At 45.7% G+C, this 121896-nt stretch overlaps 1 protein-coding gene across 3 annotated transcripts; it reads right to left on the bottom strand.

Moving 5' to 3' along the window:
- Positions 1–10593: 10593 nt before the first annotated feature.
- On the bottom strand, positions 10594–61682 carry LOC132406377 (Krueppel-like factor 1). 3 transcript variants are annotated; one of them, XM_059991970.1, is made up of 4 exons: positions 61437–61682; positions 36193–36313; positions 26070–27069; positions 10594–12714 (listed from the first exon to the last, which is right to left on the bottom strand). In XM_059991970.1, exons 2-4 carry the CDS (start codon positions 36214–36216, stop codon positions 12539–12541), a joined length of 1200 nt encoding a protein of 399 aa, XP_059847953.1. In that variant the 5' UTR covers positions 36217–36313; positions 61437–61682; the 3' UTR covers positions 10594–12538. The 3 variants fall into 3 exon arrangements, with proteins under 3 accessions (XP_059847953.1, XP_059847952.1, XP_059847955.1); XM_059991969.1 differs by lacking the exon at positions 36193–36313; XM_059991972.1 differs by lacking the exons at positions 36193–36313; positions 61437–61682 and adding an exon at positions 61106–61228.
- Positions 61683–121896: the final 60214 nt, after the last annotated feature.

Raw genomic sequence — 121896 nt, 5'->3', positions numbered from 1 at the left:
AAACCTAGGCCTCTGTACCCCCCTTACAATTTGAATTCTTGATGTCCTCATTGGGAGACCATGTTCAGTACAGATTGGTGATAACATCAACACAGACTTATTCATCTTTTACACTGTTTATTTATTCTTGATACCTCTTGTAATTTTTACATCAACAAAGTTAACATCATAAATTCTATTAATTACAGAAAAATGGAGGGCAATGTGGGAGGGAAGGGTTACATTGATCTTAAAGTAGGTTAGAAGGTCAGCACAATATCATAGGCTGAAGGGCCAGTACTGTCCAATGCTGTATATGTCAATATTAATAAACCTGACACAAAATGCTGGCGGAACTCAGCAGGTCAGGCAGCATCTGTGGAAGTGAATTAACAGTTGACGTTTCAGGCTATAACCCATCATCAGGACCAGCTGAGTTCTTCCAGCATTTTGAGTGTGTTGCTCTGGATTTCCAGCATCTGCAGAATCCCTTGTATTAATAAACCTGTTTCTGATTCATCCAGTACCGGATGCATTTCCGGAAGAATTCCATTCTGGAATGCTTCTGGAAGAATGCAGTGTGGATGTATTCCAGAAGATGGTGCCAACGAACAATGTTACCAAGGGCAACATCCTCAAGACAGGTCACAAAACAACTCATTTCACTTCTTTTACATCTCCTTTTTATTCCATATCTGGTTCTGCTATTGATCGAGCCTATCAGTGAGGAAGACGAATCTCAGGATTATATATCACATACATAATTTGATAATAAATGTAACTTGAATCCTTGAAACCTTTGAATTATCCACAAGAAGGCAGCAAAAGATCACAAGAAGTCAAGTTGTCACTTTTATTGTCATTTCAACCATAACTGCTGGTACAGTACATAGTAAAAATGACATGGTGTTACTTGACACAGTACAAAAACTAGACTGAACTACGTAAAAACAACACAAAGAAAGCTACACTAGACTACAGACCTACACAGGACTGTGTAAAATGCACAAAACAGTGCAGGCATTACAATAAATAATAAAAAGGATAGTAGGGCAATAAGGTGTCAGTCCAGGCTCTGGGTATTGAGGAGTCTGATGGCTTGGGGGAAGAAACAGTTACATAGTCTGGTCGTGAGAGCCCGAATGCTTCAGAGCCTTTTCCCAGACGGCAGGAGGGAGAAGAGATTGTATGAAGGGTGCATGGGGTCCTTCGTAATGCTGTTTCCTTTGCAGATGCAGCGTGTAGTGTAAATGTCCGTGATGGTGGGAAGAGAGACGCCGATGATCTTCTCAGCTGACCTCACTATCCGCTGCAGTGTCTTGCAATCCGAGATGGTGTAACTTCTGAACCAGGCAGTGATGCAGCTGCTCAGGATGCTCTCAATACAACCCCTGTAGAATGTGATGAGGATGAGGGGTGGGAGATGGACTCTCCTCAGTCTTCACAGAAAGTAGAGACGCTGCTGGGCTTTCTTTGCTATGGAGCTGGTGTTGAGGGACCCGGTGAGAAACTCCGCCAAGTGAACACCAAGAAATTTGGTGCTCTTAACGATCTCTACTGAAGAGCCGTCGATGTTCAGCGGGGAGTGGTCGCTCTGTGCCCTCCTGATGTCAACAACCATCTCTTTTGTTCACATTCAGAGACAGGTTGCTGGCTCTGCACCAGTCCATTAGCCACTGCACCTCCTCTCTGTAAGCTGACTTGTCGCTTTTGCTGAAGAGACCCACCACAGTCGTGTCATTGGCGAACTTGATGATGTGGTTCAAGCTGTGTGTGTCAGCACAGTCGTGGGTCAGCAGAGTGAACAGCAGTGGACTGAGCAACCAGCCCTGGGGGCCCCAGTGCTCAGTGTGATGGTGTTGGAGATGCTGCTCCTGATCTGGACTGACAGGTCTCCCAGTCAGGAAGTCTAGGATCCAGTTGCGGAGGGAAGTGTTCAGACCCAGAAGGCTCAGCTTTCCGCGATCATCCATGGCTTCTGGTTAGCGCATATAGTGATGGTCTTGGACAGAGTAACATCATCAATACACTTGCTGATGTAGCTGGTCACTGATGCTGTGTACTCCTCTAAGTTGGTAGAGTCACCATCGGTTGCAGCCTCCCTGAACATGTGCCAGTCAGTGTGCTCAAAGCAGTCTTGAAGAGCAGAGATGGCTCCCGCTGGCCAGGTTTTCACCTGCTTCTGAACTGGTCTGGAGCACCTGACGATCAGTCTGTATGCTGGGATTAGCGTAACAGAGATGTGGTCTGAGTAACCGAGGTGGGGTTGGGGCTCCAGCCCGTACGTCACCAGTGACAATAAACAGTCCATCAGGGTGTGTAAACACAAGGAAATCTGCAGATGCTGGAAATTCAAACTACGCACACAAAATGCTGGTGGAACACAGCAGGCCAGGCAGCATCTATAAGGAGGAGCACTGTCGATGTTTCGGGCCGAGACCCTTCGTCAGGACTAACTGAAAGGAAAGATAGTAAGAGATTTGAAAGTAGTGGGGGGAGGGGGAAATGCAAAATGATAGGAGTTGACCGGAGGGGGTGGGATGAAGCTAAGAGCTGGAAAGGTGATTGGTGAAAGTGATACAGAGCTGGAGAAGGGAAAGGATCATGGGACGGGAGGCCGAAAAGTGGGGGGGGGGGGGGGGGGGGGGAAACACCAGAGGAAGATGGAGAACAGGCAGACAACTAAATATGTCAGGGATGGGGTCAATGTTCATGCCATCAGATTGCAGGCTACCCAGCCAGTATATAAGGTGTTGTTCCTCCAACCTGAGTTTGGATTCATTTTGACAATAGAGGAGGCCATGGATAGACATATCAGAATGGGAATGGGATAGGAAATTAAAATGTGTGGCCACTAGGAGATCCTGCTTTCTCTGGCAGACGGAGTGTAAGTGTTCAGCGAAATGGTCTCCCAGTCTGCATTGAGTCTCACCAATATATAAAAGGCCACACCGGGAGCACCAGATGCAGTATACCACACCAGCCAACTCACAGGTGAAGTGTCGCCTCACCTGGAAGGACTGTCTGGGGCCCTGAATTGTGGTGAGGGAGGAAGTGTAAGGGCAGGTGTAGCACTTGTTCCACTTACAAGGATAAGTGCCAGGAGGGAGATCGGTGGGAAGGGATGGGGGGGACGAGTGGACAAGGGAGTCGCGTAGGGAGCGATCCCTGTTGAAAGCAGAAAGAGGGGGAGGGAAAGATGTGCTTGGTAGTGGGATCCCGTTGGAGGTGGCAGAAGTTACCAAGAATTATACATTGGACCTGGAGTCTGGTGGGGTGGTAGGTGAGGACAAGGGGAACCCTATCCCGAGTGGGGTGGCAGGTGGATGGGGTGAGAGCAGATGTGCTGAAATGGGAGAGATGCATTTGCGAGCAGAGTTGATAGTGGAAGAAGGGTAGCCCCTTTGTTCAAAAAAGGAAGACATCTCCTTCGTCCTGAAATGAAAAGCCTCATCCTGAGAGCAGATGGCATGAACATTGACTTCTCTAACTTCCGTTGATGCCCCTCCTCCCCTGCTTACCTCATCCCTGACATATTTAGTTGTTTGCCTGTTTTCCATCTTCCTCTGGTGCTTCCCCCCCCCCCCCACCCTTTTTGGCCTCCCATCCCATGATCCTTTCTCTTCTCCGGCTCTGTATCACTTTCACCAATCACCTTTCCAGCTCTTAGCTTCATCCCATCCACTCTGGTCTTCTCCTATCATTTTGCATTTCCCCCTCCCCCCACTACTTTCAAATCTCTGACTATCTTTCCTTTCAGTTAGTCCTGACGAAGGGTCTCGGCCCGAAACGTCGACAGTGCTTCTCCCTAAAGATGCTGCCTGGCCTGCTGCGTTTCACCAGCATTTTGTGTGCGTTATTGTCATCAGGGTGTGTGCTCTGCAAGTCCCACAGAGTCCAATGTGTCAATGGGCATCCTTTTTTAGGTGAGATGTCAGAAGCAGGTATATATTACACAGAGGTTGAGGGTGTGTGTGTGTGTGTGTGTGTGTGTGTGTGTGTGTGTGTGTGTGTGTGTGTGTGTGTGTGTGTGTGTGTGTGTGTGTGTGTGTGTGTGTGTGTGTGTGTGTGTGTGTGTGTGTGTGTGTTTAACATGCTGCTGGGGTGATGATAGAGCCAGATACATTAGGGGCATTTAAGAGACTCATAGATAGGCACATGGAGGAATGAAAAATGGAGAGTTGTGGTCTGTGTAGGAGAGAAGTGTTACTTGGATCATAGAGCAGGTTTCTAAAGGTCAGCATAACATTGTGGGCTGAAGGGCCTTTCTGTGATGTACTGTTCTATGTAATCCTGACCTGTTCTCAGTCATTGAAACAGTCAGCAAGCCCAAACTGACCCACCAAACACTAATCCATTTGACTCTCCCCACATTCCCACCAAGCACTAATCCATCTGGTTCTCCCCACCACAGCCACCCCTGATTTCACTGGCCACCCCGCACTACAGGCAATTCACAACGGCCAATGAACCCACCAACCCACATATATTACGGATATGGGAAGAAACCCATGCAGTCACAGGGTTTATTTCTCCTCAGACCCTGCCTGACCTTCTAGCAGCTTCTGTTTTATTTTGGATTTCCAGCATCTACAGTTAAGCAGATAAAACTGACCAGTGTCATATGATTTTGTGTTGGATCTTGTTGTGTGAAAATTGGCCTCCGTGCTTCCTGCATTCTGCAGAAGTACACAATTCCAGACATCCTTCATTTGGGATCAGCTGGACATTCTCTATGCTTCCTCTTCCATCGGGCAGAAGATACAAAAGCCTGAAGACGTGTTGCACCAGGCTCAAGGACAGCTTCCATCCTGCTGTTGTGAGACTATTAAATAGACCCTTAGTACGATAGGTTGGACACTTGACCTTATTGATTACCTGCGCTGCATTTTCTCTGTAATTTATTCAGCATTCTGTTATTGTCTTACCTTGTTCTACCTCGATGCACCACGCAAAGATCTGGTCTGAATGAACAGAATGCAAGGCAAACTTTTCACCATTTTCACATGTGACAACAATAAACCAATTCCAATTCTAGCTTCAATTCCAATACCATCTGCTGTTGACATGAGAGCTCTGGAAAGAGGTGTATCCAGCTCCCCATCTCCGACTTGGTGTAGGACAACATATTCCACCAGGAGTTAGAGCATGGGTAGGGACTGGACATTGGCTAGCAGGAGGGCATGCAGCTAATCTAGTCAGCTATCCCAAATGGATCCATGCTAGCTCCAACATCTCATGTTCAGAAGCAGAATCAGGTTCACTAACACTGACATATATCATGAAATGTGTTGTTTTATGGAAGCAGTACAGTGCAATACGTAAATTTTGCATAAAGTATAAGAAATACAAAATTAATTTAAATGATTACTGCAAAAAGAGCAAAAATAGTGAGGATCATTAGTCCATTCAGAAATCTGATGGTGGAGAGGAAGAAGCTGTTCCCAAAACGTTGAACGTTTGTCTTCAGGCTCCTGTAAGTCCTCCTTGATGGAAGAGATGTTATTTCCAATGCACACTGACTGTGGTCTCCTAGTGAGGAAGTCAAGGATCCAGTTGCAGAGGGAGGTACAGAGGCCCTGGATTTGGAGTTTGTTCATTAGAACTGAGGGCATGATGGTGTTGAACGCTGAGTTGTGATCAATAAGCAGAAGTCTGACATAGGTTTTGCTATTGTCCAGGGCCAAGTGGAGTGCCAGTGAGATTGCATCCACTATAGACCTATTTTGGTGAAAGGCAAATTGCAGCAGGTCCAGCTCCTCGTTTGGGTAGGAGTTGATTCTGGCCACGACCAACCTCTCAACGTACTTCATCACGGTAGATGTGAGTACAACTGGGTGATAGTCATTGAGGCAGATCACCCTGCTCTTCTTGGGCATTGATATGGTTGTCGCCCTTTTGAAGCAGAAGAGAACCTCTGCCTACAGCAGTGAGAGATTGAAAATGTCCTTGAACAGTCCAGCCAGTTGGTTGGTAAAGGCTTTCAGCACCCTACCTGGTACACCATCAGACCAGCTGCTTTGTGAGGGTTCACCCTCTTGAAAGATGTTCTGACGTCAGCCTCCAAGACAGATGCTGCAGGGATTTGCACTGATGCAGTTTTATTTTCCCTTTCAATGCATTATAAAAGGTGTTAAGCTCATCTGGGAGTGAGCATCGCAGCCATTCATGATGTTAGGTATTGCTTTGTAGGAAGTAAAGGCCTGCAAAGAGCATCCATAAAGTCTCTAATTTCAAACAAAATTTCATTTTTGCATTTATATACCTCCTTCCCCTTTACTTCCACAATCAGCACCCTTACCACATACACATCAATTCTCACTTTAAAAGCCCATGTTGACTGCCAAGAAGCTCTGCAGAACAGAGGCAAGGGTCCAGATCTACACCTCCTTTTGGACAAAGTACCATTCCTAGATATCCCAACCAATTAACTAGCTGTGTAGAAAATGGCCTCCTATCTACACTTCAACCAATTATTTCCCGGCAATGTTCTCAGTGTGATGTCCAGAAGGGCTTATGTCAGTAGCGTAGCTGGAGAACAACCAGACATTTTGCTGAGAACCCCACGAGTCAGAGCCTTGAACACCCAAGTCTTCTACACTATTACCAACGCTATCCACTTGGTACATTCTCAGACAGCACAGTGCCCTCCTTCCTCTGTTGCCCCTGACTCGGTTGGAGCTGATTCATGCTCTCAAACCTGAGCAGTCCTACTTTGTTTCACTTCTCACTATTCTCTGCTGCATTTCCATGGTTACCGATCTACACCAACAAATCCCCTTCTCCGTTATTTAACTTGTTGACTCCATTCAAACCACTGCCCTCCCTCAGTGTGGCCATTACTTCAGAATTCCAAAGCAACAGACACAAAATAGTGGACGAACTCAGCAGGTCAGCAACACCTATGGACAGGAATAAACAATCAACATTTCAGGCTGAGACCCTTCCTCAGGACTATGATTCATGTTCATGATGCATAATGAAAGATCTTAGTTTCAAACTGTTTATTTCCCCTCCAAAGATGCTACCTGACTTGTTGAATTTCTCCAGCATTTTGTGTGTGGTGCTCCAGATTTCCAGCCTCTGCGGAATCTCTTGTTCTACCACCTGTGGACTCCCTTCACAACTTGTCAGGGGTTTGATAGACAGTGAGGATAAGATGAGCTGTAACCAGCTTCCAGTTTTGGGAAGGCCATAGCCGTAGTCTTTGATCCCATCAGGAGTGCTGTTCCTCAGTCATCAACGGTGGTGTGCAGTTCTGGTCACTGCTTTAGAGGAAGGATGTGGTGGCTTTGGAGAGTACAGAAGAGGGTCACTAGGCTGTTGCCTTGTTTAGAGAGTATTAGGATAAATGTCTTGTTTCCTCTAAATCAGGGTAGGCAACCTTAAGCACAAATGATTTTCTAGCATGTGTTATTCATCAGAGGCAAAACATAACTGGATGTATTTAAGTGGATAATTCCCATATTTCAAGTTTTTAGGGCATTTATCTGGCCCACTGTCTGCTCATTAATACGCGATCCAGCCCACAGAGGCAAAAAGGTTGCTGACCCCTGCTCTAGATGGTCAGAAGGACATAAGATTATGGGAAGCATCAATACGGTACATAGGGTATTTTCCTAGAGTGAAAACGTCAAATACTAGAAGGCATAGCTGTAAAGTGTGAGGGGAAGCTTAAAGAAGATTTATAAGCCAAGTGCAATGTAAATACCAAAGTCTTTTACATAGAAAGAGGTAGGCACCTGAAACACACAGCCAGAAGCAAATACGATAGCTACATTTCAGAGGTATTCTGACAGACACAGGAACAGGCAGGGAATGGAGATCAAAAGATCCCACACCACCAGGTTCAGGTTTCTGAACCAGGATGGATCATTTCACTCATCTCAACTCTTGAGATAATTCCAAAATAGATGTTCTCAGGATGATTTATTTATTTGCTCATTGGTTGTTTGTCAGTCTTTGTTTATCAATAGATATTTCTTTGTTCTACTGTCATCACGACTAATTTATTATCCCTCTCAACCCCATTCTCCTACCTTCACCTTATAACTTTTAACTTACTTACTAATCAAGAGGCTATTAACCTCCACCTTAAAATCAGGAACTTTAAATTTCTCAGTGTTATTATTTCAGGGGAACCTGTCCTGGTTCCAGCACGTATGTGCAATTATGAAGAAAACATAGCAGTACCTTTACTTCCTTGGGAGTTTATGGAGATTAAGCATGACATCTACAACTCTGACAAACTTCTATAGATGTATGATGGAGAGCGTATTGACTGGCTGCATCACAGCCTGGTGTGGAAACACCAATGCCCTTGAATAGAAAATCCCTCAAAAAGTACTGCATAGAGCCCAGTCCATCACAGGTAAAGCCCTCCCAAATACTGAGCCCATCTACATGAAAGATTGTTGTAGGAAAGCAGCATCCATTATCAGGGACCCTCACCACCCAGGATATGCTCTCTTCTTGCTGCTGCCATCAGGAAGATACAGGAGCCTCAGGACTCACACCACCAGATTCAGCAACAGTTATTACCCCTCAATCATCAGGTTCCTGAACCAAAGGGGATAACTTTACTTACCTCATCATTGAATAGTTTTCACAGCCAATGGAGTCACTCCCAAGGACTTCATCTTATGTTCGCAGAATTTATTGTTTATTTGTTTATTATTTATTTTTGTGATCACACAGTTTGTTGTCTTCTGCATTCTGGTTGAATGCCAAAGTTGTGTAGTCTTTCGTTCATTCTACTATGGTTATTATTCTATAAATTTATTAAGTATACCCACAAGAAAATGAATCCCAGGGTTGTATGTGGTGACATACAGTGTATGTACTTCATTAATAAGTTTACTTTGCCACTTTGAACTTTGAAACACAGTGGCATAGCAGTTAGCATGACGCTACTGCAGCTGGGGGGCACTGGAATTCAGCATTCAACTCCGTCATTGACTGGAAGGAATTTGTATGTTCTCTCTTTGTCTGCACACATTTCCTTTATGTGCTCCGGTTTCCTCCCACAGGCCAAAGACGTACCAGTTAGTAGGCTAACTGATTGTTGTGATTAGGCTGGGGTTCAGTCAGTGGGTTACTAGGTCATTGGGCTGAAAGGGCCCATTCCATGCTGCATCTCCAAATGAATAAATAAATGCAATGACTTGGCCTCCAGTCATCTGTGGCAATGAATTCCACAGATTCATTAACCTCCAGCTAAAAAAAAATGCTCCTCATCTCTTTTCTAAAGGGACATCTTTCTATTCTGAGGCTGTGTCCTCTAGTCCTAGACTCCTCCTGTACAGGAAATATCCTCTTCTCATCCACTCTATCTCAGCCTTTCGCTATTCAATGGTTTTCAATGAGATCACCCTTCACTCTTCTAAATTCCAGTAAGCACAATCCCAGAGCTATTAAATGCTTCTTCATATGTTGTATCTTTCATTTCTGGGATCATTCTCGTGAACCTCCTCTGGACTCTCTCCAATGTCAGCACATCCTTTCTTAGATAAGGCACCAAAACTGCTCACAGTATTCCGCGTCAGGTCTAACCAATGCCCTTGTAAAGTTTCAGCATTATATCCTCCAGCTGCCAAAGCCCTAATCCTGACTATTATCATCTTCAGACAAATATGCCAATGGTATATTTGTCACAGTAACTGGAGGTCACCATACATGAAGTACCAGTCTCCCATCAAAACTACATCCACCCACCCACACTCACCCAGCTACGCGATGCTTCCATTTTAGAATTCCATCACACATATCCCCTATGATCTTGCCCTTCTCTATCTCACTAATCTCCCCTGGTCCTACAACATTCATGCTCACTAATTCCTTGCAACGCACTCAAACTGCTGGAGGAACTCCACAGGTCAAGCAACATCTATGGAGTCATGGTGAAGGGATTCAGCCTGAAACATCAACTGTCTATTTCCCTCCATAAATTGGCTGAGCTCCTCGAACATTTTGCATAGGTTGCTCCGGATTTCCAGCATCTGCAGAGTCCCATGTCTCACTATCCCTTCCTGGCCATCTTATCTTCCTCCATTTCCATCCTTCACCAATTCCCTGAACTTTGGAGATCTCTCCCTCCTCCTTTTAAGACACTCTATGAAATTTACTCCATTGGCAAGCTTCGCTACAACATCCCTAATTCAATTATGTTACTGATTCAGAGAGACAACACAGCAACAGGTCCATCTTCCCAACGAACCCCAGCTGTCCAGTTGTACCATGTGACCAATTAGTCTACTAATCCATATTGTTTTTAGAATGTGGGAGGCGACCAGAGCGCCCAGAAGAAACTCACACCATCGCGGAGAGAACATACAAACCCCTTGCAGATACTGGCAGGGATTGAACCCAGGTCATTGGTGCTTTAATCGCATTACTCTAACTGCTCTGCTACCGTGCAATTTGGTCAGGTTAGTCACCCCAAACCAATCCTCAACTCCTTCCATCCATGGAAACAGACAGCAACCTTCCCAAGGCTTGGAACTACTTTACAAAATAAACCGTCTTTACTTTGCATTGAATCTGCTCCATTTAAAACTTTCCTGCAACAGAGAGAGGATAGATTGAATCTATGCACGTAACAGTCCCAAATGACTATATTCAAATACTTTATTTCAGCTCAACCATCAGGGCAGAAATACAAAATAAACACCCACCCTAATTAGACAAGATTCATTGCTCCATAGTGATCTATTTACACTGTTTGCTCCTTGAACTCGATGCTATTTACAGTGGGTCCTAGAAAATGCTTCATATAAAACATTGAAATCCCAAGGACAGACAAGAGCCCGAATGGAAATTGAGCCTAATTAAAATCATCCTAGAAAAACAAGTGGGACAAATAGGGGAGCTGGGATCCATTTCTGACAGAGGTCAGGTCAATGGAATGTGTTGATGATCCAGATTCTCCCCACATCTCCCCAACCCATCTTCCACATATTCCTGAGGATTGGGAATATGAGAAGAAATGGGATTGGAAAATTATGGGGATATTTGGATGGGGGGAATTGTCAGATGTAAAGATGGGGAGGTTGAAAGGTAGGACTGACAGAATGGAGAGAAGGTGGACAGGTTCTTTTAGAGATGTCATCAGAGCCTCTTTAAAATGACGGTGGAGACATTTGATTTGTCTCTCAGCCTCTTCTGCTAGAAGCAGGTATGGAGGAGCAGGTTGAACTCTGCAGTGAACGCCATTGGTCTGCCCACCAGAAGTAACTCCTTAGGCAAGGAGTCAATACAAGCAAAGTCATGAAAGGCCAAGAGAGGGTGAAGAGGAAGGAAAGGGAAGCGTATGATGTAATGGCTTTTGATTAAATGTAATTGGCAGCTGAATTAGAGAAAAACCAGGGTAAAAATTATTTCACTCTACCGGTGCCTGGGGTTCAGAGCAGAGAGGAGGTGGAGGCAGGAAACCTACCCAGACCCCAGTGTATGTGCTCCAGAAGAGGGCAACACTCAATAACAAGCTCACTCCTTGGAATGTAGGAGAATGAGGTGGACCTTACAGAAGTGTTTAAAATTATAAGATGCATAGACAGGGTGGACAATAACCGTCTCTTCCCCAGGGTAGAAGAGTCCAGAAAGTCCAGAATGAGGGGGATTAAATTGAGGGTGAGAGGGAAAAAGATTCAAAGGGACCTTAGAGGCAAATTTTTCACCCAGAGGGGATGAGTATTGTATATAGAACGAGGTGCCAGAGGAAGTGATTGAGGCAAGTACAATTGTATCATTTAAGAAGCACTTGGACAGGTAGGTGGTGGGGCTCAGCCAAGCACAGGAAATTGGGACTAGCTGGATGGACTTGGTGGTCTGAAGGGCCGGTATCCATGTGGTATTGCTCAATGTGCCTTCACCTGTGTGTCTGTGGACGCTTGTGGGTGGCTTGCAAGGGATCTCATTGCCTTTGCCAGAATGCCCATTCAGTGTTGGACTCCAGTGAGTACACACCTTCATAGAGACATAGGCACCCACGGTCCCGGCTTCCTCCAACGCTGTGTTGTGAATAATGTTGGAGGAACCATAGGCAACACAGGGACTACCGTGAAAGACGCAAGACCCACTCTCTGGAGGACCCCATCCCACACAATGTCAGCTCCAAGGAAATTGTGTCTCGGCCAACACCAGGCACATAGGGCTGGGGCCGAGTTTACAGGTAGGTGACCATTGTTGTACAGGACCATCGGCAGAGGTCTCCACTTCGCCTGTAGTTTGTGCCCCCCTACGATTGGTGCTACAGGTCAGGACAGAGGAGCTCACAACACCAGCTCATGACTGGGTTCCTGTCCTTTGAAGCAGGGAGAGGTTCTGTCTTCATCCCAACCATGGAGGACAGGTGCCCAATAACGCATTGCCTTCAATCAGCTTTCCACACAACCTCCTCACCATGGAGGTTCTCCGCACCACCGAAAATGTCCACCCCTCCTCCACCCCCACTTGTGACTGATGACCCCGGAGGTCCGTCCACGGCCCCGTCTCCTCAAGTGGTCGCCTGTAGGAAGGTTGTCCGCGTGCAGCAGGGCCAGTTGTGGGGGAACGGGTTAGTTCACATGTGCCTCTTCATGTGGAGAGCCAAGTGGTCCGACCGGGAGAAAGCCCGCTCGCAAAGATGGCACTGGAAGGGGCGGTGGCCTGTGTGTTTCCGGAAATGGCGGGTCAACTCATCAGAGCGGGCAAACTTCCAGCCGCAGCCTTCCCAGGTACAGTGGTAAGGCTTCTCTCCTGCAAAGGGGAAAACATAGGATTGTTAACATGAAGGGTGACAGCAAAATGGAGGGCTACATAGGAGGGAAGGGTTAGATTAACGTTACAGTAGGGAAAAAAGATGGCACAACATTGTAGGCCTGTACCGTACTACAGTGTACTGTTTTATATCCATGTTCCATAGTCCTACATCCTTTCTCCATCCATGCCCTTCCTGCCTGGATATCCTGATCATAAACCTAGTTCAAGAAAGCAACTTCCATCATCAAAGATCCACACTATCTCGGCTATGCCCCTTCTAACAACTACCATTAACTTTTTGATCTTCTGCCTGGGGAGAGGGCAGATGTCTGGGGTGGGAAAGGGCCTTTGATTAGGCAACCGGAAGTGAAGGAGGTCTCTGTCCAACTAGAGAGGAGACTCAAGGATTAATTTGTGGAAAATAAACTCAAGTTAGCCACTCTCTTCTCAGGTTTTCTGTGTCCAATCTGATTATCATCTTCAGGAGGAGGAAACTGGAGGTCCATGGGCCAATCCTCATCGGGAGGATCAGAGACAAAAAGGGTCAGCAACTTTAAATTCCACAGTGTTATTATTCAAGAGGATCAGTTCTGGGTCCAGCACATAACTGCCATTACAAAGAAAGCATAGCAACACCTCTACTTTCCTAGAAGTTTGCGAAGGTATGGCATGTCATCTAAAACTCTTACAAGCTTTTATAGATGTGCGGTGGAGAGTATATTGACTGGTTGCATCATAGCCTGGTATGAAAACACCAATACCCTTGATTGGAAATTCCTACAGAAAGTTGTAGATATGACCCAGTCCATCATGGGTAAAGCTTTCCCCAACCTTGACCACATCTATATAACAAGTTGTCAGAGGAAAACATTATCCATCAACAGGGACCTCCACCACCCCGGACATGCTCTCTTCCCACTGTTGCCATCTGAAAGAAGGTACAGGACCCTCAGTTGTTACCTCTCAATCATCAGGCTATTGAACCAGAGGGGATAACTTCACTGAACTTCACTTGTCCTATCACTGAAATGTTCCCATAACCTACGGGCTCACTTTCAAGAACTTATCATCTCATGATGTTTGATGTTTATTGATTATTTATTTTTTATTATTTAATTAATTCCAATTTTCATTCCGATGTGTCGATCAATGGCCTCCTCCTGCGCCAAGATGAAGCCACCCTAGCTACTCTCCAACCTCAGAATGAATATCAATTTCTCCTCCCAGTGAACAAAATTTCCCTCCCTACCCTACCCTACCCTTCCTCTATTCCCCACTCTGACCTTTTACTTCTTCTCACCTGCCTAGTATCATTTCCCCCTGGGTTTCCTCTTCCTTCCCTTTTTCCTATTTTCCAATCTGCTCTCCTATCAGATTCTTTCTTCTCCAGCCCTTGACCTTTCTCACCCACTTCGCTTCACCTATCACCTTGCAGCTAGCCTCCTTCCCCTCCCTCACCTTTGATTCAGATGTCTCCCCCCCCACCCCCCCCCCCCAGTCCTGAAGAAGGCTCTCGGCCTGAAATGGCGACAGTTCACTCTTTTCCATAGATGCCGCCTGGCCTGCTGAGATCCTCCAGCATTTTGTGTGTTGCTTTGGATTTCCAGTATCTGCAAGTGTTACTATGCTTGGTCACAACTTAATAGCCCTAACCCTAACATCTCTGGAATGTGGAAGGAAACTGGATAACCCAGAGAAAACCCCGTGGTCACAGGGAGAACGTACAAACTCCTTACAGACAGCGCTGACAATTGAACCCAGACAGCAGGCACTGTACCTAGTTATGCTAGCTGCTACACTGCTGTGTTGTCCCTTTCTGCTATCTTCATGTCCTTCAGTAGTTTCTCAGTGAGCTCCACTCTTCCTGAATTTGAAACCAACTGCAAATTTAATACTGCACTTTTGATTCCAGAATATAAAGGTAAATTTGAAATAAATCATTTGATAGGGATCTAATCTAGGTTACTGAACTTAAGACATAGGAGCAGAATTAGGACACTCAGCCCATCAAAGTGACAAAAGATTCCTTCCCATTATCCCCCATCCACCACCTGTCCGTTACATAATCTGAAACAGCAAGATGAGGGTTCAAATCTTAACCAAGAGTCACAAAGTTTGCATTCTAAAGGGAGCAACACACTTTGCTGGGAGACCATTGGTACCTTGAAAATGTATCTGGAAGGAAAAGGGGGGAAGAAACTGATGTTCTGTGTCTCTCTGATGGAGGAATTCACCAGCTCAGGAAGTATCTGTGGAGGCAGAAGGATAGGGCACTTGCCTCACTCCTCCTCCTCACCTCCATCATGGTCATTACCCTCTTTACCATTGAGGACGTCTTCAAGAATATGGCCTCCATCATTAAAGATCCTCATCGTCCAGGAATTCCCTTCTTCTCATTTCTACCATGAGGGAGGAGGTACAGGAACCTGAAGACACTCACTAAACGTTTTAGGAACAGCTTCTTCCCCTCAGCTGTCAAATATCTGAACAGTCCATGAATTCAAGAATACTATCTCTTCCTGGCTCTTTTTGCACTACTTATTTTTATTTCTTATTGCAACTTTTTTTTAAAGTATTGCACTGTACTGCTGCCGCAGAACCAGAAACTTCACACATATGTCACTGATACGTCACGACATACATGTGGGATATGGCAATTCTTGAGACCTCTAGCCACCCAAAAAAACTACATCTACACCAGGTGCACGAAGCTGTATCTCCTCAGAAAACACGCTGAAGAACTGGAGCTGCAACTCAATTACCTTCGGCTATTAAGGGAAACGGAGGAGATGATAGATAGGAGCTAGAGGGAGCTAAGTCACCCCTAGGTTGCAGGAGGCAGGTGAATGGGTGGGAGTGGGAAGGGAAATAAGCATCTGGTACAAAGTGCCCCTGTGGCCACTCCCCTCAATAACAAGTATAATGCTTTGTACACTGTTGGGAGGGACAACCTACTAGTGGAAGCCATAGCAACCAGGTCTCTGCCACTGAGTCTGGTGCTGTGGCTCAGGAGGGAAAGGGTCAGAGGAGGAATGCACTGATATTAGGAGATTCCATAGTCAGAGGAGTGGATAGGAGAGTCTGTGGACATGATAAAGAAATCCAGATAGTACATTGCCTCCCAGGTGCCAGGATCAGGAACATCTCGGATCATATTCACAACATTCTAAATGGGGAGGGTAAGCAGCCAGACATCATGTTCCATATTGGTACTAATGACATAGGAAGGAAAAGAGAGGAGGTTGTAAAGAGAGAGAATTAGAGAGCTAGGTAGAAAGTTGAAAAGCAGGACCTCCAGGTTAATAATCTGAGATTACTGGTTTTGCCACACACCAGTGAAGGCAAAAATAGGCTGATTTGGTAGATGAATGTGTGGCTGAGGAACTGGTGTGGGGGCAGGCTTTCAGAATTACAGATCATTGGGACCTCTTCTGGGAATGGCATGATCTGGGAATGTGATCTGGGACAGATTACACATGAACCAGAGGTGGACCAATATCTTTGCGGCCAGGTTTGCTCGAGCTGCTGGGAAGGGTTTAAAACGAATTTGGCAGGGGGGTGGGAACTGGAGTGATAGGGCTAAGGACAGGGGTGTTGGTTTACGAGTAGAAGTAGTGTATAGTAAGACTGTCAGGAAGTATACGCAAATGATGGGGCAAAATTGCAGTCAGTGGGATGGGTTGCAGTGTAAAAGAGGGGACAAAATTGAAAAAGGGTGACAAATACAGGACTGAAGATGTTATATTTGAATGCACACAGTATACAAAATACGGTAGATTATTTTGCAATGTAGTTATGAGATTGGCAGGTATGACGTTGTGGGTATCACAGAGTAACGGCTGAAAGACGATTGTAGTTGGGAGCTTGATATCCAATCTATTGAAAGAACAGGCAGGTAGGCAGAGTGGCTACCTGCCACTGGTAGCTGTGAGTGGCTCTGCTGGTAAAAAAAAATGAAATCGAATGTTCAGAAAGAGGTGACATAGGATCAGAAGATGTAGAATCCTTGGTGTAGAGTGTAGAAACTGCAAGAGTAATAAGACCCTGATGGGAATTATATACAGTCCTCCAAATTATAGCCTGGATGTGGTCTACATATTACAGTGGGAGATCAAAAAAGCATGTCAAAAAGACAATGTTATGTTAATCATGGAGGATTTCAATGTGCAAATAAATTGGGGAATATCAACTTGATGCTGGATTTCTAGAGAGAATTTGTGGAATGCCTCTGAGATTACTTTTGGGAGCAGCTTGTGGATGAGCCCACTAGGAGATCAGCAATTCTGGATTGGGTGATGCATAATAAACTCCATATGATTAAGGAACTTAAGGGTAAAGAAACCCTCAGGAAACAGTGATCATAATCTGAGAATTCACCATGCATTTTGAGAGGGAGAAGCTAAAGTCAGATGTATTGGTACTTCAATGGTGTAAAGGAAATTACAGAGGCATGAGTGAGAAGCTGAACAAAGTTGATTGCAAGGGGACACTAACAGGGATGATGGCAAAGCAACAATGGCCAGAGTTTCTGGGAGCAATTCAGAAGTTGCAGGATAGATACATCCCAAAGAAGAGGAAGTATTCTAAAGGCAGGATGGTGCAACCGTGACTGGCAAGGGAAGTCAAAACCAACATTAAAGCAGAAGAGAGGGTATATAATTGAGCAAAAATTAGCAGGAAGTTAGAGGATGGGGAATTTTTTAAAAACTAATAGAAGGCAACTAAAAATGCCATAAGGAGGGAAAAGTTGAAATATGAAAGTAGGCTAGCCAATAACATCAAAAATGATACCAAAGGATTTTAAGGATATATAAAGTGTAAAAGAGGCAAGAGTAGACATTAGACCACAGGAAAATGATGCTGAAGAGATAGTAATGGGGAACAAGGAATGGCGGACAAACTGAATAAGTATTTTGCATCAGTCTTCACTATGGAAGACACCAGCAGTATGCCAGACGTTCTAGAGTGTTAAGGGGCAGAAGTGAGTGCAGTTGCTATCACCAGGGAGATGGTGCTTGGGAAACTGAGAAGTGTAAAGATAAATAAGTCACCTGGACCTGATGGACTCCAGGGTTCAAAAAGAGGTAGCTGAAGAGATTGTGGAGGCATTAATAATGAACTTTCAAGATTCAATAGATTCTGGCATGATTCCAGAGGACTAAAAAGTGCAAATGCCACTCCACTCTTCAGGAAGGGAGGGAGGGAAGCAGAAGACAGGAAATTATAGGCCAATTAGTCTGAACTCAGTGGTTGGGAAGATGTTGGAGTTGATTGCTAAGGATATGGTTTGTGGTACTTGAAAGCACATGACAAAATAGGCCAAAGTTAGAATGGTTTCCTTAAGGTAAAATATTGTCTGACAAATCTGTTGAAATTCTTTTAAGAAATAACAAGCAGGATAGACAAAGGAGAATTGGCGTATGTTGTGTACTTGTGTACTTCAGAAGGCCTTTGACAAGATGTTACACATAAGGCTGCTAAACAAGCTAAGAGCCCAGGGTATTACTGGAAAGATATTAGCATATTGGCTGATAGGCAGCAGGCAAAGAGTGGGAATAAAGGGATCCTTTTCGGATTGGCTATCGGTTACAAATGGTGTTCCACAAGGGTGTGTAGGGATCGCTTCTTTTTACATTGTACATCAATGACTTGGATGATAAAATTGATGGCTTTGTGGCTAAGTTTGCAGACAACACAAAGGTACCTGGAGCAGCTGGTAGCATTGAGGAAGCCCAGAGGCTGCAGGAGGACTGAGACTGAGAAGGACTGAGGCAGATTAAAGACACTTCCTGAAACTGTACTGTCATGAACTTTGGTAGAAGGAATAAAAGAATGATTTATTTTCTAAATGGTGAGAAATTCAAAAATCTGAGGTGTAAAGGTATTTAGGAGTCCTCGTGCAAGATTCCCTAAAGGTTAATTTGTAGAATCAATGATGAGGAAGATGAATGCAATGGTAGAATTCATTTCAAGAGGACTACAATATAAAACCAAGGATGTAATGTTAAGGCTTTATAAGGCACTAGTGAGACCTCACTTAAAAGTATTGACAACAGTTTTGGGCACCTTATTGAGAAAGGATGTTCTAAAATTGCAGAAGGTTCAGAGGAGGTTCACGAGAATGATTCTGGGAATGAAAGGGTTATCACTTAAGCAGTGATTGAAGACTCTGGGCTGGTACTCACTGGCATTTAGAAGAATGAGAAGGATCTCATTGAAATCCATCAAATGTTGAAAGGCTTAGATAGAGTGGATGTGAGGAGGTTTCCGTTGGTGGGGGAGTCTAGGACGAGGGGGCACAGCCACAAAATAGAGGGTTCTCCATTTAGAACAGAGTTGAGGAGGAATTTCTTTAGCCAGAGGTTGGTGAACCTGTGGAATGTGTTACCACAGGTGGTTGTGGAAGCCAGGTCACTGGGTGCATTTAAAGCAGAGGTTGACAAGTTCTTTATTTTCAGGGCATGAAAGGTTATGGGGAGATGGCAAAAGAATGGGGTTGAGAGGGAAATGGATTAGCCATGATGAAACAGTGGAGCAGACTCGATAGGCTGAATGGTCTAAATATGCTCCCATGTCTTATGGTCTTCTAATAAACCTGGTTCTGATCTCCATCTCCCTTCCACACTCTTAATCCTAACGCAAGGTCTTGACCCGAATCAGAGACTGTCCCTTTATCTCCAGAGGTGCAATTTGTTGTCTGTTCCAGCCCAAATTCCTGCTGTTACCAGACATTGAGCAGGGTTTGAGTAGTGCTTCACGAATGTATTGTTCTATAAACCTGTGTCCTCTGGTTCTTAACTATCCAACCCTGGCAAACAGACTGAGTATTCACCCTATCTATACTACTCGTGATTTTATACACCTCAATGTGTGTAACACTACTTTCATAAATAAAGTTATTCCTAAAATACAAAGTAAGTTTCCAGAACCTCAAACTATACTCACCTTTTGAATTCCACCCAGTAAGCAGAATTACATTATGTTGCACTAACGTACACACTTGCAGTTTGCATTGAGTACAATGTAGGAGACTACAGAATGAGTTTAAAGGCATTTTGAGGGAACAGATAGAGTTGTCGAACCTGTTCTAATGAAAGGTCAAGGATTTGAAATGTTGCCTCGTGATGTTATCTAACTAGCTGATTGTTTCTGGCATTTCCTACTTTTATTTCAGGTTTCCAGCATCTGCAGGTGTTTTTTCAAGACCCAACGACAGAAACAACAGCCACTAGGCAAGTTTGAGCTGAGATGGAAGAAGCCTGTGCAGTGAGCTTTAGTTGGAAAGGGGTTTAATTGCTGCCTATAGGTCGTTAACAAAACAGGCACATGTGACACCTACAGAGATCCAGCGTCCTGGGTTCTGATGGAGTAGAGGTAACAGAACTGGCCCTGGGGCATGGAGCGCCCAAGACAAGTGGATGACATCTAAAACTTACATGAGAATCAAAAAGAAAAAATGACAAGATGCTGGAAATTTCAGATAAAAACAGTAAATACTTAAAACACTCAGCAGGTCAGGCAGCATCCGTGGAGAAAGAAACCAGTCAATAAATGAGGTCAAAGACCCTTTGTCAGTACTGGGAAAGAGAAATTAGAATAAATGATCATTTGAAATTCACCCCTCCCCTCACTCCACCAGCACCCAAATATTGGTTCACCTCATTGGTGATCCCCTGACAAAGAAGTGAGTTTACAGCAACTTGCATTACTATAGCAACTTTAACAAGGTAAAGCAGCCACAGAATTTTCACTACAGAGAGATCCTATAGAAATAGCCACCAAGCAGAAGATCCAAGAAACACAAACAGAAACTACTCAACAGGAACAGAATGGAGCAATCAGCATCAATCCTACACTCATCCCACTTAATTCTCCCCACGTTCCTATCAGCTCCTCACAGTTCCTACCACTCACCCATGTACTCAGGGCAATTTAAAAGCCAAAGTCAAAGTTCATATAGATTACCATGTACTACCTTGAGAATGAGCAGCTAATTAACCTAGTGGCCCATGTATCTTTGGGATTCAAATTTACCACATGTACAGCGAAACATACAGTCTATCGTGTCCAGAAGACAAAAACTCTGCAGAAGGGTCTCAGCCTGAAACATCAACTGTCTGTTAATTTCCTTGGATGTTGCTAAGTTCCTCCAGCATTTGTGTTTTACTTCAAATTTCCTGCATCCGCAGAATTTTTGGACTTTAATGCATTGCTTGCATTAACAACCAACACAACCCAGGGATGTGCTTGGGGCAGCTCCACACACTGGCACCAACCAGTGGGATGTGGGAGGAAACCCACAGAACCTGCCAACTCCGCACAGATAGCACCTGAGCTCAGGGGTGAAGCCAGGTCTCGGGCAGTGGAAACAGGACCATGCCACCTTCAGGGGATCTGGAGTAGGTTTTAAGGAAAGATAAAGGAGGGCGAAGCAGCTGTTCTAATGGATGTAATCGCGGAGCGTGGGTGGAGTCAAGACACATCTGTTTGCAGCTGTTGACTATAAGACAGGAGGCTGGTAGCAGAGCAGGGTGGAGATGTAGCAGAGTCGTTAGACCAGAGAAGCTGGTTGTTTTTGGCTTGTGGAGGATAGAGAGAGCCAACCGAGCAATCTGTTGGAGAGTTTCAAAACTGAGGCGTGTAACCACACAAGAACCCATTCAGCCCATCAAATCCGCACCAGCTGCTAGCAAGGTCAACTCCTCAATCCTATCCCCCTGTTCTTTCCCCTTCCCCTGCAAGTTATCCTATCTTCCCTCTAGAAGATATTCAAGGTCGCCACAAACCCTTGAATTGAATTGACTTAATTTCTTAAATCCTTCACATAGATGAGGAGTAAAACTCTTTGCATTATGTCTCCGTCTAAATATACAAATTATAGTAATTGAAGCAGTGAGCTCCAGTTCATGCAATCAGAAATATCAGTAAGTAGTAAATCAAGGCAACTGGACTTTCTGTGTGGTCTAGAAGATGTTTCACCACTCATCCAAGAGGCTCCTTCAGTTCTAATCCATGGTGGGTAGCTTCCTGGTTTATAGTCTCTCAGTTGCTTAAAGGTATAGCATCAGATGAGGGTTATTAAGAGTCATAGAAGTAATGAGAAGATCATTAGTCTTATCTTTGCATGGATGGAGGTGTGAACCGTTCTGGACGCACCAAGGTAGAGATGTGAGGACTGCATTGTAAGTCCTGACGAAGGGTCTCGGCCCGAAACGTTGACTGCTTGTTTCAACGGATGCTGCCCGACCTGCTGAGTTCATCCAGCTTGTTTGTATGTGTTGATTGTAAGTAACTGATAGGTGGTGTTGTACCCCACTCCTTCTGTTCAGGAATGGGTTTTTGAGTTTGACAAGGATGGCTTCTTCAACCCCTCTTTCAAACCATCTGTCCTCCCTGTCCAAAATGCTATCAAAGGAATGTCCCTTGCCCTGTAGGTGTAGATATAAAGCAGAGTCTTGGCCTGAGGTGTTAGCCCTTACTGAACAGAGGGGGTGGAGTAAAACACCAATCAACAGCACAGTCCTAACATTTTTACTCCAGCATCTCCACAACAGTCCACACCTCCATTCACGCAAAGATAAGACTAATGACCCTCTCATTATCTCTACGGATTTTAACAACCCTCATGTGATTGCTATATCTTTAAACAACTCAGTTTATAAACCAGAAAACTACCCATCATGGATGAGAACTGAAGAAGCCTCTTGGGTGAGTAGCAAAACATCTTCAAGACAACACAACAAGTCCAGTTGCCTTGAGTTACTACGGTGTGATATACAATGACCTGGATGACTGAGAACCTTCACAGACATACAGTCAGAAAGAGTACAGCTTGGAAACAGGCCCTTTGGCCCACTGACTTTTTGCCAGCCATCCACCTACACTAATCCTACATTAATCACATTCTTCAGCTCAATGCTGAACTGAATCCACAACCCACAGACTCACTTTCAAGGACTCTACGACTCAAGCTCGCAATTTACTTTTTATTATTAGATTTGCACAGTTTGTCTCCTTTTACACATTAGTTGTTTGTCATTCTTCGCATGCAGATTTTCATTGATTCCATTGTAGCTCTTAGTTCTACTGTGAATGCTGCAAGAGTATGAATCTCAGTGTTGGAGATAGTGACATACATGTACTTTGATAATAAATTTACTTTTAACTTTGATTTTATTCTCCCCACATTTCCACCAACTCCTGCCAGATTCCACTTGTCACCTATACAATAGGAGAAAGTTACAGCAGCTAATTGACCTAGCACCCTCACATTTTTCTGGGATGTACAGCAATGGGCCGGGGATACCTATACAGTCACAGGGAGAACAGACAGTGCCAGAGGTCAGGACTGAACCCAGGTCTCTAGTGTTGTGAGGCAGTGGCTTTACCCATAGCACCAATGTGTAGGAACATCATCACTCTCGGCTTAAGCCTTTTCCCCTCGCAGTCTCTTCAAGGATCAACTTTATTCACCACGTATAGTTACATCCATCAGGAACCTGCTGTGGTGTGTTGGTCCAACGTGCAACAAAAACACCAACATATATTATAAAAAATTATATAAACTCTCAAGTCAGAGGTTAAAGTATAGATATGGAATAAAATGTTTATAAATATATAATAGCAGCATCTACTTTCCAATGTTATTTACATTGTAGTAGTTTAAGGTGTTCACAGTGCAGTGACAGGAGTAGCAGTTAGAGAGGGGTGCAGGGGAAGAGGCTAACTGGAATGGTTGATCAGATTAATTGCCAGGGCAAGGTTAAGGTGGCATGAAGTTTTTGTTCTGTTAGCCCTACAGTGCTTTCCAGAAGGGAGCTTTTGGAAAAACCAGTTTGCTGGGTGGGTAGAGTCCATAATAATTTTCCACCTGCAGACTCCCAAACTTTAAATTTGTTCCCATTGGTCCTTGAACATCTCCATCTGATCTCCTTCCCTAAACCATGAAGTCCCCTCCAAAACTTCCCTCAGTCCGAGAACAGCCACCTTCTCCAGTCCATCCTTAGAGCTGAAATCTCTCCTCCCTGAAACCAGTTCATCTAACTTTTTATCCCCCTGTGGGCAACTTCAACAAGTACTAACTCGTTGCTGCAATACCTACAGAACATCCAACAGTGCTCAAAAACATGAGAGATTCTGTAGGTGCTGGAAATCCAGAGCAACACACACGGAATGCTGAAGACACTCAGCATGACTGAGAACCTTCACAAACATACAGTCAGAAAGAAGTACAGCTTGGAAACAGGCCCTTTGGCCCACTGACTTTTTGTCAGCCATCCACCTACACTATGGAGTGGAATAAAGAGTTGATGTTTTTCATCAGGACTGGAAAGAAAGGGGGAAGAAGCCAAAAAAAGTTGGGGAAGGGGAAAGAGTTAGGGGCAGTTATGTTGTATTTTGGGATATCATAATCCAAGAGACAGGTAGCATAGAAATAGTCCTTTCAGCCCATTTATATTATCCTATACCAATCCCATTTACCCACACATATACTTACCTTTCCACACCTTGCCTATTCAAGTACCATCTCAATGCCTCTCGTATCTGTTCCAAATATCAACCACTCTGTGTAGAAGAACTAACGCCACAAATCATTGGTCTAAAGATATGATTCTCCATTAGGGACATGTATAGACTGATGTGCAACAGGTTGCAGGTTCAAATCCCAGATGAGCCCTGTTGAGCCCTGTTAGTGTAACTCTACAGTGCCAGCGGCCCAGATGCATTTCCGCCGGTGAGCGTAAAGAGACCATTCATTCTATCTGTGACCATGTGGAATTATTCTGGCTCCTCCAGTTTCCCACCACACTTCAAAGACCTACAAATTAGTATGTTAATTGGTCACATGAGTGTAACTGTGTGGCATAGGCTTGTTGGGCTGGAAGGCTGAATTTCACTCTGTATCTCTAAATAAATTAAAAATCCCCTTTAAAAATCCTTCCAGTCACCCTCAAGTGTTTGAAACACTTACAATGGGAAATAGATGCTGACTGTCTAACCCTATCAAAGTCTCTCCTAACCAGCAACAGGCAAAGTGCTGCAGAAACTGATTGGGGGGGGGGGGGGGGGGAATAGATAGTCGATGATTTGGATTGAGACCCTTCACCTGGACAGCCGTTCATCGAGGTGTGCCTCTTGTAATTTCCTCCGCTTCCTTCACTCCGGGGAGAACAAGTACAGCTTATCCGATTTCTCCCTATATCTAAAGAGCTGGGCAGAGAGGTGGCAGATAGATTTCAATCTGAGGAAGGGTGAAATGATGCATTTGGAAGGTTAAACTTGAAGGCGGAGCAAAAGATTCTTAGCGGTGTGGAAGAACAGAGGGACCGTGGAATCAAAGTCCACAGAGCCCTCTGAGTTGTTGTGCAAGTTGATAGGGTAATGCATTGGCCTTCATCAGTCAGGGCTTTTGAGTTCAAGAGCAGAAAAGTAGTGTTGCAGCTTTATAAGACCGTACAGACCGTACCTGTATTGTGTTCAGTTTTGGTCACCTCATTATAGGAAGGGTGTGGAAGCTATAGAGGGGGTGCAGAGGAGATTTACCAGGATGCTGCCTGGATTACAGAGTACATCTTATCAGGAAAGATTGAGTGCGCTAGGGTGTTTTTCTTTGGAGTGAAGGAGAGAAGTAGTAACTTGATAGAGGAGTACAAGATGGTAATGGGCAACTATAGAGTGGATAGCTAGTGTCAAAGCTAATGTGAGGGGCATAACTTTAATGTGATTAGAGGAAATAACATGGGGTGGATATCAGAGGCAGATTTTTTTTAAAAACACACAGGGGTGGTGGTGGAGGTAGATACATTAGGGATATTTAAGAAACTCAGGTAGCCACAAAGACGATACAGAAATGGATGGCTATGTGGAAGGGAAGGAAAGGATTGAACATGGAGTAGGTTAACAGGACAGCACAACATCGTGGGCCAAACTGTTCCATGTTTTACATCTCTGGGGGGAACAAGGAAACTCCACACAGGTGGCACCAAGGGCAGGATTGAACTGGGCTTTCTGGAGCTGGGAGGCTACAGCTTTGTGTTCTAAAGACTCAACCCAGGCCCTTCTCTGTGCCCTTCTCAGCCGCATCGTTCCACCACCTACCTACCTCTCTCTCTCTCTCTCTCTCTCTCCCTCTCCCTCTCTCTCTCCCTCTCTCTCTCTCTCTCTCTCTCTCTCCCTCTCCCTCTCTCTCTCTCTCGCTCTCTCTCTCTCGCTCTCTCTCACTCTCTCTCTCACTCTCTCTCTCGCTCTCTCTCTCTCCCCCGCCCCCTCTCTCTCTCTCTCTCTCTCTCTCTCTCTCTCTCTCTCTCTCTCTCTCTCTCTCTCTCTCTCTCTCTCTCTCTCTCTCTCGTTACCTGTATGGGTGCGAAGGTGGGCCTTTAGGTGGGAGCTCTTGGTGTAGACTTTTCCGCATCCAGGATAATCGCAGTTGTGGCTGGCCACTCTTTTCCTTGCCCAGGTCTTCCGAGTACGCTTGTGCTTGGGCTCCTCGGCGACGCTGGCTGGAAGGAGGGGGGAGGCCGGTGAGAGGGTGGCGGCCTGCCCGGGTAGGGCCCCCTTGAGGTTGGACGTGTAGAAGTGGATGTGACCCTGGTACAGATGTGGGGGCTGCTGGGTGTAGTAGGAGGGGCTCCGGGAGAGCAGGTGGTAGTTGTGGGCGCCCTGCTGCTGAAGATGTTGCTGGTGCTGATAGTGCTCAGCAAGCTGGTACTGCGAGACCCGCTGGTCCCTGGGCTGCGTTCTTACATCTCCTACCTGAGGATAGAAGTGGCGGACAGGATGGCATCTCAGCATCAGGCCTGGTTTGTAATCCACCAGGGGCCTGGCACCAGAGCTGACGGGCACCATGTGGTCCTGTTTCTGAGCACCGGGACCGCCACTTCCCATTGCCATGGGGGGGCAGGTCATCAGTCTCTCCCTCTGTGGCACAGACGCTCCCTGCTCCATGCCTCCCAGGTTGGTGTAGGTCTTATTGCGGGGGTCCGCGCATCCCGCCTGACTGTCGGGTCTCAGCTGGCCAGTTTGGACATCGGTGGACAAGAGTTCAGCCACGAGGCTAGTGGCTGGTGTGTCCGAGCTGTTCCAGTCCGTGGGCTGGGGGACCACCCTCTTGAATTTGCCACCACTGCCCTCTGGCACGTGTGCCAGTGGGTAACCAGGGGCCACAGGTGTGCTGGCACCAGTTTCTGCACCAGAAAGGTCTGACAAGAGGAGATCCAGGTCCAAGAGCGAGCCGAAGTCTTCGTCCTCACGCTTGATCTGCTCGGGGGCCAGGACCGGCCGGGGTCCATCTCCGACAGGGTTCTTGCCACCGCTGGAGTTCTGCTTCGCGGAATTGTCCTCGACCTCCCACCACTGAAACACAAAGGTTAAGAGGCTCAGTGATAAAGTTTGATTGCAGTATTCCTGCACCAGACCTAGTCCCTTGAAACCCCTGCTCTTCTGGGTACAGGCTCTCCAGCTATTCATACTGCAGACCAAGCCACTCCCCGGTCCCATCTCCTCCAGACCTAGATGAAACCTCTGAAATGTCCATTTGCAATTTCTAATCTTTCCACCACTGTCAGGTCAGATCTAGTCAGACCTATGGTGAGGTACAGATACGATGAGGCAGCAACACACGGGGATTAAATTATGCATGAATTATAACCAGTGAAGCAAGAGAGAGAAAATTATTGTGCAAAACTTAAGACCTTAATGCAAAATTAGAAAACAGGGACAAGTCTGTGGTAGTGCAAAAGGTAGCCCGTGGTGCTCTGGTGCTGAGGTGGAGTTAGGGTTTTACAGGTCAATTGGAGTACCTGATGTTTGTAGGAAAATGTTCCTGAGCCTGGCGATGTGGGACCTCATGCTTCTGTACTTTCTGCCTGATAGTCTTGCCTTCCAGTGTTCAGGGTCCAGCCAATGGAACATCATCCCTAGACATTGATACCCTTTTTGCCTCTTAGGGGCCAGCTGTGGCCAACCCTGGCTGCTTTGAATAAACCCTAACCACTCCTTTCCAAGCTAGGAGTCAATACTAGTCCAAGCACACTTGTGTGAAGCAGCTTTGAAGTGTGTTACTACATAAAGGTAATATCCGGAAACTGGAAACACACAAGAAGTCATGCAACTTGTGTGGAGTTAGGAACAAAGTTCACGATTCAAGTCCAAAACCCTACATTCGTCCAAAGGATCCATACCACTGACCAGCATATTCTGATACAGGGTCTGAGACTTGAAACGCTAACCCTTCTTTCTCTCTCCACAGATGCTGCCTGACCTGCTGAGTGTTTCCACCATTTTCTGTTTTGGTTTCAGATTTCTGGCATCTACAGTTTTTATTATATATAATATTACACATATGGCTGTTCTCACCAAATGGGCAACAGCGAGAGTGCCCTAAAAAGGAAGGGGATTTAATTAGGAAATTCTGAGTGAATAAACATCTAAAAGATCCAGCACTTCAGACAGATGCAGTAGATATAAACCTGGAAATAGAGTTATGGGGTCATACAGCAAGGAAACAGGCCCTTCAGTCCACTGAGTCTGTGCTGACCATCAATCACTCATTTTACTCTAGTCCCAAGTTTTATTCTCCCTGCATACTCATCAACTCTGTCGATCTTCTGAATATGTTGGGCAGACTATATTATGAATGAGTGGTGATATTTGCAGGCTACCCCAACACATCCTTGCTGTGCTGGTTGTTAACACAAACTATACATTTTACTATATTTATGTTTCAATTCACTTGATCAATAAATCTTAAATTGAATATCTAAACTCCCCTAGATTCTATCGCTCACTAGGGGGGATTTGGAGTGGCCAATTAACCTACCAATCTGCATGTCTTTGGGATGAAACTGGAACACCAAGGGAAGGGGTTCGGTGGGGGGCGGGGGGGAACACAGATCTAATATAGTCACAGGAAACCATAGAAACTCCACACAGGACTCAACCAGCTGTTCTACCACCCAACTACCCCCATTTAACCCTAACCCAATCATGGGCTAATTTACAATGACCAGATGTAACTTACCAGATACATCTTTGGACCGTGGGAGGGAATCAGAGGACCTGGAAAAGACCCACACACTCCACAGGGAGGACTTACAGGGACTTCTTACAAGAGGATACTCAAACCTCCCTATCTGGCACCAAGAATCAAAAATCACTGAGATCACTTTTCTTTCCCCCATTTGAATGCTTGGCCTGAACAACAACCAAACCTCTTGACAATGACTGCATGCTTTTATGCATTGAGTTACTGCCACGTGATTGGCCAATTAGATATTTGTATTAATAAGCAGGTGTACAAGTGTACCTAATAAATTGTCCACTTGGTGCAATTACGTAAATTGAGACCAAGTTGAAAATAAAGTGAAATAATTGCTGAGCCTTTTCCTTCCAGTGCAAACATTCTGGAACCAACGGAACAGGTTTATTATGAGTCATGTGGAGTCTAGGTTGATTGCTATCTCTCTTTTATAAACTTTGTTCCCTGTTGTAAACGATTACCATTGGCTGATTTCCGATTCCATTGCTTTCCACAGACTGGAATTAGCAGTCAACTGCCTCTAATCAGAATGATATATTCAAATAGGGAGCAGCAGTTGGATAAGCTGAGAACAGAAGTGTTGTTGTCCAAGTGAGGTAGTGCAGCTGTTAACCTCAGAGTGCGAGGCTCCCAGCTGTTCACTGGCTTACTGCCTGCCCCACTAACCGGCTGCAGGAGTGCCGGGTTGCGTGACTGCTGCAGGGCGTTGGAGTGATGACAGCACAGTTGGCTTACTTCCTCTGTCTCACATGCGTTCCCAGCCAGAGTTTCCTCACCACCCTCGGCTGGTCCAAGAGATCAGTGGGTCTGCCTCCACTGATGGGACGTGAGCCTGGGTCAGCGCCGCCCGGGGATAATCACCAGGACTCTGGGGGCCTCATCGGAGAATCATGGGGGGCCCTTCAGCCCTTTGTATCTGGTGCTGGCTCCCACTAGAATAATCCAGTTCTCTGAATTTTCCCCCCACGTCACTCCAAGTTATCCTTTTGCAACCCCCCCCCCCCCCCACCCTTCCAATTCCTCTCGACTCCTTACTGGAGCAGACACCAGATCAAGGTTTATAGAGAGGCATAGTAGAGTGGATAAGAAACACTCTTTCCTCTCCCCCTCCACCCCTATGGTTGAAGTGTCTAATACCAGAGGGCATACATTTACGATGAGAGGGTATAAGTTCAAATAATATGTGCAGAACAAGTTTGTTTGTTTTTCTAAAACACAAAGTGTGGAAGTGTGGTGGATAAGCATCACTATCTGGCATGGAATGGCCACACCACTGGATCAGAAAAAGCTGCAGAAAGTTGTAAACTCAGCCAACTCCATCACGGACACTGGCCTCCCCAGCATCAAGGAGGCTTTCATAGGCAATGCCTCAAAAAGGTGGCATCCGTCATTAAGTATCCCCATCATCCAGGACATGCTCTCTTCTCATTGCTACCGTCAAGGCGGAGGTACAAAAGCCTGAAGACACACACTCGACTCCTCAGGAACAGCTTCTTCCTCTCCACCATCAGATTTCTGAATGGATAATGAACCCATGAATGCTACCTCACTTGTTTTGCACTGTCCGTGCTACCTACTTGGTGTTTATTGGGACATAATTTTGACTGGAAAAAAGTATGGGGGGGGAGGGATGTCGGATGTCAGTTTTTTTTTAAAAAGAGTACAAGTGCATGGAGAGTTCTGACAGGGATGGTGGTAGAGGCAGGTACATTAGGGAGACTTAAGAGACTCGGTATGTGGATGATAGAAAAATGGAGGGCTACTGCATTTGGGAGGAAAGTGTTAGATTGGTCTTAAAGTAGATTAAAAGTTCAGCATAGTACTGTGAGCTGAACGGCCTGCAAGTAAGCATTTCATTGTCACTAGTGCATGTATGCACAGGTATAATAAACTCAACTTGTCAGTCTTTGTATGTAATTCTTCATTAATTCTATTGTATTTCTTTATTTTACTGTGAATGCCTACAAGAAAATTAACCTCAGGATAATATATGATGACAGATACATACTTTGATAATAAATTTAATTTGAACTTTGACGTTAATCCTGCACTAATCCCATTTTTATTTTCCACACGTTCCTATCAACGCCCCTTAGAACCTGCCACTTACCCATGTACCAATTCACCGACCAATCCACAAGTCTTCAGTGGGAGGAAACAGGAGTATCTTGGGGAAATTCATGCAGTCTCAGGGAGACGTGCAAACTCCTCACGGGCAGCAGTGGTCAGGTTGGAACCCAGGTCATTGGAGCACTATGCTGAAGAATCAACAGCACTGTGTACTATTCCACTGTAACTGCACTATTTATCTCTCTTTATAAAGCCCAAGAACTCACCTATTTCACTGATTGTTCTCTTGACATGCTCTCTCACTTTGCAGGATTTATACACATTTAGATACAGGTTTACACTCAGTGGTCAGTTTATTAGGTACACCTGCTCATTAATGCACTTATCAAATCAGCCAATCATTAGCTCAATGCACAAAAGTGCACAACATGGTCAAGAGGTTCAGCTGTTGTTCAGACCAAACATCAGAATGGGGGAAGAAATGTGATCTAAGTGACTTTGACTGTGGAATGATTGTTGGTGCCAGATGGGGTGGTTTGAGTATCTCAGAAACTGCTGATCTCCTGGGATTTTCACCTCCGGGTAATGAGAGAGGTCAGAAGAGAATGGCCAGATAGGTTCAAGCTGACAGGAAGGAGACAGGAACTCAAATACAGTTCTTAATGAAGTGGCCACCGAGTGAATTTATCAGGTATACATTGAAAACATACAGTGAAACGCACCGTTTGCATTAATAACCAGCACATTCAAGGAGTAGCCAAGTAGTATCGTCACTTATTCCAGCACCAGTATAGCATGCCCACCGTGTTCGGCAGAACACCACAGAACACAACATAACAGATCATACCAAGTGACAAAACAACAACAGTGAGGCAGGCCCTGTTCCTCCCTCTTTCCCCACATACACAGTCCTCTAACCCCAGGATTCAGCTTCCAGCCTCCAGCAGACTCATGGAATCACTGGCATTGAGCTCTGACTTTCCAGCTCCATGTCCCAGTACCTGGGCACCCTTTAGAACTTTGCCAGGACTGGTGTATGTGAAACACCATGGATGCTTTTATGTGTCAGCTTGAACCTGGGCAGGTTCAGGCTTCCAGATGATACCTAAAGCATCTCAACTCAGGAAGTTGTTCCAGTTGGAACCAATTACTGCTGGTGCAGAAAATGTCCTACACCACTTCTTGGAAAAATTCACACCTATGGGGAATTATGGCACAGATGGTTGTTCTGGTTGTACTACTGCCCCACCCGCCTTCTCGTAACAGAACCAATTCCTTCCCACTCTTTGATGGAACCAGGGGAGATTTCCAGAATACCCTCACCAGTACTTAGCCCTCAGCAAATGTCAAGAAACAAATGTAATGACCAGGAGTATCTGTCCGCTGTGTGGTTATTTGTTTTTGCAACACACACAAAATATTGGAGGAACTCAGCAGGTCAGGCAGCATCTATGGAGGGGAAAAGCTGTTGATGTTTCAGGCCGAGACCCTTCATCTGCTTATTCCCCCCCACCCCATAGATTCTACATGACAGTACTTGCATGTGATGCTCAAGATTAACGGCATCTGCAGAATCTCGTGTTTATAATTTGTTTTTGCGCCTGGCACATCACAACAAAGGCTCTTCACTATGCGAGGGTCTCCACCTCACATCCTGAGGGTCCAGCAGCACAATAGCACCTCAGGTAGACAAGCTGCCTCACAGCTATACCAACCCATGTTCAACCTCAACCTCAGGTATCGGCTTTGTGGAGCTTTCACCTTCTCCCTGTGACCTGGTAGGTCTGCTCCCGGTATACTGCAGTTTCTGCCAAAAACACACGGGCTGAAGGGTTATTTAGCCACTGTAAATTTTCCCGAGCATACTGGGGAGTGGCAGAAACCAGGGTGGGTGGTGGGGAGGCAGGAAAATTGGTGAGATCAGTGCAAGATTAGAGTAGACAGATGCTTGATGGTCGGCATGGTAATGGTGGGCCAAATGGTCTATTTCCATGTTGTACGAATCCATGACCAAAGACAAAGACTAGCATATATTTAAAGTGCAGGCAGGTAGGGTCTTGATTAGTAATGGTGTCAAAGGAAACAGAGGGAAGGCAGGAGAATGGGGTTCAGGGGAAATAAATCAGACATGAGCAAAGACTTGATGGGCCAAATGGCCTAATTCTGCTCCTTTGTCTTGATAGTCTTTAAGTTGGAACCCGATCTATGGCCATGTCTGTTTTAAATGTTGACAGTTCATCCATTCCCGGTTTACAATTCTCCCAGTGTCCAGCCCAAACACCACCCCCCAAGAACAACTCCTTCAGCTACTCATTTCTGTGGGATCTTACTGAGCATTGCCACTGTCCTGGACAGAGTGCACACCCCATTATGGGAAAGACAAATCCCACCCCCCCCCCAGCATGAGAAAGGCCTCCCTCCCACTTTAAAAAGTGGTTTCCCACACCATCGCAGAGTAGCTGTAATGTTCCCAAAGAATTTACTCAAAAACATGAATAAACTCACTTCTAAAACTTTTATGATTTTATTGCTTAATTAATGAATAATTGAGAAATGTATGTTTATTCTCTGCTGTAGTGTGTCATTGTGCAAGTCATTTGGCACGGGTCCAGAGCTAGCACGGAGGCCCTGAATATGTTGCAGTGTGAGCTAACAGATTCCGATCCATGCTCAGACTTGTCTGTGTATCAAGCATCTTCTCGGCTTCTTGGCATGAAGAGAGGTTGGAGTCTCAGCCAATATGCAAGGAGAGAGCACTCAGCCCCGGGGAGGATTAGCTGTGTTGGTGATGGCGGGGGCTCTAATGCTCTGTGTTTGGAGCTGTCTTGGACAGAAACCACATAACCCTACTCTAGTAATCCTATGTGGATAAGGTCTTACTTTATCAGCTTCAATAATACCCCGACTCATCCCTCCCTCGTGCACGAGGAAGGTCATAATGCTAATTATGTTAAGAGGATTGCTGGATTAAAAAGCATGGATATCAAGGGTTAAAAGCAAACCATTCCCCAGTACAGAGTTTGGGATTTCTGTCAGGAAGAACAGGGGAAAGTGCTGCATTGATGGAGATGCCCAATTTCAGATGAAGCCTCAATATCTTCTCCCTCAAATGGATGCAAAAGACTCCCTGTCTCTATTTCAGGTCTCAGAGTTAAACGATGTCCTTAGAATTGAGATGAAGAGGAATTTCTTCATCCAGAGTGTAGAGAACCTGTGAAAGTCATCACTGCAGACAGCTGTGGAGGCCAAGTCATTGGGTATACTTAACACAGAGATAGAAAGGTTCTTGACTAGCCAGGGCATTAAAGGGTATGGGGTGAAGGCAGGGGAGTGGAGATGACTGGAAGAATTGTATCAGCCCATGATTGAATGGCAGAGCAGACTCAATGGGCCAAATGGCCTACTTCTGCTCCTATATCTTATGGTGTATATTTAACACAGATGGTAGGTTCTTGATTACTAAGGGCATCAAAGACTGAAGAAAGAAGGCAACAGAATGGAGTTGAGAGAGAAAATAAATCAGCAATGATCAAATGGTACAACAGACTCTCAATGTCAGGACAGCCTATTTCTGTTCTTATGTCTTACGGACTTATGACCTAAGGTGCTGCAGTTACAGAAAAAAACGTAGTACAGGCAGAGAGTAAGCTATAAGGGCCATGACGAGATAGATTGTGAGGTCAAGACTTCTTCTTTATTTAAGCTTTATTGATTTGTTCTTGATTGGCAAGGTGGTTAAGGGTTAGGTGGAGAAGGTGGGAGAATGGGGATTGAAAATAAAAATCAGCCATGATTTTTTGGCGAAGACTCAATGGATTAAATGGTGGAACTTTGCTCCTATATCTTATGGTCTTGTATCTAAAAGTAGGGGCAACTTCCCTAGTGTTCTGGTATTGTCTGGCAATTAAAACACTGCCAATTGTGGGACCAGGCTGTATCTAAAATAGCTACTGTGGTTTAGTGTTACAGTATTGAAAACACTAGAAATCACTCCAATAACCACAAAACATTTTAGGGTGTCTTGAGGCTGTGGAAAGTTTTGGAAGTGGAAGGAGGAAATGCAGCATCCATGAAGATTTTTGGGAATATATTGCCCAGAAGTCTGGGAAACTCCTTGGAGATTCCATCTCATTCCACACTAGGCAGTAGATAACCATCATATCAAGCAGCAGACTTTTCACAAAATGGCATGGGCCTTGGTGGAATCTAGGAGGACTGATAAACCTAGAAGTACAGGTACATGCTTTCATGAAAGTGGTGTCGCAGGTAGACAGAAAGGCTTTTGCCACACTGGCTTTCAACCTCCAGAAGCTGAGACATTGTGTTGCAGTTCTATAAGATGTTGGCGGGTTCACATTTGAAATATTGTGTTCAGTTTTGATCTCCCTGAGGGTGGTCAATATATGGAATGAGCTGCCAAAGGAAGTGGTTGACACAGGTATATTAATAACATTTATAAAGGCACTACGACAGATATATGCATTGGAGAAGTTTAGAAGGATATGGGCCAAATGCAAGCAGAGGACTAGTTAGATGGGAGTCTTGAACAGCTTGGACGAGTTGGGCTGAAGGGCCTGTTCCATGCTGTATGACTCTTAGTCCTAAATTGGGGCATACTTTTTTAATGGCATTAAACAGGAACTTGCAAAGATTATTTAGGAGAGGCTGTTAACAGGTAAAGGGATGATGGTAAGTGAGTTCAAGGTCAACGTGTGCCTGACTAGAACTCTGTGGCTACTAGAACATATCTGACCCCGAGGAACATCAAAAATAGGATTATGCTTTTCAGTCCTTGCATCTCTGATCATGGTTAATCATTTCCCTCTGCACTAGCCCCATAATCCCTTCGTACCCTTACACGGTTAGCGTAAACCCTTGGTGTAGCAGATAGCATGATGTTATTACAGCGCCAGCTGTAAGATTGAGGTTTGGTTTCCACCAATGTTCTCAAGGAGTTTCTACATTCTTCCTGTGACTGTGTAGGTTTTCTCCAGGTGCTCTGGTTTCCTACGACATTCCAAAGGTGTACAGGTTAGGTTTATGAGTTTCGGTCATGCTATGTTGGCTCCAGAAGTATGCGTCACTGATCCTCACAGCATAATCCTCACTGATTTTATTTGATGCAAACAATGCATTTCACAATATATTTAACTGCTTCAATTTACATATGGCAAATAAAGATAATCTTTAAAAAAATATTTAATCTTTATCTAAAATTCTGTCTGGCTCCGTCTTGAATCAACTCAGCAACTGAACCTCCACAGCTCTCTTGGGTGAGAATTTCAACAATCCATTGCTCCACAGATAAAGAATCTTTTCATCTTACCCCCGAGTGAGCAACCCCTTACTTTGAGATTATTGTTCCTTACCATGGACACTCCACTGTCCTGCATCCACCTGATCAAGCCCCCACACAGTCTTGTAAATTTCCAAATATATCTCCTCTTATTCCTCGAAACTCATGAGAAGTCAGGACACACCTGCTTAAATCTTCCTCGGGGGAACAAGAAAGGCAAATCACTGATATTTTATATGGAAACAAAAAGCTACAAAATATGTACCAAAATCTAAAGGTTGTGACAGTCCCACAGAATACAATGTCAAACCTACAAAGCTCGGCTTAAGGCAGTCTTCTGACTTGTTTCCCCAGTTCAAAGACCAGGAGCACCAGTCTTTCTGGCATTTTAAACCCGTCCCTTTTACTAAGCCTTTGATTCTGTAACACAGCAAAACCTTTGCTTGCATTAGATGTTGTGTAACACCTTGCCATGCTCCCACATTACAGGTGTTCCCCACATTGCCTCATTTTTGCAGCTAAACTATTTCGTCAGACGCAATCAATGCAAGAGACGGAAATCCAGTTTCTCTTTGGACAGCCACTCCCTCATCTCTACATTGCTCACTCCTTGTGGGGGAAGAAGTAGATATGGCACATTAAGTCACAAGGCATCAGAGCAGAATTAGGCTATTCAGCCCATCAAGTCTTCTGCCATTCCATCGTGGCTGAATTACTAATCCTATTCTCCCTGTAACCCTTGATGCCCTTACTAATTAAGAACCCATCAAACTCCACTTTAAATATACCCAATGACTTGGCCTCCACAGCCATCTGTGGAAATGAATTCTACAGATTCACCACGTTCAGGCAAAAGAAATTCCTCCTCATCCCTGCACTAGACAGAAACTCACTCATACCTAGAACATCTGGATAGCAAAGATGCAAACATCAGAATGCTCTTTATCAGCTGAAAATCAGCATTTAATACCATCATCACCTCAAAATTAGTCAATAAGCTCCAAGACCTAGGCCTCAATACACCCTTATGCAATGAGATCCTTGATTTCCTCACTTGCCGACCCCAGTCAGTTCAGATTAGCAACATCTCTTCCACGGTCTCCATCATCACAAGTGCACCATAATGTTGTGTGTTTAGGTCTCTGCTCTCCTCGTTTGGCTAAGCACAAGTCTAATGCCATATTCAACTTCGCTGACGACACTGCCATTGTACATCGAATCAAGGGGGGTGACAAATCAGCATTTAGGAGGGAGATTGAAAATCTGGCTGAGTGGTGCCATAGCAACAACCTCTTACTCAATGTCAACAAGACCAAGGAGCTGATTATGGATTTCAAGAGGAGGAAAGCAAAGGTCCATGTGCCAGTGCTCAGAGGATCAGAGGTGGAGAGGGTCAGCAACTTTAAATTCCTCGGTGTTATTATTTTTGGAGGATCTGTCCTGGGCCCAGCACGTAAGGGCAATTATGAAAAAAGCATGGCAGCACCACTCCTTAGGAGTTTGCAGAAATTTGGCATGACATCTAAAACTTTGACAAACTTCTGTAGATGTGTGGTGGAGAGTGTATTGACTGGCTGCATCAGAGCCTGGTATGGGAACACCAAAGCCCTCGACCAAAAAGCAACACAAAAAAAGTAGTGAATGTGGCCCAATCCATCGTGGGTAAAGTCCTATCCACCTTTGAGCACATTTACATGAAACACTGCCACAGGAAAGTTGCATCCATCATCAGGGACCCCCACCATCCAAGCCATGCTCTATTCTTGCTGCTGCCATCAGGAAGAAGGTACAGGAGCCTCAGGACTCACACCACCAGGTTCAGGAACAGTTATTACCCCTCAACCATCAGGCTCCTGAACTAGAGGAGATAACTTCGCTCACCTTCACTTGCCCCATCACAGAAATGTTCCACGTGACTCCTTTCAAGAGCTCTTCATCTCATATTTTCAATACTTATTGCTCACTTATTTATTATTATTTCTCTCTGTGTATTTGCATAGTTTGTTGTCTTTTGCAGTCCTGCTGAACCCCCATTTGGTGCAGTCCTTTCACTGATTCTGTTATGGTTATTGTTCTATCTATAGTAAGCCCACAAGAAAATGTATCTCATGGTTGTTCAAGATGACATATATGCACTTTGATAATAAATTTACTTGAACTTTGAAATCCTTGTATTCTGAGGCTGTGCCATCGGGTCCTAGACTCTACCCCAACTGGAAATTTCCTCAGTGTACACTACCTAGGCCTTTCAATAATCAATAGGTTTCAATGAGTTCCTCCCTCAATCTTCTAAACTCCAGTGAGTACAGACCCGAGACTGATAGACACCCTGATAACTGAGCAGAGAAGGGATAACAGCAAACGTTAAAAACCTGACAAAAAAAACTAATCAGAAGCAATAAAGACTACAAATAGTTGTAGACACCCACATGGTTCACTAATATTCTCCAGGGAAAGAAATCACCAGAGGATGTGGAACTTTTAGAGGGGATGCAGAGATTTACCAGGATGCTCTCTGGATTAGGGAGCATGTCTTATGAACATGGTTGACCAAGCTAGGGCTTTTCTCTTTGGATGAAGGCCGGCCAAAGTCTTTTATTCCAGGCAGAAATGGCTAATACAAGGGGGCATAATTTTAAGGTGATTGGAAAGTATAGTGTGGATACCAGAAGCAAGATTTTTTTGTACAGAGAAGGTGAGTGTGTGGAACACCCTGCCAAAGCAGAAAAATTAGGGGCATTTACGAAACTCTTAGATAGGCAGGCGGATGAGAGGAAAATGGTAGGCTACGAAGGACAGAAGGATTAGATTGATCTTAGAACAGGTTAAAAGGTTGGCATGTCATGGACCGGAGGACCCCTGCTGTGCTGTAATGTTCTGTTTACCCTCCCTGCTTTGTCTCGTCAATATGTAACTCCAGGATCACCAGTGTGGCTGAACCTTAAATACCACTTACTGAAGAGAGATTAGGGGTGAGCAACAAATATTGGCTTTACCAATTAATAAGACCATACAACCATAAGATACAAGAGCCGAATTAGGCCATTTGACCCATCGAGTCTGCTTCACCATTTTAACATGGTTGATCCAATTTTTCTCTGTCCCAATCTCCTACCTTCTCCCAGTTTACCATCATGCCCTAACCAATCTAGAATCTATTAATCTCTGTCTTAAATATACATACAGACTTGGCCTCCACAGCTGCCTGTGGAAAAGAATTCCACAGATTCACCATTCTCGGGCTAAAGAAATTCCTCCTCATCTCTGTTCTAAAAGCACACACTTCTATTCTGAGGCAGTTTCCTCTGTTCTTACACTCTCCTACCATAGGACACATCCTCCCCACATCCACTCTATCAAGGCCTTTCACCATTCAATAGATTTCAATGAGGTCACCCCTCAATCTTCTAAATTTTAGTCAATACTGACCCAGCGCTATCAAACACTCTTCATGTTACAAGCTGTTCAATCCTGGAATCATTTTCGTGAACCTCCTTTGTACCCTCTCCAGTTTCAGCACATCCTTTCTAAGATAAGGGGCCCAAACTTGCTCACAATACTCTAAGTGAGGCCTCACCAGTGCCTTATAAGGTATCAATATTCCATCCTTGCTTCTATACTCTAATCCTCTTGAAATGAATGCCAACATCGCATTTGCCTTCCTCTCCACAGACTCAACCTGTAACAACTTTTAGGGAAACTTGCACAAGGACTCCCAAGTCTCTTTGTACCTCAGTTTTTTGTATCTTCTTGCCATTTAGAAAATAGTCAACCTTTTTACTTCTTCCACCAAAGTGCATGGCCATGCACTTCCTGACATTGTATTCCATCTGCCGTTTCTTTGCTCTTTCTCCTACTCTGTCTAAGTCCTTCTGTAGCCTCTCTACTTCCTCAAAACTACTTGCCCTTCCATCTATTTTCACATTATCTGCAAACTTTGCAACAAAGCCATCAATTCCATCTTCCAAAACACTGGCATCTAACATAAAAAGTATCTATCCCTACACAGACCCCTGTGGAACACAGCAGCCTATCAGAAAACGCTCCCTTTATCCCTCCTCTTTGCATCCTGCCAATCAAACACTGCTTTATCCATGCCAGAATCTTTCCTGCAAAGCCATGGGCTCGTAGCTTGTTAAGCAGCATCACGTGTGGCACCTTGTCAAAGGCCTTCTGAAAATCCAAGTACACAACATCAACCGATTCTCCTTTGTTTACCCTGCTTGTTAGTTCTTCAAAGAATTCCAACAGATTTGTCAGGCAAGATTTTCCCTTGAGGAAACCATGCTAACTATGGCCTATTTTATCACGTGCCTCCAAGTATCTCGAGACCTCATCCTTAATAATTAACGATGAGGGTCAATGTCCATATTCTGCTAAAAGGAGTAGATAAACAATACTTCACAGGTGGCTCTCACACATAATGGTTCAAACCCACTGCTGCTCAGTGACTCAGGCACAGACGCAGAGACATTACCTACCACTTCCCTCACACTCAACAACCGACGGACCACCCAACACTCCAAAGACATCCTACCTGAGATCACAATCACCCAACTTGGTCTTCAAGCTGGCAGCTTTTTTGCTAAATCACTAAATAGACCCTCAGCCCCAGCGCAGAGATAAACCTGAACCATCGATATTCCCCCTCCCCACCTCTCCTTACCCCCAGAGATGCTGCTTGACCCACTGAGTTCTTCCAGCAGATTGCTTGCCACTCAGTAATAAACCAGATGATGCTTCAATAATTGCCATACTCAATCACATCCAGTCCTTTAGTTAGAAGGTAGCAACATACTGCTATTCAAGGTCTTGGGGCATCCCAATATTTGTCATATTAATTCTCTATTTCCTTACAACATACACTCAGTGACCACTTTATTAGGTACAACTGCTCACTAATGCAAATATCTAATTAGCCAATGTTGTGACAGCATCTCAAAGGATGAGAACACGTAGACATGGTCAAGAGGTTCAGTTGTTGTTCAGACAAAGTATCAGAATAGGGAAGAAAGGTGATCCAAGTGACTTTGACTGTGAATGGTTGTTGGTGCCAGATAGGGTGGTCTGAGTATCTCAGAAATTAATGATCTCCTGGGATTTTCATCCACAACAGTCTCTAGAGTTTACAGAGAATAGTGTGAAAAATGAAAAAAAAAACAGCCAGTGAGCAGCAGTTCTATGGCCAAAAAATATTGTTAGTCAGAGAGGTCAGAGGAGAATGGCCAGACTGGTTGAAGCTGACAGGAAGGCGATAGTAACTCAAATAACTACATGTTACAACAGTGGTGTGCAGAGGAGTGTCTCTGAATGCACAACACATCAAAGCTTGAAGTGGATGGGCTGCAGCAGCAGAAGACCACACACACACACACACACTCAGTAAATGTAGAAAGAGGTCATTCAGCCCACTGAGATAGTGTTTGCTAATGGGCCAGTCCAACTTTCCCAGTTATACCTTCCATCCCACGTGCTTCTGATTGTCCTACCATTCACCTACACCAGGGGCAAGTCACAGTTGCTAAAATAATGATCAACCTGTCTGTCACGGGGATTTGAGAGAGAACAGGAGCAATGTGAGGGCGAAACACGTACGAACTCTGCATAGAAAGTGCCCAAGGTCAGGATCGAGCCAGGGTGCCAGAGAAGTGAGGTGAAGTGATGTCCAAATGTCAATGCCTCAGGATCTCTGATGGGTCACAAATGATCCAGATGGTGCACTGAGGTTAACGTAAATAAATGATTAAGTATTTCAGTAACATTGCATTTTGGAAGGAAAGCATCCTATCTGGATGTATAATGGCGAGGTATGGAAACATCTGTATGTGACCGCAAGAAACTGCAGAGAGTTGTGGGCGCAGCTCAGCATATCGTGGAAAGCAGCCTCCCCTCCATAGACCCTGTCTATACTTCTCACTGCCTCAGTAAAGCAGCCAGCATAATGAAAGACTCTACACCTCCCTGGGCATTTTCTCCTCCCTCCACCCCCGAATCATGCAAAAGATACAAAAGCCCGAAGGCATATATTACAGGCTCAAGGACACTTGCTGTTTTCAGACTGTAAAAGGACCTCTTGTAAAAAGAAAAATTCACCTCACAGTCTACGTTGTTAATGATTGTGTACTTTATTGTTTACCTACACTGCACTCGCTCTGTGGCTGTTGCGCTCCATTTTGCATTTTTATTTTCACCTTGGTCTATCTCGATGCTCTGTGTAATGGATTGATCTGTATGAACAGTATGCAAGGCAAGCTTGTCACTGTATCTTCGTACATGTGGCAGTAACAAGACCATAAGATATAGGAGCAGAATTAGTCCATTTGGCCAATCGAGTCTGCTGCGCCATTTCATCATGGCTCATCCACTTTTCCTCTCAGTCCCATTCTCCTGTCTTCTCCCCATATCCCTTCATGCCCTGATCAATCCAGAACCTATTAACCTCTGCCTTAAACATACATAAGTACTTGGCCTCCACAGCTGCCTGTGGCAAAGAAATCCACAGACTCACTATTCTTTGGCTAAAGAAATACCTCATCTCCATTCTAAAAGAATACCCCTCTATTCTGAGAGTGTGTCCTCTGGTATTAGACCCTCCCACCATAGGAAACATTCTCTCCACATCCACTCTATCAAGCTCTTTCACCATTTAATAGTTTTCGATGAGAACACCACTTTTTCTTCCAAATTCTAGATAATACAGGCCAAAAGCTATCAAATGTTCTTTATATGACAAGCCATTCAATCCTGGAATCATTTTCCTGAACGTCCTTTGAATCTTCTCCAGTTTAATACACCAATACCAATAACCAGAGTAACACCCAAAATGCTGGAGGAATTGAACCAGTCCACGACATACAGGAGAACTGCCCATTCCTTCCCCACGTAGCTCTGTCTCTGTCTAACAGGGTTCATCACTTCTCCTCTCCTCCCACAAGGCAGCACTCCCTCTGCACAGACTTACATGCCAATCTCCTGACTCACAGGCAACCACGGTTGAGCAAAATGAATTAATTGTCTTTACTTAATATTGATTGCATTGAATTAGCAAGCTTGCAAATGGTTTACCTCTTGCAGAGGGTATCAGGTGTATTGGCTTGAACTAGTTTGCTGTTGGGGTATACAGTGAAGGAGAGTGAAGCCAAACATGGTGCTTGTGTGATCTCAGTAATGAGACAAATCACCAGATTCCTCTTCGACCCAACAGGTTTGTCAGCATTGTGCTCACGCAGTCAGGAACATCAGCTAATTACAGAAGTTATTTGCTGACATAGGCTGGAAACAGGATGCAGAGGGGGAAGTTTTCTGGTCTGACTTCATTTACATCCGAGATTCACTCTCTGACTCGCTGCCTGTGCCAAATTCACCCTGGTTCAGGAACTGTCTGGAAGCCTTACATGTAGCACAGCAGTTAGTGCAATTGGGTTACAGCGCCAGCAACCTTAGGTCAGGATTGGATTCTCACCATTCATTGCCTGTAAGGAGTATGTATGTTCTCCCCATGACCGCGTGGGTTTCCTCCGGGTGCTCCGGTTTCGTCTCACACTCCAAAAACATATAGGCAGTCGTGGGCTTGCTACATACAGTAAGTCGTGGGCTTGCTATGTTGGCATTGGTAGATTGACAACACTTGCAGGCTACCTCCAGCAAATCCTCAGACTATAGCTGTTGACACAATAGTTTTGATGTACATGTGACAAATTAAACTAATCACTGAAGTCTGAAAATTAATAAAACTAACTGTGGATGGTGTGAATTAAAGTAAAGAAAGTTGGAAATAACAAGCAGGTTGGACAGCAGCCAATTGGAGGAGCAGTCTGCTGGAAGAACTCAGTGGGCTGGGCAGCATCTGAGGAAGGGAATCGTTGACACTTTGCATCGAAACCTTGCATCCGGACTGAGAGTGAAGATGGCGGGGCAAAGGGAGAGAGGGAATGGTGAGACAGGGGCCAGGGTGACTGGTGGACTGAGGAAGAATGCAAGGTGACAGGCAAGTAGTGCCAGGTAAGGGAGTGGAGCAGGGAGGCAGTGACAGATAAATGTGTCACTAACGGGATATAGCTCATGAGAATATGGGTTAAAAGCCCCACTCATCCAAAGTGCCACTATTAAAGTATAGGCATAACTACTCATTTAGTCAGAGAGATGAATTCCAATGGAGTTGTTCAGAAAGGAGAATTTTGTGCCCTATCCATCCCCATCCAACCACTTAAAGTGAAGGATCTGGTCTTTGGTATATCCTTGTTTATGGGAAGTTGCTGTCTACAAATTGCTGTTGCCTTTCTTTGGCTGTTGCAGACTCATCTTGCTCCATCATGGACACTAGCCACCCCTCCATCCAGGATGATGCCTCAGGAAGAGAAGGTGGCATCCATCCTCAAGGGCCGTCGCCACCCAGGGCGTGTCCTTTGTTCATTGCTACCATCAACAAAGAGGTACAGGAGCTTGAAAACACATGCTCAATGGTTTAGGATCAGCTTCTTCCCCTCCACCATCTGAACAGATCATGCTCTCTTTTTGCACTACTTATTTATATTGCTTATTATAACTTACAGTAATATTTTTATAAACTGCTGCCACAAAATGATACATTTCATGACATATGTCAGTGATAATATACATTAATCTGATTCTTTCATTACAACAGTGATTGCATTTTAAAAGGTTTTGGGACATTCTGGTAATATAAAAATACAACCGACTGGCCTGTTCAAAACCTTGCAGCCAGCTCATTCAGGATAATCTAAGTACATAAACGTCACCATAGAGGTTCCTTTTCTTGCAGGCATTCAGAGTAAGTACAAGAAACATGGCAGAATCGATGGAAGACAGCACCCAACAGGACAGACAACCAACCAATGTGGAACGACAACAAATTGTGCAATTATAAATTGAATAAAAATTGAAATAATAAATAAATAAACAAACAAACAAGCAAGCAAGCAATAAATTTCAAGTACATGAGATGAAGAGTCCTTGAAAGTGAGTCCATTGGTTGTGGGAACAGTTCAGTGAAGGGGCAGGTGAAGTTGAGTGAAGTTATCCCATCAGGTTCAAGAGCCTGAAGGTTGAAGGGTAATAACTTTCTGAACCGGGTGCGTGGGTTCGAAGGCAGCAGTGAGAAGAGAGGATGATGGGGATGATGAATACGTCTTCCTGGTGGCAGCATCTTGTGTAGATATGCTCAATGGCGGGGAGGGCTTTACCCTGTGATAGGTTGGGCTGTATCCACTAGTTTTTGAGGGCATTTCTGTTCAAGGGCCCTGCTATTTCAATTCTAGGCTGATATGCAACCAGTCAACATACTCTCCACCACACATCTACAGAAGTTTGTCAAAGTTTTAGATGACATCTTTCTTTGCAATGACACTTACGTGCGGGACCCAGGTCAGATCCTCTAAGAAATGATAACACTGAGAAATTCAAAGTTGCTGACTCTCTCCACGTCTGATCCCTCAAAGGAGGATTGGCTCATGGACCCCTGGTTTCCTTCTCCTGAAGTCCATAATCAGTTCCTTGGTCTTACTAATGTTGAGTGAGAAGTGGTTGTTGTGGCACCACTCAGCCAGATGTTCAATCTCCCTTCTATATGCTGATTGGTCACTACCTCTGATTCAGCCAATGACAATGATGATGTCAGCAAACCTGAATATGGCATTGGAGCTGTGCTTAGCCACACAGTCATAGGTGTAAAGCTGGTAGAGCAGGGGCTAACCTGTGCTGATGGAGATTAGGGAGGAGATGTTGTTACCTACCTGAACTGACTGGGATCTGCAAATGAGGAAATCTAGAATCTAATTGCACAAAGAGATATTGTGGCCAAGGCCTTGAAGCTTATTGATTAGTTTTGAGGAGATGATGGTATTCAAGTATGGATAAAGCAGTATCTGATTGGCAGAAGGCAAAGAGTGGGGATAAAGTGACCTGGGATCTGGCACCAGTTTGCTGCTGGAGACTAGTGGTGTACAACCAGGGTCTATGTTGGGACCAATTCCTTTTATATGTCAATGATTTGGATGATGGGATTGATAGCTTTGTTGAAAAGTTTGCAGAACCTATGAAGATAGGTGGAGGGGCAGGTAGTTTTGAGGAAGTAGAGAGGCTACACAAAGACAAGAGTAGGAAAATGGGCAAAGAAATGGCAGACAGGTTACAGTCTTGGGAAGTGTCTGGCCATGCACTTTTATAGAAGGAATCAAAGAGTTGACTATTTTCTGAATGGAGAGAAAATACCAAAAAACTGAGGCACAGAGGGATTTTGGGGTCCTTCTGCAGGATTCCATAAAAGTTAATCTGCAGGCTGAGTTTGCGGTGAAGAAAGCAAATGTGATGTTAGTATTCATTTCAAGAGGACTCGAATATAAAAGCAAGGATGTAATATTGAGACATTTTAAACCACTGGTGAGGCCTCTGTAAAGCACTAGTGAGTATCGTGAGCAGTTTTAGGCCCCTTTCCTTGGAAAGGATGTGCTGAAACCCGATGGGGTTCAAAGGAGATTCAAGAAAATGATTCCAGGATTGAATGGCTTGTCATGTGAAGCACGTCTGATGGCTCTGGGCCTGTATTCACTGGAATTCAGAAGAATGAGGGGTGACCTCATTGAAACCTATCGAATGGTGAAAGAAAGGCCTTGATAGAGTGGTTGTGCAGAGGATTTTTCCTATGGTGAGAGAGTCCGAGACCAGAGGACACAGCCACAGGGTAGAGGGGTGTCCTTTTAGAATGGAGATGAAAAGGAATTTCTTCAGCCAGAGAGTGGTGAATTCATGGAATCTTTTGCCACAGGCCATTGTGGAGGCCAGGTCTTTATTTATAATTAAGACCAACATTGATACATTGATTGATGTCCTGCCAATGGGTTTTGGCCAGAAACCTTTTTTCCATAGATGCTGCCTGGTTTGCCGAGTCCCTCCAGCATTCTGTGTGTGTTGCTTGATAGATTCTTGATTGGTCAGGGCATGAAGTGATACAGGGAGAAGACAGGAGATTGGGGCTGAAAGGAAAATTGGATCAGCCATGATGAAATGGTGGAGCAGACTCGATGGGCCAAATGGCCTAATTCTACTCCTACATTGTATGGTCTTATTGAACGCTGAACTGAAGTTAATGAAGAGCATCCTGATATATGCATCTTCGCTGTTCAGAGATGTTCCAGGGTTGAGTGAGCAGCCAACTAAATTGCATCTGCTTTTGACCTTTGAGACACTAGGCAAATTGGAGTGGATAATAGCATGCAATTGCAATTAAAAGCCTTACAACCTTCATTACACAATAGCATTATTTTCCCCAGTCGAGATTCACCATTATCTAACCAGCTGATATTTCTCAATGCCACCTCCTGAGCATCCTCACATCTGAGTTAAGCTAAAAAAATGTCCTCAGTGGCAGGTAAGCTGGTGCCCAGCCTTTTCCATCTGGAACTGGGTCAAGAACAAAGACCAGAGCGGGAGCATTTGGAATGAAATCTCGACTCCACTGCAAATTGACACTGTATCTGCATCTACCTCCTCCTCTAACGGGGTGTTTCAGGCACCCACCCCTTCCTTGAAAAGAAAGCTGCCTCATAAAAATTCCTTAAACCTTTCTCCTTGACACCGTAAAGCAGCATGCTCAAGTATTTGACATTGCCACTCTGGGAGAAAGACTGTCTGTGATTGTATTGACTGAGGGGAGGGAAGGGGCAAATGTCCTCTCCCTGCTCCCTTTTTAGGTTCACATACCTCACTCGCTGTAAATTCGAATGGTTTGTCTATCAGTGAAAGTGAATTAGGTGTCTTTGTCTGAAAGCTGAATCATAGATATATATTCAGCAGGCTGGGGAAACACTTGCTGAGCTTTGTTGAATTTGGATGCACCTCCTCCCGACTCGGCTCTCATTTGTAAGCCTGGGTTCTGGGAAAACAGTCAGCCATGTGGCTGGCCACTGCTACAGAGGAACACCAAAAGGTAGAGGCAGAAGCTGAGCTCTCAACTCCACAAGCCTACCCTGTCATTCAATGTAACAATGGCTGATCTGGCACCCCCCCCCAGGTCCATTTCCTCTTCTGTGCCAGTTCTCCATTAACCTTAATTCCCCTCTCTTTCTTAAATTTATTTATCTCTAATGATCCAGACTCCACAACTCTTTGGAGTTGAGAAATCCGGAAGTCCACAACACCTCACTGGAAGAGTCTCACACACCTCAGTTTTAAATGACACCCCCCCCCCCCCCGCACCCAACACTTTATCTTGTATTTTGTTCAGGACGTCCCCACTAGCAAAAACATCTCCACATCTACTCAGCCATGCCCCTGTAGAAAGTTGTCTATTTGGAGAAGATCACTGCTTATTTTTCTAAACTCTGAAAGATAAAGATCAAATTCTTGTCATCGCGAAGGGTCTTGGTCCAACACGTCAGCTGTTTATTTCTCTCCACAGATGCTACCTGACCTGCTGAGTTCCTCCAGCAAACCACCCTGTCTGGCACCAACTAAAGTCACTTAGATAATATTTCTGCCCCATCCTGAAATTTGAACTAAACTTCCTGACCACCTCTTCATGCTATTAGGCCTTGAGTGGCTGATTAGATATTTACATTAAGAAACAGGTGTACCTAATAAAGTGGCCATTGAGATAACGTAACACACATATGCACAACACAATTGATTGGGACACATTGAGACCAGTACATTTTAGACTAATTAAGCAGCTGCTCCAGTTAACCAAAGTTTCACGGAAATTGTTAAAAAAGGTATTTTAAAAGATAGCTACCATTTAACTGAGAAACAAACTATGTATCCAAGTAAAATAAAGAACAAAATATAACACTACTACAGTACTATAAAACTGTGTATTAGTTCCTATTAGATATTGATAGAGGAATTCATCCAGTGTACTCCGCCACATTCTTTTGATTGATTGTAAGTGAACAAAATCAGTACAGACACCCAATGTAGATAGCGGACAGCCATCATATAATGTTTTCAAAGATTGCATCCTCCAAATCTTCATTTTCATTGTAATATTCAAGATGATTGGTGATACCTTCAAATTCAACTTAGCTCCTAACTTGAAGTAGTAAGATCATTTCGTTTTTACTCCCAACCCTTTCTGGCACCTCCAAGCCTGAATCCTTGAAACCACGGGCAGCAAAACAGTTCAGAATTGTCTTATTCTTTATTTCCCGCCAACTATCAGTGGCAAAAAAAAACACACTGCCTGTTGAACACATATTCAAGCAACGGATGTTTTTTAAAAACTGTTCTCTCTACGGCACGGTGTAGTGCCTAACGGCTGCATGACTAATGATAGTTAGAAATTGTTCCACAACAGTCTCTTGTCCCAATTAAGTGGCACAGTGTCCCAAATAATTTTCTCAATTAGTTTTTTTTCTTTAATAGTTCTCTCAAATAAGCAGCTGCTTCCATTAAACGATTGTCCAATTAACCACAATCCACTGTATATAGAACAGACTCCTGTGCACAATATACAGATGTGCAGAATTTACATTTAGATTCAGATTTATTTTATCACATGTACTTCGAAACATACCTACAGTGAAATGTGTCATTTGCATTAACCACCAACACACCCAAGGATGTGCTGAAGACAGCCCGCAAGTGTCACTCAACATTCCAATGCCAACATAGCATGTCCACAATGCTTGGCAGAACAACACTGAACACAACAAGCAACCAAACAACAGCAAAACAAGCCCTGTTATGGAAAGATAACACTCGAGTACAATAAGCAGAGCAACCAGACCTCAGTAGGAACAAAATAGAAGGAGGAGGCCTCTCGGTTCTCAGGCCCACCCAGCCATTCAACATGATCATTCTGTTCCAATGCTCTTCTCTGCCAGTTCCCTGTCTCTGAAATTTATCTACCTACTCATCAAACGTCTTCAACAATGCAGCCTTCTCAACCCATCAGGTGAGCAAATTCCAGAGACTCCATGCCCTCCGTGAGGAGAAATTCCTGTGCACTACACTTCAGATTGTAATAATGTCCATCTTACCTTATATCTCTGTCTTCCTTTTCAAGACTCCCCCAGTGGAAACATTCAACATCTCCCCTGTTGTGCCCTCCTATTTCAATAAGACTACCTCTTATCTTCCTAAATTCCAAAGAATATAGATTTAACAGACTTAGACATCCAGAAAAATTGCCTGAACGTATCTTGGACGGTTACATCATTCTGTATTAGAAGGTTCGAATGCTGAGGATCTGAAAAAGCTGCAAGGAGTAGACTCAGCCCGGTACATCACAGACACATCCCTCCCCATCAATAATAATCCTGCATCTACAGGAGGTGCAACATCTATCATGAAGACCTCCAATATACAGGCCAGGCCAAGACATGGGGCGACACAGTGGTTAGTGCAGTAGTTAGGACAATTGTCTTACAGTGCCAGAGATCACTGATTGGGGTTCGATTTCCACCGCTGTCTGTAAGGAGTTTGTAAGTTCCCCCTGTAATAGCATTAGTTTCCTCCAGCTTCTCTGGTTTCCTGCCGCATTTGGTTGGGGTTAATGAATTACAGCCATGTTACATTGGCAGCACAGGCATGCCAATACTTGCAGGCTGCCCCAGCATACAATCCTTGGACTGTGCTGGTCAATGACACAATATACATGCGACAAATAAAGCTAATGTCTCTTTAAAATCAATCTTCTTGTAGCAGCCATTGACCTGAAGTCTCACTCAACCAGTTTCAAGAACAGTTAGTTCCTTTCAACTGTTTGATTCTTGAACGGGCAAAATCCTAATCACTATAGTTCAGCAACACTATGATGACTTCGATCACTTTGCACTAAAATGGACTTGGTTTCATTTTGTTCTAATTGTGTTCATTCATATAAAAATTGTGCCTAGTTTGCTCTTCTTGTGAACACTGCTCATCCAATGCCAATTGCCTGTGATGCTGCTGCAGATTTTTCATTGTACCTGTGCAGATGACAATAAACTCAACATCTGAGCTTCTTTTTAGATATTTTGATAAGGCAGCTTGCCAAACGCGAAGCCTAACCTAGTGAATCTCTTCTGTCTTCCTTTCAATGCTAGCATATCATTTCCAAAATAATGGGACCAAAGCTATTTATCATCCTGCAGAGTGTGGACTCTCCAAAGCCCTGTACAATTGTAATAAAATTTCTCTACACTGAAATTCCAACCTCTTTGCAACAAAGACCGATGTGCTAATTACTCAGTTATCGACACACCTTCAGTGATTCATGCACAAGATTACCTCTGTACTCCACTCATTTGCAGCCATTCCCCAATCAAGGTAGCTTTCCATCTTTTGACTACTCATCTTAAAGCACATGACTTTCAAATCCATTAGCCAAGCCTTTGCCTATTCATTTAATCTATCTGTCACAGCTTGCTGAGTCTCAGTATCCTTACTGAAGCACACCTACTTCTGCATTATTGGCACTCTTAGCCATCTACCACACTTTAGTGGAACTATTTCTGAGAGAGAAATGAAAACTGAAATGCTGGAATTACTCCATCGGTCAGACAGCATTCATCGGAGAAAGAACAGAGTTTCTGCTGAGGATTTTCAGCATTTTTTTGCGCTCATTTCCAATGTTGTATATTATCATACTGTGTTCGGTTCTGGTCACCTCATTGTAAGAGGGATGTGGAAGCTTCAGAGAGAGCGCAGGGACGCTGTCTGGACTAGATGGCATGGCTTTTGAGTTTGCTCTTTCGAGCAAAGGAGGATGAGAAGTGACTTGGTAGATGCGTGCTAGATGATAAGAGACATAGACAGAGTGGATAGCCAGAGACTTTTTACCCCAGGGTGGAAATAGCTAATATGAGAGGGCATAATTTTAAGATGGTTAGAGGAAAGTATAGACGGGATATCAGAGGTAAGGTGTTTCCAAGGGTGCTGGTAAAAGCAGTTACATTAGGGGCATTCAAGAATCTCTTAGGTAGGCACATGGATGTTGGGAAAATGGAGGGTTATGTAAAAGGGAAGAGCTAGATTGATCTAGGGGTATGTTAAGAAGTCAGCACAACCCCGTGGGTCAAAGGGCTTGTACCGTTCAGTAGTGTTCGACGTTCTAAAGGAGCAAGAAAGAAAAGTCCTTGTGAGTCCTGATGAAGAGTCTTGGCCCAAAATATCGACTCATTACTTCCCTCCATAAATGCTGCCTGACCTGCTGAGTTCCTCCAGCATTTTGTGTGTGTTACTCTGCACAACGTCTTGTCTTAAGGAAAAAGTCCTTATTTTTTTCCCCCGCGACTTTTCCTCACTTGATGTTGACAGAAGTTCACAAGCACTCACCAATCCCTTACAATCCCCACCCAGCAGCAATTAGCCACTGTGACTACAAGATATCTTGCAACAAGCTGCAACAAATGTTTTTGTAAAACATTATTTTGAACACAACTCCACCCCACGGTACATTGCGTGCCCTGTCATTGTATAAAGCACATCATTTTTGTAACACGAGGAAAAGCTAGCAGTGTAATTAAATAATTGGGAGTCGCAATAAACCAATTAAATCCTGATCCTTTTCCTGGAATCAATGTTTCACTGTATTAGTTTTTTCTATTTCTATTTGCTCCTCCTTCAGAACTAACCCTTTCTTTTAAAATAATTTGAGCATTAAATTTCATTTTGTATTTCAAATACAACTTATGTTCTGGCGCTCATTTACACAGCAAAACATTCCAAGGCATTTCACAGCTGATATCAGGCCAAATCTGAGACTGAGCTACATTATAAGCAAGATGATGAGAAGTCTTCTCAGGAGGTGGGTTTAATGAAACATCTTAAAAGGGGAAAATACAATGTCAGAGAAACAGGGAGGGTTCCAAACAGAATTCCAGATCGTAGGTCTCTGTAAAACTTTATAGCACACTTTAAATGCAGACACCAGAGACTACTGACGCTGGAAATTTGGAGCAACACACAAAGGAGCTGGAGGAATCAGAAGATCAGGCAGCACCTATGGAGGACAATGGACAGTCAACATTTCATCACTGGCTGTCGAAGGATCTGGACCCAAAACGCTGAATGGTAGCTACCCATTTCAATTCTGATATCTCTGTTCGTGGCCTCCTTTACTGCCACGTTGAGACCAAACTCAGGTTGAAGGAGCAATTCCGCCTGAGTAGCCTGCGACCTGATGGCATGAACACTGAATTCTCCAACATCTGGTGACTTCTCCTCACTCTGCCTCCTCTCTTTTTCCATCCCCCATTCTGGTTCTCCTCTTACCCCTTCTCTTCTCCTCACCTGCCCTCACCTCCCTTTTGTTCCCTTCCTCCTCCCCTTTCTTTGATGGTCCACTGCCCCTCCTAACAGATTCCTTCTTATTCAATGTTATCTCTTCCACTATCCCCTCCCAGCTTCTGGCTTCTTCCACCCTCCCCAACCACTCAATATCCCCTTACTTGGTCTCACCTATCACCTGCCAGCTTGTACTCCACCCTACCTTCTTATCCTGGCATCTCCCTCCTTCCTTTCCAAACAGAATGGTTTTTGGCCCAAAACATCGACTTGCTTATTCCCCTCCATAGATGCTTCCTGTCTTAGAGAGTTCCTCCAGCATTTTGTGTATTGCTACTTAAATACCAATTCTTTTATAGTTACTCTTTGATTTTTTTTCTCTCCTGAAGAAAATTGACTTAGAAATTGTTGGAAATTTACAGCTAATCTGCTCAGATTTCAGCCTTAATTCTTCAACAAGTCGATAGCCTGATGGATTGGCATGGTCGTGACATTTTACAGTTGTTGACAGGCCAGAAGTATACTTCAGACATTTGTAGTTTAATGTAATGTACACAAGCTGCTGGATGAACTCAGCATCTATGCAGGGGGACAAGGAGCCGATATTTCACACCAAGATCGTTTATCAAGACTGATTCTCTCCATAGATGCTGCCCAACCTGCAGAATTCCTCCAGCACTTCGTGTTTGTGCAACTCTGGTTATTGGTATATTGTTGTCACTTGAACGAAGATACGGTGAAAAGCTTATCTTTCATATTGTTTATACAAATTACTACACAGTGCACTGAGGTAGAATAAAGCAAATCAATTCCAGTGCAAAATAACATGTAAAAGCTACAGAGAAAGTGCAGTGCCAGCAAACAATAAAGTGCAAGATCATAACGACACAGAACGTGAGGCCAAGACTTCATCTTATCGTACAAGAGGTCTGTTCAAGAGACACAGGAGCTGTCCTTGAGCCTGGGCTTTCAGGCTTTTGTACCTTCTGCCCAGTGGGAGAGGGGAATAAAGAGCTGGCGTTGCAGGCCGCGACCCTTCATCTGGATCCTTTATTAACCTTTTTTTTAAAATTGCACCTAAGTCAAATCAAACAACAATGATAAATATTTTATTGAGCAACTAAGGAAGTGTACTAGTGAGCTTCACAGGGGCAGTTCAAAATAAATTCTGAGGCAATTACATACACAAACATGGATAAACAAAAGTCATAGAGTTACAGAGCTCTACAGCACAAACAGGTCATTCAGCCCATCTACTACATACCAAACTATTATTCTACTTAGTACCATCGACCTGCACTTGGACCATAGCCATCCATGTAACTGATGGTCATAAAAGTGTGAAAAATGAGGCAGGTTTTAATGAAGTACCGTAAGACATATGAGCAGAATTGAACAGCAGCCCCTCGAGTCTGCTCTGCCATTCCATCATGGCTAACTATTTATTCCTCTCAACTTCATTCTCCTGCTTTTTTCCTGTAATCTTTGACACCATTACTAATCAAGAACCTATCAACTCCACCTTCAATACACCCAACGACTTGACATCCACAGCCAGCTATGGCAGATTCACCACCCTCTGGCCAAAGAAATTCCACAGAGGAGAGAGAAAGCCAGAAGGAATTTTAGAGCTTAGACATTAGACATTTGGAAGCAACTGCTAGTGTAATTAGGACTGGGCATCAGGAGATCAGATATGGAGGTGGTCAGGGGTTCCAGATTGCGACAATGAAAACCATTCAAAACACTGGGTCGAGGGCAAGGAGAGGAAGCTTAAGATCATACCAGGGATGGAGCCAGAGATGGCCATCAATACCAGGGGTGAGAGTAAATCTGCCCTCCACAAAATGATGCTTCCGCCCAACCTTCCAGGTATGAATCCTGTCCACCCTCACAGCAAAAACATCCTGCTCAATTTATTGAATGCAAAGTCCTGGCTATTCAAGCAAGTCCTTCTGGTGTTTACTGAAACGTCATTGCTGGTCCATTCTTCCAGCCCACCCCGTCTCGAACCACAGCAATGTACCTCAGAATCCACACACGCCATTTGAAACCCAAACCTCCTTCCACTTGTTGGTTCAGTGCTGCACTCAAAGTATAAATTTATTTTTACTTAGAGGTACAGCGCAGTAACAGGCCCTTCTGGCCCAAGAAGACCCTGACACCCAATTAACCTACGTTAATTGTTCCAAAAACGTGTGTTTTTGGAACATAGGAGGAAACCAGAGCATCTGGAGGAAACACATGCAGTCACAGGGAGAATGCAGACCTCCTCCCGGACAGCGGCAGGAAATGAGCCTGGGTCACTGGTGCTCTAAAGTGCTACCCTAGAGGATCAAGGACCAACTTTATTCACTATATATATTTACGTGTATTAGGAATTTGCTGTGGCGTGTTGGCACGACATGGGACAAAAAACAACATTCAACAATTAGAAAGAATAAAGAGTTAGATAAAAAATAAAGTTAGACGTTATAGAACAGATATGGAACAAAATGGGCTGAATTACACAAATGCCAGCATGTACTTACAATGTAAACGGTGTTATAAAAAGTGGTTTGAAGTGTTCACAATGCAGTGCAGTGATAGGGGCAATACATAGATGTGGAGGAGGGGGCAAACTAGAATGGTCAATCAAATTAACTGCCCGAGGGAAGGAACTTTTAAAATGGTGAGAGGTTTTTGTTTTGTTTTATTTTGATAGCCCTAGAGTGCTTTCCAGAAGAGAGCTTCTGGAAAAGGTAGTTTGCAGGGTGAGTAGCATTCACAATGATTCTTCTTGCCCACCTCTTTGCCCTGGACACGTACAAGCCCTGCAGTGACGGCAGATTGCAGCCCATGACGCTTTCTGCTGATCTGACAATTTGTGAGAGGATGCCGCAACAAACCAGACAGTAATGACGGATGTGAGGGTGCTGTCCACGATGGCACTGTAGATGGAATTTTCTGGGGAAGATGGCAGATACTGGAATCAATCTGCTGAAGGATCTCAACTAGTGAGGCAGCACCTGTGGAGGGAAAAGAATCTGTGCTTTTCCTGATGTAGGATTTCGACCTGAAACGTCGGCAATCTCCCCCCTTTCCTCCCACAGATGTCGATTGACCTGGTGGGTTCCACCAGCAGATTAAATGGGTTTGGACCTAAATTTACACATTGATCCTGCAGCTTCTCGTTAACTTCTTTTTGAGTGTTCTTGTATTGAAAGAAGCTGTTTGATGTAAAGCCTTTTAAGCTGCTTCTACTTTTGTCTATGTGCCGCCCCTCCTGTTGTATATGCTGAGGGTCAGTTTGTTCCAGGGGTTCCAGAACAGCTACTCCCTTCAACTATTCATTTTGAACTTATCTAATATTGAAAAGCTGAGAAAGTGGATGTTGAGAGGATGTTTCCAATAGTGGGGGTATGTAGGAACAAATGGCAGAGCCTCAGAATAGAAGGACGTCACTTTAGAACAGAGGTAATGAGGATTTTCCTCCTTATTCTGACAGCCTCTCTCTCCTTCTCACTCACTGCTCCCAAAGGAAGTTCCCAGCATTCGAATGGTCCCTCACCCTCTCACTCTCTCCCTCCATCCCTCAATGCTGTCATGGGATGATGCTGGAGTTCTGGGTCAGGCAAGGTTTAATCGACGTGGTTTGTGTATTGAACTCTATGGTTCACGTTATGATGCATTTCTAGTTTCTGGTTGCTTCTTGTTAATTGTTGTTATTTGGGATGGCCTGCAGATAACGAGCACGGAGCTGAACTAAATACGCCTGGACTCTTTCAATTTTGAGCTTTATATTCTGTTTTTCCACACAGCTTTTTTGTAGCTGTTTATGCAATTTTCTTCTGCACATGGGAGGGTTTGATGCTTTTCTTTGGATGATTTTCTTTGTTTCACGGCTACCTGTGGGGAAGACAAATCTCAGGGATGTACACGGCATACATACTTTGACGATAATTGTACTTCGAATTTACTTAGCAAAAGGGTGGTGAATCTGTGAACTTCACTGTCATGGTGGCCGTGGAGGCCAAGTTATTGGGTATATTTAAAGCAGAGGCTGATAGGTTCTTGATTAGTAAGGGTGTCTAAGGTTATGGGGTGAAGGCAGGAGAATGAGGTTGAGAGGAATAACAAACAGCAATAATGGAATGGTAGAGCAGATGCGATGGGCCAAATGGCCTATTTCAGCTCCTGTGCCTTATTCAATTCTGGAACCAACCTGCACAACCCTTATCACTAACCCAGTATGGCAACACCGACCATTGGACGCTACTATGTTCTAATTATGTTCTTTCTTGCATAATTTTGTATAGATTGCTTTTCTTCTGAATGTAGCTGTGTCTGTGGTGCTCCTGCAAGTTTCTCATTTCACCCATGCGTGCATGAACCTGTGCAAGTCACAGTAAATTCAACTTTGACTATTTCAGCACATCGTTGTCACATACGAAATGACTTGTGTACAAGGGTCTTTGCCCAAAACCGCCACTGTTTATTCCTCTGCATAGGTACTGCCTGGCCTGCTGAATTCCTCCTGCATTTTATGTGTGTTATTCTAGATTTCCAGTGTCTGCAGAATCTCTCGTGTTCATGTTGTATTCCTGTGGTCCTGATCTCTGGAAGAGAGAAGAGTGGGGTTCAGGTCCCACTCACATGATCCAGCTTGGCATTCTGATGCAGCCACTGAGGGACTGCTGGACAAGTACAGGATACAGCTTTCACATCAAGCATAATAATGCAGCCCTACCTGCCTTCTCAGGTACAATAGATAAAGCTGCTACAAAATCATTGTAAGTTCTCCGTCGTGCCTCGACAAATACTTGCCTCCCAGCCGACATCGGGGTGACCCAGTGGCACAGTGTGCAAAGCTCCCATCCCACAGCTCTAAAACCTGTGTTCCATACCAACTTTGGGTGCTGTCTGTGTGGAGTTTGCACGTACTCCCTGTGACTGTCTATGTTTACTCCAGGTGCTTCAGTTTCCTCCAACATCCCAAGGACATACAAGTTGGCAGGTGAATTGCCCAATATAAATTGCCCCCAGTATGTAGGTGAATGGTAGAATCGGTGAGGGGGGGTGGCGGGAGGGGATGTTATTGATGAGAATATGGGACAATAAAATGGTCTTCTTTAGCATTGGAGTAATATGTTTGAGGGTCAGCTGAACAGCCTGTTTCTATATTGTGTAAATATGTGCATCTCTGACTAAACTGGGTTAATTGAATACCATCATATTGCATGTTCTGGGACAGTGTTCACTACAAATTGGGTCCCATTCTTTACACGAAGCTATCTTTCAGGAAATATGAATGAGTTTCAAAATGCTTAAAATTATATCACACAGCTGTAACTCATTTCATTCTTATTGCGACACACAGTCAGTGTGGTGTCCCCATATACTGACCCTCGGTCAGCAGGACAGGTGTGTGTTGGAGTGACAGGTACTGGCTTTGAAAACTACACGTGACCACAATGGTAATGCCAAAAAAATGAGTCACTTTGCCAATCACTTGCCCATGGGAGAGTTGTACGCACTCCCTGCCCTTCATCTGAAACTGTTGTGTTGGGGTGAATACCAAAGACAACATTCGCCCTGTGCCAAGCAAACACTTTGTGTTTGAAATGCTCAACAGGTTTTCCCTGCCTGTGGGATCTTGATTTGTACAGACTGGTGGTTTTATCGGGGATTATGCTTGCAAAGCCAGTGTTCTGACTGCCGCCAGCCACCCCTGCGAGAGTGGTGTGAGCTGGGCTCTACGATCACCAGGGAGAAGAAGGTACAGGAGTCTGAAGACACACAGTCAATGCCTCAGGAACAGCTCCTTCCCCTCCATCATCAGATTTCTGAGTAGATAATGAACCCACTTCAATATTTTTGCTCTCTTTAGCACTACGTATCCAATTTAACATTTTTAACAATATATTTCTAATTTTAGTCTATAGTATTTTTGATATATTCACTGTACTACCTTTGCAAAACAACAAATTTTACAACAAAAGTCAGTGATAATAATTGCGATTATGATTCTGATTCTTTCACCCTGGGTCATAAAGGAAACGAAGTTCCTCCCACACCCTGTTTGGTGCAGTGGGCAGCAACCTTGCCATTTCTTTAGGGTCTGTTTTACATGGCAGAGTTACTAGCTCAATGCCCAGCTCAGCACGGATGGAAAGCATGCCAGGAGCCGGCCGGATTCGAACTCATGACTTCTTGTTCTGAAGTCCAAGTGCCCTACACTACCAGCACAGGCACAAGGAAACAAACAGACTCTGAAACGGAGACTCGGGAGACTGCAAGTGCTGGAACCTAGAGCAGCACACAAACTCGGCAGGACAGGCAGCTTCTGTGGTGCCTCACCCCTCCCTCCTCCTTATCTCTCCTTCACACACTCAGTCCATTTGACCCACTGAGATCCTCCGGTGCTGTGTGCATTACAATGGACTCTAAGTAGGGTTTTGCAGGCTGATTGGACACTCAATAAGCACAACGCATGACACAGAAGCAGATGCCGAACTCTGGGCAAGTCTGCTGGAGGAGCTCTGCGAGCCAGGACCCATCCAGGGTGAGAGGACTTGTTGGTTTTTGGGTCAAAGCCCCTACATTATGAGTCCTGATGCAGGATCCCAACCCAAAAATGTCAAGATTAAAGTTTATTTGTCATGTGAGCATCATAATAAACAATGAAATGCATCATTTGCGTGATCTACCAAAACACTTAAGGGTGTGCTGGAGGCAGCCTGCAAATGTCACTACACAATGCTTAGCAGAACAACACATAAAACAGAAGCAAGCCCTGTTCCTTCATCCCTACTCACCCACACACCGTCATCTAACCCCAAGGCAGCCTATCTGCTTTGGCCTCCAGCAGTCTCAGATTCAGACACTGGACCTTTACCCACCCCAGCAGACATGCAGAAATTCGTAGACCTGGGTCTTCAACCAACAGGCCTCGACCTCCGGGCTCCTAATTCGGTTCCCGGACCTCTATCCTTGGCATCGACCACAGGACCTACTGATCACCAAACACCAGGCCTCAAACTCCAGACTCACCGATGATGGACCCTGAACACTAGACCTCAAACTTTGTTGCCACCCATTCAGGGTCAACAATTCCGCTCCCCTCTCCCCCTCTCCATGCCCCACAGATGCTCCTTGACCCAGAGCTCTCCCCAGCCTCCCAGTTAACATAAGTATCTTCCCTCCCCTACCACCAATACTGAGACACTGAGAAAGCTGTCATCAACAACAGCTCTTTCCCCCCCCCACATCATCCACACTGTCCATACCACCCGAGGATGATCCAAACCCCTGAGGACAAGCGGCCTACCTGCTTAACACAAGAGGGGGGCACCTCCAGTTAACATAAAAAGCAATTTGATTACACTCACAAATAACACAACATTGTTCCGTTCTCTGTATGAGCAGAAGACAATCTGATAGTGTGCACACACATACAAATATACACCACACTACACAAATACAGACATCGTATATCAATACCCATACACAAAAATACACTCCACACATAAATAAGTACATACTTGAGACATGCACAACTCATAAAATACTGTATATACACACATCATGGATCAAATATATACACACACACCACATAACTATACAAACTGCATTCAGATACACATACAACATACCAATACACAGAAAATACATACTCCAAAGATACGAAACACATATATAATGTATATATAAAAACAAATACAGATAAAATATATACACACGAACATCACACGCCACAGTATATAAATACACATTACACACACCATGTCCACATGCCACACGTACGTACACACCAGGCGCAGTATTAACTCCTACAGGACATGACTCCCGGGACACGAGAGAGTCACCTCAGCTTCAGCCTGTGTCTGACCGAAACTACAGTCTCCTACTCTGGAATCCGCATCCTGGCCACGGACACCGATAATAAACTGTGATTATTCCTATGTACCGCTCCGCGGAGACAGCGTGGCGGTCTCGGAGAATTCCAGGTGTAATGGGACGGTGCGGTGTCAAACAGACTCAGATCTCGACAATCTCAATCGAAACTCCCCGGGCGCCCCAAGAAACCGCCCCAACTCCTCTTGTTTGTCTTACCTTGATAATCTCGTCTTGCTTCTCTTGAAAGTTTATGGGACTGGCAAACGAGCTGATGGAAGGTAGAACTGCTTCTGTTAGAGCCATGGTAATTCCGGGATGGGCTGTTACAACCTGGGACTGTCCCGGTAGCCCTAGCGGTTAGACTCTCCCTCCCTTCCTCACTTACTCACTCACTCATTCAACTCCCTCCCGGTTCTGAAGTTTCTTGGTAACAGGTTGCCTCTCCTCTGCCAGATGGTGAGCCACAACAGTACTAGTATCTGATTAATATTCGTACACGTGATTTATATGCAAATACATCTGTTTAATATTAATACCGCGCAGGGCGGTGACTGGGAATGACACATTCTGAAATTGACAAGTATTCAACTTCTTGCAAAATAGTTTGGGAACTTTTTGAAGTCCGGCCTGAGTTTGCACAGGAACCTTGAAAACACTTCATAGCTACCAGAATTCCTAAAGCAGGGTGTTAAGCTGTGAAATTTTAAATAAAATTAGGTCACATTCTGCACCATACGGTGCAGTTGGAAGACATCGGTTCCAGCGAGAGTACGCCAGCTATTTTAAATCGTCCATCTCCCTGCTCTTTCTTCATAACATCGTGGGTCAAAAAAGGGCTGTTGTACTATTCTATGTTTGCAAGGGGATAGACCTCACCATCAGAAAGAACAAATTCACCATTACCTCCTGTCTGGAACACCAATGCTTTCCCTGTTGAAACTTCCACTTCCTACAGCTTGGTGGATTCAAGACTCAGGCTTCAAGATTTAAGATTCAAGATACAAGTTTATTTCTCACGTGTATATTGAAACCAAACAGTGCAAAGTGCCATTTGTGTCACCAAACAATACACCAAGGTGGGGTGTGCTGAGGCAAGGCACTAGTGCCGTCACACATTCTGGCACCAAAATAGCACGCCCACCATGCTTGGCAGAACAAGACAGACCACAATAAGCAATGAAGCAAGAACAGCAAAACAAGCCCTGTTCCTCCCTCCCACCTTATACTGTGTCCACATCTTCATAGATCTCCTCTACATCAGGGCTGAAATGCAGCCTGGATTGCTGTCTTCCAAATCACTTCCATTCACTCCACCCGTGAGCCCAGGTTTTGGTTTCAGCCCTGAAACGTTCCAGACGATGTTGCCTGACCCACTGAGCATTTGCAAGGATGATCTCTTTGATTTCAAATTTCTAGTCACCTCATCTTGCACAGTGATGCTGACCATCAGTGGAGAAAAAGCAGCCCAGCTCTCAGCCTCTCATACTCAAAACAAAGTTCAATCACCTCATTGGGCTACTCCAAGTAAACCCTCCTCATGATAAATCTCCTGTTTAGGTGTTGGCAATCCAAAATAAAAACTGAAAATGTACTTGTGTCAAAGGCAAGTTCTTTACACAGAGAGCGGTGGGAGCGTGGGATTATCTGCCAGGGGTGGTGGTAGAGCCAGACTCGTCAGGAGCATTTAAGAAACTCTTACATGGGAAAAATAGAGGGCTATTTGGGAGGGAAGGGTTAGATTGATCTCAGAGTAGTTTAAAAGGCTGGCACAACATCGTGGGCTGAAGAGCCTGTTACTGTGCTGTACTGTGTTTTGAAAATTGCAGAATATTCAGCACATCAGTCAGCATCTGCAGAGAGAGGTCAATAGTTGTTTCAGAAGTTAGAACTTAGAACAGTTTTTAAAATGTATGCAGAACGTGAAGGGGAGGACACAGCACAAGCAAAAGAATAAAGAGCAGGAAAGACTGCCTATTACAAGGTAGGATCATGGAACAGGTCATACAAACTGCAAAACATTAACTCCATTTCTCCTTTTGTAGTATCTGCCAAAACCTTTTCATATTTTCTGTTTCTCTTTACAGAATATTTGCTGCAATTGCTGTCTAACTGGACCCTAACTCTTCTCCAGTGTGACATGGACATAAGAAGATCAAAGATCAGAGTTCAAAGTGAGTTTATTGTCAAAGTACATATGTGCCTGCATATACTACCCTGAGATTCATTTTCTTGTGGGCATTCACAGTAATTATGAAGAAACGCAATAGAATCAGTGTAAAACTACACACAAAGACAGGCGAGCAACCAATGTGCTAAACACAACAAATTGATTCATGAGTTATAAAACCATAAGTAATAAATCATATTGAGAACCTCCAGTTAAGGTAGCAGGATTGACCATGTGCGACGGCTTTCTGGGAGTCAGAGAGCTAAGAAATCGCTCAGGGACGAGTGAATTCACCCTGAAATTTGAGAAAGAAGCTAAAATCAAATGTATTAGTACTACAGAAGAGTAAAGGGAATTACAGAAGCACGAGAGAGGAATTGGCCAGAATTGGTTGAAAAAGAACATTGGCAGGGATGACAGCAGGGCAGCAATGGCTGGAATTTCTGGAAGAAATTCAGAAGGCATTGGATATATACATCGCAAAGAGGAAGTATTCTAAAGGAAAATGGCACAACTATGGCTAACAAGGGAAGTCAAAGCCAACATAAAGTCCAAAGAGAGGGCATATCATAGAGCAAAAATTAATGGGAAGTTAAAGGATTGGGAAGCCTTTGAAAAACCAACTAATATCCACCATTGTTCCGGTACATAAAAAGACCAAGATAACATGTCTGAACGACTGGTGTCCTGTCGCACTCACCTCAATAACAAGCAAATGCTTTGAGAGACTGGTCAAGGATTACACCTGCAGCTTGCTACCACCCAGACTGGGCCCCCTACAGTTTGCCTACCAACATAACTGATCGACAGATGATGCAATAGCCACAACTCTACACACCATCTTTACACATCTGGAGAAGAGAGATGCTCTTGGACTACAGTTCAGCATTCAACACCATAATTCCCTCCAGGCTCGACAAGAAGCTCAGAGACCTCAGCCTTGACACTGCCTTGTGTAGCTGGATCCTGGACTTCCTGTCAGATTGTTGGCAGGTGGTAAGAGGGGGCTCCTTCACCTCTGCCCCTCTGACCCTCAACACAGGTGCCCCTCAGGCTGTGTCATAAGCCTCCTCCTTTACTTTCCATATACCCATGACTTTGTCTCCAATCTTCTAATTATATTTTCTGATGACACTACACTGAGTCGCCTAATCTCAAATAATAATGAGGCAAGCTACAGAGAAGAAGTCACCACCCTGACATAGTGGTGTCAAGAAAACAAGCTCTCCCTCAGTGTCACAAAAACAAAGGAGCTGGTTGTGGACTAAAGGAGGAATGGAGACAGGCTCACCCCTCTTGACATCAGTGGATCTGGGGTTGAGAGGATGAACAGCTTTAAGTTCCTCAGCATACACATCACCGAGGATCTCACCTGGTCTGTACATACTGGCTGTGTGGTGAAAAAGGCGGAACAGCACCTCTTTCACCTCAGATGATTGAAGAAGTTTGGTGTGGGCCCCTAAATGCTAAGAACTTTCTATAGGGACACAATTGAGAGCATCCTGACTGGCTGTATCACTGCCTGGTATGGGAAATGTGCTTCCCTCAATCACAGGACACTGCAGAGAGTGGTGTGGACAGCCCAGTGCATCAGTTGATGTGAACTTCCCGCTATTCAGGACATTTACAAAGACAAGTGTGCAAAAGGGCCCGAAGGACCATTGGGGATCCCAGTCACCAAACCACAAACTGTTCCAACTGCTACCATCCGGGAAATTGTACCACAGCACTTAAGCCAGGACGGCTCCGGGACAGCTTCTTCCACCAAGCCATCAGACAACTTAACTCATGCTGACACAACTGTATTTCTACATTATATTGACTATTGGTTATGTTGTACATAATATTTATTATAAATTACTATAAATTGCACAGAAGGATCTTGGGAAACTGAAGGTCTGAAGGTAGATAAGTCACCTGGACCAGATGGTGAACACCCCAGGGTTTGAACAAGGTGGCTGAAGAGATAGTGGAGGCATTAGTAATGAACTTTCAAGAATCATTAGATTCTGGAATGGTTCCAGAAGACATGAAAATTGTAAATGTCACTGCACTCTTCAGGAAGGGAGAGAGGCAGAAGAAAGGAAACAATAGACAAGTTAGTCTGACCTCAGAAAATGTTGGAGTCAATTATCAAGGATTAGGTCCCGGGGTACTTGGAAGCACATAATGAAATAGGCTGTCGTCAGCATAGTTTCCTCAAGAGAAAATCTTGCCTGACAAATTTGTTGGAATTCTTTGAAGAAGTAACAATCAGGATGGACAAAGGAGATGTTATGTGCTTGGATTTTCAGAAGGCCTTTGACACACTTGAGGCTGCTTAACAAGCAACATTACTGGAAAGATTCTAGCATGGGTAAAGCAGTGACTGATTAGCAGGAGGTAAAGAGTGGGAATATAGGGAACCTTTTCTGGTTGGCTGCCAGTGGCAAGTGGTGTTCCAGACTGTGCTGGGACCAATTCTTTTTACATCATATATCATTGACTTGGATGATGGAATTGATGAATTTGATGCAAAGTTTACAGATGATATGAAGATAGGGGAAGTTTTGAGGAAGTAGTGAGGCTACAGAAGGACTTAGACAGATTAGGAGAATGGCCAAATAAATGGCAGATCAAATACAGTCTCGGGAATTGTATCATCACACACTTTGGTAGAAGAAATAAAAGGGTTGACTATATTCTAAATGGAGAGAAAATACAAAAACTGAAGTGCAAAGGGACTTGGGAGTCCTTGTTCAGGATTCCCTAAAGATTAATTTGCAGGTTGAGTCTGTGCTGAGGAAGGCAAATGCAATGTTAGCATTAATTTCAAGAGGACTGGAGTATAAAAGTAAGGATGTAATGTTGAGATTTTATGAAGCACTGGTGAGGCCTCACTTGAAGCAAGTTTAGGCCTCTTAGGAAGGATATGCTAAAACTGGAGAGCGTTCAAAGGAGCTTCATGAAAATTATTCCAAGATTGAATGCTTTATCATATGAAGAGCATTTGGTGGCTCTGGGCCTGTATTCACTGGAATACAGAAGAATGAGGTGTGACCTCGCTGGGGCTGAGAGAAAAATTGGATCAGCCGTGATGAAATGGTGGAGCAGACTCAGTAGGCCGAATGGCCCAATTCTGCTCCTAAATGTTATGGTCTATATCAAACTAAAAAAATCATTATAAATACCTTTCCTGAGGTAAATTGTGTTAAATTGTTGCTGCAAACATTGAAGGTATAAGCAATGGCGAGACGAGTTCAGCAGATGAGCCAAGATGAGCATTGCAGAATCGCTGCAGATGGAGTTCCAATGCCAGTTCAGAGGGCCCAGGAGCAAGGCTGATCACTCTGGCTGCTGAAAAGAGAGGTCGAAGTGTGCCTTTACAACTAGCCCAGGGGTGAGGTTGGATCATTCTGGGCACTGAGCTGGTTTGAAGAGCTTGGGAGCAGCTTCAGGCTGGGCGACAAAATCTGGGCCTGGAGTGAGTCGCTGTGGGGCGAGATCTAGACCCAGAGCCTTTTGCAGCAGTGGTTCCCTGGTCCCAGTATGAGGTATAATTCTCTATTTAGATAATTTAAATGTCAGCCCAGATAGACAGAAAAGAAAACGTGTCAGTCGGGACAAGATCTGATTTTTCATCTCCAAGTCACTGAGGCTACGAAGACTGGTCTGGCTGCTGTGCTCCATGCACACTAATATGATGAACTGATAAACAAGACTTTGGGCTGCTCCGCAGTTTGGATCTGAGGACTCAACTTTTGTTCCGGATGCTGTTGATCGCTGCAAATCTTTGCACGATTTGTATTTTTTACTTTTTCTTGTGCGTTGTGGTTTGGTCTTTTATTTTTAGTTTTATTCTTTTTTTCCCCCCTAATTGGATTCTATCCAGTTTCTTGCTTTGTAGCTACCAGTGAGTGAGCAAATCTGAAGGTTGTGTAATTTATAAGTTCTTTGAAAAAGGATCTAGTGCTCTGATAATAAATGTACCCAAAGTTTGAGATGTAGAGTCCTTGAAACTGAGTCCACAGGGTCATGGAATCATTACAGTGTTGGTGTCACAATCCGGGATGCTGCTGTCGAGTCTGGGCACCTTCACAGTCAGTGGACAGCTGAAAGAAGACAACAATCACAGATAAAGCACATTCTAGCCAATTAAAGTTTCTTTGTAATTGTATTTAACTCCATTCCTTTTATTTTGATGGAAGTTCAGCAATGACAATGCTCCCTTCTTACCTATGCCTGTGTTCCAGGAAAGAAGATCGGTGCTTAAGACAGATGCCGTTTAAGGAGTGGTATTAATTTAGTTCGAGCTTCTCCCTATTGATGCTGCCTGGCCTGCTGCATTCCACCAGCATTTTGTGTGTGTTATGTGAATTTTTTAGTTAGTTTGAGAGTTTTTAGTTAGTGGCCCTATTGGCCTAGAGTTTACTATTTACCTTTGTCCTGTACAGTTCTGATTAAAACTGTGTGAACTGTTCATTTGTGTCAGCGTCTCTCCCACAATGTCATGGTTAGCACGATGATATTACAGCTTGGGGCATCAGAGTTCAGAGTTCAATTCTGACATCATCCGCAAGGAGTTTGTATGACCTCCCCGTGGAATGTGTTGGTCTTCTCCGAGTGCTCTGGTTTCCTCCCGCAGTCCAAAGATGTACTGGTTAGTAGGTTAATTAGTCATTGTAAAATTTCCCTGATTAGACTAGGGTTAATCAGCCATTGCTGGGCTGTGTGGCTTGTTGTATACTGCATGTAATTCAAACAAACAAACAAACAAACAAACAAACAAATAAATAAATAAATAAATGGATGAATGAATGAATGAATGAATGAATGGAAATATTTCTGTCAACCCTGTTGGGGTCTCTTCTTCAGTCGGTTTAATTTCATCCTCACCAACCATCCTGGCAGCAGGAATGGTTGAGAAGTGAGAAGGGTGAGAAGGCTGATGCCCTCTCCTGCCAGTCTGACAACCCTGAGGGCAATGCCAATCCTGAACCCATCCTTCACCACACATGCATGGCTGCCCTGCTGAACAGGGAATAGAAACAGAGGTGAGGGTTTCCCAACAGTTGGATCCAGGCTCATATGGGGAACCGGCCAAATGGCCATTTGTCTCTGCCACTGTGTCACCCGGAGTGTCAGGGTGGGATCACTCTTCCCCTCTGGTTGGCCACCCGGGGATTTAACAGATGCTAGAACTTATAAAGAGATGATCTTGGTGCCTGTCTATGTCCCAAGATATCCATGAATTTGTCTCTGCCTGTCCCACTTGTGCCCAGAATGCAACGTTATGTCCACACTCTGCTGCCCACTGCCCGTGCCTTACCGCCCCGGTCCCATCTCTCCACAGATTTCATCAACCCATCACATGGGAACTCTACCATTCTGGTAATTGTGGACTGGTTCTGTAAAGCAGTCCATTTCTTTGCTCTCCCAAGCTCCCATCAGCTCATGAGACAGACACCCTCATGATTCAGCACGTGTTCAGGCTGCATGGCTTCCCTCAGGACGTAGTGTCTGATCGAGGATCATAGCTCATGTCCCATTTTGCAAAGGCTTTCCATTCTCTTGTGGGAGCCACAGCCAGCCTCTTATCTGGAGTCCACCCCCCGCAACAGCCCCTATCAGCCTGACTGAGAGACTGAACCCTGAGCTGGAGACAAACCTGCGATGCCTTGTTGCTACCAAATGATTTGTGCAGTGACTGACCACACTAATCTTTCTTTCTTTTTAACTCTTCTTATTAATTTTCAGACATGGGCATAATAACAATAGTAACACAGAGAGATTGGGAATACATAGTTAATAAACAGTATGTACAAGTATAAGCTATAGATAACACAAATGTACTAAACCTCCCAAACTCTTGATGTATTCAACATGATAGAAAAAAAACATACCAAAAAAAACCCAAATTAGAAATTTAAAAAACTAAATTAAACAAAACTAAGCTAAACAAAGCTGGGCTATTATATTACAACGGATACACTCAATAATGTCAATAACTCCGCTCCTCTATCCAAATATTTAAGGATAATAAAAATGATTTGGAAAAGGTCAAGTTACATCATGTGACACATTAATCTCCTTCCATCCTCCACTGCCATGTCCCCTTTGAATGCCAAAAGGGGTTCCAGCCACCTCTCTTCCCTGACCAAGAGTCTGATGTGGGAGTCCATGCTGCAGAACGGTTGATCCAACACTACAAGCGCTATGGAGATGGGCCAGGGCTTCTCAAATGCACACCAAGAAATTACATGCCCGGCACAAGCCAATCAGCTCTGCAGACAGGTGAGGTCTCTCAAGCCAGGACAAAACGTCTAGCTAGTCTAGAGATCTTCCATTGAGAACTGAGAGCTGTAAGTTGGCCCCATGCTCTGTAGGACCATTCATAGTGGAGAAGGTTATCAACAAAGTTGCACCTACCATCATCCATGAGGATTCACCCAGTGTTCCATGTTTCCCAGCTCAAGCCAGTGTCTTTCTCCCCACTTGCTCCAAACGTTTTCCCTCACCTCTTTCCTGTTTGATAGATGGTTATCATCTTCATCTATTCTGTGCATCTCCTGGCCTCTTGTTGGTGTGGGGCAGGGTCCAGTAGCTTGTGGATTGGGAGGGGTGTAGCCCAGAGGAATGTTCTTGGGTTCCGGCTTGAGACATCCTGGACGAGTCTCTCATCTCGGACTTGCAGCGGGCACAGGTCTCTGGCACCACAAGAGCTGCACCTAGGGTGAGAGCCCTGTCACAATCACAGATTATGCTGCAGAGTCTTGAAACTGAGCTGCTGAAAGAAGACACTCTAGCCAATTAGTGTTTCTTTGTAACTCCTTTCCTTTCACAGTGATGACAATACTCCCTTCCTCTCCACTTCCACTCCCTTCTACTCACCTTTGCCTACGTTCCCGGAAAGCAGACTCATGCTTTATATAGATGCTGTAAAGGAGTGGTATTAATTTAGTTCAAGGATACTACTATCAAGCTGCAGTGCCAGTGTGAGGTTTTTCATTAGCAGCCCTGTTGGCCCAGTGTTTATTATTTACCTTTGTCATGTACGGTTCTAACTAAAGCTGAGAAAACTCTTCATTCCAAGTCCACGTCTCTCCCTCACCAAACTCTTGTCAGTTGGTATAAGTGAAGTTATCCACTCTGGTTCAGGAACCTGATGGTTGAGGGTTCCGGAACCTGGTGGTGTGGGACCTAAGGGTCCTGTACCTTCTTCCTGATGGTGGCAGTGAGAAGAGAGTGGATGGTGGGTGTCCTTTCTGATGGATGCTGCTTTCCTGCAACGGCGCTCCCTAAAGATGTGCTCAATGGTAGGGAAGGCTTTACCTGTAATGGACTGAGCTATATCGATACTGAGCTTTTCCGTTCAAAGGCATTAGTGTTTCCATACCAGGCCATGATGCAGTCAGTACACTTGCCAGCATGCACCTATGGGAGTGTGTCAAAGTTTTAGATGACAAGGAATCTTTGCAAACTTCTCAGAAGGTAGAGGCACCATTATACCTTCCTTGTAATGGCACTTACATGCTGCACCAAGGACACCACCTACAGCTTCCTCTCCAAGCTACAAACCATCCTGACTCGGAAATGTATATCACCTCTCCTCCTCCTCAGCCAGCCGGTGGTGTAGTGGCATCCGCACCAGACTTCGAGGCGAACGGTCACGGGTTCGAGTCTGGCCGGCTCCTTGCACGCTTTCCATCCATGCTGAGTATCAAGCTAGTAACTGAGCCTCGTAAAAAGCAGAGAAACGCTAAAGAAACGGCAAGGTTGCCACAAGGCATGGAATGGAACTTCAACAAGCTTCACTCTCACTGGATCTAAATCCTGCAGGAACACCTTCACCGGAAGGTCTGCAGAGGTGCATGAACATCCCTCTTCAGCACCACACAGTGACAATGCTGCTGGCAGGGGCAGGTACACTGGGAACACTTAACAAACTCAGATAGGCACTTGGATGATGGAAAAATGGAGGGCTATGTAGAAGGGGAGAGATAGGTTGATCTTAGAGTAGGTTAAAAGGTCAGCACAACATTATGGGCTGAAGGACCTGTACTGTGCTGTTATGTTCTATGTTCTCAAGGGCAGTAAGTGTGGGCATCATCAGCATGCCCAGAACCTAGTCATAAACTAAAAATAATCTACGTCCCTCTCCATACAGTATATCTACACTCTACCCACTGTCATTGGTGATAATGACCTGTAACAGCAAGAAGATGTGAAAGAACATGCCTGCTGTCCATCAACACTGGGCAAAACCTTCGGTCAAATCACAGGTTAGGTCAGGTGCTTGTCTGATGTCAGCAGGGGAATATCTGCTGTACCTCAACTGGTACTGCAGCCTCTGTAGGTGTGTGTGTGTGTGTGTGTGTGTGTGTGTGTGTGTGTGTGTGTATGTGTCTGTATTTGTGTATGTGTGTGTGCATGTGAGTTTGTGTATGTGTCTGTATTTGTGTATGTGTGTGTGCATGTGAGTTTGTGTATGTGTCTGTATTTGTGTATGTGTGTGTGCATGTGAGTGTGTGAGTGTGTATATATAGGTGTATAACTGTGTTAAGAAGGGATTTCTCAGTTCCACTTCAGTTCTGTGGTCAATCACACACAGATTCTAACCGCAGTCTCCCTCAGCTTCCAGCTTTTTATACTATGGTTATTTTTTAACTTCCTTTGCAAACCCAACTCCTAATTTTGGAACACACTCTGGCGGGCAGCAGTAAGCTTCCTGGGGAAGTTCACCGACAGGAGGAAATCAGGAGCTCACTCTAGACTGGAAACACATGGGACTGAATGATGCTGAGGAAACAGAGACCATCGTCGTCGGGGGCCTGGGCCGGCTGGGTTACTGAGCGGGCTTTGGACAAGCTGAAGTTTCTGGAGAGTGAAGGGCAGAGCAACATCGGGAGGGTTCATCGCTTTTCCCTGCGGCTGCCTGGGTTTCCTCTGACATCCCAAAGCCATGCCAGTTGGTAGGTTAATTTGCTGCTGTGAAGTACTAGTGTGAAGATGAAAGAGAAAATCTGGGGGTGGGGGCTGGATTGATGAGAACATGGGGAGAAAGAAATGTCGTTGGTTAGCATTGATATAAATAGATGTTCGACGGTCAGCATTGAGGGGGTTGGACTGAAGAGCTCGTTTCTGTCTTAGTATTGCAATTGGTATTGGTGTGTTATTATTGTCACATGTAACAAAATGCACTCTATTCATACAGATGACATCATAACACAATGCATTAAAGCTGAACAAGGTAAAACAATAACAATGCAAGTATAAGAATGACAATACTGGTCAGACCGTACTTGGAGTACCGTGAGCAGTTTAGGACCGTGTATCTAATAATGTGCTGGCATTGGAGAGGGTCCAGAGGAGATTCACAAGAATGATCTCGGGAATGAAAAAGTTAATGTATGAAGAGCGCTTGATGACACTGGGCCTGTATTAGCTAGAGTTCAGAAGAATTGAACCTATCGAATATTGAAATATTGAGAGAGTGAATACAGAGAAGAAGTTTCCTATTGTGGGAGAGCCCAAGACCAGAGACAGTTTTGGAGGCTAAATCATTGGGTATATTTAAAGTATAGATTTATTAGTAAGGGTGTCAAAGATCATGGAGAGAAGGCAAGAGAATGGGGTTGAGAAGGATAATGGCAGAGCAGTTTCAATGGGCTGAGTGGCCTAATTCTGCTCTTACATCACATTTAATGTAAACCTTATGCAAAATTATAACACGGTAGATTGTGGGGTCAAGAGTCTATTTTGTTATACAAGAAATCCATTCAAGAGTCTGATAACAACAGGATTGAAGCTATCCTTGAGTCTGGTGGTATGTTTCCTGATCTCATTACTGGAGTTTCCATGTCAATCAGCCCTGCCATTTGATCTAGCCCACACCTTCATTAACCTGCTCCAACACTACTGGGATCTTTCTCCTTCTCTACCATCTATGTTATTGAGACTGAGGGTTATGAATATGATAAGGGATTGTAAGGATGGTGACTAAGCCTGGTGGGGTTATTGGTTATGCTTTATGTTGAGAGGGTGGATTGAAGGAAATGAATGCTCAGGTTTATGGGGGTGTGGGCCAGTAGAGGGGTGTGGAGATTAGGGTTATGGATAGGGGTAGGGTTGGCAGATAGAGGCAAAAGGGGTATGGAGGTTAGGGTTATGAATAGGGGTAGGTTTGGCAGATAGAGGTGAGAGGGCTGTGGAGGTTAAGGTTAGGGATAGGTTTAAGGGATAGAGATGAGGGCCTGGAGAGGAGAGGGCATTCTGGCAGTGGGCCTGGTGGGTAGAATGGGGGCCTGGCAGAGTGAGAGAGAGAGAGGGGAGGGACTGACGGAGAAGGCTTTTACCTGGCTAGGTTGGGTGTGGTTATTTATGGAGCATTATTTTGCTATACACCTACCTGCAGAATGGGGTGGGGTGCCATTTGAGTTGGTCTGCATTAGGGATATCTGTAATGGGGGGGTCGTACACTGCTCTACCTGCATCCAAAGTGGGCACGCCATCTCTGCTTTGTGAAGTTTTCAGAGACCCCCTTTGTATCTGAGTGTGTGGGAGTCCCCAGTACAGATTAAATGTAAAAGGAACGTGTTGCCTATTGTCAAAACTTTAATTTTATAGGTAGAATCAGTATTCATAGGCCTAGTGATTAGGCTTAATTTAGACCATTTGGGGAGATTGTTTTTAGGCCTAGTTCTTAGGCTTACTTCATGCCATTTGGGGAGTAGATCTACTTTTGTAGGCCTAATGTTCAGACATCCCACCTCAGACATCCCACAGTTCTGGGAGTCTCCCTCATATTGATAGCAGCTCTCTGACGCCCACAAATTATATACAATATCCCAGAAATCGATTCTTTTGAGAGCGAGTGAGCGAGGGGAAGAGAGAGAGTGAGTGACACACGTAGCGAGAGAGTGACAGAGAGAGCCTTTTGATTGATCTCTCTGTTCTAAGTAGACCTATCAGGTCTCTCTGTGGGCGGGCTTTACAGTCGACTTCTCTCTCTCTTTCATTGTCCATCAGTTCAGTTTAGAGTCCTGCAGCACCATGGCAAAGTGTTCCAAAAAAGAGTATAAAATGTACTTCACCCAGACTACACTAAAGTACCCCTGCCTAATAGGGGTCAAAAATAATGACCGTTTGCTTTTCTATTGCCCATGGTGGGTTAAATGACTGTAAATGACATGTTGAGATGAGTTTAACAGGTGTCATTCATTCATTAGCATAGCTAACGTTATCACAATACAAGGAAAGTTTGCAAAAGAAATAGAAAAGCTATTTGCATTAGCATTTAGCTGTTAGCATTGAGAATACCAACAAAATACTCAACAAGGAATGTGTGTGTGTGTGTGTGTGTTTGTGTGTGTGTGTGTGTGTGTGTGAGTGTGTGTGTGTGTGTGTGTGTGTGTGTGTGTAAATAGTTTCAATATGTGATCAAATAAATTGTTGTGTTCTTTCATAATCAAATGTCCTGTATACATACACCATACACCCTTGGAGGTCGACCGGGTGTGGAGGGAGATGGAGTGGTGGTGCTACCTCTCTGAAATGAGTTTTCTGAGGCTGATATGCGAGCATCCTTCAGGAGGTTGAATGCAGGAAAAGCATTTGGCCCAGAGAGGGTACCTGGCAATATACTAAAGACCTGTGCTGATCAACTGGCTGGAATATTCACTGGGATTTCTAACCTCTCCCTTGGGCATTCTGAGGTACCCACCTGCCTCAAGCAAGCTTCACTTATACCAGTGCCCAAGAAGAACGTCATAACCTGCCTCAATGACTTGTGTTTTGAGAGGTTCAGGATGAAATATATCAACTCTTGCCTGAGAAACAACTTGATTCCACTTCGATACCTAGCGGTGCAACAGGTCCACAACAGATGCCATCTCATTGGCTCTTTCTTCAGACCTGGAACATCTGAACAGCAAAGATGCATGCATCAGGATGCTCTTTATCGACTACAGCTCAGCATTCAATACGATCATCCCCTCAAAACTACTCAATAAGCTCCAAGACTTACTCTCAATATCTCCTTGGGCAATTAGATCCTCGGCTTCCTCTGTCGCATACTGTAATCAGATTGGATTGGCAACAACGTCTCCTCCACGATCTCCATCAGCACAGATGCACCAATAGGCTGAGAGCTTAACCCCTTGCGCTACTCACTGTGGGGCTAAGCACAGCTCCAATGCCATATTTAAGTTGCTGATGGCGTCACTGTCAGTGGCTGATTCAAAGGTGGTGATGAATCAGCGTAGAGGAGGGAGATTGAAAATCTGGCTGAGTGGTGCCACAACAACAACCTCTCAGTCAATGTCAGCAAGACCAAGGAGCTGGTTACTGACTTCGAGAGGGGGAAACCAGAGGTCCATGAGTCAGTCCTCATGAGGGAATCAGAGGTGGGGACAGTCAGCAAATTTAAATTCCTCAGTGTTATCATTTCAGTGGACCTATCCTGGGCCCAGCACATTAAGTGCAATTACGAAGGAAGGACGGCAGTGTCTCTACTTCCTTCGGAGTATGCAAAAACTCAGCTTTACTTCACTTGGTCATCACTGAACTGTTCCCACAAACTATAGACTCAATTTCGAGGACTCATCAGCTCGTGTTCTCATTATTTATTGCTTATCTCTTCCTATTATTGTTTTGTTCTTTTTGTATTTGCACTGTTTGCTACCTTTTGCACATTGGTTGAACACCAAGTTGGTGTGGTCTTTCATTGATTCTATTATGGCTGTTATTCTATTAGGAATTTTTTGAGTATGCCCGCAAGAAAATGAATCTCAGGGCTGTATATGGTGACATATATGTACTTAGATAATAAATTTAGTTTGAACTTTGAATCTATGACTCTGACTGAGCTACATTTGGACATCATCATCTGAATGCTCTGGTTTTCTCCCACATCCTAAAGACGTGTGTGTTGATAGGTTGATTAGCTGCTGTATATTACCCCCAGTGCACAGTGGTAATGGGACTGCAGGAATGTAATAAATGGGGCAATGGAGCATTGTGTGTAAGAGGGTACCTGGCAGTTGGTGCAGGCTCAGGGGTTCCTGTGCCACGCTGGTCTATCTTCTACGTTCTGGTCCAGGACTAGTAGTTCAGTTCACTGGTAGCTAAACTCTTTCTCCATCACTTGCATAGTGAGAAACTCTTGCTCAAGTGTTACAGGAGTCAGGTAAATCAAGCAAAAAACCATCACAGGAAGAGTCATTGACCTGAAATGTTACAGGTGTTCATCAGGTCTGGGACAGCAGGATGACAGATTAGGACAATTCTTATTTATTTTATAAAGAGATGCAACACTGTACCAGGTTGCCAGCCCAAGGAGCACATTCCACTTTATTACACCCAAGTAACTGATTGCCTTCTAACACATCAACCTTTGGAATGAGGAGAGACGCTGCAGCACGCAGAGGAAACGCTGGGTCACAAGGAGTACGCACAAACTCCTTTCAGGCAGTGGTAAACCGGGTCACTACGCTGTAAAAGTGTTCTGTTAACTGCTGCGCTACTGTGGCACCCATAATGAGGCGTATATTCACAGCTTAGATTTATATTCACATTTATTTATCGTGTGGACATCAAAACATACAGTGAAGTGCATCATTTGTGTAAACAATCACCACACCCAAGGATGTGCTGGGATGTGCCACACATTCCGGCGACAACATAGCTTGCCCACAACATTCAGCACAAGAACAACTGTCAACCAAAACAGGACAACGGCAAAACAAGCCCTCCCACCTACCCACAAACACACCCTGACAGGCCACCAAATACAGGGCAGGTCAGCTCCATGTCCCGCAGTCATTATCCGCAGATTCTCAGTCTCACAGACATTAGGGTTCCGGCTTCAGATTTCACCTCAGGATGCCTCACACTGACCTCTGACCCCAGTGACCGGACCCTTGTGGCTCCTTTGGACCCTCATGAGTATTTCAGGCCTCTACATTCGGTCGTTGAATCTATGTCGGGTCTCACTGATACACAAGACACCACACCAAGGGTACAGAAGATCATCTATTCAATGATTTCAGGCTCCCTGGCTCTGAACACCAGACCCATTACACCTCCATCTCCCACCGGGAAGGTCTCAAGGCTCTCCATTTTTTTCTGGACACCAGACCCGACCAATTCCCCTCCACAACCACTCTCCTCCATCTCGCGAAACTTGTCCTCACTCTTCAAACAAAAAGGATAGCCACAGGCACTTACATGGGACCCAGCTATGCCTGCCTTTTTGTTGGCTACGTGGAACGGTTTATGTTCCAAGCCTACACTGGTGTCACTCACCAATCTTTCCTACACTACATTGACAACTGCATTGGTGCTGCTTCCTGCAGCCATGCAGAGCTTGTCAACTTCATCCATTTTGACTCCAACTTCCACCCGCCCTCAAATTCATCTAGCAGGCCAAACAGCATCTATGGAAAAAAGTACAGTCGACATTTCCGGCTGAAATCCTTCGACAGGACTGGAGAGAAAAAGATGAGGAGTAGATTTAAAAGGTGGGGGGAGCTTTCTGCAGGGATCACTCCCAATGCAACTCCCTTGTCCATTCATCCCTCCCCACCAATCCCCCTCCTGGTACTTATCCTTGCAAACAGAACAAGAACTACACCTCCCCCTACACTAATCCCTCACTATCGTTCAGGGCTCTGAACGGTCCTTCTAGGTGAGGCAACACTTCACCTGTAAGTCTGTTGGGGTCATCTACTGTATCCAGTACTCCCAGTGTGGCCTCTTGTGTGTCGGTGAGACCCGACTTAGATTGGGAGACCGCTTCACCGATCACCTACACTCCATCCAGTAGAAGCTCCCAGTGGCCACCCATCTTAATCCCACTTCCCATTCCCATTCCCATTCCAATATGTCTATCCATGGCCTCCTCTACAGTCGCGATGAGACCACACTCAGGTTGGAAGAGCAACAGTTTATATTCCATCTGGGCAGCCATCAGCCTGATGGCATGAACGTCAATTTCTTGAACTTACAGTAATGCTTTCCCCCTTCACCATTCCCCATTTCCATTTTCCTCTCTCACCTTATCTGCCCATCGCCTCACCCTGGTACTCCTCCGCCCCTTTTCTGACTTCTCTCCTATCAAATTTCCCCTTCTCCAGCCCTGTATCTCTCCCAACAATCAACTTCCCAGCTCTTCACTTCACCCCTCCTCCCTGTTCCACCTATCACCTTGTGTTTCTTCCTCCCACCCCCCCCCCCCCCCCCCACCTTCTAACTCTGACTCCTCATCTTTTTTTCTCCAGTCCCGATGAAGGGTTTCGGCCTGAAACTTCGACTGCCCTTTTCTCCATAGATGCCGTCTGGCCTGGTGAGTTCCTCCAGCATTTTGTGTGCAGATGCAGATGACTGAGGTGTGCAAAAGAAGAGGTCATTGTTGCTGGATTCGGTGATATTGATGTAGAGCTTCTTCAGGAGTCAAAAGTCAAATGTAAATATTGAAATAAATAGCCATTTTATTAGGTGCTCAAAACAGTAAAAAATGCCAGTAATCAAGTTAGTCTATGGTAAGGGGGAGAAGGAGAGCAAAGACATTAAATTACATCTGCTGATTTTCAGCCCATTTTTCCAGCTGGTCTAGATCCCTCAACAAGCCCTCATAGCCTTCCTTGCTGTCCACTACACCCCAATCTTTGCAGCATCCAGCTTACCAAATTATCATCCCGATCATTGATGTACTGTGGATAACAACTAGTAATGGACCCACACCAATCCCTGGGGCTCACCTCTGGCCTCCAGCAATCCACTACCTCTCTCTGGCTTCTCCCGCAAAGCCAGGGCCGCCTGGCTTTCCAAATATCTGGAGCATATTCTGTATTATTTCAAATTTTTAACCACTCTTCTTGCTACAAAAAAAAATGAAATACACCAGCGCAATCATCCCTGAAGGCATTGGTTCCAGCTGTTACATGCCTTGCCTTTTCTGCTTGGCTCCTCATTAAGTTACCATATCCACCAGACTTCCCGCCCAAGGCCATCTCACATATCTCCTGGCACCCACTTCAGAAAACTGAACAGAAAGGTCTTTATCAGCACTCTCCGCCTGCTCTCTGCAGTCCACACCCTTGACTTCCATTAGGCCAATCTGTAAATCATACTGCATTTGACCCTTCCTGTAAAAGCAAGTCATCGACTTAAACAGGGACTAAAGGTTTGAGAAGGATTGAAGTTGCTGATTTCTGTGGAAGTGCAGGCACTTAATGGGTTAAATCAGCAACCTCTCAAAGCTGAAAAAGAAAATAAATATTCTTCACTTGCTCTTAGAGCCGTGGTTGCCTTGTGGGGAGGGAGCAGCCACAAAGTATTTCATAGAGACTTTCACAAAGAGTCAAAGGCTCTGGGCAAAAATGCCAGTCGCTTGATCTTGTTTATAAATGCGCACCAGTACCTAAACTATCATACGAACCTCCAAAAATATCCTTGACATAAAGCTTCCCCACCAATCTGTGTCATCCACACTGCAGCCTTTTGTTACGGAGACACAAGAGAATTGCATAAACAAAAGAGATTCTGCAGATGCTGGAAAATGCACACAAAATAGTGGAGGAACTCCCCAGGCCAGGCAGCACCTATGGAGAGGAATAAACAGTCACGTTTCCTGATCAAGGGCATTGACCTGAAACATTGACTGTTTATTTCTCTCCTGAGCGGCGGAGTTCCTCCAGCATTTTGTATGTGTTACAAGGGACTTCCAGATGTTGGAATCTGGAATAAAAGAAAACAAAATGCTGGTGGAACTTTTCCAATCTCTGTTCTGGCTGCCCTCTTACCCCTTCTCCTCACCTCCCTGATTCCCTTCTTCCTTTCCTTCTGCCGTGGTCCATCGTCCTCTCCTTACAGATTCCCTCCTCTTCAGCCCTTCATCTGGAAGTTTGTCTTCCAGTCACTCACTTGTCCCAACTCAGTCAAAGTCCTTCAATGGCCCTTATCGGTTCTGAAGGAGCACTGTTACCACATAGATCGCCCCACCCTCTTACAGACACCGGGGATATAGAGTTCACAGGCCACAAGTAATGCATTAAAACAGAATCCGGCTCTGGGGCCTGGGATGATATGGAGTTAGCAGAGAATAAACACTGATGTTTAAGGCTGAGTCTCAGAGTGAGAAACATTGAGCTGCTTGAAGTTGTTCAGAGTCCTGAAAAGTGACTGTGACGCAATTATTCAGTAGGTCTGGCAACAACTGTAGAGAGAGGAGTAATGTCAGTCCTGATGCAGAGGCGCGCCCCAAAAATTTGCCACGACCAGCTGTGTTCCTTCAGCAATTTGCTTTTGGCTCCCGATTCCAACATCTGTAGTCTCCTGTGTTAACATGTCAGAACATGGTGGTTGAGGATATGGACTCGTCTTTCTGAAGGAGAAAACAAGTGACAGGGAGGATTTGAGAAAACAAAAAAGAATAAAAACAGAAAATGCTGGAAAAGCAAGCACAAAATGCTGGAGGAACTCAGCAGGCCGGGCAGTGTCTAGGAAAAGAGTACAGTCGATGTTTCAGGCCGAGATGTCGACTGTACTTGTTTCCATAGATACTGCCTGGCCTGTTGAGTTCCTCCAGCATTTTGTGTGTCGTTCAAGATCAAGATTCTAGTTTATTTATCCCCTGTACATACAGTGAAATGCATTGTCTGCATTAACAGTGCGCTGGGACAGCCCACAAGTATTGCCACACACTCCAGTACCAACGTAGCCTGCCCACAATGCTCAACAGAACTCGTCAGGTCAAACGGTGTGTGGACAGAGAAATGATGACTGGTGAACTTAACTTTAGCAAAGCTGGTATAAGAGTCAGAGTCGCAAACAATGACTGAGAATTGACCAGACCACCTGGGTCGCAAACATCATTCAGGGAAGGAAATCTGTCGACCTTGCCCTGTCTGTCTGATAAGTGACTCCAGACACACCCTTGCGCTGACCACTAACCGCTCCCTGAAATAACCCAAAAATACACCCAGCTCAGGAGCCATTTGGAGAGAGGCAATACATACTATCTTGCCTAGAGCATCTACGTCCTGTGTGGAAAAGATGTTATCACTTTTATTTTATTTGGAGATACAGGCCCTTCAGCCCAATGAGCCCATGCCACAAAATTACACACATGTGACCACATAATCTACTAACCTCACTGAAGGGTCTCGGGCCAAAATGTCGACTGCACTCTTTTCCATAGATGCTGCCTGACCAAGCATTTTGTGTGTGTTGCTTGGATTTCCAGCAACTACAGGTTTTCTCTTGTTTGTGATTGAAGTTTCTAACCCATGTGTCTTTGGGAAGTGGGAAGAAACAGGAGTACCTTGGGAAAGCCCACACGGATCTAGGGAGAATGTACCAACTCCTAACGGGCAGCAGCGGGAATTGATACCAAGTTGTTGGCGTAGTGATACAGTTACATTAGCCGCTACGCTATCGTGCCGCTCGGATTTGATGAGGTGGATGAGGAAGATACTCCAAATGCAGCGTGAACTAAAACCTAGACAAGTTAGAGCCCTTGCCTATCTATACAGGAGAAGTGTGTCTTCCCAGGACACCATCTCCTGTACATTCCATTCACCTTGATAATAAGAATTCACATGTCAGGACGCGATTCATTGACTATAGCTCAGCCTGCAACAACATAAGCTCATCTCTAGACTCCTGGACATTGGCTTTCAGACCCCACCTGCACATGAATTTTAGATTTCCTGACTGACAGACCTCTGTTGGTTACAATTGGTTATAAAATTTCACCCACCCTGACCCTCAGCACTGCTGCTCCCCAAGACCGTGTGCTCTACTCCCATGACTAGGTGGCCAAATACAGCATCAGAACTTAAAAGATACCATGCTTACAGGCTGGAACGCCAGAAACAATGAGGTGGAGGACAGGAAAGAGATCTAAAACATCAATCTACCCTTAATGACAGCAAGATGAAAGAGTTATCTTTTTAACCACAACTCCCTCCTCACAGGCAGAGATTCTGTAAAGATGGGCTATGCGTTCAAGTGTGGAGGAAAAGAGGGATCTTGAAGGCCACGTACATAGATCCCTCATGGTTGCCACTCAAGTTGAAAGGGCTGTAAAGAGGGCGTATGGATATTTGGCCTTCAATTGTTGGGGAATCGAGTTCAAGAGCCCTGAGGTAATGTTGGCTGGTCATAAGATTGTTGGACATAGGAACCCATTGAGTATTCACCACCATTTATTCACGTCTGATTTTTTTTCCCTCTCAAACCCATTCTGCAGGCTATACCCTGTAACTTTTGGTGCCATTAATTGAAGTGAATAAAGACAGCACTGAATCAGTTGTACAAAGACAGGGCATGCTATGGACAGCTTAATAAGTGTCCAACCTCTTGGGCCCTCAACGTCTTTCCAGTGTCTGCAAAGCTGGACTTTGGACTGTGGTGGGGCTCCCCTGGTTGAGGACAGCCATAACATCTCACACAACTTCATCCCCAACACACCTGTACATTGGACTAGTGCCCCACAACTGGACACTAGCATGCCATAACCGCACAATTAGACCACACTTGGAGTATTGTGTCCAGTCGCCTCATTATGGAAAAGATGTGGAGGCTTTAGAGAGAGTGCAGAGGAGACTTACTGCCTGGATTAGAGAGCATGTTTTATGAGGAAAGGTTGAGCGAGCTAAGGTTTTACTCTTTGCAGCAAACAAGGATGAGAAGTGACATGATACATAATAAGGGACATAAATCGAGTGGATAGTCAGTGCCTTTTTCCCAGGGTAGAAAACGGCTAATAGGTGAAGGCATAATTTTAAGGTGATTGAAAGAAAGTATAGGAAGCATATCGGAGGAAGTTTTTTTACACAGTGGTGGGTGTGTAAAAGCCTTAAAGCACATACTATAGGGCAAAGGACACCTTCTATCCTACTGTTGTAAGACTACTGAGCAGAATCGTAATATGATTAGATGGACTCCCGACCTCGTAAAGTCTGTGCGCGTTCTTGTCTGCCTGCACTGCACTTTCCCTATAACTGTGGCACTTTGTTCGACATTCTGTTACTGTCTTCTCGTGTACCACCTCAATCTACTGTTGTAATAAACAGATCTGTATGAACGGCATGCAAGACAAGTTTTTCACGTACACGTGTCAATAATAAGCCAGTTTAATCAGACGGGCTGTGCGGAAAATGTTGGTTTGGGACTGACAGGATTGCTGCCAAGCATCCTTCCTCTGGGGGGGAATGATTTAAGTACACGGAGCTCAGTCCAGAAGCACAACGCCTGTCGCTGCTTGGCGTCCATTTGAGCCTCTGCTTCAGTAAATAATTTTGCAGCTACAGTCTGGTTGTTAGCCACACAGGGAGCAAGCACGGATCTATACTGAAATCACTTGTCAAATATGCAACACGAGAGATTCTGCAGATGCTGACTAACACACACAAAATGCTGGAGGAACTCAGCAAGTCAGGTCCTCAAGAAGGGTCTCAACCTGAGACATCGGCTTTTTATTCGCCTCCATGGATGCTGCATGTCCTGCAGATTTCCTCCGATACTTTGAGCGTGTTTGTCAAATCTGCTGCCGCATCAACTCCAAAGCAATCAAATCCTATTCAGTTAGAAATCGCATGCGTTTCTAACAGGAACATGTTAGTGAACTTCCTCTAGGCTCTTTCAGCTGAGACAGCTCGAGGTAATACCTGCCAGACTGTTTTATATCTGTTTATGTTGGTGTGCCAAGTCACACCAATTCCCTATTTGGCTTCTCTTCATACTCAGACGAGATTATCATGGATCAGGTGCAATTGCTTCAGAGTCTCCTAGTGACAGGAATCTCTCCTGTCACTTCATCAACTCTCATTTTGGCAGATGCAACCAAGTTGTGGCCACCAAGGAATAGCCAATTGTCCAAAGAGCTCTTGATAGTTAAAGTTGCCACACAAGTTGTTCAGAGTGCTCATGGTGTGTTGGCCTTCATTATTCAGGGAATTCCGTTCAGGAACCACGAGGTTTGCAGGATCCACCTGCAACTTTGGCTCAGTTTTAGACCATAAACCATAAGATATAGGAGCAGAACCAGGCCTTTCCCCCGATGGATTCTGCTCTGTCATTCAATTTCAAGTTCAAGTTTAATTGTCATTCAACCACACACATGAATACATCTAAACAAAACATCATTCCTCCGGGGTCAAGGTGCACAGCACAAGGTGAACAGTCACATAGAAACATAAAAACATAGAAAACCTCCAGCACGGTACTGGCCCTTCGGCCCACAAAGCTGTGGCGAACATGTCCTTACCTTAGAACTACCTAGGCTTACCCATAGCCCTCTTTTATCTAAGCTCCATGTATCCATCCAGGAGTCTGTTAAAAGACCCTATCGTTTCCGCCTTCACCACCACTGGCAGCCCATTCCACGCACTCACCACTCTCTGCATAAAAAACTTACCCCTGACATCTCCTCTGTACCTGCTTCCAAGCAGCTTAAAACTATGCCCTCTCGTGCTAGCTATTTCAGCCCTGGGAAAAAAGCCTCTGGCTATCCACACGATCAATGCCTCTCATTATCTTGTACACCTCTATCAGATCACCTCTCATCCTCCTTCGCTCCAAGGAGAAAAGGCCGAGTTCACTCAACCTATTCTCATACGGCATGCTCCCCAATCCAGGCAACATCCTTGTAAATCTCCTCTGCACCCTTTCGATGGTTTCCATGTTGTTCCTGTAGTGAGACAACCAGAACTGAGCATAGTGGTCCAAGTGGGGTCTGACCAATGTCCTATTTAGCTGCAACATTACCTCTCGACTCTCAAAGTCAATCCCAGGATTGATGAAGGCCAATACACCATATGCCTTCTTAACCACAGAGTCAACCTGCATAGCAGCTTTGAGTGTCTTATGGACTCACACTCCAAGATCCCTCTGATCCTCCACACTGCCAAGAGTCGAGCCATTATTACTATATTCTGCCATCATATTTGACCTACCAAATTGAACTACTTCACACTTATCTGTGTTGAACTCTATCTGCCACTTCTCAGCCCAGTTTTGCATCCTATCAATGTCCCATTGTAACCTCCGACAGCCCTCCACACTATCCACAACACCCTCAACCTTTGTGTCATCAGCAAATTTACTAACCCATCCCTCCACTTCCTCATACAGGTCATTTGTAAAAATCACAAAGAGAGGAGGTCCCAGTACAGATTCCTGAGGCACACCACTGGTCACCAACCTCAATGCAGAATATGACCCATCTACAACCACTCTTTGCCTTCTGTGAGCAAGCCAGTTCTGGATCCACAATGCTGTCCCCTTGGATCCCATGCATCCTTACTTTCTCAATAAGCCTTGGATGGGGTACCGTATCAAATGCCTTGCATATACATTACATCTACAGCCCTACTTTCATCAATATGTTTAGTCACATCCTCAAAAAATTCAATCAGGCTCGTAAGGCACGACCTGCCTTCAGCAAAGCCACACTGACTATTCCTAATCATATTATGCCTCTCCAAATGTTCATAAATCCTGCCTCTCAGGATCTTCTCCATCAACTTACCAACCACTGAAGTAAGATTCAATGGCCTATAATTTCCTGGGTTATCTCCACTCCCTTTCTTGAATAAGGGAACAACATCCTCAACCCTCCAATCCTCCAGAACCTCTCCCATCCTCATTGATGATGCAAAGATCATCGCCAGAGGCTCAGCAATCTCCTCCCACACACCCCACAGTAGCCTGGGGTACATCCTGTCCAGTCCCAGTGACTTATCTAACTTGATGCGTTCCAAAATCTCCAGCACATCCTCTTCTAAATGCTCAAGCTTTTCAGCCGCTGCAAGTCATCCCTACAATCGCAAATATCATTTTCCATAGTGAATACTTAAGCAAATATTCATTAAGTAGCTCCGCTATTTCCTCCTTTCCATACAAAGTTTTCCAATGTCACACTTGATTGGTCCTATTCTCTCATGTCTTATCCTCTTGCTCTTCACATACTTGTAGAATGCATTGGGGTTTTCCTTAATCCTGCCCGCCAAGGCCTTCTCATGGCCTCTTCTAGCTCTCCTAATTTCATTCTTAAGCTCTTTCCTGCTAGCCTTATAATCTTCTAGATTCCTATCATTACCTAGTTTTTTGAACCTTTCGTAAACTCTTCCTTTCCTCTTGACTAGATTTACAACAGCCTTTGTACACCACAGATTTTGTACCCTACCAGCCTTTCCATGTCTTATTGAAATGTACTTACTCAGAACCCCTCACAAATATCCCCTAAATGTTTGCCACATTTCTCCCGTATGTTTCCCTGAGAAAATCTGTTTCCAATTTATGCTTCCAAGTTCCTGCCTGATAGCTTCATAACTCCCCTTACTCCAATTAAATGTTTCCCTAACTTGTCTGCTCCTATCCCTCTCCAATGCTATGGTAAAGGAGATAGAATTGTGATCACTATCTCCAAAATGCTCTCCCACTGAGAGATCTGACACCTGACTAGGTTCATTTCCCAATACCAGATCGAGTACAGCCTCTCCTCTTGTAGGCTTATCTACATATTGTGTTAAGAAACCTTCCTGACCACACCCAACAAACTCCACCCCATCTAGACCCCTCACTCTAGGGAGATGCCAATCAATACTTGGGAAATTAAAATCTCCCACCACAACACCCTGTTATTATTACACCTTTCCAGAATCTGTCTCCCTAACTGCTCCTCGATGTCCCTGTTACTATTGAGTGGTGTATAAAAAACACCCAGTAGAGTTATTGACCCCTTCCTATTCCTAACTTCCACCCTCAGAGACTCTGTAGACAACCCCACCATTTCTTCCTCCTTTTCTGCAGCCGTGACACTATCTCTGATCAACAGTGCCATGCCCCCATCTCTTTTGCCTCCCTCCCTGTCCTTTCTGAAACATCTAAAGCCCGGCACTTGAAGTAGCCATTCCTGCCCCTGCACCATCCAAGTCTCTGTAATGGCCACAACATCATAGCTCCAAGTACTGATCCACTTTGATCATAACACTCCTTGCATTAAAGTAGACACATCTCAAACCATCGGTCTGAGCACATCTCTTCTCTACCACCTGCCTACCCTCCTTCTCACACTGTCTACAAGCTTTCTCTATTTGTGAGCCAACCGCCTCTTCCTCCGTCACTTCAGTTCAGTTCCCACCCCCCGGCTATTCTAGTTTAAATTCTCCCCAATAGCCTTAGCAAACCTCCCCGCCAGGATATTGGTCCGGCTGGGATTCAAGTGCAACCCGTCCTTTTTGTACCGGTCACGCCTGCCCCAGAAGAGGTCTCAATGATCCAGAAATCTGAATCACTGCCCATTGCTCCAATCCCTCAGCCACGCATTTATCCTCCACCTCATTCCATTCCTACTCTCACTGTCACGTGGCAAAGACAGTAATCCCGAGATTACTACCTTTGTGGTCCTGCTTTTCAGCTTCCTTCCTAACTCCCTGTAGTCTGTTTTCAAGACCTCCTCCCTTTTCCTACCTACCATGACCTCTGGCTGTTCTCTTTTTCACTCTAAGATATTGTGGATGCGATCAGAAACATCCCGGACCCTGGCACCTGGGAGGCAAACTACCATCTGCATTTCTTCCTTGTGTCCACAGAGTCGCCTGTCTGACCCCCTAACTATCAAGTCCCCTGTTACTACTGCCTTCCTCTTCCTTTCCCTACCCTTCTGAGCCACAGGGTCAGACTCTGTGCCAGAGGCACAGCCACTGTTGCTTCCCCCAGGTAGGACGCTCCCCCCCAACAGTAGTTATTACTAAGGGGAACAGCCACAGGGGTACTCTGTTGTACCTGCTTCTTGCCCTTCCCTCTCCTGATTGTTACCCACTTCTCTGTCTCCTGTGGTCCCAGGGTGGCAACCTGCCTATAGCTTCTCTCTCACCTCTTCACTCTCCCTGACTAAACGAAGGTCATTGAGCTGCAGCACGGGGCACACATATAGCACATATAATTACGATAGTAGAAAAACACATAGTCAAAGAAAAAGTAATACAGCCTAAGTCCCTGAGCACCATGGCTTGTAGATTGATCTTGCTTGGGATATTGTCCTGGAGCCGTGTTTCTGGAAGAACAAGCACACAGCTGTCTTCATCATGTACTAGTGCAGCCACAAACAAATACCTTGTCTTTCACTCAGCAAACACTAGAGAGCAGCAATAACAGGAAGGCTCAGCCCCCAACCCTACCAGGACTGCTGAGTCTCTGCTGTCTCCCACACCGTCTCCCCTTGGAGGCCGCAGAAGGCATGAGAACCTGCTCCGCGCAATTGCCAGAGGTCACACAACTGTCACTCCCACCAACAAACCAATGAACAAGATTTACCAATGTCCAACAAGGTCTTGCAATCACAAGAAAAACATTGTTGGCATTCGGCTGCCCCTCGATTCTTTAAACCTGATTCATAATGCACCAAAGCTTATGATTTCATATCACATTTCTTATGTTATTTATGGGGAACAATAATAATAACCTTTAGAAATCATGATTTTTTCAGTTGAGTTCAAGGGCCACGAGGTGATGTTGCAACTCTATAAGACTCTGGCTTGACCACAGTTGGAGCATTGTGTTCAGTTCTGGGGATGTGGAAGCTTTAAAGAGGGTGCAGAAGAGATTGACCAGGGTACTGTCTGGATTAAAGAGTGTGACTTCTGAGGAAAGGTTGAGTAAGCTTTGGCTTTTCTCTTTGGAGCAAAGAAGGATGAGAGGTGACTTGATAAAGGTGTACCAGATGAGAAGGGGCATGAATAGAGTGACCAGCCAGCACATTTTTCCCAGGGCAAAAGTGGCTAATATGAAAGGGGATAATTTTAAGGTGATTGGAGGAAATTATAGGGGGATGTGAGAGGTTGTTCTTTTTTACAGAGAAAGTGGTGGGAGCTTGGAGTGCACTGCCGGGGTGAGGTAAGAAACAGATACACTAAAACAATAAATAGGCATATAAGCAACAAGACTCATCGTTTCTTCTTTAAAATCCATAATTATTGGTATTAATTCATTGATCAAAAAAATCTCTGCTCAAAATTACTATGGCACACAAGAGAATTTTTGAGAAGATTATCCCCAGTTTGGGCACACACTCTCAAAAAGCTTTGCCACCCCTGAGAGAATGATTGCTGCTCAGAACCGCCTAAAAAATTCACAGAGAGTGAAGGGTGAAAGGTCTGGCGGGATCTTGGACTGATGTGACATTTGGAAAAGAATATCCCCAAACCGTGAGGACCTCCCTCTCCTCCACACTAGATTAGTAGACTGAGTGATGTGGACAAGCCTCAGGAATAAGATTCTGAACCAAAATTCTCTTTCAGGCCACACACTCAGTGGCCTGGCTACAGGATGTATCTCCGTACGTTTGTGGTCTTCTGCTGCTGTAGCCCATCCATTTCAAGGGTCAATGTGGTGTGTGCTCAGAGATGCTCTTCAACACTCCGCTGTTGTGCTTTCTTGAGTAACTGCTGCCCTTCTCTCGGTTTGAACCAGTCAGGCCATTCTCCTCTGACTTTCTTGTTAACAAGACGTTTTCACCCACGGAACTGGCACCCACTGGGTTTTTTGTTTGTTTGCTTTTCGCACTATTCTCTGTAAACTCTAAAGACAGTTGTGTGTGAAAATCCCAGGAGATCAGCAGTTTCTGAGACAAGTCAAACCACCCTGTCTGACATCAACAACCATTCCACAGTCAAAGTCGCTTAGATCACATTTCTTCCCCATTCTGATGTTTGGTCTGAGCAACAGCTGAACCTCTTGACCATGTCTGCATGTTTTTATGCGTTGAGTTGCTGCCATGTGATTGGTTGATTAGATATTTGAATTATCAAACAGATATAGAGGAGTACCTAATTAAGTAGCCATTGAGTGTATTCTGCTTACCAAACTGGTCTGGGACACAGTTTTCTTTGTACGTTGGACAAACAACAGAGGAAAATAAGCTCCCCCACTATCACACCCTACCACCTATTCAGTGTTGCCGGATGTCATTTGGTTACGTTATTGAGATTGGCTACCAGCTCTGGCCACAGACTTGTGGAGGTGACTGCTCTTCCCCACTGGTGAAGTAGTTGAGAGCAGCGATGAGCAAGCAATGGGCTTCCAGGAATACGATTCCACAGTAGATTATGTAGCCGTGAAGTTTATCTTGAGTAGCACCAGGCTCCACGCTGACAGAACCTAGCTGGCTCGCGAGAGATAGCTCAAACCATACACACTGGTGCACATGAGAGATGTTTATGAGAGATCGCTGGGACTTCCTGACACACAGAATTCTGCCGATTTGTCTTGTTTGCCGGAGGATAGCTAATCAGGGAAGACACTCTGAGCTGTGGTCAGGTCACCTGGTTACTGGTGTGGTGTGGGGGAGGGGGAAATGTGATAACCCTGCTGTTAGTGGACTTGTCAGCTAGCAGTCTGCGTCAGTGGGTTAATTGACGACGGAGAAGGCAGCAGAGTCTCCAGGGTCGCCTGAGGTTCCACGTTGTAAAAGGGATGTGCATATCACTGACAGTGGGGGGGACTGTCTCCACCGGGAAACAGTTCACAAGCTCTGATCCCCCAAATGATTTAACTAAATACAGATAAACTCTCATAAAACATTCATGAAAGGCTCCACTTTCAACTCTTCCTATGATGTGGCGGTTTTGGCCTGAGCGGTTGCTCCAGTCTGATCACATTAAAATGACCAGAGGTGGAGAATGAAAAGAAGATATCAGGCCAGCACTGCTGGTGTGTGTAACAGGGTCAGTGTGTAACAGGCAGGGTCTGTGTGTACAACAGGGTCAGTGTGTAGCAGAGACTCCGTCCCAGCACTGATGGTGTGTGTAACAGGGTCAGTATGTAACAGGGTCAGTGTGTAGCAGACTCCGTCCCAGCACTGATGGTGTGTGTAACAGGGTCAGTGTGGAACAGGGTCAGTGTGTAACAGGCAGGGTCTGTGTGTACAACAGGGTCAGTGTGTACCAGACTCCGTCCCAGCACTGCTGGTGTGTGTAACAGGGTCAGTGTGTAACAGGGACTGTGTGTACAACAGGGTCAGTGTGTAGCAGAGACTCCGTCCCAGCACTGATGGTGTGTGTAACAGGGTCAGTGTGTAACAGGGTCTGTGTGTACAACAGGGTCAGTGTGTAGCAGAGACTCCGTCCCAGCACTGATGGTGTGTGTAACAGGGTCAGTGTGTAACAGGGTCTGTTTGTACAACAGGGTCAGTGTGTAGCAGAGACTCTGTCCCAGCACTGATGGTGTGTGTAACAGGGTCTGTCTGTACAACAGAGACTGTGCATGTAACAAGCTCTGTGTCCCAGCACTGACTGTGTATGTAACAAGGACTTGTGTGTACCAGAGACTGTGTGTGTAACAGAGATTGAATATGTAATGGGGTTTGTGTATGTAACAGGGACTATGTGTGTAATGGGACTGTGTGTGTAACAGAGATTGAATATGTAATGGGTTTGTGTATGTAACAGGGACAATGTGTGTAATGGGACTGTGTGTGTAACAGAGATTGAATATGTAATGGGGTTTGTGTGTGTAACAGAGATTGAACATGTAACGGGGACTGTGTGTGTAACAGATATTGAATATGTAACAGGGACTGTGTCCCAACATTGACTGTGTGTACATATGGACTAGTTTTCTGAATTTACATCACTGTGCTCAAATATTAAAGTTGTCCCAGAACTCTGCCATATTTCACTGAAGGAGAATTACTCAGAAGGAAAATGTAATACCCTGAGCACTTTGACTACGCCACCCTTGCTAACACAGCATGGAAATCTGACATAAATTCTTCCAGGTCCATTTGAGCTTTGTGGAGATGGAACTTTAAACTCCCTCTGTCCAGCTCCAAGTGTTGGAAGGACCATGGCTCCATAATCTTTCCAGAGGCATTGCCTCATGGGTGGATTAGGGATCTGGGGTAAAATAAAATGTAATGATGTTAGAGCTGTGGGCAAAACATTTTACCTCATCTATGACCTGTGAGCCTACTCTGTATTTGACCTTTGCTGACCCTGTCTGATACTCAATCCATCCAGGCCAAGCTCTCTCCTCACTCCCGCCATCAGGAAGGAGGTACAAGAGCATTAGGTCCCCACACTACCAGATTCAGGTGTAGTTTAGTACCCTTCAGCCATCAGGCTCCTGACCAGTGTGGATAACTTCATTCTCTTCAGAGACCAACAGACACTATTTCAAGCTCTCGACAACTCATATTCTCAGTATTTGTATTTGCACATGTTAGGCATGTCTCCTTTGGCATGTTCATTGTTGTCAGTCTTCGTGTGGAGTTTTTCATGGATTCTATTGCAATTCTTCGCCTGGGCAGGAAAATGAATCTCAAGGTAGTATAAGGTGACATTTATGTACCTTGGTAATAAATTTACTTTGAACATGCTGGGATCAGCTTTGTCCTGTATCAAACTCTTGTGCCTTACACTGGGAGTGTGTGATAGGACAGTATAGAGAGTGCTTTACTTTGTATCTAGCCTCATTCCCTGCCCTTTCTATTCTCTTTTATTTCCTTTTTTATCTTTTCCAAAGGTGTTTATGCAGTGATTACAAGCTCACATTATTACAGCTTTACAGTACCTCACCAGTACATACTACTTATGGTTTCAAATTATAAGTTTAATTAATTGATACATTCATTTCAAGTTATAACACTGTCTGGTCCTGGAATCCACCTTGCATTTGTGGAATAAAACCTACCCTTTTTTTCACTTTGACATTTAACTTATTTTTAAAAAATTAACTTTATCTGACAATTTTTAAAAATCTTACATTTTGTTAGCTAAATGGAATATGTCTTCTCCCCTTGAATGTGTGTCAAAGTTGTCAACTTCCCACCACTTTACAAAACAGTGTTCATTGCAAATCTACGATTCGATTATTCTACAAGAAACACAGAGACAGTAACAGTGACTAACACAAACTAAATTAAAACATTCCCATACCCATCTTGGATGACATTTATCCCCTCTTTTGCCTAGTGGTCCCAGAAAACTTCCACGTTACCCACAGACACTGCGTTTCTTTCTTCACAGTTGCCAAGGGCATGGACATACCCCCGGAACGTTGCCAAGCAGACGTAGAGATTTACAGAGCATTACAGAACAGGAACAGGCCTTTTGACCCATCTACTCCATACTGAATTGTTATTCTGCCTGGTCTCATTGTCCCACAGCCAGACCATAGCCCTCCATAGCCCTCCCATCTACGTACGTATCCAAACTCGTTTTAAATGTTGAAATCAAAACAGCAGCCTGCGTTTCCACTGGCAGCTCATTCCACACTTGTACCACACTCTGTAAGAAGTTATTCTCAGACTCCCCTTAATTATTTTACCTATCACTCTTAACCTATGACCTTTAGTTCTAGTCTCACCCAACCTCAGCGCAAAAGGCCTGCTTGCATTTAGCATATCTATTACCCTCATAATTTTGTACACCTCTATCAGGCAGGGTAGAGCCCTCCACTGTCTACCTCCAGGCCTGGCAGATATCTATGTTTGCCAGCATCAGGAGCAGGTTTACTAGGGTATTCTTCCCCGCCCCCACCCCAACCCCGACCTCTAGGTTGTTCATCTTTCAATGCTGTTGCAACGTCCCCTCTGTTCGCTGTTCCCTCAGCTCTGTCTCTTTCGCACCTTTTACCAGGGGAGTGTGGGAAAGCAGTCAGTATATTTTTCCCAGGGTTAAGAAGTCTAATACCAGAGGGCATGCATTTAAACTGAGAAGGTGTAAATGCAAAGGAGATGTGAGGGGCAAGATTTAGAGAGCAGTGGGTGCCTGGAATCCACTGCCTGGGGTGGTGATGGAGGCAGTTAGGGAATTTTAAGAGACATTTATACAGGCAGGAAATGAAAGGATTTGGACATTGTGTAGGCAGAAGGGATTAGTTTAGTTGGCCATTTCATTACTAATTTAACTGGTTTGGCACAACTTTGAGGGCCGAAGGGCCTGTCCGTGGCCTGAGGCTCCCGGACAGATGAACTGCAGTCAGTGACAGTATGAGGCTGCCAATGGCTGTTTGCTGCCATGTGCTTCCTGCAGATTAAAGACACAGCGTAGATTCATGAGTGGATTTGGGATGGGTGTACCCCCGCAGGGAGAAGCTGTGTATGTAATTCCACGTATTCACCCTCCTGATAAGGCAACAAGCAGTTCAACAGTAACACTATCCAGCGCACACAGACTCCTCCGGCAACTGTACAATTTAGTAGCTGCAAAATGTCCCTTATATAATGAACACCAGCAAGCTTAGTAACATAGAAATTAGAATAGCACAGACCTTTCAGCCCACAATGTTGTGACAACCTTCTAACCCACACCAAGGTCAAGCTAACCCCTCCTTTCATCCACGTTCCTATCTACACTCAGTGGCCACTTTACTACTTGCCTCCAGCAAGTCCTGCTGGTGTGGCTCATCTGCTTCGACATAGTGAGCATTCAGAGGTGCTCTTCTGCACACCAATGGTTATTGGAGTTACTGTCGCCTTCCTGTCAGCCTGAACCAGTCTGGCCGTTCTCCTCTGACCTCTCTCATTAACGAGGCGCTTTCGCCTGCAGAACTGTCACTCACTGGATACTCAAACCGCCCTCCCTGGCACCAGCAATCATCCCACGGTCAAAGTCACTTCGGTTACATTTCTTCCTCATTCTGATGTTTGGTCCGAACAACAGCTGAACCTCTTGACTATGTCTGCATGCTTTTATGCAGTGAGCTGCTGCCACCTGATTGGCTGATTAGATATTTGCATAAACAGGCATGTGTACAGGGCAAACACGAGGAAATCTGCAGATGCTGGTCCTGACGAAGGGTCTCGGCCTGAAACGTCGATAGTGCTTCTCCTTATAGATGCTGCCTGGCCTGCTGTGTTCCACCAGCATTTTGTATGTGTACAGGTGTATCTTGTAAAATAACCATTGAGTGTAACAGTCTCTTAAATGCCTCAAATGTATCCTATCCCTCACCTTTCTAGGTGGTAGAGGTCACTGATAAGACCGTAAGGCAGAGCAGCAGATTTATTCCATCTAGCCCATCAAGTCCGCTACATCATTCGAACATCGCTTATTTATTTTCCCTCTCAACTCCATTCTGCTGCCTTCTCCCTGAAATCTTACACACCCTTTCAAATCAAGAACGTATCAACCTCTGCTTTAAAGAGATTAGACATTGGAGAGAGCAGGTTTGTTGCTCATGTGTACATTGAAACATATAGACAAATGCATCAAATCAAATCTGCAAGGACTGAGTCGGGCTTCTGGTACCAACACAGCAAGCCCACAACTCACTAACGCTAACCCATCTGTCTTTGGAACGTGGGAGGAAACCGGAGCACCTGGAGGAAATCCACACAGTCACAGGGAGAACGCACAAACCGCTTCCGACAGTGGTGGGACATGAACCCAGGTCGCTGGCTCTGTACTAGGGTTATGCTGGCCACTATGCAGGACATGCTGGTTGTTAATGCAAACAATGCATTTCCTGGTATGTTTCAAAGTACACGTGATAGGTAAATCTGAATGTGAATCTGACAGGGTGAATGGCCTACTCTAGTTTCCCTTTTCTTTGTTTTACCCTGAACCCCCTCAAAATTTCCTTCTGCTGCCGGAGCCAAGAAACTTCCTGACCTTCCCTTAACCTTTGCCTGCGTTTAACCTTATTCCAAGGTGAGCTGTCACTGGCGAGCATGCACTACTTCTGTGAGAACATTCCTGAGAACATGTGCTGCTTTATAGAAGCCAATTATCCCTACCACACACCATGCAGCCACCTTAGGGGAAGCTGGGTGTTCGTATATCTGAAATTGCTGGTCCTTTTGATGAAGCGTGAGTCAGGCTGAACTACCTGCCCTGTGACAATGACACCAAATCACCGCAGAGGAACCACCTCACCCTGGGGCATCAGATGAAAGAAATTTCTGAGTTCCCACTGCCAGAAGCTAATGCCATTCAGCAGCCAAACTCACGCGATCGGCTGGCGAGGGAAAGTGGGAGAAGAGAGCAAGGGGGCGGTGGTTTGCTGAGTAAGCATGTAACCTTGAATGCAGCAAAGGGTTTGTGGTGCAACCATGTTGGGTGCGGAAGAGTCAGGGAATGCCCACCACTCCAAAACACACTTCAAAATTGTATACAGCTCTGGTTTTAACTTGGAGTGTTATGTCTCCATGGTAACCTCCAACAAAGGCAGTCTAATATATGTAACCTGAGATTAGTGATGGGAGTAATATTATGAATTTACAAAGGGTGGTGCAGAGGTACAGCCACTGCCTCAGAGTACCAGATACCCCAGTTCAATCCCGACCTCGGGTGCTCTCCTTGTGGAGTTTGCACACTCTCCGTTCCCGGTCACTCTGCAGATTCCCTCCATTTTCTCTTCTCTTCCCAAAGATGTGCGGGTCAGTAGGTTAATCAGCCACTGTAGTGTGCAGGTGACTGGTAGAAACTGGGAATGTGGAGGCAATAAAATGGGATTAATGTGATTTGTGCAGGACGGTCAGCCTGGACCCAATGGGCCAAAGGGCCTGTTTCTGTGTGGTGTACGTCTGGAATACTATGTTCCTAGGGCTGTTACAGTAGTGTAGCAGTAGTCCAATTGCTTTACAATGCCAGCAATTACCGTTTGGGGTTCAATACCCACCACTCTGCCCGCGGCTGCGTGGGTTTCCTCTGGGTGCTCCAGTTTCCTCCCACTTTCCACAGGCATGCAGGTTAGGATTGTTAACTTGTGGGCATACTCTGTGGGCACCAGAGATGTAGTGATTCGGGCTGTTGCCAGCTCATCATCGCTGATTTGATTTGATGCAAATGATGTACTTTACTGCATGTTTCAATGTACGTGTAACACATAGAGCTAATCTTTCATCTCTGAACAACCATACCTGCACCTTTCAAAATTCCTTTTGTGTGACTAGGCACAGCTCAAAGGCCATCTATAAATTGTATAAAACCTGTAATATAACATCGATAACACGCCTTTTGTTGGTGGATCTCAGATGAGGACGAGATGGCATAGGTTGACTGGTTAAGTGGTGTCATAACAACCTTGCACTAAAAGTCAATAAGACCAAGGAACTGATTGTTGACTTGAGGAAGGGAACACAAACCAGTCTTGCTTGAGGGGTCAGAGAGCAGCTTTAATATCCTGCCTCAACATCTCAGGGTATCCATCCTAAGCCCAACATATTGATGCAATCACAAAGAAGTCACGCCAGAGGTTATATTTCAATAGGAGTTTGAGGAGGTCTGGTATGTCACCTAAGACCCTAGCAGATTTCTACAGATTTAACGTAGAGAGGATTCTGATTGGTTGCATCACCATCTGATATGGAGGGGCCACTGCACCAAGATCAGAAAAGTTTGCAGAGAGTTGCAAGCTCAGCCAGTTCCATCAAGACCACTCGCCTCCCCAGCATCAAGGACATAGAACATAGAAACCCTACAGCGCAATACAGGCCCTTCGGCCCACAATGCTGTGCCAAACATGTATTTACTTTAGAAATTACCTAGGCTTACCCATAACCCTCTCTATTTTTCTATGATCCAATCCAGGAATCTCTTAAAAGACCCTCTTGTATCTGCCTCCACCATCGTCACCAGCAGCCCATTCCAGACGCTAAACACTCTCTGCATAAAAAACTTGACCCTGACATCGCCTCCGTACCTACTTCTAAGCACCTTAAACCTGTGCCCTCTTGTGCTAGCCATTTCAGCCCTGGGAAAAAGCCCCTGACTATCCACACAATCAATGCCCCTCATCATCTTATACACCTCTATCAGATCACCTTCCACTGCTCCAAGGAGAAAAGGCTGAGTTCACTCAACCTATTCTCATAAGGCATGCTCCCCAATCCAGGCAACATCCTTATAAATCTCCTCTGCACCCTTTCTATAGTTTCTAGATCCTTCCTGTAATGAGGTAACCAGAACTGAGCACAGTACTCCAAGTGGGGTCTGATCAGGGTCCTATTTAGCTATAACATTACCTCTCAGCTCCTAAACTCAGTCCGACGATTGATGAAGGCCAATGCACTGTATGCTTTCTTAACCACAGAAACAACCTACATAGCAGCTTTGAGTGTCCGATGGACTCAGACCCCAAGATCCCTCTGATCCTCCACACTGCCAAGAGCCTTACCATTAATACTATATTCTGCCATCATATTTGACCTACCAAAATGAACCACTTCACACTTATCCTGGTTGAACTCCATCTGCCCCTTCTCAGCCCAGTTTTGCATCCTATCTATGTCTCGCTGTAACCTCTGACAGCCCTCCACACTATCCACAACACCCTTTGCGCCATCAGCAAATTTACTAACCCCTCCCTCCACTTCCTCCTCCAGGTCATTTATAAAAATCACGAAGAGAAGGGGTCCCAGAACAGATCCCTGAGGCACACCACTGGTCACCGACCTCCATGCAGAATATGACCCATCTACAACCACTCTTTGCCTTCTGTGGGCAAGCCAGTTCTGGATCCACAAAGCAATGTCCCATGGATCCCATGCTTCCTTACTTTCTCAACAGCCTTACTTACCAAATGCCTTGCTGAAATCCATATACACTACATCTTCAAAAGGCAATGCCTCAAGATGGCAGCATCTATCATTAAGGACCCTCACCACCCAGGGTGTGCCCTCTTCTCATTACTACCGTTGGGGGGAGGTACTGGAGCATGACGACCCATACTCAAGTTTCTTCGTTTCTGCCATCAGATTTCTGGGCGATCCTTGGAACTCATGAGCACTACTTCTGTTCTCTTTTTGCACTACTTATTTTATTATATTTCTTATTGGAGCATAGTAATATTTTATTATTATGTAATGCATTGCCATCAAACAACAGGTTTCACAACCTATGTCAGTGATAATAAACCTGACTGTGATTCTGAAAATTCTGGAGGAACACAGTATATCAGGCAGCACCTGTTGAGGGAAATAAACAGCTCATTTTTCAGGCCGAGACCCTTCATCAGGAGCTGCTGAAGGGGCTCAGTCCATAATGTCAACCCTTTATTTCTCTCCATAGATACTGCCTGGCCTGATGGATTCTTCCAGCATTCTATGTGTGTTGCTCAAAATCTGCAGAAGCTCTTGTGCTCGGTTTACGGTGGAATAAATGTAAAGACCAGATCTCCAAGGAGAAGGCAATCTACTCCAGGTCTAGTTCCCGACAGCCAGTAATGATTGTGCTCCCATCATGGTGACTGTTCTGCAGACAGTTAACTGGAACAGGTTATAAAATGTTTTTTTTAAAGAGTTCCCACCCTCCACTATACAGCTAAAGGCTGATTCCTGCACACGCAGCCACAGATGTATATTGTAGAACAATTTAGATTCCTAATCATTATTCTTGGTTCTAAAAGGAGTTTAATAAAATACTGGGTGTATTCTGTTGAGTACTGCTGGATTCAATAGAACCACAAAGCAAACAGTAAAACTGCAATTGTAATTAGACTGGTTACAATGGGGCCTGCTTACTGTGGCAGGTCTATTCATTGTAAACCAGACTCCAAAGCTCAGAGTAAATTTATTATCAAAGTACCCACATGTCACCGTACACCACTCTGAGAGTCATTTTCTTACAGGCATACACAGTAGAACAACGAAGTACAATTTAATCAATGAAAAACTACACACAAAGACTGACAAGCAACCAAGGTGCAAATGAAGACAAACTGTGCAAATACAAAGATAACATGGACAAATAACATATAATAATAAATATGTACAAAAAATAATACCGAGAGCATGAGTTGTAGAGTCCATAGATTGTGTTCAGTGATCAGATCAGAGTTGAGGTGAGTGAAGTTATCCATGGTGTCCAGGTTGTAAGGTAATAACTGTTCCTGAACCGGGTGATGTGGGACCCAAGGCTCCTGAAGCTCCTTCCCGATGGCGGTAATGAGAAAGGAGCGTGGCCTAGATGGTGGGGGGGGGGGGGTCCTCGATGATGGACGTGCTCAGTGGCGGAGGCCGTGTCCTGAGATGGACTAGGCTGTATCTACTAACTTTGCAGACTTGCCCATTCTTGGGCATTGGTGCTTCTGTGTCAGGCCATGATGTACCCAGTCACGATACTCTCCTCTGTGCATCTATAGAAGCTCTTCATTGGTTTGAGCTTGTTGAAAGTGATTAGTTCCAGTTAGAGCTGGCTTGTCAGTTCTTAGAGTTGAGAAGCAAGGACATGAGCTCCAGACCCCAACCATCCCGTGTGGACTACTCCCCCAACTCGTCAACAACTCACCACTATGTGAACTTAAGCCCATGTCACCGAAACTGGGCATTCCAGCACATTGAGCCATCCATAGAGGAATGGTGCAGTCTGGCACAGTCCAGCCTGCAGGAGTACGTGCTGAGGGACACATTGGAGCCTGGTGCAGCCACTGCCAGGGCTCAGTGGGGAAGGACCACCGTGTCGGCTTCTTCGTCTGCTGGACTGGGTGAAGAATGTCTTCAATTATTGCAGTAGTATACCCCCCACACAGCACACGAGTGGCACTGGTGCTATCGGTTTTAAGGACTATAATCGAACGGCACAGAAAGCATTGACTGTGAATGTAAGAATCTAAAGTCATTGTATGGTTTATTCTTGTAAATATTTTTATTATGAAAAAAGTTAATTTTGATATAACAATGATTTAAAAAAAGCCACATCGGCAAGCCATTGGTGACAGGGAAAACCCCAGCCCTGTTACTTGTTACAAATGCTCTCTCTCCTCTCTGTGCCGGTTCAGAACACCGGGGCAGATGAGATGGGGCTTGACAGGCCAAACATGCACAGAGGGCACCCACAGGCATCATCACTCAGAGAAGTCTGGAGTGCGTTGGAGGCTGCCTTCATACGGAGGGTCGGGCAGCTATGTCACTGGCAGGTCATAGAGCCCTTGTCATTCCTTTGGTCACCCGTGCAATGCATAAAACAGAACAATACAGCACAAGAACAGGCCCTTTCCAGCAACACTTGATGTCCATTTCTGTTTATACCCCTGGGAAATGCCCGTAGATCAGGGAGTCCTCTGTTAGGCAGCTGCTCGGGATGAACTGAGAAGAGGCCCTTGTATCTACCTTATAAGGTAACATAATTGATGGAAATGTACAGAATTCACAACCACCAACAATGGGTTGGGGTTCACTTTAAGAGGCTGGTCTGATGTGATGAGGTAATTATGAAAAGAACTTTTACAACATTTTATGTTCTGTTCCTGGTGCTCAATAATTGAATTGCTATGGCTTTTCTTAAATATATGATGCCTCCGCAGTTTTATTTGTGACAACCTACACTGGCAACCGCCATCCTCTTGGACAATTCCAGATTTATTGACCATGTTGGCGAATGCAGTCACTCAGAAACTGTTGGAGTTCTGGGAGCAAAATGCCATTGCTTGGTTTGTCCAATTCACGCTGCGAGAAATCTCTGCCGATAACACCAAATATTTCTATGTGGTAGCGTCAATCAGTAACTCCACAGCTGCAAGAGTGGTGAGTCTACTGGAATGTCCACCTGAACATGATAAACACAAATCGCTGAAAACTCACCTTTTACAGGCTTCTGGACTATCGGTGTCAGTTCATTTGGATATGGCCCAAGTATGGAAAGAAAGAGACAGTGCACTGGGTTGATACTGGGAATGGGACTGACGTGGCTAGAGGCTGCTGAATTGCATCGGCAAGAATGTTAATGGCTGCCAAGTGACGCTGGCTGTCTGCAGCAAGAGCAGAAATTGCAGACATCTGTCTCTGGTTGTCTGCCGTGAGCTGCTGAGCAGTTGCTTCAAGGGATGCTACCTGTTCCTCTAGATGAGACTGGGCTTGTCAGCCAGAAATTACCTGCTTCATTGCTTCAGTTACTTCACTATGAAGAGATTCAATTGCCCTTAGCTTGTCCCTTACCTGACCAATGAGTGACAGGGCCAAGGTCAGCTGATCTCTCTCTGTTGGGTCCACGTTTGTGTGGTTGAGAAGTGCTGTCAGTTCATATGGAAATGGCCCAAGTGCAGAGAGAGAGAGATACTGCAGCAGGTCGATAGTTCACAAACTTTAATGCGAAAGAAAACAATAAACATTAGTCCACACAGGGCCGTCAACTAAAACTCTCAAATCAGTAACTGGATGCCAACACCACGGCTGAAAGGAATATCTAAATATATAACAAATACCGCTAGTCGACTCGACAGTCCACTACTCTCAGGCAAGGTCCAATGCAAGCAGGCAGCGCAGTTTGTTCAAGTGCTACAATGAAAAGAAGGGAGTTACGTACTGCCATTATTATCACCGGCATGTGACGTGAAATTTGTTAACTTAGCAGCAGCAGTTCAATGCATAAGTAATCTAGCAGAAAGAAAAAAATAATAAATAAACAAATAAATCAATTACATATATTGAATAGATTTTTTTTAAATGTGCAAAAACAGAAATACTGTATATTTAAAAAAGTGAGGTAGTGTCCAAAGCTTCAATGTCCATTTAGGAATTGGATAGCAGAGGAGAAGTGACTGGACTTCCACTAGGTGCAGATTTCCTGGCTGCCCAAGAATTGTTAATCAATCTTAAGAGCTGCCAGTGTGTGGATGTCAAGGACTTTGAGTCGTTACCCTGCTGCCCCAGTAAGTTCCCCACAACGACTCTGTCAAGTTTACTCGACTGCAGGGGGAGTTTCCAAACCTCACCAAGCCCACACTCTCCATCAGTCACAAAAGATGGGGTCGAGCACCACCCTCCCACAACTGGCCTGCCAGTTCATGCGCGCATGCATAGACTGGACCCATGAAAGCTGGTGTCTGCAAAGGCTGAGTTTGCGATTGGGAAAATCTTGGCATTGTGTCAGGATGCTGGACAGGGATCCAATCGCATCCAGTACTGTGCACATTGTGATATTCATTGAGCAACAAATCCCGAGGTGCGAACAAAGTCAGTGTCAACGTTCAGGCAGAGATCAAAACATCCAGAGAAATCCAAAACCAGAATCGGGAAACAGGCAGAGTCGATATTCAGACAGACAGAGTTCAGATACAAATGCTGGAAAGGCTCAGGAAAATTCACTGGCTCAATCTGGCAACAAACAGGTGACAACACAGGACTGAAATACACTGAGCAATAAACAGAGAGGCAGATGATAGGTGGAGTCACAGGTGGCAGCAATACAGGTAATAATGAGAAACAGATGAGAGACGGAGTACTCAGTGATACAGGGGCCGGAGTAGAGCAGGAGCACACGGCAATGCAACACCACAGACTGACAGCTAAGGGGGGAAACACAGAGTTCAACTGGAGGTACTGACATACAGGTGCATTGGGGAACGTGTACGCCAGTAGGTCGTGTCGGAAAGAGCTTGTTTGCTATCATCAAATGCCCTGGTCATGTCCGCTGACCAGTCAAGCATGTGATTAGAGGTTTTGTCTTTAAGCGCACTATACAGGGGAAGCATAACTACAACGGCTCGGGGAATGAAGTAGTGATAGAAATTCACCATGCCTAAAAACTCCTGTGGTATTTTAGTAGTGTGGGGCAGTGGGAAATCTGTTATAGTGATACTTTTAATGGAAAGTCTGTGCTGCACTTTTCAGCCCGTATGGCAGAAACTCAAAGAGGTCACAAGCACTTTGGGAATGTCCTCTGAGCACACAGGCATCTGGTGGTGACCTCTAGCTAAACAAACTTCAGAAAAATTAACTTCTCGGCTAAACGTGCTGAAAAGTCCTGGATGTGAGGGACCGGATAACAATCAGGTGGTGGTCTCATTAAGATGTCGGTAATCTGACTCTGCTCCAGCGTCCTGACACTGTAGCCATTACTACTGATGCTTCCAACTATCGTGTGGGTGTTGTACATGAACAGCTGGTCGGAGGCATGTGGCAACTGTTTGTCTTCTTCAGCCTGCATCTCCATTCACTTTTAGAGGCAAGTCTGATACGATGAGATAATTACATGAAGTGCTTTTACCAGTTTCGTTTTCTGTTTCTGGTGCTCTATAAGTGAGTTGCTGTGGCTTGCCTTAAACACAAAACACTCCACCGTCTAATTGGTGAAAAGCTGCAACCTGGTTATGATCCTGCACCTTATTGTTTACCTGCTTTGCTCTTTCTCCATGGCTGTTGTTCTGCATTGTTCTTGTTTTATCTTGTTCCATCTCAGAGCACTGGGTGAAGAATTGGTCCCAATGAACAGTAAGGCAAGACAAACCTTTCACTGTACACGTGGCAATAACAATAAACCAATTATCCTTTTGTAAACGTTCTTTGCCAAATCCGCAGTTCTCAAACAGGTAGGTGGTCCTCTTGCCCTCATCGCAGTGTGTCCCACAGTCTGTGGGGGATGAGATTTTGCCTCGTACAGGACGGATCTGGCAGAGGCCACCAGCTAAGTGAGGTCTCTGGGCCAGTTGGTAATTTCCAGTGATGAGCTGTTATGCCAGATGGTTTGTAATGATGTTGGAATTGGTTTATTATTGTAACAATGGAACATTGTCTTGCATACTATTCATACAGATCAAATGGTGTATTGAGGTAGAACAAGGTAAAACAATAGCCATAAAGTACAGTGCAGGTAAGCAATAAAGTGCAGTATACTAACGAAACAGACTGTAACGTCAAGAGCCCATACAGGAGGTCCATTCAAGGGGGTGCTAACAGCAGTTGTCCTTGAACCTGGCGGTTTGGGCTTTCAGACTTTTGCATATTCTTTCTGATGGGAGAAAACAGAAAGAGAAAATGTTCAGGTTGGCTGGGGTCTTTGCTTTACCTAGACAACAAGAAGTATAGATAGAATCCTTAGATGAGAGGCTGGCTCTTGTGATTTGCTGAGCTGTATCCACAACTCCCTGCAGTTTTCTGTGGTCCCATGGAGAGGAGTTGCCATGTGAAGCTATGATATATCCAGAGAGGATGCTTTCTATGATTGGAGAGGGTCAAAGGGGACACACCGAATTTCTTTAGCCTCCTGAGGAGTAGGAGGCAGAGCTATGATGGCACCAAATGGCTGCTTCTTTGAGCTCAGCTGCGGAAACAGCTTAAATTCCTTTCTGTAACGTCCTTCTTTTCCTTTCAAAGGTGGCTGGGATTGTGTTGAAGTCCGTGATCTGCAGTGGCACTCAAACTGCGGTTTCTCACAGCGGATGATTCCCCACTGCCAGAGCTCACCGACCAGCCGTTGTTTTTTTGATATATTGAAGAGCAGCCTGGAAGATGGTGCCTCTGGGGTGAGGCCCTGCACAGCCCTAGGGATGACCGATTTCATGCCGGAGTTGCCGACTGAGGCATCGCAGGAGAAAGCGCATCAGAACTTCATGGCGGCAGGTGCAGCTGATGGAGGTCTCTGCACTCGAGTGTCGCTCCCTCTCTTGCTGTTGACTCTCCAGGTGAAGAACCTTGGAATAAAAAGCGACACGGCAGATTGTAACAACGTTTGTCTCCCCTTCCGCTGTGAAACGGGTGGGCAACTCTCTGTCCCGCATTAGTGAGAGAGAGAGTCTGTGGCATGCCGAACTCTCGAGTGAACAATAGTTTTTGTTGATTGCAGGTCACGGTCTCTCTTTGGGGGCTTTGCTGTTGCTTGCCCGGTGGTTGGTAGACACTGTGCTTTATGCCGAATGGGCGGGGGGTAAGGGGGAGGTTGAAGCCTTGTTGGTGGGAGGGGCAAGACGGGGCTTTGGAATTCTAATGTTTTTTCTCTCTCATTCATTCTTTTCTGGTTTGTGGATGACTGTGAAGAGTAAGAATTTTCAGGTTTTATACTGTACATGTTCTCTGATATTAAAAGGGAACCATTTGAAGTAGAGACATTGGTGAACTTCTTTGGCCGTGGCGCCTCTGTGGTTGGACCGGGACAGTTTGTTAGTGATGATGGTTACTGCTGGGAAGGCTGAGCACAGTTTGCTCAGGGAACCACATCAGAGGGTCATTCTGGTCCTCCTCCTGCAGGTGTGTTCGTACTGACCACTGGCTGATAGACATGTGGTCAAAGGTGTTTCTCTGAAGAGATTCTCCACGCAGAACAGGTAGCACGGCAAGGTCCAGCTGAATGGATCTGTGTGCATGTGGTCAGGCCCATTCTTCACAGCACCAAAGACAGGCAGAACCTCAGCACGTACGGACCCTGGGTGCTCACGGGCTTCAGTTCCATGCTCAGCTTGGAGCAAGCACACACAAAGGTGACCACAGAACATGGAACGTCAAACAACACAGCACGTGAACAGGCCCTTCAATCTGCGATGTCTCTACCAAACGCAATACCATATCAAACTCAAACTACATCTCTTCTGCCATATCCCTCCATCCTCTGTTTATGCACGCGAGTCAGCTGCGGAAGTTGAGGGCGTCTGGGTTAGAATCAGAGTCCGCTGGAGGCTGGAGCCGAAGAATACGGGCTGTCTTAGGGATAGAGGACCGTGTATGTGCCTGGGAGGTAGGGGGGAAAGGGGGCTGGTTTGCCTGCTATGTTCTGTGTTGTTCTGCTGAGCATTTTGGGCATGCTAGGTTGGCAGCAGAATGTGTGGTATTTGCGGGCTGACCCCAGCACACCGTTAGATGCGCTGGCTCTAAACACAAAAGCTGCATTTCACTGCATGTTTTAGTGTATGTGTGATAAGTAAACCTGAATCCATCCAAAAACTTCTTTACACCACTATTGTACCTGTTTCTACTCTTGTCCCTGGCAGGCCGTTCCAGGCAACCGTCACTCTCTGCATAAAAAACTTAACCCATGCATCTCCTTTAAACCTCCTCCTCCCCCCACCTTAACTGCATGCCCTCTACGATCTGATATTTCTGGATTGCTAAGAGTGGTTCTTCACAGCGGATGAATCCCCACTCCCAGAGCATATCCCAAACGGTGAGAGTCCTCCATAACGGATTCCACCTCCTTCTGGCGCTGCGTTTTGAGGACGTCCTTGGTAGTGGAGAGGGACATAGCTGTGATGAGACTGGCAGAGTCGACAACCCTCAGTAGCCTGTTGCGATCCTGGGTGTTGGAGGCTCTGTACCAGGTTGTGGTGAAACCAGTCAGAGGCAGTTTACAACAGTCTTTGGTGACGTACCAAATCTCCTCAAACTGATTTCCAAGCATTCGGGATGCACGTTCTTATCTGCAATGAACTATTTCTCACCCCTCCTATACTATCTCCTATAAGCCATCCCCTTTTCATCCCCTCAACAGTGGAGACTCTGTCCGTAGTCACATAGTCACGTCAACATAGCCTGCCAGGTCGTCATGCTAAACACAGTATTCAAGCAGCCTTTTGCCACATAACAGGCTTATCACGAAAGCTGAAGGCACATTGATCAGCACTCATACATGCAAGAACAACACTCAAATGTGGAGAGTGTTCTGATTGACTATAAGATTTATACAGGCTGGTGACTGGGCAGAGGCATGGCAGGTGAAGTTTAATTCAGGGAAATTGTTTTTAGAGTTACAGCACGGTAACAGGCCCCTCTGACCCAATGAGCTCGAGCCACCAAATTGCCCCCATGTGACCAATGAAACTGTGAACCCGTACGTCAAAGGATACCATGTGTGTCCTTTGTTTCACAGAATCCTGGTTAACCCGCCCTTACCGGATCGACAGGTTTACTATACACCATCAGGGTAGATCTATAGTCTCTCAAAAGCAGAGGTGGAGGAGTATGCCTCATGATCAACTCTTCTTGGTGCACAGATATATCAGTGCTGTCCCAATTCTGCTCACCAGACCTGGAACATCCAGCAGCTAAGTGCCACCCTTTTTACCTACCACGGGAGTTCTCTGGGATCATTCTGGTAGCAGTTTACGTTCCACCTCAGGCCAATGTCAAGCAGGCTTTGGATGGTCTGAGCAATGGGATCAACATTCACGAAACAGTGTACTCCAACACCTTCCCATCGTTTTGGGAGGTTTTAACCAGGCCAGTCTGAAAAAACTCACTAAGCAACTACCATCAACAGATCACTTGCAATACCAGAGGAAACAACACACTGGACCATTGCTACACCACCATCAAGAATGCCGACCGTGCTATTCCACTCCCTCACTTCAGGAAGTCTGATCACCTGGCTGTACTTCTACTCCCTGAGCACAGGCAGAGACTGAAGACTGCAGCACCAGTAGAGAGGACCAAGAAGGTATGGACAAGGGAAGCACAGGGGCACTTACAGGACTGCTCTGAATCGGTGGAATGGACCATATTCAGGGATGCATCTTCAAACTGGATGAGTATGCTGCAGCTGTTACTGACTTCATTAAAACCTGTGTGGATGAGAGTGTGTCCACAAAGACTTGCTGTACATTCCCGGCTCAAAAACCATGGATGAACCAGGAGGTACGTTGTCTGCTGAAGGCTAGATCTGTGGCATTCAAGTCTCTCACCCAGGCCTGGACCAGAAAACCTGGTATGATTTGCAGAGGGCTATTTCAAGGGCAAAGAGACAATTTCAAATGAGGTTGAAGGCGACATCAAATGTACAGCAACTCTGACAGGGTTTGCAAGACATTACCTTCTACAAAGTAAAACCCAATAGCACGAATGGCAGTGACGCTTCACTACCAGATGAACTCAGCGCCTTCTGTACATGGTTTGAAAGGGAGAACACAAATACAGCTGTGAAGACCCCTGCTGCACCCAGTGACCCTGTGATCTCTGTCTCAGAGGGCAACGTTATTCTGTCTTTAAAGAGAGTGAAACCTCGCAAGGCAGAAGGTCCCAATGGAATACCTGGTAAGGTGCTGAAAACCTGTGCCAATCAACTAGCGGGAGTATTCAAAGCAGTTTTCAACCTCTCACTGCAACAGGTGGAAGTTCCCACTTGCTTCAAAAAGACAACAATTATACCAGTGCCTAAGAAGAATAATGTGGGCTACCTTAATGACTATTGCCCAGTAGCACTCACATCTACAGTGATGAAATGCTTTGAGAGGTTGGTCATGACTAAACTGAACTTCTGCCTCAGCAAGGATATGGACCCATTGCAATTTGCCTATCACCACAATAGGTCAACGGCAGACGCAATCTCAATGGCTCTCCACACAGCTTTAGACCACATGGACAACACAAAAACTCATTTCAGGTTGCTGTTCATCGACTATAGCTCAACATTTAATAACATCATTCCCACAATCCTGGTTGAGAAGTTGCAGAACCTGAGCCTCTGTACCTCCCTCTGCAATTGGATCCTCGACTTCCTGACTGGAGTCTGTGTGGATTGGTGATAATATATCCTCCTCGCTGAATATCAACTCTGGCGCACCTAAGGGGTGTGTGCTTAGCCCACTGCTCTACTGTCTATATACCCATGACTGTGTGGCTAGGTATAGCTCAAATACCATCTACAAATCTGCTGATGATACAACCATTTTTGGTAGAATCACAGGTGGTGACAAGAGGGTGTAAGGAGTGAGTTATGCCAACTAGTAGAATGGTGCCGCAACAACAACCTGGCACTCAATGTCAGTAAGACGAAAGAACTGATTGTGGACTTCAGGAAGGGTAAGATGAAGGAACACATACCAATCCTCACAGACGGATCAGAAGTGGAGAGAGTGAGCAGCTTCAAGTTTCTGGGTGTCAAGATCTCTGAGGATCTAACCTGGTCCCAACTTATCGATGTAGTTATAAAGAAGATAAGACAGCGACTACACTTTATTTGGAGCTTGAAGAGATTTGGCACGTCAACAAACGCACTCAAAAACTTCTATAGTTGTACCGTGGAGAGCATTCTGACAGGCTGAATCACTGTCTGGTATGGCGGGCCTACTGCACAGGACTGAAAGAAGCTGCAGAAGGTAGTAAATCTAGTCAGCTCCATCTTGGGCACTAGCCTACGAAGTACCCAGGTTATCTTAGGGAGCGGTGTCTCAGAAAGGCAGCGTCCATTATTAAGGATCTCCAGCAGCCAGGACATGCCCTTTTCTCACTGTTACCATCAGGTAGGAGGTACAGAAGCTTGAAGGCACAGACTCAGCAATTCAGGAAGTTTCTTCCCCTCTGCCATCCGATTCCTAAAAGGACATTGAATCTTGGGACGCTACCTCACTTTTTTAAAATATACAGTATTTCTGTTTTTGCACATTTTTAAAATCTATTCAATATACATAATTGAGTCACTTGTTTATTTATAATTATTATTTATTTTATTGTTTTGCTCTGCTAGATTATGTATTATATTGAACTGCTGCTGCTGGGTTAATAAATTTCATGTCACATGCCGGTGATAATAAACCTGATTCTGAAATGAACCCAGGTCACTGGCTCTGTAATAGCAGTAGGCCAGCTCATTGGTGTCTGTTATGTGGCAAAAGTCTTGGGTGATGAATAGTGATCGGATGAATAAACCAGGCAATGGAGCTCTTCTAAGAGGGGTGCAGGACCTAGGAGCTATGGATACTCGAGTCACTGTAAGTGGGAAGCTGATGCTGGAGTATGGAGTAACAAATGATCCACTGGGTCAAGCAACATCTGTACTTGGAAAGATGTAGTCAGTGTTTTGGGTTGAAACCCTACGTCTGGGCTGATGGTGGGAGAAGCAGGTTGAGAAAGCAGGCATACATGATTCTAGATTTATCAGTCATTTGCGTTAACAACCATCACAAATTTAGCATGTGCTGGGGGCAGGCAGAAGTGTCACCGCACATTCCAGCACCGACGTAGCATGTCCACCATGTTCAACAGAACCCACCGCCAATGTACAAATTCTCAGTTAATAGCTGTAGTTGAATGAAATCAACAACTAATTGTCAAAAACTCTTTGCTTACATGTTTTAAGGAATAAAGCTATCAACTGTTACTGCCTGTTCTCTTCCCAGGATCCTGGCTGACTTGCTTCCCCTCCAGTTCTGTGGGTTCTAGAATGGCCCATGAGGCCAATGAGGGACTCGTGGACTCTACTGACGAGGGCAGGTGGGCGGTGTTGTCCTCTTACTGTTTGAGCATGATCTTTGCACTCTCGTCTCGCGAAAACCCATTATCATTAGTCCCAACTCCAGATGCTCTTTAGTGATTCAGCGATTCCCATGTCAATGTGGAGGTGGCACATCTTTCAAGAAAATCTTTAAAAGCCTTCCACTGTCTTCCCAGAGATCTCTCACTGTGACAGAGCCCAGGGTAGAGTGCCCTTTTAGTGTGTCCTGTGCCAGAGAATGTCTCCTGCCCACTGGAGCTGGCTGAGCGGGAACAGATCTCCAGTGCTGGCCAGGTCAGTCTGGGTGAGGAACCTGATTTTGGTTTGTCTGTCACAAACACAAGAGATCATGAAGATGCTGGAAATCCAGAGCAACACACATAAAATGCAGGAGGAACTCAGCAGGTCAGGTGGCATCTAAGAATAGGAACAAACAGTCTACGTTTCAGCCTGAGACCCTCCATCAGGACTCATGGTGGGGCAACATGGTTTGCTTATCCTGCTGGAGGATTTTGCAGAGACGGTGTTGGGGGGACCTGGCTAGTGCTTGCAACAGCTGGTGCACATCTCTGAAGTACACAAGAGGACGAGGTTCACAGCTACTCAGAAAACCATGAACTTACTGCCAAATTGCAGATCTAAATGTAACTCTTATCCTGGGCAATGTGGTTTGCCTAATTGTGAGCTTGTTTCAGAGCCTGTGAGATGATGGGAAGTAAATACCAGCCTTGACTACGGCATCTATCTTCCAAAAAGAAAGTAATATAAAAACAATGAACCAGAACGTAGAACATAACAGCACAGGCCCTTCAGCCCATCGTGCTGTCCCAACCTTTTAACCTACCCAAGTTCAATCTAACCCTTCCCTCCTGCATAGGCCTCCATCTTGCTTTCTTCTGTGAGCCTAAGAGTCTCTCAAATGCCTCTAATATATCTGTCTACCACCATCCCGGCAGTGTGTTCCCCATACCCACCATGCTCTGTGTAAATATCCCACCTCTGACACCAACCACCCCCCCATACATTCCTCCAATCACCTTAAAATGATGCCCTCTCATTATGGCATTTCCACCCGGGGAAAAGGTGCATGTTGTTCACTCCATCAATGCTTCTTATCATGTTCTACACCTCTGTCAAGTCACCTCCATCATCCTTCACTCCAAAGAGAGAAGCCCTAGCTTTCTCAACCTGTCCTCGTATGATGCAGACGACATCCTGGTAAATCTCCTCTGAACACTCTCTAAAGCTTCCATATGCTTCCTTTAATGAGGCAACCTGGTGAACAGAATACTTCATCCTCATAACACACTGCATTGAAACTAGAAGCCAGTCCTCCTGAGCAGAGTTTATGGGCAGCAACACCTAATGCCCAGTGACAGTCCCTTTCCTTCTCCCTGCTGCCTTCCTCCTGGCACGCAGCCAAAGCACTTCTATTTTCTACAACATAATCATCAGCACAAGAGGTTCTGCAGATGCAAAACAGACAAGATGCTGGAGAAACTCAGCGGGTCTGTGGAATGGAACAGTGGATATTTTCCAGCCAAGACTCCTCATCAGGACTGGAGAGGAAGGGGGCAGAAACCAACATAAGAAAGTGGAGGGAGGGGAAGTAGTACAATCTGGCAGGTAATGGGAGAGGAGGGTGGACCACGGGGGAAAGAGAAGGAGTGGTACCGGGGGAGGTGATTGCAGATGAGGAGAAAGGAAGGGGTAATAGGGGTGCCAAAATGGGGAATGGAAAGAAAGAGTAGAGGGAGGGGGGAGAAATTAACAGAAGTCAAAGAAATCAGTGTTCATGCTATCAGGTTGGAGGCTACCCAGACGGAACGTGAGCTCCCCCAATCTGGGAATGGCCTCCTTGTTTCTCCTCCATCACGTCCTTGTTCCATTTAGGCATCCGCCAGTCAAGCAACAAGAAGTTTCCCACAATACTTTCAGTGGGACAGAAGTAATCGTTATGTGCCCCACGAGAAATGTACAGAATGTCAAAGGATCGGAACAGCTTTGACATTGGTTCTGTGCAGTGCAGGTTGTGGCTTATGTAAAACGGAGAGTGGGAGAGTTTAACACGCTGATGCAGAGCCTGAGGGACGTGTACAAACCTGTTCTTGCCATGTGCAAGGGGAATGAGCTCTATGCTGCAGGCTGTTGTGACTTTGATGTTTGCTGTCACCTGACCTAGGTGCATGATTGGAATACACATTAAATGATCCATGTGCTTGTCCCAGGATCTATCAGATTCTTTGCTTTTTAATAGCAATGTAAAATATTCTGGTTCAGTCATCGCTCTCTTAGTCCATATTACAGTTGAGGCCTACTAGTCCAGGCTTAGAATTTCCTTTTTCCCGCTGAACCCTAGCTGTAATTTTACTAAACTTGGCAACGATTGAATCATTTGATGGTAGTGATTTTGCTTTCCAAATTCACTGGCTGCCTAGCCTCAGAGAATCCTACTACATCTGGCTTAGGCTGGTAGTGAAAAGATAAATTGCTATTCCAGAGATAGAATCACCAGACAGAAAGTTTGTGCTGTCCTTCAAACTTCCTTTTTCAGGAATGCTGTGGGGAAGTCAGGAGAACCAGCACCATTTCTCAATGAGCTGTCAGCTCATTGACCAGCGCTACTGATGCACCATCAATAACTCACACTGAGACGTAGGCGAGATATCGGCTTTTATTGACTGGAAGAAGGAACCAGGAGTGAGTGTCTATCATACAAGGTCCTGGAGACTGAGGCCGATCTTCAGGCCGCAGGTCTCCTTTATACAGGGGCCTGTGGGAGGAGCCACAGGAGCAGTCAGCAGGGGCGTGTCCCGACAGGCACATAGTTCACCACATTCACCCCCCCTTCGTTTGAAAAAGTCCTCATGTAGCGAAGGTTCTTACAAGTCAAGCCGATCAGGCGGTCGAATCTGTCGCTGCGATCTACGTAGCACCGGCTGTGACTGCATAGGTGCCGGCAACATTGGCGATTGCACAGGGGACGGGGGTTGCGCATGTTCTTGCCCACTAGGCGCCGGTGATCCCTCATGCATGTGCGAGGCGCCTGGTATAAATGCGTACGAAACGCCCGGTATACAAGTGTCGTGAGGAGTCTGTGTAGGGCCTGGTGAGTACGGTGTCACCTCTGGTGCAGGGTTCACAGTTACCGGAGAGCCTTCAGGGTAGTGGTCTGCTGCACCTGCGGGTGCCAGGTCGCGGATGGAGACCGTGTCCTCCCGCCCATCAGGTAAGACCACGTAAGCATACTGGGGGTTCGCATGGAGAAGGTGAACCCTCTCCACCAGCGGGGAGTATTTATTGCTCCTCACATGTTTCCGGAGCAGCACTGGCCCCGGGGACGTCAGCCAAACTGGTAGGGTGGTCCCAGTGACAGACTTCCTGGGAAAAGAGAATAGGCGTTCGTGAGGGGTGGCATTGGTGGACGTACATAACAGAGAGCGGATAGAGTGCAGTGCCTCAGGGAGGACCTCCTGCCATCGAGAGACCGGCAACCCTTTGGACTTGAGGGCTAAAAGTGTGGCCTTCCACACTGTGGCATTCTCCCGCTCTACCTGGCCATTACCCCGGGGATTATAACTCGTGGTCCGACTGGTAGCAATGCCCCTAGCTAGCAAGTACTGGCGCAGCTCTTCACTCATAAAGGAGGACCCTCTATCACTGTGGATATAGCAGGGATACCCGAACAGAGTGAAGAGCTGGCGCAGGGCTTTTATGACGGACGTGGCAGTGGTGTCGGGGCAGGGGATGGCAAAGGGGAACCGTGAGAACTCGTCAATAACACTGAGAAAATAGACATTGCGGTCAGTGGAGGGAAGGGGGCCCTTAAAGTCAACACTCAGGCGTTCAAAAGGGCGGGTGGCCTTGACAAGTTGTGCCGTGTCAGGACAGTAGAAGTGCGGTTTGCACTCGGCACAAATTTGGCAGTCCCTGGTCATCGTCCTGATGTCCTCCAGGGAGTACGGCAGGTTCCGAGCTTTCACAAAATGGTAAAATCGGGTGACCCCCGGATGGCAAAGTTGTGCATGAAGGGCGTACAGCTGGTCGAGCTGTGTGCTAGCACATGTTCCCCGGGATAGGGCATCAGGGGGCTCATTGAGTCTGCCAGGCCGGTACAGGATATCATAGGTGTAGGTGGAGAGTTCTATCCTCCACCGCAAAATCTTATCATTTTTGATCTTGCCCCGCTGTTGGTTGCTGAACAGGAACGCAACCGAGCGCTGGTCGGTCAGCACAGTGAATCTTTTGCCAGCAAGATAGTGCCTCCAGTGCCTAACAGCCTCCACTATGGCCTGGGCTTCTTTCTCCACCGCGGAGTGCCGAATTTCAGAGCCTTGGAGGGTGCGAGAAAAGAATGCTACTGGTCTGCCTTCCTGATTAAGGGTAGCAGCCAGAGCGAAATCGGAGGCATCACACTCCACTTGGAAGGGAGCGGTCTCGTCCACTGCATGCATCGTAGCTTTGGCAATGTCCGCTTTAATGCAGTTGAAGGCCGCGCAGGCCTCAGCAGAGAGGGGAAACGAGGTAGACTTGACCAGGGGGCGAGCCTTGTCTGCGTAATGGGGGACCCATTGGGCGTAATAGGAAAAAAACCCCAGGCACCGTCTGAGGGCCTTGAGAGTGGTGGGAAGAGGGAGCTCTAACAGGGGGCGCATACGTTCGGGATCAGGCCCAATAACCCCGTTTTCCACGACATACCCAAGTATAGCAAGGCGGGTGGTACCAAAAACACACTTGTCCCTGTTATAAGTAAGGTTCAGAGCTGCGGCCACTTGGAGAAACCGTTGGAGGTTGGCGTCGTGATCTGGCCTGTCATGACCACAGATGGTGATGTTATCCAGATAGGGAAATGTGGCCTGCAGTTGGTACTGGTCCACCATCCGGTCCATTTCCCTCTGGAAGACAGAGACACCATTCGTGACACCGAAAGGGACGCGCAGGAAGTGATAGAGCCGGCCGCCCGCCTCGAAGGCGGTGTAGGGGCGGTCCTCTGGGCAGATGGGGAGCTGGTGATAAGCGGATTTCAGATCTATTGTCGAGTACACCTTATACTGAGCAATCTGGTTGACCATATCCGCGATGCGGGGTAGGGGGTATGCGTCAAGCTGCGTAAACCTATTGATGGTTTGACTATAGTCCACCACCATCCTATTTTTCTGCCCAGTCCGAACAACAACCACCTGGGCCCTCCAAGGGCTTGTGCTCGGCTCAATGATCCCCTCCCTGAGCAGCCGCTGCACCTCCGACCGAATGAAGGCCCGGTCCCCCGCGCTGTACCTCCTGCTTTTGGTTGCCACAGGTTTACAGTCGGGGGTCAGGTTGGCGAACAGCGGTGGGGGAGGGATCTTGAGAGTGGAGAGGCTGCAAGTGTCGGTAGCGCAGCTGTTGGCCTGGTTCTGGATGGGATGTGTGTGTCCGTGTGTGTGTGTGGTCAGTAGCGGGGTATGTGAAGAAGTCCCACAAAACTGAGGATTCTTGACAGTGAGTGGTGGGAGGGGCCCGTCGTATACCATAGTCACACTTTCGAGATGGCTCTGGAAGTCCAGCCCCAATAGCACAGGTGCACACAGATTAGGCATGACCAGCAGTTCAAAGTCCCGATATACTGTGCCTTGCACCACCAAAGTCGCTACACAACCCGCCCGGATGTCTGCGGACTGCGACCCAGAGGCCAAATGGAACCTCCGACTGACCGGCCGCGTTGCAAGTCCGCAGCGTTGCACTGTGTCCGGGTGAATAAAACTCCCAGTGCTGCCCGTGTCAAACAGGCATCCAGTCCAATGCCCCTCCACCTGGATGTCCATCATGGACCTTGCAAGCTGGTGTGGGGCGCTTTGGTCGAGAGTCACAGTGGCCAGAGTTGGATCGTCGGGGTACCCGGTCAGCATCGGAGGGTCGGGGGCGGGACATGCTGACGCCGACAAAGATGGCCGCTCACATCCGGGGTACCCGGTCAGCATCCGAGGATCGGGGGCGGGGCGTGCTGACGTCGACAAAGATGGCCGCCCACATCCCGGCATGCAAGATGGCGGCCCCCACGTTTCACCCGCAGCGCTGCACTCCGCTCGAGGTTGAGACTTACAGACCTTGGCGAAGTGGCCCCGCTTTCCGCAGCTGGAGCAGGTCGCTTCTCGCGCTGGACAGCGTCGTCGAGGATGTTTCTTTTGGCCACAGAAATAACAAGGCACGAGTTTCTTACGGGCCACAGCCGTGGTCTGGGTCGGGGAGCTCGTGGAATGGCGACTGGCGGCGGCGTTGGCGAATTCGCTCCTGGGAGCCGGCGGTGGCGGGGTCTGAGGCGTCCACGAAACCGGCGGGGAATCGCGCGACTGGACAGCGTCGGCGTTATGCCGCGCAGCTTCTAGAGCGTTGGCCTTCTCTATCGCCGAGCTTAAGGTAAGATCCGAGTTCTCCAGCAGCCGCTGGCGCATGTACACTGACCTCAGTCCCGTCACAAAGGCGTCTCGCACCAGCAGCTCCGCATGCTGTTCTGCCGTGAGCGTCTTGCAGTCACAAGCTCGGACGAGTGTCTGTAGTGCTCGGAGAAACTCAGCGCACGATTCGCCAGGCCGCTGTTGCCGGGTAGCTAAACGATGTCTTGCGTAGACGGTGTTCACCGGCCGCAGGTACTGTCGTTTGAGGGCGTCCAGTGCCCCTTCGTAGGTCGGCAGGTCCCGGATAAAGGAGTAAACTTTGGAGGAGACCCTCGAGAGTAGGATTCTGTGCATAACGGCGGGTTCAGTCGCACGAAGCTCCGCCAAGTACGATTGGAAGCATGCAAGCCAGTGTTCAAAACCGAGAGCTGCGTCAGGGTCTTGAGGGTCCAAATCCAACCGGTCCGGACGCAAAACGGGTTCCATGTTTTAAAACTTCCAGTCAATAAAATTGATGCACCATCAATAACTCACACTGAGACGTAGGCGAGATATCGGCTTTTATTGACTGGAAGAAGGAACCAGGAGTGAGTGTCTATCATACAAGGTCCTGGAGACTGAGGCCGATCTTCAGGCCGCAGGTCTCCTTTATACAGGGGCCTGTGGGAGGAGCCACAGGAGCAGTCAGCAGGGGCGTGTCCCGACAGGCACATAGTTCACCACAGCTACGTCCCCCATCATCAACACCTCTGTAAGATATTTGGATTGTTGACCTCACAAGCTAACTTGTTACGACGATGCACTTGGTTGTTGTCTACCTGCACCAATGTTAAAAGTAAATTTATTATCAAAGGACATATATGTCACCATAGACAACACTGAGATTCATTTGCACACAGGCATTTTCAATAAACCCATTATAGAAAAATACCATCATGCAATCAATGAAGGACCAACCTAATGTCGGTGTTCAACAACTGTGTAAAAGACAACAAATAAAGCAAAGTGAAAAAGGAAGAAATAACAATAACAATAATAAATAACGAGAACATGAGATGAAGGGACCACAAAACGAGTGGAACCGTTTCAACAGTGCGGCAAGTGAGGCTGAGTGAAGTTATCCTAACAGAGGGATCAGGAGTGGAGAGAGTGAGAAAATTGAAGTTCCTGGTGTCAAGGTCTCTGAGGATCTAACCAGGTCCCAACGTATCAATGCAGCTATAAAGCCGTATTTTCTTATGAGTTTGAGGAGATATGGGTTGTTACTTAAAACACTTAAAAAACGTCTGCAGGTGTCCTGTGGAGAGCGTTCTGACTGGCTGTCTAACTGTCCGGTATGGGGGGGGTACAGGTGTACTGTGGAGAGCATTCGGACTGGCTGTCTCACTGTCCGGTATGGGGGGTGGTACAGGTGTACTGTAGAGAGCATTCTGACTGGCTGTCTCACTGTCCGGTATGGGGGGGTACAGGTGTACTGTGGAGAGCATTCTGACTGGCTGTCTCACTGTCCGGTATGGGGGGTGGTACAGGTGTACTGTAGAGAGCATTCTGACTGGCTGTCTCACTGTCCGGTATGGGGGGGGGGGGGTAACAGCTGTACTGTGGAGAGCATTCTGACTGGCTGTCTCACTGTCCGGTATGGGGGGGGGGGGTACAGGTGTACTGTGGAGAGAATTCGGACTGGCTGCCTCACTGTCCGGTATGGGTGGGTACAGGTGTACTGTGGAGAGCATTCTGACTGGCTGTCTCACTGTCCGGTATGGGGGGGTACAGGTGTACTGTGGGGAGCATTCTGACTGGCTGTCTCACTGTCCGGTATGGGGGGGTGGTACAGGTGTACTGTGGAGAGCATTCTGACTGGCTGTCTCACTGTCCGGTATGGGGGGGGGGGGGTACAGGTGTACTGTGGAGAGCATTCTGACTGGCTGTCTCACTGTCCGGTATGGGGGGGGTACAGGTGTACTGTGGAGAGCATTCTGACTGGCTGCCTCACTGTCCGGTATGGGTGGGTACAGGTGTACTGTGGAGAGCATTCTGACTGGCTGTCTCACTGTCCGGTATGGGGGGGTACAGGTGTACTGTGGGGAGCATTCTGACTGGCTGTCTCACTGTCCGGTATGGGGGGGTGGTACAGGTGTACTGTGGAGAGCATTCTGACTGGCTGTCTCACTGTCCGGTATGGGGGGGTACAGGTGTACTGTGAGGAGCATTTTGACTGGCTGTCTCACTGTCCGGTATGGGGGGGGGGGGGTACAGGTGTACTGTGGAGAGCATTCTGACTGGCTGTCTCACTGTCCGGTATGGGGGGGTACAGGTGTACTGTGGAGAGCATTCTGACTGGCTGCCTCACTGTCCGGTATGGGGGGGGGGGGGTACAGGTGTACTGTGGAGAGCATTCTGACTGGCTGCCTCACTGTCCGGTATGGGGGGGGTACAGGTGTACTGTGGAGAGCATTCTGACTGGGTGTCTCACTGTCCGGTATGGGGGGGTACAGGTGTACTGTGGAGCGCATTCTGACTGGCTGTCTCACTGTCCGGTATGGGGGGGGTAAAGGTGTACTGTGGAGAGCATTCTGACTGGCTGCCTCACTGTCCGGTATGGGGGGGGGGGGTACAGGTGTACTGTGGAGAGCATTCTGACTGGCTGTCTCACAGTCCGGTATGGGGGGAGGGGGGTACAGGTGCACTGTGGAGAGCATTCTGACTGGCTGCCTCACTGTCCGGTATGGGGGGGGGGGGGGTACAGGTGTACTGTGGAGCGCATTCTGACTGGCTGTCTCACAGTCCGGTATGGGGGGGGGGGGTACAGGTGTACTGTGGAGAGCATTCTAACTGGCTGTCTCACTGTCCGGTATGGGGGGGTACAGGTGTACTGTGGAGAGCATTCTAACTGGCTGTCTCACTGTCCGGTATGGGGGGGTACAGGTGTACTGTGGAGAGCATTCTGACTGGCTGTCTCACTATCCGGTATGGGGGGGGGGTACAGGTGTACTGTGGAGAGCATTGAGAGCATTCTGACTGGCTGCCTCACTGTCCGGTATGGGGGGGGTACAGGTGTACTGTGGAGAGCATTCTGACTGGCTGCTTCACTGTCCGGTATGGGGGGGTACAGGTGTACTGTGGAGAGCATTCTGACTGGCTGTCTCACTGTCCGGTATGGGGGGGGTACAGGTGTACTGTGGAGAGCATTCTGACTGGCTGTCTCACTGTCCGGTATGGGGGGGGGGGGGGGGTACAGGTGTACTGTGGAGAGCATTCTGACTGGCTGTCTCACTGTCCGGTATGGGGGGGGGGGGGGGTACAGCTGTACTGTGGAGAGCATTCTGACTGGCTGTCTCACTGTCCGGTATGGGGGGGGTACAGGTGTACTGTGGAGAGCATTCTGACTGGCTGTCTCACTGTCCGGTATGGGGGGGTACAGGTGTACTGTGGAGAGCATTCTGACTGGCTGTCTCACTGTCCGGTATGGGGGGGGGGGGGGTACAGGTGTACTGTGGAGAGCATTCTGACTGGCTGTCTCACTGTCCGGTATGGGGGGGGTACAGGTGTACTGTGGAGAGCATTCTGACTGGCTGTCTCACTGTCCGGTATGGGGGGGGGGGGGTACAGGTGTACTGTGGAGAGCATTCTGACTGGCTGTCTCACTGTCCGGTATGGGGGGGGGGGGTACAGGTGTACTGTGGAGAGCATTCTGACTGGCTGTCTCACTGTCCGGTATGGGGGGGGGGATACAGGTGTACTGTGGAGAGCATTCTGACTGGCTGCCTCACTGTCGGGTATGGGGGGGGCGGTACAGGTGTACTGTGGAGAGCATTCTGACTGGCTGCCTCACTGTCGGGTATGGGGGGGGCGGTACAGGTGTACTGTGGAGAGCATTCTGACTGGCTGTCTCACTGTCCGGTATGGCGGGGGGGTTACAGGTGTACTGTGGAGAGCATTCTGACTGGCTGTCTCACTGTCCGGTATGGGGGTGGTACAGGTGTACTATGGAGAGCATTCTGACTGGCTGTCTCACTGTCCGGTATGGGGGGGGGGGTGTTACAGGTGTACTGTGGAGAGCATTCTGACTGGCTGCCTCACTGTCCGGTATGGGGGGGGGGGGTACAGGTGTACTGTGGAGAGCATTCTGACTGGCTGCCTCACTGTCCGGTATGGGGGGGGGGGGGAACAGGTGTACTGTGGAGAGCATTCTGACTGGCTGCCTCACTGTCCGGTATGGGGGGGGTACAGGTGTACTGTGGAGAGCATTCTGACTGGCTGTCTCACTGTCCGGTATGGGGGGGTACAGGTGTACT

The sequence above is a fragment of the Hypanus sabinus genome, chromosome 16 (genome assembly GCF_030144855.1).
Source record: "Hypanus sabinus isolate sHypSab1 chromosome 16, sHypSab1.hap1, whole genome shotgun sequence".
Classification (NCBI taxonomy): Eukaryota; Metazoa; Chordata; class Chondrichthyes; order Myliobatiformes; family Dasyatidae; genus Hypanus; species Hypanus sabinus.
The sequence above is the reverse complement of the archived record's forward strand: the minus strand, read 5'-3'. Positions and strand labels throughout refer to the sequence as shown.

Bases quoted from the DNA above. Each gene is read 5' to 3' on its own strand.
- LOC132406377 (XM_059991969.1), bottom strand. From the start codon at position 61,523: ATGGCTCTAACAGAAGCAGTTCTACCTTCCATCAGCTCGTTTGCCAGT. The intron at 27,070-61,436 runs GTAAGACAAACA...TTTGTGTTTCAG, and splicing joins AGCAAGACGAGATTATCAAG to TGGTGGGAGGTCGAGGACAA. The intron at 12,715-26,069 runs GTAACGAGAGAG...TCCCCTTTGCAG, and splicing joins CCACCTTCGCACCCATACAG to GAGAGAAGCCTTACCACTGT.